This window comes from Mobula hypostoma, chromosome 21, assembly GCF_963921235.1.
Source record: "Mobula hypostoma chromosome 21, sMobHyp1.1, whole genome shotgun sequence".
Lineage (NCBI taxonomy): Eukaryota > Metazoa > Chordata > Chondrichthyes > Myliobatiformes > Myliobatidae > Mobula > Mobula hypostoma.
This window is the reverse complement of record NC_086117.1, coordinates 38,330,417-38,474,595: the sequence shown is the minus strand read 5'-3', so window position 1 is coordinate 38,474,595 and position 144,179 is coordinate 38,330,417. Positions and strand designations below refer to the sequence as shown.

Here is a 144,179-nt window from a genome sequence, read left to right as displayed (position 1 = left end):
TTCACTGGATGGAGGGTGGGTTACAAACAAGCAAGTAGATTCGCTCAGTACTAAATGTACCTGTGATAAAAAAAAACAATGGTTTATAGATATTCAATTGTTTTAGGCTGAACTTTGTCATTGTAAGATGATGAACTAACTAGGTTAATTTTCCTATCGAAGTGACAGGTCTGCAGCTGATGCTATCTCATTGACTGTTCACACAACCCTGCAACATCTGGACAGCAAAGGTGGATACATCAAGACGCTGTTTATCAATTACAGCTCAGCATTTAACATCATCATCCCCTCAAAACTAATCAGTAAACTCCAAGACCAGGGCCTCAGCACTCCCTTGGGCAATTGGATCCTGGATTTCCTCACTTGTAGACCTCGGTCAGTTCAGATTGGCAAAAACATCTCATCCACAATCTCCAACAGCTCAGGAGCACCACAGTGAAGTGTACTTAGCTCCCCGTTCTACCCACTTTACACTTATGGCTGTGTGGCTAAATACAGCTCCAACACCATATACAAGTTTGCTGATGACACCAGTGTTGTGGGCTGTGTCAAAGGAGGTGATGAATCAGCATGCAGGAGGGAAGTTGAAAACTTGGCTGAGTGGTGTAATAACAACAAATTCTCACTCAATGTCACTAGATCAAGGAACTGATTGTTGACTTCAGGCGAGGGAAACCAGAGGTCCATGAGCCAGTAATCATCGAAGGATCAGAGGTGGAGAGCATCAGTAACTTTAAATTCCTGGGTGTCACTATCGCAGAGGACCTGTCCTCTTGGCAAACTTCTGTAGAGGTGTGGTGGAAAGTGTATTGACTGGCTGCATTACAGACTGGCATAGGAGCACCAATGTCTTTGAGTGGAAAATCTTATGAAGGGTAGTGGATTTGGCCCAGTACATCACAGGTAAAACCCTCCCAACAGTTGAGCGTATCTACATGAATTGCTGCCACAGAAAAGCAGCAGCCATCATCAAAGATCCTCACCAACCAGGCCATGATCTTTTCTCAGCCTCAGGACTCGCACCACCAGGTTCAAGAACAGTCACTACCCCTCAACCATCAGGCTCATGAATAAATGGATATAGCTACACTTATTTAAGAACTCTGTTATATTGCTATTTCCATGCTGATTATTTTTGCTATTTATTTATATTTGAATTTGCACAGTTGATTTACAGTTTACAATTCCTGAAGTTTACAGTTTACAATTCCGGTTCTATGGATTTGCTAAGTGTGCCGGCAGAAAAAAGAATCTCAGGTTTGTATGTGGTGACATGTATGTACTTGGACAATAAATTTTACTTTGAACTTTAAACAATCACATCCCTCCATGAAGTTGAATGTAAATGTCTTTTACATTTACATCTTCTATCCTCATCATTTTGTATAATCTATGGAGACTCTCTGGCCTGGCTGTCGGCGTTGGACCCAATAATTAGTACATGGGAGAATGGGAAATATTCAAATATAATCAGGGTGAGATTTCAGCTTGTGTTTCTTAATCTCCATATACACAGATAAACCTCTGAAAACTTCTGAATTGTTGGTTTAGCAGCACCATTCTCTAAGAGTGAACACGAGGAATTCTGCAGATGCTGGAAATTCAAGCCACACGCATCAAAGTTGCTTTGTCAGGACGAAGGGTCTCGGCCCGAAACGTCGACTGTACCTCTTCCTAGAGATGCTGCCTGGCCTGCTGCATTCACCAGCAACTTTGATCTGAGAGTGAAATTGTTTTTTTTAACTCTTGCATGCATCATGAAAGGAAAAAATTCTGATAGACTAACATGTTAGACATTAGTCCCTGCCTGGGTGCTCTAGAAACTTCACCTGAAAAATTTTGAGCCAAAGAAGGGATTACTGAAACATTTCTCATAGGAATATAATTTCCAATTAGCTCTCTTGACGCATATCCTCCAATATTCCTGCTAACGAACCAATGGTAACAAGTGCACTCACTGTTGTGAATAGCAAGACCATAGGATATCACAATGCCTTTCACTGCCACTAAGGCGCATGGCCAAGTGGTTAAGGCATTGGTCAAGTGATCTGAAGGTCGCTAGTTCGAGCCTCAGCTGAGGCAGCGTGTTGTGTCCTTAAGCAAGGCACTTAACCACACATTGCTCTGCGACGACACTGGTGTCAAGCTGTATTGGCCCTAGTGCCCTTCCCTTGGACAACATTGGTGACGTGGAGAGGGGAGACTTGCAGCATGGGCAACTGTTAGTCTTCCTTTCAACCTAGCCTAGGCCTGCACCTTGGAAAACTTCCAAGGTGCAAATCCATGGTCTCACAAGACTAATGGATGCCTAAGTACATTTGCTATGTTGTGGTTGTTGCACAGATTAATACCATAATCAATATAGTCACATTAAATAGTGAACAATACAAAGTGAAAGTTATTGTATTTTATGTGATCTTCATTAAGAGAAAAATGAAAGCTAGATTTCAGAAGAATTTCTTACACCTCTTGCAAGGCAAAAAAATCCTTTATATCCTTCTAACCAGGCAATAGATTATTTCTTTTCAATGATTTAACAGCTACTGTAGCATGTTATAGTATGTTACCATGGCACCCCAAATATCATCATGAATTTTTTGGACTTTAGGTATCAAGTTACTTATTCCCAAGCCAGGAAATGGAGACAGTGGGGAAGTTATTAAGTATCAGGACACAAAGGTATTAGGTTGTTTGAAATGATGGTATTTACTACAACAATGTATTAAAAAGGAAGCAGAAATGGCTAGATTCAGTAAACCAAGCATTTTGGAGGATTTAAAATTCAGCAGATGATCACTAAACAAACATTAATTTCTGATTTGGAACAGACACTATTTTGGACCCATGGGATTGCACTTGAAGTTTCGATCTGCATTGAGAAAACAATTGCCTATGTCTCAAACTACGGTTTGTTCACTTAGAAACAAACGAGCTAAGGCAAGACGACATGCTTGACTGTTGATGTAGATTTTCCCAAACCTGCTTTGGTACAAGGAAGAAATGAAACAGTGAGAGTGAATAGTCAGGTTGATGTGACATCAAGTACATTCTTGTAACCAAGGGATTGCTTTGGGGAGAAGTACTTTGGTGTAGTCAGATATTTTTCTTCAAAGGCAACCTTTGTTGAACGGCAATTCATGGCTGTGTACTGAGATATTTCAATACACAAAGAAGAAAGGCAAACAGGGAAGACAGAAACAAACAAGGTCATGTAATTTTAATAGGATACCATGGGGAAATTAAGAAATGCAGAAGTGGGAAATTGAATGACATTCTGCTTTTCATAAATGACATTACAGAGCTTGCTAATTATCACTTCCACTGTAGATGCCATCCTATCTTTGATTTGTAACACACATTTTTATTTGGGTGGCTTTTATCTATGAGTTACTTCCCCCAAACCTCGGAGTATCACTTCCTCAGGAGGTTGACATTACCATGCTCCTTGGCACCACCCCAACCTCTAGTTCACTTCCTTCCATTTACATTTCATTATACATTCTCCTGAAATAGTGGAAACTTGGAAATGACTGGATAATAGGAAGGGGAATGCCAGTTCTGATGAAGGGTCTTGGTCCAAAATGCTGACTCTTTATTCTTTTTTGTGGATACTGCTGACTTGCTGATTTCCTCCAGCCATCAGTTTGTGTTAATAGTAAGGGGAGCAATTTTTCTTCAGTCAGCCATTTGTTCTTCATGAATAACTTTGACAAAAATTTGAGTGTTTCAGACTATTAATTTATCTCTCTTTAATAAAGTTAGCTGACTGGAAGATTGGAGGAAACGCTTTTAACAGACGTTCCAACCCTGGGGCCCACGGATCCCTCGGCTAAAGATAAAGCTCCTTCCCTTAAAAAAGGTTCAGAACCCCTGCCATATAAGGTGCAGTGTACCTAATCCATTTAATCAGGAAGCAATCCACCACTCTGACTTCTGGGTTACAGGGTAATAACTTCAGATATGAGGTGATAAATGTAATCATAGATCCCTATAGCAGAGAAAGAAGTGAGCCTATTCACTCTGTCAGTCCTGGCTGTTTGAAAGAGCTCACCAATTAAAGAGATAGCCAGGCAAGGCTTGAGCACAATCAGTTGAGAGAGATATGTATATACTTACTGACCCTGTTGGCACTAACCCTAGAAGATAATTAAGGCAGACCTGAAACTTATAACAACTACAAAATTATTTTGACTTTCCTGTCAAGCTGGATCATATGAATGAAGACTTGAATGATCTGTGGATCTGGGGATGGGTGCCACATTTTCTTTTGCTTGCAGCTCATTCTGAAATGAATAGACGTTCTTTTTGGATATCAGTAAATGCAGAATGAGCTAAATGCTTCTGTTTATTATCAGATAATGTAGACAGTATACAACTTCCTTGACTTCCATGAAAAACAGAACAAAAGAATGAACAACAGAAAAACGTTAGAACCCCAAAGCTCTCCCTCCCCCTCCCCCACGCAAACGGCAGCAAGCATCAGCTACCCCTCCCCCACCTGTTTCAACAAAAAGCACCAGTGCCCTCCACCAACCAAGCAACAGCAAAGCACCCAGAGAGACCATAAGCTGCAGTCAACAAAACTACTCTTTACCCAACAGTTTGACATTCACATAGAAACATAGAATAGAATTCTATTCTATCTTCTTATATATGGAAAAACAAACATTCTTGATTAATAAAGTTCATTTTCAAAAAGCTAAAAATAATGGAGGTTTAGCTTTACCAAATTTTAGGTTTTATTACTGGGCAGTCAATATATGAAATCTCACGTTTTGGGCATATTATATTAACCGTGAGGACTGTCTGGTATGGGTTTCTTTAGAAGCTAACTCTGTTAATAAATTTTCTATCATTTCTCTTCTTGGATTCTTTCTGCGATCTCAATTATATACATTTCCTAAAAGTCCCGATAAGAACTTTCTAGATGTACTTTCTAATTTGAAACCTTTTCATAATGGTTCAATATCGAATATTTATGGCATGTTGCTGGGAATGAGAATTGCTCCTTTAGACAAAATTAAGAATCTCTGGGAACAAAATTTACAGACATCAATTTCTGAGGAAATTTGGAATGAAATTTTTAAATTAGTTAATACTTCCTCGTTATGTGCCCGCCTCTCCCTCCTACAATTTAAAGTGGTGGTCCATAGGGCCCGCATGACTAAGGATAAACTATCTCGTTTTTATTTGGATATATCTCCCTATTGTGATAGATGTAACAATGGAGAAGCTTCACTAATTCGTATGTTTTGGACATGTCCGAGTCTTGAAAAATACTGGAAGGAAGTATTCCAAACTTTCTCTGTACTTTTCAAAGTAAGTTTAAGCCTAACCCTTTGACTGCCTTATTCAGTATTGTTGGAGGAAAAGACATTATTTTGGGAGACATCTGATTTGTACATTTTGGCTTTTATTTCTCTTATGGCTAGGAGGGTGCTCTTGCTTAAATGGAAGTATATCGTTCCGCCTACTAATGCTCAATGGTTACATGATGTTATGTCATGCTTAAATTTAGAGAAGATTCATTCATTGTTCAATTTCTGAATCTAGCCAAGACTTTCAAACATTGTGGGGACCATTTTTGAACTATTTTCAAAACCTTTGATTTGATGTTAAAGTACAGATGTTGGCTAATAAAATGTTTCACCATATGATACGTTTTTTTTCCTTTTTTCTTTCTTTATCAAACAGCTTTGATCTTGGTAGTGATCTTAGATTCTTTTCTTTGTATAATAAATTATCATATTTCAATATTACAATTTAATTTAATTTACATGAATATAGGGTAATGAGATTGCAAGTGTGATTCAAATATAATGTATTTGGTATTATTTTATCTTTTTTTGTCTTATGATTGTTACATACCTCGTGGGTATCTTGTGACTGTCTCAGGACCATGATGTAATTGAGTATCTTGTGAGCATGATGTAATGGTCTTGTGATGGTGGGGTGATGTAATTTTCCTGCCAGTGTGAGGCCATGTGATGACATATTCTCAACAGGTATATAACGGGAAACCCCTGTTGTTACGCAGTTGATTCATTGCTTAATTCGTCAGTTACTCCATTATGCTGCGTATTCGTCTCATGACGCAGTTTCGTTTTAAAGTGGAGTTTTACTTTCTATTGTAAGTCTAGTAATGGAGAGTGAAGACCTTAGTAAAGTACGGGAACCCAAAGGGTTGAGTAAAGTTGGTGTTGTTCGGCGGTTTCATAAAGGATCAACCTTATTGAATCTTCATTCAGAAATAGTGGGCCTGCATCTGAGATAACTCCTGTAAGATCAGGAAGGTTTGTGTAGTGTTCATTCACCAGGAAAAGGTCAGTTCCTTTAAGCCATTTTATTTCCTTCGTCGTGAATCCTTTGGACAGAATCAGCAGTAACGTCATGTCTTTGAAGAAATCCGTTTTCAGAGAAGTCTCTCCTTACTGACTGTATAAATCACTTGGAGTTTCGAATTTACCACTTTAAGAACTGTTCCAGAGTTGCTGTATAGCAGTTAACTTCCTGTTAAGTTAGTCCTTTGTATACTTTTCGCTATTGTTGAGCAGAGTTTAGTAAATGTTTATGTTTGTTTATAAAACTTGGCTCAATTCTATATTCATTGTTGCTGATGTTATAACATAATATATATCTTCTTGTACTCTGTATTCTTCTGTGTAGAAATTAATAAAAAATATTGAGAAAGAAAAAGACATAGAAACATAGAAAACCTTCAGCACAATACAGGCCCTTCAGCCCAAAAAGCTGTGCCAAACATGTCCTTACCTTAGAATTTCCCTAGGGTTACCCATAGCCCTCTAACATACCACAGTCTCTCTCTCTCTCTCTCTCTCACTAACAAGGGACAGAAAGATGTTCATTTTCCTCTTCTCACCCTGTCTCTTGCAAAAACGCCATCCCCTTCTCGCAATTCCTCCGGCTCCACCGCATCTGCTCTCAGGATGAGGCTTTTCATTCTAGGACGAGGGAGATGTCTTCCCTTTTTTAAAGAAAGGGGCTTCCCTTCCTCCACTATCAACTCTGCTCTTAAACGCATCTCCCCCATTTCACGTACATCTGCTCTCACTCCATCCTCCCACCACCCCACTAGGAATACGGTTCCCCTGGTCCTCGCCTACCACCCCACCAGCCTCCGGGTCCAACATATTATTCTCCGTAACTTCCGCCACCTCCAATGGGATCCCACCACTAAGCACATCTTTCCCTCCCCCTCTCTCTCTGCATTCCGCAGGGATTGCTCCCTACACAACTCCCTTGTCCATTCGTCCCCCCCATCCCTCCCCACTGATCTCCCTCCTGGCACTTATCCGTGTAAGCGGAACAAGTGCTACACATGCCCTTACACTTCCTCCCTTACCACCATTCAGGGCCCCAAACAGTCCTTCCCGGTGAGGCATCACTTCACCTGTGAGTCGACTGGGGTGATATACTGTGTCCGGTGCTCCCAATGTGGCCTTTTATATATTGGCGAGACCCGACGTAGACTGGGAGACCGCTTTGCTGAACATCTACGCTCTGTCCGCCAGAGAAAGCAGGATCTCCCAGTGGCCACACATTTTAATTCCACATCCCATTCCCATTCTGACATGTCTATCCACCGCCTCCTCTACTGTAAAGATGAAACCACACTCAGGTTGGAGGAACAACACCTTATATTCCGTCTGGGTAGCCTCCAACCTGATGGCATGAACATCGACTTCCTAACTTCCGCTAAGGCCCCACCTCCCCCTCGTACCCCATCTGTTACTCATTTTTATGCACACATTCTTTCTCTCACTCTCCTTTTTCTCCCTCTGTCCCTCTGAATATACCTCTTGCCCATCCTCTGGGTCACCCCCCCCCCTGTCTTTCTTCCCAGACCTCCTGTCCCATGATCCTCTCGTATCCCCTTTTGCCTATCACCTGTCCAGCTCTCGGCTCTAACCCTCCCCCTCCTGTCTTCTCCTATCATTTTGGATCTCCCCCTCCCCCTCCAACTTTCAAATCCCTTACTCACTCTTCCTTCAGTTAGTCCTGATGAAGGGTCTCGGCCTGAAACGTCGACTGCACCTCTTCCTACAGATGCTGCTTGGCCTGCTGCGTTCACCAGCAACTTTGATGTATGTTGACAGAAAGACGTTACCCATTTCACAGCAAAAGGGGAGACTGACAGTCACTGTTACAATATCAGTCTGCAACTTTTTATCCCGAGATTCTCCAACTCGAGAATTGGCAGCAAACACTCCCCACCGTCGAGAGATAGAGAGGGGGAGAGATATCACATGACCACAGAGACCTTCATCCGTACATCCGCCACAGCGGAATACTGATTTTCCTTCTCCTGCTTTGCCTCAGTCGGCAACACCAGCCTGGATACGTATGTCCACAGTGCCACATCCCGGCGGTGCCATCTTCCAAACTGCGCCTGGAGAATGTTGGAAAATGGTCATCCAGCATTAAAAAAATGCAATTTGAGTGCCGTTGCAGATCAGGACCTCAATAGAACACCAGCTGCCTTGAAAAGGGAAAAAAAGAGACATTAAAGAGAGGAACTTAAGCTCCTCCCGCAGATAAGTTCAAAGAGACAGCCACTTGGTGCCATCTTAACTCTGTCCAGTGGCACTGATCTGAAATTGATCTGGGGTTAGTGGGGTTGTATAATATTAGTTAGTGAAGGTTTGCATATACAAGCAGCTTAATCAAAAAGCTCATAGCTGTTTGTGGGAGTTTGCTGCATATAAAAATGTTTCCCTATTTCCTGGGTCACAATGGTGAATATACTAACTGCATTAAGAAAGGTGGAGGAGCAGTGCCTTATATTCTGTCTACGTAGCCTCCAACCTGATGGCATGAACATTGATTTCCCCTTCTGGTCTTTTTATTTTCCTCCTATTTTATTCCTTTTCTGTTCCCCACCCCACCACCCCAGCCTCTTAACTCTTCTGTTCACCTGTCTATCACCTCCCCAGCACCCTTCCTTCTACCCTTTCTCCCATGGTCCACTCCACTCAGATTCCTTCAACTCTAGTCCCTTACCTTTCCCACCCACTTAGTTTCACCTATCACATTCTAGCCATCCTCCTCCCCCCCCCTCACCATTTTATTCTGGCATCGTCCCCCTTCGTTTCCAGTCCCAAAGAAGGTTCTCAGCCCAAAATGTCAACTGTTTATTTACTTACATGGATGCTGCCTGACCTGCTGCGTTCCTACAGCATTTTGTGTGGGTTAATCTGGATATCCAGAATCAGAAGAAGGTCTTGTGTTTAAAAGTACTATACTTCTTTGGCTACTAGGTGTGAAGACATCTTGATAAAACACAAGTGGTACTAAACAAACAAGAAACTTTTTTTACATTGATATTAACAAACACACTTTTCTCTTAATCAGCACATGGCCATTGCAGTTAACAGTCCATTGTTAGAAACTTTGGTTGAAGCAGTTCCCAACTATTTCAGAAGTTCTTCAACACATTATTCTCATCATGTGATAGGGCCATGGAAAACCCATGAGAACATACTTCGATGTTGTTGAACAACTCCTATTTGTACCTTATCTGGTTTTTGGGCTTCTTAAGCATATGCCAGGTGTGTTATTGTTCCTGAACAAGTTTGATAGCTATTAATTGTCACAGAGAATGTCACTACTGTACCAGAACATTAACTTTCTGTGACACACCAAGGGCTCCTTTTCCATCACTTTTCAATCTCTCACCATCTAAAAAAGACTAATTCTTTCTATTTTTTCTACCTTTTTGCAATATATTCCATCTGTCATATCCGTGTCTGGTCACTGATGTTGTTCTTCCTCTGAATTCCAAGTACACTGCCTCACAACCCAGCGTGTGTAACATCACCAGACTTGCAATTATAACTCGTGATCCCTTTATCCAATACATTAATAAAGATAGTGAACAGCTGGAGTCCCAGTAATTAAAATTGTGACGCTCCACTAATCACTGGGGTGTCACGGCAGCGTAGTGTTTCGCACAATGCTTTATAGTACGGGTGAACTGGGTTCAATTCCAGCCCCTGCCTGTAAGAAGTTTGTATGTTTTCTCCATGACTGCATGGGTTTCCTCCAGGGGCTCTGGTTTCCTTCCACAGTCCAAAGATTGACCAGTTAGCAGGTTAATTGGTCACTGTAAATTGTCCCATTATTAGGCTAGTATTAAATTGGGGGATTGCTGGGCGGCGTGAGTCAGAGGGCTGGAAAGGTCTATTCCATGCTGTATCTCAAATAAAAGTAATTTATATGTCTTTTTTATCACTAAAGCAAATCTGTTTTCTGATCCACATCTTCTTGCAGATGTGAGAACAAGTACCATTACCTTAGGGAGGTTATGATAGTTACCAAACCGCTGTCAACAATGCATCAGTCCCCAGGGTAATAAATTGAAATGCATGTTTTTGATCCAGACAGTGAAGAATCCAGCATCTAAAAAGAGAACCCTTTTAATTATTTGGTGTCTGCTTTAGCACTAACACATCCCAGACGACCTGATGATTGTTCTCTATGCTCCTCTCAATGTTCTCTTATTTTCCTTTCCTCTTTTCTTTCTTTTATACATCAATCATCAGTATAATTTCAGTCTGTGAGTGCACAGCTTTGTGGTTATTAGTGCAGTCAATGCCAGATTATGGGCAATTTAAATTGACTTTAGCTGATTTTATTTCAGTTGAACTCCTCACAACCAGTGAGATATGGTATTTGTGGCGCTATCTTCTTTGTAACATAAGAAAAGGTTTAAACAACTTAAAAGCCTTACAAACAATGTAACATAACTACTACTATGTATATTAATATGCTTTTATCTAATCTGGCTGTTGTCCTGTCTACTATATTGAGATCACAATGGTTATGCTTGTGTAGTTGTCTTGTCTACTGTACTGAGATCACAATGGTGATGCTTGTGTAGTTGTCCTGTCTAATATACTGAGATCAGAAAGGTCATGCTGCTGTAGTTGTGCTGTCTAATATACTGAGGTTGTAATGGATACACTTACTTAGTTATCTTGTCCTCTATACTAAAACCATTATGGCCAACTTTGTGTATTTGCCCTATTATATTGAGATCGCAATGGCCAACATTTGTATAATTCTGACCTTTGTTTCAAGACTAGTGCAAGTGCATGGCTGTGAGTTCTTGTATTTTGTTTCCTGATGGAGATTGTTTTAATCAAGTGTGGGAATAAAAGATCTGCAATGACATATTTTAAATTCTAGGTGTTGGCCATGCCTATGTTGAAGAGCGCAATTAATATAGAAAGATCAGACTGCCTTTCATCTACTACATTTCTCTAACTATAGAATTCTGTTTCAATACTTGAAGAGATTTCCAGTGAAATTATATTTTCACAATGTTTTGCGATTTCTTACCTCTATGATGAATGACTTACAACAAACTAAGAGGAAAGTACACAGCATACATTGTGAAATATTTGTTGCCCAATGTAAACTTCTGGTCTTTACGTCAAAAATACACCAGTTCTTCAAGAGGAAGGATTTTTAATAGCTTTCAATGTTGTCATTATTTATGGACATGAAACCTATGAAGACTGTAATGATGAGCACAAGTCACACTGCAGCTTTAAACTGAACAGAGAACTTATTCACAATTTCTCGATGTGAGTTCATACATATTGATATTTGTATCTCACTGTGGACTGACTGTGAGAACATGAAGTAAGGTAAATTCGTCTGCACAGAGGAGCCATAGAATAATGCTCCTATTTTGTCCAGGACATCCAAAATACTTAAAAATAGCAGTAAAAACAATTCCCTTTGCTGCTAAACTGAATTTGTTTAATTGCAATTTGTTCTTAAAGGGATAATTGCACTTTATTGCAAGTTTCATATTAAAATTCAAAATTGATTTTATTGTCAAATACGTGTCTGCAAGAGGTGCAATGAAAAACTTATTTGCAGCAGCATCACAGGTATATAGGATAATAAATTGACACTCACAAGGAAAAAACACAAATGAAATATAAATTATGCAAATTATACAAGAACGAGCACAATTAGAACAAAAAAAGTCCATTGCAGTACAAAGTGGTCATAATGTTGTTGTACTGAAGTAATGACTAGGGTTGAGCAGGTTAATTCAAGAACTGAATGTTCAAAGGAAAGTAGCTGTTCTTGAAACTGGTAGTGTATGATTTCAGGCTTCTGTAGCTGCTGCCCAATAGTAACTGTGAGACGATAACGTGGCCTGGATAGTGGGGAGTTTTGATAAACAGATGTTCTGTAGGTACTTGTGATGGTGGGAAGGGATGTACACATGATGTATTGAGGTGAGTCCCCTAATCTATGCAGCTTCATCCATTCTTATGTATTTAAATTGCCGTACCAGACCATGATGCAACCAGTCAGGATACATTCAATATTACATCTGTAGGATTGTGTAAGAGCATCAGGTAACATGTCAATCCTCTTCTTCATTCTGGGAAAGTAAAGACATCTTCCTTATATTTGACATTTCAGTACTTGATAGGTACAATTTCATGATTAGTCCTTTTGGGCTTTCCATAGAAACCACAGCACAGAAACAGGCCTTTTGGCCTTTCTTGGCTGTGCCGAACCATTTTCTGCCTAGTCCCACTGACCTGCTCACGGACCATATCCCTCCATATACCTCCCATCCATGTATCTGTCCAATTTATTCATAAATGTTAAAAAAGAACCCGCATTTACCACCTCATCTGGCAGCTCATTCCATACTCCCACCACTCTCTGTGTGAAGAAGCCCCACTAATGTTCCCTTTAAACTTTTCCCCCCTCACCATTAACCCATGTCCTCTGGTTTTTTTCTCCCCTTGCCTCAGTGGAATATTTCACCATGTGGATTATTGAGAAGGCCTTAGGACTTGGTCCATCAGGTTCAGGAACAGTTACTACCCCTCAACCATCAGGTTTTGAACAAAGGGGAAATCTTCACTCAACTTCACTTGCACTATCATTGAAATGATAGTGCCAATGGACTCGCTTTCAAAGACACTTCGTCTCATGTTCTCGATATTTATTGATTATTTATTTATATTAATGTTTCTTCCTTAAATTTGCACAGTTTGTTTTCTTCTGCACTCTGGTTGAAAGCTCGAGTTTGGCGGTCATTCAGTGATTTCGATATAGTTACTATTCTATAGATTTGTTGAGTATGCCTACAAGAAAATGAATCTGAGTTGTATGGTGACATATATGTACTTTAGTAATAAGAAATTGCTTTGAACCTTGAACTTTATACTTGGGGATGTCAGAAAAGCAGATACAGCAAAGCAGGTAGGGATTAGTAGAGGTATCAATTAATTAGTTTGGTCTATGTCAACCTTACAGCTTCATGGCTGTATTTTTTCTGTTGCAAGACCACAAATTGACAGACTCATTGAGTTCAATTTCACATTTCACCGTGGTGCCATTCGAAACATGAGCAGGCCTGTGTAGTGCCTGTTACATAGGAAGGAAACAGGAACAACTAAATCGCACAGGAGGACCAATGATGAAAGGGCTGTACTTTTGATGAGAGTTTAAAGGATGAGATGGTGACAGAGATGCATAGATGGAGCTACCAAACTTTGGGATAATGTAACAGAAGGCATGACTGTCAGAACACAGGAGCAGGAATAAGCCACTCAACTCCTCTTTCCTACCCATTCACTTCACCCCCCCACCCCCCTTCCCCCCACCTTTCAATATGGTCATTGCTGGATTCAATCCTCTTCTGTGCCAGATCTCCACAGCACTCACAGAAAATGTGGGAAGGCGCAGAAGAATCAGAATCGGAAGAAATATGAAATTCAATATATATTCCAACAAAAGGTCTTTGAGGTTGCTGTTTCAACCTGAAACTGCAGCTCTGCTTTTCTTTCACCAGATGCTACCTGACCTCCTGAATGTCTTTGGCATTTTCTCTTTATATTTCATACTTCAGGCATCCACAGTTTGTTGATTTTCAGAAATATACAGTAAATCATATCCGTGAAGAATGCATCTTCAATTACCCTTGATATATTCCCTGCTTGGATGGAACTGGAGAGTATACTTATCAACTAATTAAAGATTGAGATAACAGCTGGCTGTATGGCCTCTCAGTGGGCTCATTTTCAACCTTCACCACACATCTGCCCTTGCTCTATATGTTGTCACTATCCAAGATATGGCCTGTCATTCTACTTCTGCTTCTGTCACAAGGCCTTGTGTTACAGACTGAACAGATGAGAGGACCATGTATCTGATAAAACAATGAGCAAACACTGAGAGCGAAGCCAAGGACAAGAGGAGGAATCTTAACTCACACAGCTACCAGAATGTGAACTAATATCAATATGATCACAAAATCCAAAGGGAGATTGGATAAATAATTGACAAGGAAAGTCTATTGGAGAAGTCGGGTAGGAGTGGCAACTCTCATTGAAATGCGTTAGCCCAAGTGGTTTGATTGGTGATTATAAATTAAAAGATGCAATTCAAAAATCAGAATAGCATTTTTTTTTTAACATTAGTACACGTTTTGTGTGTTACACTTTCATTATATTCGGCTAGAATTGCATCTTACTCAAGATGTTGGAGTCTTTGTGAAAACAGGTGAAGAAAGTTTTGGTTAAGGTAAACATGCAGGTAACAAAATCGTGAGTTTCAAAGCAATGAATGAACTAAATCTGATGCTGTGTAAGTAGTAGACATTGGATGACTTTTTGAGTGCAAAATCAACTTTGCAGAGGCAGCTCAGAGCTATGAAAGACCAGTAGTGGGCAAACAAGGCCAAGGAGTTACAAGCCTTCGCTGACTGTAATGACTCAAGAAGCTTCTATGAAGCAATCAAGGTTGTGTATGATCCATCAAAACAAGGCATCTCACAACTGCTGAGCAAGGATAGTATAGCCAGCTTCACTGAGAAGTCAGAGCACATGAAACGATGGCAAGAACACTTCCACGAGCTGCTGAACAGACAAGGAACTATCACTGATGAAGCACTGGGCAGAGTACACCCTCAACTCATACTGTTCGAGCTAGATGCTCCCACTACTCTTCACGAGGTCATCAAAGCCATCAAACAGTTAAAACCCAACAAAGCACTCGGGCCTGACGGTATCGTAGATCCACCAGTATGGTGATCACACACTGACATCATGCCTGCACCAGTTATTCACAAAGTTGTGGGGAGCTGTAGAACTACCACAAGACTTCAAAGATGCATCAATCGTGACCACCTACAAGAACAAGGGAGATAAGAGGGACTGCAAAAATTACCGTGGCATCTCTCTTCTGTCAGTTGAGGGAAAATGCCTTGCGAAGATCATCCTTAGACGCTTGGTGTCCAACATCAGTGACACCATCCTTTAGAAAGCTAGTGTGGTTTTTTTAACAGGAGGTGGTACAGTGGACATGAGTTTTTCTCTGAGGCAGCTCCAAGAGAAACGTGTTGAGCAGCAGAGAAGTCTCTATGTCACATTTTTTGATCTAATCAAAGCATCTGATTGGAGATTCTACCAAAATTCAGTTGCCCCCACGCCTAACCAACATCATCCATCGGTTCCATGAAGGCATGGAAGGCCGCATCAACATGTGTGGTGAGTTGTCAGACCCATTTCCCATCAGCAATAGCGTAAAACAGGGTTGAGTTCTGGCTCCTACTCTGTTTGGACTATTCTTTGCTTCTGTTCTTCGGGGTGCCACATCAGACCTGAAGTTAGGGGTCTTCCTACAAGCGAGGGCTGATGGCGGGCTCAACCTCGCAAGATTGAGATCAAAAACAAAAGTCAGGGACATTGTGGCGCCTCAGCTACAGTTTACTGATGACTGTGCACTGGTTGCCCACTCTCTCGAAGACTTACAGGAGAGCACCAGTCACCTTGCCAGTGCAGCCAAAAGCTTTGGACTGACAATCAGCCTGAAAAAGACGGAGATTTTGTACTAACCGGCTCCTGGCTCAAGCTACGAAGGACCAACTGTCCTCATTGATGACACTCGTCTCAATGCTGTCAACAAGTTTTGCTACCTGGGCAGCATAATAACATCCTCTGGATGTGGAGATTGAAGTCAAGAACCAGAAAAGCCTGCTTTGCCTTTGGTCAACTGAAAGATCGAATTTGGTCACAGAACATCAGGTTGGCCACCAAGTTCAAGGTATACAGGGCCATTGTCATATCAACCTTGTTATACGGATGTGAGACATGGTGCCATATCAGAGACACTTACGCCAGCTTGACCAACTGCAGCAGCGTCACCTACGTTCTCTGATGAAGATCACCTGGCGAGACAAGGTCTCCAATACCGAGATCCTCTCTCGAGCCGGAATGCCAGCAGTTTCAACCTTGGTGATGTCAGCCCAACTGCGCTGGGCAGGACATGTTGTCAGAATGCCTGACGGAAGACTGCCCAAGGACATCTGGCTCAAGATCACTCACAGTGGAGGGATGCCATCAGAAAAGGTGTGGACGCTGCTGAGAACAAGCTCAACGTGGCAACAGAGGAAAGGCACAGGAAGCAGGCTTCTGCCCCTGCTGCCCCTCCAGACCTCACCTGCCAAGTATGTGGCAAGCAGTGCCTGTCAAGGATTGGCCTATACAGCTGCTCCAGGACGCACATATCAAATCGCACTAACTGACTAAAAGGAGCCATCATCATCCTATCGGATGGGGGGAGGGAGGGGGAGAGGGGGAATGCCAAGGACCTAGGTCACCTGTAGAGCAAGAAAATTCACGTTCTGATCCTGTTTTGCTTCTCCTTGAAGTACAGTGCATCTGAGCATTTCCTACCCATCCAGGCCAGCTCATTTATTGTATTGCTGAGTTATTTTCGCTCACTGCTTGTGGTAATGCACAGGATTCCATCCAAAGATTCAAAGTGCATTTATTATTTTAAAAAGTATAAATGATACAACCTCGAGGTTTGTTTGCTTACAGGTAGCCATAAAGCAAGAAACCCGAAAGAACCCAATTCAAGAAATAAAAATAAAAGTAGAAGACCAAAACATGAAGCAAGAGAGAAAGGTAAAAAAAACACAGATCATGCAAACAATTGAAGTAAACAACAACATTCTGAACCAAGTTGAGTCCTCAGATCTGAACCCTGGAGTAGGCACAAAGCCTCACTTATCAGTTCATCATATTACCAGGTGCAGAGCACAGTAGCCAGTTCTGTTTACATAGCCTCAGCGCCATGGAGAGAGCAGTGAACATTGTGGAGAGCGAGCAAAATTGGCTGTCACCTCGGATCCCAACACCCTGTCTTTTCAGTCTATCTGTGTCAGTTTAAATTGACCAAACAGTGGAACGGCGAAAGGCTCCGGCAACCTGGAGAGAGGAGTGAACATTGCGGAAAGCGATCAAAATCAGCTCTTGCCTTCGATCTGGGCCGGCGTTTAAATTGTCTAACCAACTAGATGTATCAAATATAAACAGCCTCCTCTTCATGGACTCTGTCTGCATTTATAGCTGCCTCAGAAAAGAAGCCAGCAGAATCAAAGACCTCACCCACCCCTCCCATCGGACAGACATTACAAAAGCCTGAACACACGTACTATCAGGCTCAAGGACAGCTTCCATCCAGCTATTTTAAGACTACAAATTGGATCTCCTGTACATTAAGCTGGATTCTTGACCTCACAGTCTACCTTGTATGTCCTTACACCTTATTGTATGCCTGCACTACACTTTCTCTGAAAGTGTTATGCTTCCTTCTGCATTATGTTTTTGTTATTTTCTTGTACTATCTCCATTTACTAAGGTAGTGAAATGATCTGCATGGGTAATGTTCAAACCAAAGCGTTTCTTTGTATCTTAGAACATGGGACAAAAATAATACAGTGACCAATCACCTTGATCTTTCTCCATTTTCTCTTTGACCACTAATTTAAAAGGTCTGATCCTAGACTCCCCGACTATTGGAAACACTCTATCTAGGCTTTCAATATTCAATAGGTTTCAATGAACTCTCAACTCACTACTATCAATCCCAACACCTTATCCATGCCTTCATTGCTTCCAAAGTCAATGCCCTCACATAGACTTCTCAGCAGGCTTTGATTTTCCATAACCTTGAAAATAAATTGGTCACATGTCACTGTTCCATCACTCTCACTGACTCAGTATCCAAGAGTGTCTCACCAAAAACTGTCATATGTATTATGACATTTCTGGATAACTCAAGCTGGGGGATGAATATAACATGGCATGTGGCAGAACAGGTTGGCAATGCTTATTCTCTGCACCTTTGCCCAGCTAGTCACTCCTCCTTGTTCTGTCCTTGGTCTAGTTTCCCCAGTAGTTCACACACTTTGTCCTCCCATTCTGCAGTTCTTGTGAGTTCACCATTTACGCACCCCAACAGCAATACAAGTGCTAGCTTGGCTAATCAAAACAATTCCTTCAGTTAACATGCTCTACTGGTTCATAACTCATAAAAATAAGGATTCTAGACACAGAAATTCCAAACAGTTTCATTTATTATCACTCACATTGGTACATCAGTTTGTAGACAACGAATGGCCGTAAAAAACCCAAGGGACAGTTTGGGATGTCCTAAAATAATGCCTGGGTTAGTGGGAGCAGATGCACTACACTCTACACAGGCAGATTTAAACCCTCAGTGTGGGTTTGCTGAGGGGTGTGGAGATTGGGTTTGATGGTTGGTGAATAGTTATAGTGGAAAATTAACAACGAAGTGTGTCATGGAGAAAGCCTCTGTATATTTGTAAATATTTGTACATGTTTGTTTTCATTTGTCTATTTATAATTACTTATTTCTTCATAACTCTTGGGCAGCTTTTGCTTTTTCCCGCCTGGAACTAAATAAAACCCCTTTGCACTAATGTGCTGTTGCAGCTGACCATCTGTTGTTTTTTCTCAACTGGTGACCCTTGTCGGCTTGCTACGTCAAGGCGTGACAAGAGTTATTAGAAAATAAATCACAGAAACTGTCACAATCATTCTAACACAAACCAAACCCAGCTATGCTATCTCTCCTCACAACCATTACTAACTCCCATTGTCTTTAATTTTAATTTTATCTCTATGCACACTACTATCCCCAGCATTTATTGCCTCTGAGCTGCTCTTGCCTTTTGTTCTTTTCCTTCAGACATGAGAGGAACTAAATTACTGATTTGTATCAACCAACAGTAGTGTTGAAAATATTTTTGATCACCATGTGATATCATGCTTTTTCTGTTTCCCTTATAAATGGTTGGACAATGTCTGATTACTTAAAATATCAGCCTTATTCTTTCTACAAATTGTTGCAAATAATGCTGAAAATATTTTCAAATACTTTTATTGGGAGGGAGAGGGATAAGAAAGAAATTGTATCAATGATTGTACAACAATTGTGTTCCAAAAAGGGTAAGATTCCACCAGGAAACCTGTATCCTGAGAATATAATGACTTCCTCTGGGACTGCCTGCAACTACTACTTACAAATGGAGGACTCTTAAGACAGGCTCAATTCAGATTCTTTGATTTATTATCTGGATTGATTGTAGATGGTGCTGACAGAAGAAACAGTCATAATAGATTGCCCCCAAGGTATACTTAGGATAAGATTTTACCCAGCAGTATACAAGTGAAATTGGGCATCATCCAAGAAAAAAGTAGAAATGGTTCATTTCATTTCTGTTAACAATCTGGAACACATAAACCATGTGTCATTCTGACACCTGTGCCTAACACAGTTGGGACCAACCTGTCTCTCTGCCTTGCAAAAGAAAGACTTTGCAAAGAAAACTCTGATGTTTTAAATGTTAACTATGGCAAGGCAACCTACAGAATGATGAGGAGTTCAGAGTCCAAAATTGTACGTCTGAATGTGTGGGCAATGCAAATCTCTACTTGTTCAAATGTTTGGAGTTGGAAACTGGCTGATTGCTAAGAACAATGGCAAAGATTGTAATGTCACTAGGGCTCTTTTATGCTGTTCACTAAGGCATACAAGGAGGTTCACAAAAATGATTCCGGGATTGAAAGGCTTATCATATGAAGAGTGTTTGATGGCATAGGGCATGTGTTCACCGGAATTCAGAAGAACGAGGAGGGATCTCATTGGAATGCCTCAACAGAGTGGATGCGGAGAGGATATTTCCTACGGTGGGAAGAGCATTGACACAGCCTCAAATAGAGGGACATCCATTTAAAATGGAGATTAGCCAGAGAGTGGTGAATCTATGGAATTTCTGCCAGAGACAAATGTGGAAGACAAGTCATTTGGTATATTTAAGGCAGAGGTTGATAGATGCTTGATTAGTCAGGGCATGATGGGATACAGGGAGAAGGCAAGAGATTGGGGCTGAGAGGGAAATGGAACAGCCATGATGAAGTGGCGGAGAGACTCAATGGGCCAGATGGTCTAATTTTGTCTTCTGGTCTTATGGTCTATAACAAAGGGCACACTGTCAACAAAACAACCTTAAATGACTGTATTGAGCCTTCAGAGAACCGCAGTAGCTGGATCAACAATGTGTCAATGTTCACATTACATGATACACTCAGATCTAAAAAGGAATCCTCACACCTATAATACCACAGCCAGCACTTGCTTTACTTTCCTCCATGAATGAAGAACATATGTGCCAAACCAGACAGGAAGCAGGAAGATGTAAAAGTTCCAGTAAGGTTTTGTCAAATGTAATACTGGCTGTCAATAACTGTTGCCGTTTTAAGGCTGCAACAATTTAAAAATTTAGAAAAGTCAATTCAAAGTGAAACAGAGAATGTTGGAAATAGGTCAGGAAGCATCTGGGCAGAGAAAAACTGAGATAACAATTCATAGGAACAAAGCAAAGTTTGAAATCAAGAATTTGCTGAGTTGTGCATTGCATAAGTGTAGGATAAGTATAACTCGGGGTGGGTGGAGATGGTTTGATGGTCAGTACAGATTTGGTGGATTGAAAAGCCTGTTTCTATATAGCTTCTCTCTCTCTATAATTCAATAATGATGTAAAAACAAATGAACTAATATCACTTGCTATTTACCCAATTAGAACATAGAACATAGAAAACCTACAGCACAATACAGGCGCTTCGGCCCACAAACCTGTGCCGAACATGTCCTTACCATAGAAATTACTCAGGGGTTACCCAAAGCCCTCTATTTTTCTGAGCTCCATGTACCTGTCCAGGAGTCTCTTAAAAGACTCTATCGTATCCAACTCCACCATTGTCACTGGCAGCCTATTCCACACACTCACCACTCTGTGTGAAAAACTTACCCCAGACATCTCCTCTGTACTTACTTTCAAGCACCTTAAAACTGTGCCCTCTTGTGCTAGCCATTTCAGCCCTAGGAAAAGCCTCTGACAATCCACACGATCAATGCCTCTCATCATCTTATACACCTCTGTCAGGTCACCTCTCATCCTCCGTCGCTCCAAGGAAAAAAGGCCGAGTTAACTCAACCTATTCTCAGAAGGCATGCTCCCCAATCCAGGCAACATCCTTGTAAATCTGCTCTGCACCCTTTTTATGGTTTCCACAGACTTCCTACAGGGAGGTGACCAGAACTGAGCACTGTACTCCAAGTGGGGTCTGACCAGGGTCCTATATAGCTGCAACATTACCTCTCAGCTCCTAAACTCAATCCCATGGTTGATGAAGGCCAATGCACCATATGCTTTCTTAACCACGGAGACAACCTGCGCAGCAGCTTTGAGTGTCCTATGGACTCGGACCCCAAGATCCCTCTGATCCTCCACACTGCCAAGAGTCTTACCATTAATACTATATTCTGCCATCATATTTGACCTACCAAAATGAACCACCTCACACTTATCTGGGTTGAGCTCCATCTGCCACTTCTCAGCCCAGCTTTGCATCCTATCAATGTCCCGCTGTAACCTCTGACAGCCCTCTACACTATCCACAACACCCCTTACCTTTGTGTCATCAGCAGATTTACTAACCCATCCCTTCACTTCCTCATCCAGGTCATTAAAAAAAAATCACTAATTGGTAGGGGTCCCAGAACAGATCCATGAGGCACACCACTGGTCACCGACCTCCATGTAGAATATGACCCATCTACAACTACTCTTTGCCTTCTGTGGGCAAGCCTGTTCTGGATCCACAAAGTAATGCCCCCTTGGATCCCATGCCTCCTTACTTTTTCAATAAGCCTTGCATGGGGTACCTTGTCAAATTCCTTGCTGAAATCCATATACACTACATCTACTGCTCTACCTTCATCAATGTGTTTAGTCACGTCCTCAAAAAATTCAATCAGGCTAGTAAGGCACGACCTGCCTTTGACAAAAGCATGCTGACTATTCCTAATCATGTTATGCCTCTTCAAATATTCATAAGTCCTGCCTTTCAGGATCTTCTCCATCAACTTACCAACCAATGAAATAAGACTCACGGGTCTATAATTTCCTGGGCTATCTCTACTCCCTTTCTTGAATAAGGGAACAACATCCACAACCTTCCAATCCTCTGGAACCTCTCCCGTCCCCATTGATGATGCAAAGATTATCTCCAGAGGCTCAGCAATCTCCTCGCTCGCCTCCCAGGGTAGCCTGGGGTACATCTCGTCTGGTCCTGGTGACTTATCCAACTTGATGCTTTCCAAAAGCTCCTGCACATTCTCTTTCTTAATATTTACATGCTCAAGCTTTTCAGTCCACTGTAAGTCATCCTGACAATCGGCAAGAACTTTTTCCATAGTAAATACTGAAGCAAAGTACTCAGTAATTACCTCTGCTATCTCCTCCGGTGCCATACACACTTTTCCACTGTCACTCTTGACTGGTACTATTTGTTCATGTTTTATCTTCTTGCTCTTCATATACTTGTAGAATGCCTTGGAGTTTTCCTTAATCCTGTCTGCCAAGGCCTTCTTATCGCCCCTTCTGGCTCTGCTAATTTCTTTCTTAAGCTCTGCGAGCTTTATAATCTTCTAGATCTCTATCATTACCTAGGTTTTTGAACCTTTCATAAGTTCTTTTCTTCCTGACTAGATTTACAACAGCTTTTGTACACCATGGTTCCTGTACCCTACCATCCTTTCCCTGTCTCATTGGAACATACCTATGCAGAACTTCACGCAAGTATCCCTGAACATTTGCCACATTTCTTCCATACATTTCCCTGAGAACATCTGTTCCCAATTTATGCTTCCAAGTTCCTGCCTGATGGCTTCGCATTTCCCTTTGCTCCAATTAAGTGCTTTCCTTACTTGTCTGTTCCTAACCCTCTCCAATGTTATAGTAAAGGAGATATTGATATTTGGGAAATTAAAATCTTCCACCTCGATAGCCCTGTTGTTATTACACTTTTCCAGAATTTCTCTCACTACCTGCTCTTCGATGTCCCTGTTATGATTGGGAGGTCTATGAAAAACACTCAGTTGACCCCTTCCTGTTCCTAACTTCCACCTACAGAGACTCCATTGACAATCCTTCCACGTTTTCCTCCTTTTCTACAGCCGTGACACTATCTCTGATCAACAGTGCCACGCTCCCATCTCTTTGGCCTCCCTCCCTGTCCTTTCAGAAGTATCTAAAGTCTGGCACTCAAAGTAACTATTCCTGCCCCTGTGCCATCCAAGTCTCTGTAATGGCCACAACATCATAGTTCCAAGTGCTGATCCACGCTCCGCGTTGTTCATAATACTAATTGAATTAAAATGGACTCATCTCAAACCCTCGGTCTGAGCGCGTCCCTTCTCTATCACTTGCCTATCCTCCCTCTCACATTGTCTCCAAGCTTTCTGTATTTGTGAGCCAACTGCTTCTTCCTCTGTCTCTTCAATTTGGTTCCAACACCCCAGCAATCCTAGTTTAAACTCTCCCCAATAGCCTTAGAAAACCTCCCCGCCAGGATATTGGTCCCCCTGGGATTCAAGTGCAACCGGTTTTTTTGTACAGGTCACTCCTGCCTCAAAAGAGGTCCAGTGATCCATAAATCTGAATCCTTGCCCCCTGCTCCAATCCCTCAGCCACGCATTTATCCTCCACCTCATTCTATTCTATACTCATTGTCACGTGGCACAGGCAGTAATCCCGAGATGACTACCTTTGAGGTGCTGCTTCTCAACTTTCTTCTTAACTCTTTGTAGTCTACTTTCAGGTCCTCTTCCTTTTTCCTGTGTACCAATATGTATCACAACCTATGGTAGTTCTCCTTCCCACTTCAGGATATCGTGCTCGCGATCAGAAGCATCCCGGACCCTGGCACCTCATAGGCAAACTACCATCTGTGCTTCATTCCTGTGTCCACAGTATCGCCTGTCTGACCCCCTAAATATAGAGTCCCCTGTCACTATTGCCATCCTCTTCCTTTCCCTACCTTTGTGAGCCAAAGGGCCAGACTCTGTGCCAGAGGCACAGCCACTGTTGCTTCCCCCAGGTAGGCTGTCCCCTCCAACAGTACTCAAGCAGGAGTACTTACTGTCAAGGGGTACAGCCACAGGGGTGCCCTCTAGCCTCTGACTCCTGACTGTTACCCACTTATCTGTTTCACCAGGCCCCAGTGTGACTACCTGCCAATAGCTCCTCTCTATCACCTCCTCACTTTCCCTAACCAGATGAAGGTCATTGAGCTGCATTTCTAGTTCCCTAACATGATCCCTAAGGAGCTGCAGCTCGACACATCTGACACCCATCACAGATCACTGGCCTTACACACTTTCTTCCTGTCTGTATTCTACACAAGCAACCTACCTGGCCTTAACTCATTAACGCTAAAGCCCCGTTGAGCCAAAGCCTTCCTATTCTGTCTCCCTCTACTCCATTGCCCGCTCTATAAAGTTGTCTCATTTTAAACTCTTCTCGCTGTTCTGACTGGCTGACGTCCACACGCTTGTGTAGTCGTGCCCCGATCAAACCACTGAAAATTATCTTTGATTTTCTTCTTGCTCAGGCACGGAGCTGCTTCAGGTAAGTCACTACCCCCGTGTTCCTTTCCCAATCATACCAGGCTATGTAGGTTCTATCATTTTTTTCACCTTTCCCATTATCAAAATCAGGTTTATTATCACCGGCATGTGATGTGAAATTTGTTAACTTAGCAGCAGCAATTCTATGCAATACATAACATATAAGAGAGAAAAAAATAATAAATGAATAAGTAAAGCAATTACAGTACACGTACGATGAATAGATTAAAAACATGCAAAGAAACAGAAATACTCTATATTAAAAAAGTGAGGTAGTGTCCAAGGGTTCAATGTCCATTGAGGAATTGGATGGCAGAGGGGAAGAAGCTGTTCCTGAATCGCTGAGTGGGTGCCTTCAGGCTTCTGTAACTCCTACCTGATGATAACAGTGAGAAAAGGGCATACCCTGGGTGCTGGAGGTCCTTAATAATGGACGCTGCCTTTCTGAGACACCGCTCCCTGAAGATGTCCTGAGTACTTTATAGGCTAGTACCCAAGATGGAGCTGACTAGATTTGCAACCTTCTGCAGCTTCTTTCAGTCCTGTGCAGTAGCCCCTCCATACCAGACAGTGATGCAGTCTGCAGAATGCTCTATAGAAGTTTTTGAGTGTATTTGTTGACATGCCAAATCTCTCCAAACTCCTAATGAAGTATAGCCACTCTTTTGCCTTCTTTATAGCTATATTGATATGTTGGGACCAGGTTAGATCCTCAGAGATCTCGACACCCAGGATCTTGAAACTGCTCGCTCTCTCCACTTCTGATCTCTTTATGAGGATTGGTTCCTTCATCTTACCCTTCCTGAAATCCACAATCAGCTCTTTCGTCTTACTGACATTGAGTGCCAGGTTGTTGCTGCGGCACCACTCCACTAGTTGGCATATCTCACTCCTGTACGCCGTCTCGTCACTACCTGAAATTTTACCAACAATGGTTGTATCTTCAGCAAATTTATAGATGGTATTTGAGCTATGCCTATTCACACAGTCATGTGTATATAGGGAGTAGATCAGTGGGCTAAGCACGTACCCCTGAGGTGCGCCAGTGTTGATCGTCAGCAAGGAGGAGATATTATCCCCATCTGCACAGATTGTGGTCTTTCATTTAGGAAGCTGTGGATCCAATTGCAGAGGGTGGTGCAGAGGTCCAGGTTCTGCAACTTCTCAATCAGGATTGTGGGAATGATGGTATTAAATGCTGAGCTACAGTCAATGAACAGCATACGGATATAGGTGTTTCTGTTGACTAGGTGGTTTAAAGCCGTGTGGACAGCCATTGAGATTTTGTCTGCCGTTGACCTCTTGTGGTGATAGGCAAATTGCAATGGGTCCATGTCCTTGCTGAACCAAGAGTTCAGACTATTCATGAACAACCTCTCAAAGCATTTCATCACTTTTGATGTGAGTGCTACTGGATGATAGTCATTAAGGCAGTTCACATTATTCTTCTTAGGCACTGGTATAATTGTTGCCTTTTTGAAGCAAGTGGGAACTTCCACCCGTAGCAGTGAGAGGTTGAAAAGGTCCTTGAATACTCCCACCAGTTGGTTGGTACAGATTTTCAGAGCCTTACCAGGTACTCTATCTGGACCTTCTGCCTTGCGAGGGTTCACTCTCTTTAAAGACAACCTAACATTGGCCTCTGAGTCAGAGATCACAGGATCATCAGGTGCAGCAGGGATCTTTGCAGCTGTAGCTGTATTCTCCCTTTCAAAGCAGGCATAGAAGGTGTTGAGTTCATCTGGTAGAGAAGCATCACTGCCATTCATGCTATGGGGTTTTGCTTTGCAGGATGTAATGTCTTGCAAACCCTGCCAGAGTTGCCGTGTTTCCGATGTCACCTCCAACCTCACTTGAAATTGTGTCTTTGCCCTTGAAATAGCCCTCCACAAATCACACTTGGTTTACTGGCACAGGCCTGGGTCGCCAGACTTGAATGCCACAAATCTAGCCTTCAGCAGACGATTGACCTCCTAGTTCATCCACGGCTTTTGGTTTGGGAATGTACAGTAAGCTTTTGTAGGCACACACTCATCCACACAGGTTTTAATGAAGTCGGTAAAAACTCAGCATGCTCATCCAGGTTCAAAGATGAATCCTTGAATACAGTCCAGTCCACGGATTCAAAGCAGTCCTGTAGGTGCTCCTGTGCTTCGCTTGTTGGTCCTCACTACTGGTGCTGCAGTCTTCAGTCCCTGCCTATACTCAGGGAGTAGAAGTACAGCCAGGTGATCAGACTTCCCGAAGTGAAGGTGTGGAATAGCACGATAGGCATTCTTGATGGTGGTGTAGCAATGGTCCAGTATGTTGTTTCCTCTTGTATTGCAAGTGATTTGTCGATGGTAATTGCTTAGTGATTTTTTTCAGAATGGCGTGGTTATAATCTCCCAAAATGATGGTGGAGGCTTTAGGGTGCGTTGTTTCATGCATGTTGATCCCATTGCTCAGATCATCTGAAGCCTGATTGACATTGGGCTGAGGTGGAATGTATACTGCTACTAAAATGACCTTGGAGAACTCCTGTGGTAGGTAAAAAAGATAGTACTTAACTGCTAGATATTCCAGCAGTTGAGCAGAATTGGGACAGCACTGATATATTTGTGCACCAAGAAGAGTTGATCATGAGGCATACTCCTCCACCTTTGCTTTTGAGAGACTATAGATCTATCCTGACGGTGTATAGTAAACCCACCGATTTGAATCGCTGCATCCAGTACAGAAGGGGTTAACCAGGATTCCTTGATTCAAAGGACACACACGGTCCTAATGTCCCTCTGATTCAGCACCCTAGCTCTGGGATCATCGATTTTATTCACCAGAGACTGCATGTTTGCCAGCAAGATAGTCAATATAGGGAGTTTAAAACCCAGTTTCCTTAAATGCATGTATCCCCACTCTGCACCCACACTTCTTCCGTGGTATCCTATGTGGGTGCTTCCGACCACAATTGGTGTTTTTTTCTGTCAGTTTTAAGCAGCAATAGTTCGTTTAAATGCATTAAGACATCTTTGTTGACTGTACTGACTTTGGAAGCAGTTGTGCTTTTCAGCTGTATCAGGCTGAAATGGGAGTATTTAATCATATCCATCTGCTCATCAGCCACACAACTATCCACCTGGGTGTCCTTTCTTCTGCTCTGTTCTCTACCCCCTTCCTTATCTATTTCCATTTTCCCATCATCCTTCATTATTTGTTCCACCTGTTACCCACCAGTCCGTCCCTAAACTCCCCCCACCCCTTCCCCACCTGGTTTCATCTGCCCTTCATCTCCCAACTCACTTCGGTCCACTTATCGCCTTCCAGTCCTCTCTGACTCCATTACTTATAATGAATAATAATTATTATTCCTCTACTACTATCCCAATGCAAGGTCATGACCCAGAATGTCTATCATCCCTTCCTTCCAGTTTCCAGCATGTTTTTGTTTATCCTTTGCTCTATCTCTGGTATTCATTCGATTCCCTCTATCATCTCCCACCTTTTATTCAACAACCTATTTAATCTAATCTTAAACCAGCATTGTCTCTGCACAAAGTACAAACTCTGCATTTTATTTGTCTAGGGCTGTAGCTAAGTTATTCAGTCATTGGAACATGACTTAATTTAGCTGGACAGACTGATTGAAAAAAGAATTTCTGTCATACAATTCCATAATCTATTCTTCACCAAAGAAAGCAACTGTTGTTTTTCAAATACAACTTGTAATGCCCACAATCTGATTTTAGTAATGTTTCAGGTTGAGTTTGAATTATTGAAATAATGAAACTCTCAACTGCTTTGCAGTTTAGGATATATGTTGAATAAATGCTAACTTTGTCTCAACCTTAGTGCCAGATAAATGATTCCTAAGACTAAAGACTGATCTTTCACTCCATCGTGGGTCACCTCATTTGTATTAAGTCTGGCAGTTGTACTAACTTTCGTTTATATGATATTCTACAATACATAGACACCTTTAAAGATTTTACAGTTAACAAGTGATTTTTAAAAATAAACTTACATTGCAATTTTGCACTTTTCATACAATAAGCTCTTCTGACAATGACAACCAGATTATTCGCTTTGTTTTTAGTTTGTCAAGTGTGCTGGCTTTGACCTGCATAGAAACATAATGAACATCGAGCAGAGAACAGTGCAGTACAGAACAAACCTTTTGACCCACGATGTTGTGCCGAGCTAAATAAATCTACTCCACATCAAGCAACACACATAAAAGTTACTGGTGAATGCAGTAGGCCAGGCAGCATCTCTAGGAAGAGGTACAGTCAACGTTTCGGGCCGAGGCCCTTCGTCAGGACTAACTGAAAGAAGAGATAGTAAGAGATTTGAAAGTGGGAGGGGGAGGGGGAGATCCAAAATGATAGGAGAAGACAGGAGGGGGAGGGATGGAGCCAAGAGGTGGATAATTGATTGGCAAAAGGGATATGAGAGGATCATGGGACAGGAGGCCGAGGGCGAAAGAAAGGGGGGGGGAAGCACAGAGTATGGGCAAGGGGTATAGTGAGAGGGACAAAGGGAGAAAAAGGAGAGAGAGAAAAAGAATGCGTGTGTATATAAATAAATAAATAACGGATGGGGTACGAGGGGGAGGTGGGGCATGAGCGGAAGTTTGAGAAGTCAATGTTCATGCCATCAGGTTGGAGGCTACCCAGATGGAATATAAGGTGTTGCTCCTCCAACCTGAGTGTGGCTTCATCTTTACAGTAGAGGAGGCAGTGGGTAGACATATCAGAATGGGAATCGGACGTGGAATTAAAACGTGTGGCCACTAGGCAATCCTGCTTTCTCTGGTGGACAGAAGATAGGTGTTCAGTGAAACGGTCTCCCAGTCTGCGTTGGGTCTCGCCAATATATAGAAGGCCGCATCGGGAGCACCGGACGCAGTATATCACCCCAGCCGACTCACAGGCGAAGTGTCACCTACCTGGAAGGACTGTCTGGGGCCCTGAATAATGGTGAGGGAGGAAGTGTAAGGGCATGTGTAGCACTTGTTTCGCTTACAAGGATAAGTGCCAGGAGGGGGATCAGTGGGGAGGGATGGGGGGGATGAATGGACAAGGGAGTTGCATAGGGAGCGATCCCTGCGGAAAGCAGAGGGGAGGAGGGAAAGATGTGCTAAGTGGTTGAATCCGCTAACGCCCCACCTCCCCCTCGAACCCTATCCGTTATTTATTTATTTATATACACACATTCTTTTTCTCCCTCTGTACCTCTCACTATACCCCTTGCCCATCCTCTGAGCTTCCGCTCTCCGTCTTTCTTTCTCCCTCGGCCTCCTGTCCCATAATCCTCTCATATCCCTTTTGCCAATCAACTGTTCAGCTCTTGGCTCCATCTCTCCTCCTCCTGTCTTCTCCTAACATTTCGGATCTCCCCCTCCCTCCCCCACTTTCAAATCTCTTACTAGCTCTTCTTTCAGTTAGTCCTGACGAGGGGTCTCGGCCCAAAACTTCGACTGTACCTCTTCCTAGAGATGCTGCCTGGCCTGCTGCATTCACCAGCAACTTTTATGTGTGTTGCTTGAAATTCCAGCATCTGCAGATTTCCTCGTGTTTGCATTACTCCACATCAATCTAACCTTCCCTCTGACACTGCCCATGACTATCATGTTACAATTAATTAATTATTTGAGAAAATAAATTTACGTTGCAATATTTCAATTTTCACGCAATAAGCACTCACCACAATAATAAACAGAGTCATAAAAAAGTGCAGCACAGAAACAGGCCCTTCAGCCCATCTAGTCCATGCTGAAACCATTTAAATTGCCTACTCGTATTGACCTGCACCGAGAGTATAGCCCTCCGTACTCATACCATTCATGTACCTTTGCTGTTCTTGGACTGCAGTTCAGCATTCAACACCATAATTCCATCCAGGCTCAACAGGAAGAGCAGAAACCTCAGCCTTGATCCTGCCTTGTGCAGCTGAATCCTGGACTTCCTGTCAGATCGCCGGCAGGTGGTAAGGGTGGGCTACCTCACCTCCACCCCTCTGACTCTCCACACCCCTCAGGGCTGGGTACTAAATCCCCTCCTTTACTCCCTGTATACCCATGAGTGTGTGGCCACCCACAGTTCGAATCTGCTAATTAAATTTGCCGACGACACTACATTGATTGGTTTAATCTCAAACAATAACAAGGTGGCCTACAGGGAAGTGTCAAGAAAACAACCTCTCCCTCAATGTTACAAAAACAAAGGAGCTGGTTGTTGATTACAGCAGGAATGGATATGAGCTAACCCCTATTTACATCAATGGATCTGGGGTTGAGAGGGTATACAGCTTTAAGTTCCTCGGCATCCACATCACCGAGGACCTCACGTGGTCTGTATGCTCCAGCTGTGTGGTGAAAAAGGCACAACAGTGCCTCTTTCACCTTAGACAGTTGAGGAAGTTTGGTATGGGCCCCCAAATCCTTAGAACTTGGGCTGCCAAATCCAAAGTCACAAGAACCACCAGACTCTTTGCTAATGATTGTTTGATATACTGTCCAATTAAGTCAGCTGATGATGAAGATGCTCTTCAAAAAGATCTTGATAGTATGGTTGAGTGATCACAACAATGGGACATGCAGTTCAATCTTTCCAAATATGTAACCATGTGTGTCACCAGGAAGAGAAAACCAAGTAAAACATCATATAAAATCCTGGGTGTCACCCTTGAAAAAACCAAACAGATCAAGTATCTTGGTATCAAAATCCAGAATGATCTATGGTGGAATAGTCAGACGCATCATGCAACAGTGAATGTAACAGGAGTCCTAAATTTTTTGAGATACAATTTTCATCATTGTTCAACTTCAGTCAAGGAGAAGTTGTACCTTGCCCTTGTCAGGCCACATTTGGAATATGCAGTTGCTGCATGGGACCCATACACAAATAAAAACACTACTTCCATCGAGCGAGTCGAAAGACAGTCAGCCCGATTTGTCACAAATACCTATGAGAGAGAAGCAAGTGTTACTCAACTTTTAAATTCATTAAAGTGGAACTCTGTCCAAGATAGACGTGAATCACACCACCTGACCTGTTTTTACAAAATGTTAAATGGTCAACTCGACATAGACTACCAATCCCACATCAAACCCAAACCTATTAGGAGCAGACGAGGGCACCCAATTCAATTTGAAATACTAACTACCAAGTCAGATATGTACAGCAATTCATTTTCCCCTGCACAATTAAAGCATGGAATAATTTACATCCTACCATAGTCACACAACCAAATCCAATTAAATTTAAGGCAGCTTTTCTTCTTCAAAAATCTCCTTCTTAAGCCTACCCTCTGCCACCTCCAGTTTAAATTCCATGTGGAATATTTTGGAGGATCAAGAACCAAGAACTTTCTACAGGGGCATAATTGAGAGCATCCTGACTGGCTGCATCACTGCTTGGTGTGGGAATTGTATCTCCCTTAATAGCAGGACTCTGCAGAGAGTTGTGTGGATAGCCCAGTGCATCTGTAGTTGTAAACTTCCCATGATTCAAGACATTTACAAAGACAGGAGTACAAAAAGGGTCCGAAGGATCATTGGGGACCTGAGTCACCCCAACCACAATCTATTCCAGTTGCTAGCATCCAGGAAACAGTACTGAAGTATAAAAGCCAGGACCAACAGGCTCCAGGACAGCTACTTCCACCAGGCCATCAGACTGAATAACTCACGCTGATCTGACTGTATTTCTATGTTATATTGACTGTTCTAATTATTATAAATTACTATAATTTGCACATTGCACATTGCACATTTAGACAGAGACATAATGTAAAGATTTTTACTCCTCATGTGTGTGAAGGATGTAAGAAATAAAGTCAATTCAATTCAATACCTATTCAAGCTTTGCTTAATGTTTAAAATTGAATGTGCCACTTGTGCTGGCAGCTTGTTCCACACTCTGATGACTCTCTGAGAGAAGAAGATTCCTCTCATATTCCCCTTAAACTTTTCATTTTTCATCCTTAACCTGTGACCTCTGGTTGTAGTACCACCCAATCTCAGTGGAAAAGCTTGCTTTCATTTACTCCAGCTATACCCCTCATAATGTTGTATGCCTCTGTCAAATCTCCTCTCAATCTTCTACATTCTGATAATGACCAGATTATTTTCTTCATTCATGCCCATTGGCTCTTACCTATTGACAGATGACTTGGAGAGAACACCCCTGCCTTTCTTATCAAGAAAGTATCTTGAAACAGGAATGCGGGCATTTAAAGTTCTATAAGTACTGCTTTTGGAGGCTTAACTTCACAAGCTTACATCACCAGGCACAAGTGAGAGAATACATTCTTTCCTGCTACTGGAATTGCTTTCAAAAACAAGACTGTAAACACAATAGGACCAGACACCAACAGTGGGGGAGAAGGTAAGGTTTTGTACTGCATCATTCAGATGAGGAATTGTCTTCATTACAGAAAATTTAATGTACTGCAGGGTAGATACAGCTTATCTTTCAATATGTAACCATTCTAATTGTTGCTTTGATTAAAATAGTATTTAACTGTGAAAAATTGTAGGGTAGCTGATTGTGGCATCGTCTATGAGACACCAATGGTCACAGGGAATTAATGAAATTTCAGTGGCTCTGTCAAGCAAACTGCTATTACATTTAGCACTCACTTCATTAAAAACAGCAGGCAACACAGAGCAAGTCAATCTTTCTGAACTGTTTAAGGGGAGTTCTGCTAGCATGTAACCTTGTAACATCCTGCATGTATTTTTCCCAAAATAGAAGCAGATTTGAGAAGAAATAAGAAGTATATTTCTAGGTGCTTACCCCTGAATCTTACTAATCTTGTCTTTTTTTCCAGTCCTGATCAAGGGTCTTGGCCTGAAAGGTCAACTGTACCCTTTTCCATAGATGCTGCCTGGCCTACTGAGTTCCTTCAGCATTTTGTGTGTGTTGCTTGGATTTACAGCATCTGCAGATTTTCTCTTGTTTGTAATAGTTGCATGATTTCAGTAGGTAAGCACACTCAAGTCTAGTAATTAGTAGGCTGGAGAATGGCTTAGGTTTATCAGGTGTGGAAGCTTTGACCTACATAGGAGTATAGACAACATAGAGCAAATATGGAATCTTTGGCCAATGACGTTATGCTTACTTATATAAACCTACCCCACCATCAATCTAACCCTTCTCTCCTACACTGCCCATAACCAACCATTTTTCTTACAACCACAGTCTATCTAAGAGTCTCTATGTCCCTATTGTATCAGCTTCTATCACCACCCCAGGCAGTGTGTTTCAAACACCCGTCACTACTCTTTGTATAAAATATCTTCCTCTGACATCGCTCCTAAACTTTCCTCCCTCCTTATACAGATGTTCTCTGGTTTTGATCGCTGTCACCCAGGGAACAAAGTATTATCAAGCCTCTCTGCCCAAGAATTAGCAGCAATGAAAAGCATGTGGCTCAGTCCAAGTTACCTTTTAACCGACTTTACTCTTGACATCTGAATTTTTTGCATAATAATTCTGTCAAATTCTCTGATGTATTTTTTTCAAAGCATCCAACAGCATGCTCCAAATCTCACTGTGAAACCAAATATTCCGAATTTCACTGATGAGAAATTTCCATTCCCTAGAGAAGGAGCAGATCTCCCAACTTTTTTTATGCCATGGACCTCAGTTTGGGAAACCTTGCTCTAGTGCAATCCTCCTGGGTGTTTGTGAGTTCCCTGCTGACAGTGAGCTCAATGCATTAGTTGGGCAAGTAGACTGATACAGTGTTCCGCCCGTCTCCAGAGCCATGATATCTCAGCCCTTCGAAGGCGAGCTGCGCTCTTAAGCCGCGCCCTTGGCATGCCGAACAACGGCCAGCCGTGAAACCCCGAGAGTGGGTTCCATTCCCAAAAAGAACCGTAGTCAACATGTAACTCCAGGTCAGGGTCTTCAAAAGAACCCTGAACGGGAAAAACAGGGATATTAAAGCTGGAAATAGAGCTGTTTCTGAAGATGCAAACAAAGGAGTAGCTGTTAGGTGCCATTAGTCCTCCAAAACTCCTCCTCCTACTTATCCAAACTTCTCTTAAATGTTGAAAGCAAAGTTAGATCCACCATTTCCTCTGGCAGTTTATCCTTTTTTTTCGTAATATATTTTTTATTGAATTTCATCATCAAACAAACATTTCCACAAGATGTATTTCAGACACTGTACATATGTATCATATAATCCTCTGAGTGAATAAGTTCTGCATCAGCTTCCCATTAAATAGTTTATCTTCCATCCTTAACCTATGGCCTCACATTCTAGCTCACCAGATATTCCTTGTTCCACCTTTAGTTTATCAGAATGATCTTAGCTGCTAAAAGTAAGGTGCTTACTTTTAGCATTTTGGAACCATGGCAATGGACCCTTTGGTTCATTGACCAGTAAGCACTAACTCACATTTCATTTTCCCCTCAGCCACACTTTAGGAACAACTTAGAGTGGCCAACTACACTGCAAACTGGCACGTTTCTGGTATATGGGAGGAATTCTGAGCACCCTGGGGAAATTTATATGGTCACAGTGCAAGCATGAAAACTTTGATGAGATTGATTCCATTGTTAGGACTGAACTTAAACCACTGGAGCTGTGAGACATCAGATCTGTTAGATATATCACTGTATTGTCACTCTTAACCACAGGTTTTTCAAAGTAGTTATACACCCCTTAACATTTAACAGGCAAAAACAAAACCTGAGCTAACCTACTGCGCAGGATGTTCAAATATTGTCTAACTCATTTAAGAAAGTAGTCTTTTTCTTCTATTTCACATTTCACTTACATCAATTTTGCTGCACGCCAGAGTCTTTTAATTTTGAAAATTGCAACTAACAGGTATCCATCAGCTGCCATTGAAAAACCTTCCCAAATGTTCACTATTTATAAAGGTATTTTCTGATCTCACTCCTATGAAGTCCAAATAATATGAAGACAGTGCCCCTTGTTCTGAATTTCCAAACTAAGGGAACTATTCACCATCTCAGTTTCCTTTAAATACCTGTGACTACAACAAGCCGAAAGCCAATGAAACTCAAGCCTAGTCAGGCAAACTATTCTCACAACATACAGTAATCCTCAACTAAATGAACTTTGGAACCAGGAACTTCCTAATATTCTTTCTGGATGAAGATTTTAGCAAATGTAAATACTTAACAGCTGTTAAATCAGTAAGGAGACCCTTCAGCACTCCAGTGGTTTCAACAAACATTTACAAGAGATCTGATAATAATGTGCCAAACAAACCACACCAATAACCTTGTCTAGACTGAAACCTTTAGCTGTTAAGGTGAATGTGATGAGCTATAATCGATCTAATTGACCTCCAGGCAATAAAAGATGCCAAATTTCATTGCTGCCCTTAACTCTACAGCTCAGTGATTGCCAAGTAGCGCATGATTTGCAAAATATTGTATGTACCAGATCATTTCTGTGTCCCTCACTTCCCTACGCTTCATTACTGACATAAAATGCAACTGATTTAAAGCAAAAGATGCCAATCAGACTTGCTTGCATGCAGGAATACTACAAAGAGAGACTAATTAATAAATCATCAAAATTTTGCAGTGAAATTGCTTTAATGAAGAAAGATACAAGATGATCATACAGATGTGGATATGGGGAGCTACTGCAGAAAAAACGTGACAAGTTTTTATAGCATTCCAAATTTTGATTAATATCTGTACCTGAGCCTGTACCTCTCTGTCTCCATTTCCTTCCGCAGGATGAACTTTAAACTTATCTCTTTATCAAACACTTGGTCATCTGGCCTGATATCTCTTTATTCTTATGGTTATGATCTCACGATATCAAAATGGCTCTTGTGATGTGTCTAGTGCGGTAGTGTGATGGGTAGTGCTTGTCGCTCTCACTTTCAACTCCCACCACTGGCTAGCGGTCTCACAAACAGGAGAGCAGAATCTGTAAGTGTCTCCCTGCCAGTACGTAGCCTCTCCAACAGCAAGCCTTATATAGTGCTTTCTCACTGGCAACATATGGAAACTTACAGAGGATGAGGATGAGGTCTGGCCCCTGCACATGTAGCACACAGGCTCATGAACCAGATCCACAGCTATGGGCAACTTGTTCCACTGCCTTGTGGGCAGCCTCGGGAGAGGCGAAGGCTATGGGAGTAAATCCAGGCAGCAAATCCGGAGTGGAGCCCCTATGGTGGCTTGTTGTTATTCAACGTCCTTCTGAAAGCTCCTGCAGCCAAGCTGGTGCCAAACATATTGCTTCATAAGATTTCCTTATGAAGCTGAGAGAGTGATCTTGATGACTGGACATCTCAGGATCTCAATATCTTTTGCCCAAGCTTGTGATGATGATCATCATCTCCTATTGTCCATTGAGACAGATGGATGCCAACCAACCATGATCTCATGAACTTGTCAAATTGATATTCCAGCATGTTAAAACTCCAATAGGTTGTTACTAAAGCAAGATTAAATAAATGTTCTTTTTTAAATTAGGACCTGCCAAAATATATGAATAAAGTTTGATTAATTGTGTGTTATTCGGCTTTTGGGGCAAAATGGTAGTCTCTGTTGAGGTCATGGCTCATACTCAGTTGCTTTTTAGATTTATTGGGAAGGTTTGGGGGTATCGCAGGGAATTAGGGAACAAGTTATGATCTAGGACAGGGATGAAGTGAGTTAGAGATTAGGGGAGCTAAATGAAGTGATCCCAACACCAACTCCTGCGGAACACCACTAGTCACTGGCAGCCAACCAGAAAAGGATCCTTTTACTCCCACTCGCTGCCTCCTACCAATCAGCCAATGCTCTAACCGTGTTAGTAACTTTCCTGAAATACAATGGGCGCTTAACTTGGTAAGCAGCCTTATGTGTGGCACCTTGTCAAAGGCCTTCTGAAAATCCAAATATTCAACATCCACTGCATCTCCTTTATCTATCGTACTTGTAATCACCTCAAAGAATTCCAACAGCTTTGTCAGGCAGGATTTTCCCTGAAGGAAACCATAATGACTTTGTTCTGTCTTCTCCTGTGTCACCAAGTACTCTATCATCTCATTCTTAACAATTGACTCTAACATCCTCCCAACCACTGAGGTCAGGCTAGCTGGTCTATCATTTCCTTTCTGCTGCTTTCCTCCTTTCTTAAGGAGTGGAGTAACATTTGCAGTTTTCCAGTTCTCTGGCACCATGCCAGAGTCCAATAATTTTTGAAGGATTATTTCTAATGCCAACATAATCTCTAAAGCTGCCTCTTTCAGAACCCTAGAGTGCAGATCCTCTGGTCTGGGTGACTTATGTACCTTTAGGTCTTCCAGCTTTTTGAGCACCCTCTCTCTTGTACCAGTAATTGCACCCATTTCTCTTGCTTCATACACTACAACATCAGGCATACTGCCAGTGTCTTCCACAGCCACAGTGAAGAATGACGCCAAATGCTCACTTTGTTCATCAGCCATCTGCTTGTCCCCTGTTTTAATTTCTCCTGTCTCATTTTATAGCAGTCCTATATCCGCTCTCATTTCTCTTTTATTTTTCACATACTTGAAAAAACTTTTACTATCCACTTTGGTAGAAGTGGTATTCATGGTAGAAGGCCAGTGATTCTTGTGGACAGATATCAGGTGGAGGTCCAATGTCAGCATATTTGGAAGTCGGAGGCCCAATGTCTATGAGTCCGGGCCCAGGGCTGATCCCCAGATCAGTGAGTCCCAGGATTGGAAGCTCATGCGATTACGGATTGTGAGGCCAAACCGAGATCAGTGAATCTGGGGTCAATACCAAATGTCAAAGTTCAAAGGTCAAAGACAGAAGTCAGTGAATCCAAAAGTTGAGGCACAGTAGTCGAGATCCCTCGGTTGGGGTGGTCTGGTAGTCGGAGGATTGATGTGTGTGAGTCTGCAAACCCCCGCTAGGGATGAGGGGTTGGCCTGTCTTGGGATTAGAAATCTGTCTGTGTGCGTAAGTGGGTGGGAGGGAGAAAAGGTGCTTGTTGTGTCTTTGTTGTTTTGTTTCATTGCTGTTGTTATGCTGTTGTCGCTTGTGTTGTTCTGCTGAACATTGTGGACAGTCTATATTGGCACTGCAGTGTGGAGCAAGGTCCTTATCTCCGTAGTTGATGCATTTCACTGTTTTCAATGTACATGTGATAAATAAATGAACCTGAATCTGAATCTGAATAGGAAATTATTAGAATGGCACAGAGCATCAGTAAAAGAGTCACTGATTCACAGCCACAGCAAGCTCAATTCAATGCTGGTTGTGGCTGCTGGATGTGGGAGTTTTCATGATCTCTTCATTACTGCAAGTGTTTCCCTAACCAACCTGATTTCCTCCAGTAACCCAAAGATGTCCTGGTAAGTTAACTGGGAACTATGAATTGCCCCCAGTGTCTGTGTGAGTAGCACTAGAATTGGGGGATGGTGATGAGAAAGGGAGACAGAATAGTTTACAGGGAAATAAGTAGGGGAAGGGATTGGTCTGATAGCAAAGGTTCAATGACCTCCATGTATACTGTCAGTAAATATAAGAACACATATAAGAAGTTATAAACATGAGAAATTCCGCAGCTGCTGTAAATCCAAAGCAACAAACACAAAATGCTGGAGGAACTCAGCAGGTCAGGCAGCATCTATGGAAATGAATAAGCAGTCAATGTTTTGGGTCAAAGCCCTTCTTGAGGACTGCAAAGGAAGGAAGATGCTAGAATAAAAAGGTGAGGGGAAGGAAGGAGGACAGCTGGAAGGTGATAGGTGAAGCCAGGTGGGTAGGAAAGGTAAAGGGCTGGAGTGGAGAGGAGAGTGGACCGTGGGAGAAAGGGAAGGAGGAGGGGACACAAGGGGAGGTAATAGGCATGTGAGAAAAGGTTACAGTGGGGAGGAGAAGAAAAGGGGAGGAGAGGGATTTTTTTTACTGAAAGGAGAAAACAATATTCAGGTTGGAGGCTATATAAGTTATAATCACAAACAAGAAAAAATATGCAGATGCTGGAAATCCAAGTAACACACACAAAATTCTGGAGGAACTCATCAAGCCAAGCGGCATCTATGGAAAAATGTAGAATCGAAGATTCGGGCCGAGACACTTCAGCAGGACTGGAGAAAATAAGTTCTGTCCTGCTGAAGGGCCTTAGCCCAAAACGACGACTGTATTCTTTCCCATTGATGCTGCCTGGCCTGCTGAATTCCTGCGGCATTTTGTGTGTGTTAATAAGTTATAATCACTTCGCATTCATGAGAGAATCTGATGACACTGCTGTGTTCAAAGATGTGACTCTTAAGAACTGAATTTCTTAAACTTCTGGGTCTTAACAATTCTAAACCAAGCACCTTGTCAAGATGTCCATTTGAATAGGTGACATAAGGAAATCGTCTGTGTCTGCATCGCAGAAGGTGAATCTTTGCAAGTGAGGAAAGATTGGAGCTGAAAGGAAAATTGAGGTAGCACTAAATATGTTAAACTTTAGGATTTTGATTATTTTATTCTTCTTCATGGATTTTGAGATTGAATTTTCTCTAAGAACTGTACTTCTAAAGTGGTGCGTTCACAACCGTTTAGACGGAACTGGAGGGGTCTACATCACTATGGAAGCTGATAGAGAAGAATATCTGTGGTTGGCTTGGCGGTGCATATTCAGTCAGGCAACTGTAGTTCTCTATCAGTGTTAGATGCTCAACAATACTCCCATTTCCAATTAGATTGTGAATTGGCTGTTGATTTTCCAAAGCCATACACAGAGTCTAGAAGAGAGCAATAGCTTAGGTTCAAGAAATGGTACTAATGTATCTTTAATTGGTGGTGTATTTAAAAATAATGCTGTTATTGCAACTGGGTTTTGGTCAGTCATTCAGCAAGCAGAACAGACTTATACACATATTTTGTATAATAAAGATTTAAAAATAATAGAGTCAAAAAGTCATAGAGCTACACACATCAAAGTTGCTGGTGAACGCAGCAGGCCAGGCAGCATCTATAGGAAGAGGCGCAGTCGACGTTTCAGGCCGAGACCCGTCGTCAGGACTAACTGAAGGAAGAGTGAGTAAGGGATTTGAAAGCTGGAGGGGGAGGGGGAGATGCAAAATGATAGGAGAAGACAGGAGGGGGAGGGATAGAGCCGAGAGCTGGACAGGTGATAGGCAGAATCACCTATCACCTGTCCAGCTCTCGGCTCTATTCCTCCCCCTCCTGTCTTCTCCTATCATTTTGCATCTCCCCCTCCCCCTCCAGCTTTCAAATCCCTTACTCACTCTTCCTTCAGTTAGTCCTGACGAAGGGTCTCGGCCTGAAACGTCGACTGCGCCTCTTCCTATAGATGCTGCCTGGCCTGCTGCGTTCACCAGCAACTTTGATGTGTGTTGCTTGAATTTCCAGCATCTGCAGAATTCCTGTTGTTTGCGTTTAAAAGTCATAGAGCTATTTACTGCATGGAAACAAGTCCCTTGACCCAACTTGTCTATGCCGAGCAAGCTGACCATCCAGTCAAAGAGACATAGAGTCACAGAAAAGTACAGCAAATAAGCAGACCTTTTAGCCAATCTAGTCCATGCTGAACCATTTGAACTTGCTACTCTGATTGACCTGCACCTGGACCATCAACCTCCATAACCCTACCATTCATGTATCTACCAAAACTTCTCTTATACTTTGAAAAGGAACATGTATGTACCACTTGCACTGGCAGATCATTCTACACCCTCACAACCTTCTGACTGAAGAAATTTCCTCTCATATTCCCCTTAAATGTTTCACCTTTCACCCTTAACCCATGATCTCTAGTTGTAGTCCCCGCCCCCCAACCAAAACTCAGGGAAATAAGCCTGAATACATTTACCCTATCTATACCCATCATAATATTGTATACCTCTATCAATTCTTCTCTCAATATTCTATATTCCAAAGAATAAAATCCTAATCTATTCAGTCTTCCCCTTTAACTCAGGCTATCCAGTTCCAGCAACACTCTTGTAAATTTTCTCTATACTTTTTCAACCTTAGTTGCATCTTTCCTGTAGGTAGGTGACCAAAGCTGCCCACAGTCCTCCAAATTAGGCCTCAAAAATGTCGTACACAAATTCAACATAACATTCCATCTCCTGTACTCAATAGTGTGATTTATGTAGGCCAATGCACCAAAAGCTTTCTTTACAACCCCATCCATCTGCGACTGCACTTTCAACAAATTATGGACATGTATTCCCAGATCTGCTTGTTCTACCACACTCCCTAAGACTTACCCTGGTTGGTTCCCCCTAAGTGCAACACCTCACACTTGTCTGCATTCAATTCCATCCCCATTTTTCAGCCCATTTTTCCAGCTGGGTCCAGATCCCACTGCAAGCCACGATAGCCATCCTTGCTGTCCACCACACCCCCATTCTGTTTCTATAGAATAATTCCACTTGCCTACATTTAGTCCATATCCTTTGAAACATTTATTATCCATGTTCCTGTCCAAGTATCTTTTAAAAGTTGTTATTGTAGCTGCTGCAATCACTTCGTCTAGCAGCTCGTTTAGAAGGGTTGCTCTTCAAGTTGCTATTAAATCTTTCCCCTCTCACCTTGAACCGATGCTCTTCAGTTCTTGATTCCACCCCTCTGGAAAAAAAAAGACTGAATGCATTAATGCTATCTATGCACCTCACAATTTTATGTACCTCTATCTGTGACCTTTACTCCAAGGAAAGAAGTCCCAGCTTGCCCAAACACATGTCCCTATAACTTAGCCCCTGGGGGCTCCTCTAGAGGCATGCGCATACAATGCATTGATTAAGTAGTAAATTGCTTATTCTATATACATACATTACATGTTACAGAGAAAGAAAGAGTTGCTTATGCTGTAGTTTGGTGCAGTTCAGATCACATCGAATTACAGATCCTATGGGCTACTTTGCTAAGCCAGACACTTGGCTGTCTGCCACATCCAAAGCAAGCTTCCCATAAGAATTTACTTATTTCGCTACTGTTAGCCAATTAGTTTGGTTATAATTGGTTGGCAATGAGCCTGGAATCCAGAACTCCCAAGTTATTAATCTTATATTGTTGTTTTCTATTGGCAATTGGGATGCTTATATTAATGAAGTAAGTATTCCCTAGGAGATGTTGGATGAGGTGACTAAGTGTGTGCTCAGACTAAATTTTCCATCAGTGTTGATGGGTTTAGGCCCTTGGATATTTACCAGAGTGTCATCTTGTGATTGAATTGAAGGTCTGAACTCAGATTAATCCAGCTGTTCCCAAGATCCCTGAGTTATTTTGTTTGTTCCTTAAATTCTGATTTATTTTCCAATCTGCTCAAAGCTTATGCTTGAGATGACCTCCAGTTCCTCAAAGCATTATGCAAAAATGTTAGTTGCAAAAAAATGGCCGTTTAAAGTTTTTAAAAAGGCTCTTATAGCACCAATAAGCACTTATTTTTCTTGCAGATTTTTCTCTTCTATCTCTTGACAGTTTTGCTTTCCACATTGAACATGGATCAAAATAAGGTTTAAAAATTCCTAGTAAATTGGCAAACTAAAATTGGTTTATTGTTGCCATATGTATCGAAGTACACCGGAAAACTTTGTTTGCTCTGCCAAACCATACAATTCATAGTCATAGTCATAGTCATACTTTATTGATCCCGAGGGAAATTGGTTTTCGTTACAGATGCACCAACCAAGAATAGAGTATAAATATAGCAATATAAAACCATAAATAATTAAATAGTAATATGTAAATTATGCCAGGAAATAAGTCCATGTTATGCCAGGAAATAAAATTCATTTTATTACAACAGTGCATTAAGGCAGTACAAGGAAAAAAAATAAAAGAATGCAGAATAAAGTGTTACAGTTACAGAGAAAGTGCTGTGCAGGTAGATAATAAGGTGTAAGGCCATAGCAAGTTAGACTGTAAGGTCAAGAGTTCATCTCATTGCATTTGTTGCTGTTAAGTGCCATTGAGTCATCATCGACTCATGGCGTCCCTATGGATAGTTGCTCTAAATGAGTTACAATCCTCACAAAGGCTGCTCATTGCTGTCCTTATTGTGTCCATCCATCTGATTGGTGACCTTCTTCCCTTCCAATGTCCTTCCATCTTGCTGAACATGATATTCTCTTCCAGGGAGCTGTTTCTTCTCATGATGTGCCCAAAGTACAATAGGGAGAGTCTTGTCATTTGAGCCTCCAGAGAGGGACCTGGTTTGATCGTGTTGAGGTCCGATTTGTTTGTTCTGTGAGAGGTCCATGAGACGCATAGCATTTTTCTCGAGCACAAGAGTTCAAAGGCTCTGATACGCTTCTATCCTTCTTCTTTACCTTCCAAATTTCACATCCGTATAATATGGTTGAGAACACCATTGCCTGCACAAGCCAAATCTTTGTATGTCGAGATAGATTCCTGTTCCTGAGGATCTTCTCTAAATCCTTCATGGCTGCTCTTCCAAGGGCAATTCTTCATTGGAATTCTTGACTGCTTATCGTTTCAGTGTTAATCTTTGATCCAAGTATGTTGAAAATGTCAATCATTTTAATTTCCTCTCCATTGAGACTGAAGATTGTTGTACTGCCAGTAGTCATAATCTTAATCTTCTTCAGCTTAAGATGTAGACACATCTTGAAGCTACGTTCCTTGTTGGTAGTTAGCAGTTGTTTCAGGTCTTCTTCATTTTCAGCCAGTATTGTTATGTCTTCAGCGTAATGAAGATTATTGATGATTCTGCCACCAATTCTCAGCCCTTGATTCTCCTTGTATATTCCTGTTTCTGTGAAGATTTGTTCTGTGTACAAATTAAACAGGCAGGGGGAGAAAATGCAGCCTTGACGTTCCCTTTTACCGATGCTGAACCATTCTGTTTCTCCTTGTTCCGTTCGAACTGCTGCTTCCTGATTGTTGTAAAGATTGTGCACAGGAATGATCAAATGTTCTGGTACAGCCATGCATCTTAATGTGATTCATAGATTGTCACGATCAACAGAGTCGAAGGTCTTTCTGTAGTCAATAAAGCGCATATAGGTGGATTGCTGTAGTGTTCAAATGCCAGGTGATTTGTTCTTTGGTAGGGCTTTTAATGATGCTTCAGCTTCTTCCTTCATCACCGTTGGCTCCTGATTGTAAGATATGGGATGATACTGCTGATCCAATTGAACTTGGGGACTGCTTAATAGTCTTATAACAATAGGAAAGAACTGCCCTTGGGCTTGGTGGTATTTCCTTTCTGACTTTTGTATCTTCTGCCCAATGAGTAAGGAAAGAAGAGAGAATGTTAGGGGTGGAAAGAGTCCCTGAGAACATTCCTGCCTTACGAAGGCAGCAAGAAGCATGATAGGTGAGGCAGCAGCTACAGAAAATGAAACATTTAACATTTGACGTTGTGACAATCCAGAGGCTGGAAGCTGGTAGTTCTGATTGGAACTGTTGACTACAGTGTCATATCATTCATAACATTTAGAGCCATAGTTAACCTGAGATAAAATTGATTGCTACTTTGAAACAGATGAGCTAATGAAAGATAACTAGTACTAATTTGCTGAAGGACTATAGAGGTTGACTAATCTGGATGAACTATTCATAGTAGAGTGGAGTATTAAGGAAGATAGCATGAGGGGTGATTGATAAGTTTGTGGCCTAAGGTAGAAGGAGTCAATTTTAGAAAACCTAGCACAATTATTTTTCCTACATTTACACTCTTAGTCCAGCAGTCATGGAGCATACGGATCCCTTCTTTGTAGAAGTTGGCATCTTGGACTTCCAGAAGTGGTCCACGGTAGGGGTAATTGATAAGTTTGTGGCCTAAGGTAGAAGGAGATGAGTTATTAACTTCAAACTTTCTGCATTTTCACTCAAAGAGTTGAGCTGCACGTGCATGTAACGAGAGCCGTATAACTCATCTCCTTCTACTGCAGGCCACAGACTTATCAATCACCCTTGCTGTGGACCACTTCTACAAAGAAGGGATCCGTATGCTCCACGACCGCTGGACTAAGTGTGTACATGTAGGAGGGGACTATGTTGAAAAATAAATGTGCTAGGTTTTCTAAAATTGATCCCTTCTACCTTAGGCCACTGACCTAACAATCAGCCCTCGTATAGTTGATGTGCTGAAATATATTTACTACTGCATCATATGTGACAAAACTGAATTCTATGAGATTAAAATAGCTAATAATAATCTGGATGCTAAATTAGCTACAGAAAAAAAGAGAGCAGAGTCAAGCAGTTTTTTTTTTGCAGTAGTTACCTATGCAATTGTGACATGGGGCTCACTATTAAGTTTACCGCTCTTTTTAAGGAATAAATTGTGCATTGTAATAGTGTATATGGTGTATGTATTAACACTGTGAATCCAAGATCCGGGTATAATTTTAAAGTTTCAAGGTGAATTAAAACTCAGTAACATGAATAGTATGGATCTACTGCATAACTGATCAGAGGAGAGTAACAAGGAAATTGGCTGTTGCAATTTAATGTGATTTCCTTAGAGCAGATATTAAGATGAAACTTCATGGAAGTTTTTAAAATCCTGAATAATTTTAAAGTAGCAAATCACTGGAAAATGGTTTTGAGCAACAGAAGGTGATAACCAGAAAGCAAGGTTTAAGGTGAATCACAAGAAAACCCAAGGCAACAAGGATAGAATACTTAAGTGACCTGGATTGCATATGAAAAGGTTGTGGAAGCTGATTAATTTACAAATTTGAAAATGGAACTAGAGAAATATGTGACAGTCAATTGGCAAATAGAAAGGTTTCCAAAGCTGTACAAAATGACCAAGGTATTGAATTAATTATATGATTCCCTCCAAGAGTTTGTAAAGTGGAATGGGTCAATTAGACTCATTTCCTGATGTGGCACTCTGTGTTTTATATGTTGGTAACCTGAAAGGACATAAGTTTGAGTAAGCGAGTGATGAGGGTTTATAACCATTCATAATGTGAAGAATTGTTTTGATTGGCAATCTTAATTAAAATTTTTAATGAAGGCAAAAGGTTAAAAATATAAAATCTAAAAGTAAATTTATTGTCAAAGTACTGTACATATATCTCACCATATACTACCCCGAGATTCATTTTCTTGCAGGCATTCACAGTAGAACAAAGAAGTACAATAGAATCAGTGCAAAATTACACCAAAGGTTGACAGGCAACTAATATGCAAAAGTATACAAAGTGTGCAAATACAAAAATACAAACAAATAAATCGATAAAAACTGAGAACGTGAGTTGTAGACTCCTTGAAAGTGAGTCCATAGGTTGTGTTCAGTGATCAGTTCATTGTTGATGTGAGTGAAGCTATCTATGCTTGTTCAGGTTGAAGGGTAATAATTGTTCCTGGACCTAGTGGTGCGGGACCTAAGGCTCCTGTACCTCCTTCCCAATGGCAGTAGTGAGAAGACTACATGACCTGGATGGTGGAAGCCCTTGAAGATGGATATTAATTTCTTGTGGAACCTTGTAGATGTGCTCAGTAAACACGAGGAATTGTGCAGGTGCTGGAAATTCAAGCAACACACATCAAAGTTGCTGGTGACGCAGCAGGCCAGGCAGCATCTTTAGGAAGAGGTACAGTCGACGTTTCAGGCCGAGACCCTTCGTCTCGGGCTGAAATGTCGACTGTACCTCTTCCTAGAGATGCTGCCTGGCCTGCTGCATTCACCAGCAACTTTGGGATGTGCTCAGCGATGGGGAGGGTTTTGCCTGTGATAGACTAGGCTGTATCCAATACTTTTTGTAGTCTTCTCTGTTCTTGGGGATTGGTGTTTCCATACCAGGCTGTGATGCAATCAGTCAAGATACCCTACACTGTGCATCTACAGAAGTGCTTAGTGAAATCCAAGAACTCGGTGAAGTGCAAACTTCACACTTCAAAGTTGCTGGTGAACGCAGCAGGCCAGGCAGCATCTCTAGGAAGAGGTACAGTCGACGTTTCAGGTCTCGGCCTGGCCTGCTGCGTTCACCAGCAACTTTGATGTGTGTTGCTTGAATTTCCAGCATCTGCAGAATTCCTCGTGTTTGCGAAATTGCAAACTTTGTAGCTTTCCTTCTTTTTTTGCTGAGAAGGAGGATTTGCAGAAGATCCACTAAAAGAAATAACAGAAATAATTACTTGCAGTTAAAGAAAAGCTGGGGGTAGTATTTCTGAAGAGGCAGAATTGTTTGAACGAAATAAATATAATAAATACAATTACATTTGATGTTCAGTACTCTGCTGTATTCCAGATAGATGGTAATATGATATTTTTAGAAAATTATGTCAAATTTCTTGTAACTTCCTAATTAAGTAAAAGATGCAGGGTACGAACCCCTTAGGGAAGTACACTGCATTGTAAAGCACCTAACTATGGAAAAAATGGATTTTTAAAAGTTCTTCCAAAATTGATTAGCGACGAGGGACAAAATAATGCTGAGCACTCATACTGTTGGACCATATTTATTTATACACCAGCTATTGTTAGCACAACTAACCTGGTCCTTTCTTTTGAATGGGGTGATCATCATTTATTTAAGGGGTAACTTAGATTGGCCTTTTTAACTTCAATGAATATTTATGTACTTGATGTACAAATGAATATTGGGAACCAAAGAATGGCCACACAAGTAGATAGAGAGCTAAAGAGGATATATGGCATGCTTGATTTCATTATTCAGGACACTGAATTCAAGAGTCAGGAATTCCTATTGTAACTGTATAAAACCCTGGTTTTGCCACACTTGAAGCATTGTGTGCACTTCTGGTCACCACATTACAAGGAAGGGTGTGGAGGCACTGGAGGTGCAGAAGAGATTTATCAGGATGCTGATTACAGGGCAAGAGAAATAAGGAGAGGTTGGACAAACTTGGGTTGTTTTCTCTGGAGCATCGGAGAATGAGTTGATACCTTGCAGAAGTTTATAAGATTAAGGGAGACAGTGATAGAGTAGACAACCAGCATCTTTCCCCCCCCCCCCCCCAGGATTGTAAACCCATGTACTAGAGGGCATGCATTTCAGATGAGAGGGGAAAGTTCAAAAGAGATGTACAAAGTAAATATTTTTTACAGAGTGAGTGATAGGAATCTGGAACAGGCTGTCTGGAAGTGGTGGATGCATATGTGATTGTTCTCAGCATTACTTTCTTATAATTGCACTGTTTGTCTTCTTTTTGAACATTGGTCGTTTGTCAGTCTTCGCTTGTTTATGCATAGTCCTTTTAATAAATTCTATTATATTTCATTTTTCCTGTAAATAACAGCAAAAAAATCAATCTCAGCATTGTATATGGTAGTATATATGTACTCTGTTAATAAATTTTCTTTGAACTTTGAACTTCAGTGAGCTGCCCTTGCATTTCTTCATGTGGCTGGCATTGTATTGATCATCAGCATGCCAATGTCCTTGATACCTTAACGCCACAATATGCTGTCACATGCACAGAATCTTCAAGAATGTGATGGTTCCCTGAATGAGGGAAGACTAATAAAGGAAGAATCTGACAGCATTAACTTATTCATATCTCAAATTAGTAACCATGCTGTGCACTTAGAAAAGGAACAAATTCTTTAATATTCCAATGAGGAAACAACATTCCCCTTCATCACCTTTCCCCTAACTACCCGCTTATATTTTCGAATAGTGTGGCAGTGTTGTGTTGCTTTGCTTAATGATAGTTGAGCAGTATTCACCGATAGCATCGGGGATGGAACTCAAACTCACAAAAGGCAAAGGCTGTCAAAACGTCACCTTGGAACAAACATTCTGAATGCACTTGATTCTGGCAGCAACCAGTGGATCTGAGGTTTGATTATCAAAAAACTCACTACTAGGTGAACAAAAGACAAAGCTGTGTGGGAAGCTGGTACACACAGGGTGCTCAAATATGAGTTATAATTTAATCTAGTGTTTTTAGATGTTTAATGACTTGTGTTGCATTCTTCAAGATTTATGCAATAATTTTTCGACTGGTTGTTCATTACCTTTTCTCTGCCATTCAATGAAGGATCTATTTTATTGACTTGTTTGAGGGCTGATTCTTTAAATCTTATATGGAGCAGCATTATACAAAATGTGAAAGATCCTCGAGTTGCTTGTTCCTTTCAATGCTCTTTAAGCAACCTTCCGTTCAGGAATTTTGAGCATGAGCAGTGATAGATTACTGGATTAAGTAAACAGACGTTTATGCTAACAAGAAAAAATCTGCAGATGCTGGAAATCTGAGCAACACACACCCAAAACGTCGACCATAGATACTGTTTGGCTTGCTGAGTTCCTCCAGAAGTTTGTGTGTGTTGCTAGAAGTTTACACTGGCCGTTGGCAAGTTCATATAATTTCTGTCATGAACACTAACAATGCAGTTATGGATTTAATGTTTTTTATGATGCATTTTGCTTTTTTAACCTATAAATTTAATTTGCTGTTCATTAAAGTTGAATATAAGAATATATGTCCATTGTTGAAAAGGAGCATTGGCTTGGTTTGGCAACTGTTATGGTTAATTCTTTGAAGACCAGTTAGTCAAAATGCTGGAGTTAGTATGTGATGCTCAAGATTTCCAGCATCTACAGAATCTCTCGTTCTGAAGTCAATTTGCATTTTTTTTCCACTAAGGGTATAGAATATACCTGAGAGTATAGAATATGGAAAATACTTCATTGAATATCATACTTGCTTGTTGTTTTTTAATGCATGAAATGGGTTTTACTTGTCATTTCTTTTTAGCAAAATGAAGAAATATCAATCTGTGAGAAACTTCGTTTACCATTCCAGTCACTATAAAGCAAATACAATGTTCTTTATCTGTAATTGGAATAGATAAATTGTATTGTTATAGTTACATGTACAGAGGTGAAAAGCTTGTCTTGCATACTGTTCATACCATTCTCTCCAATACATTAGTGCATTGAAATATAATGCTGCAAAACAATAACAGAATAAGAGTTAAAAATACACGTGGACTAAGATGTTAACTGTCCTGTGCTATCACCAGTAGGATCATCAGTTGATCTGCCACTTGTCTTCAGGAGTTTCGTCCCGCTTACAGAGCAGTGCAGGTCAACCATAAGGTACAAAGTCATAATAAGGAAGGTTGTGAGATCAAGAGTCGATCTTATCATACTAGGGAGACATTCAGTAGTCCTATAACAGCAGAGGAGAAGCTGATCTTGAGCCTGGTGGTATGTACTTTCAGGCTTTGGTATCTTCTGCCCAAGGGGAGGGGTAGAAAAGATAATGTCCGATGTGGATGTGATCTTGGAATATTCTGGCTGCTTTACTGAGGCAGCAACAGGTATAGGCAGAGACTACGCGGGAGAGTTAGCAACTAATCAGGTGTAACCTGACTTTGTCTCCCCCAACTTCAAGATTCACCATTATTTCATTTGAATGACATCTTCCAGAAATGCTTGGCTACTGATTTCATTTAGGGGGATCACCTGTCTACAAATCAGAAATCAGAAATAAACATTTCAACTCCTTATCAATGGATGTGCCTACTTCTGCTAGACGTTGGTTCAGAGATTTCAAGGGTTGGGTGTGATGTTAATGAAGCTCTAGGCAGGTTGAAGAAAGTACTGCTACACTTTTAAGAGGATCATATAATCTGACCCAGATGGAGAAAATTAAGAAAACCGCAGATACAGGAAGTCTAAAACAAAAGCAAAAATCACTGCATTCTATCAAAACATTTTCAATCTGAAACATTTACTCTGTGCCTCTCCCCATAGATGTGCTCTGACCTACTGAGTATTTCCAGCAATGATTGACCTGTCATGATATCATGCCAAGATTTGTTTTAATCAAGGTGAAAAGAAACAGGCTGTGTAGCAACTTTGCCCATTTTTATGCATAGGATGTAGTTGTGTATGAACCTCCTGCTTTATTTTCAAAACTGTTTCATTACTTTCAAATGAGTCTCTTTGGGTGTAAGATGCTTTTACTTATTCCATGTGTTTAAGTGAAGTTTCTTTTTTTATGGGTATGGATGTTGCCTGGATTGGGGTGCATGCCTTATGAGAATAGGGTGAGTGAACTCGGCCTTTTCTTCTTAGGCGACAGAGGATGAGAGGTGACCTGAGACAGGTGTACAGGATAATGAGATGCATCGATTGTGTGAATAGTCAGAGGCTTTTTCCCAGGGCTGAAGTGGCTAGCACAAGAGGACTTAGTTTTAAGGTGCTTGGAAATAGGTACAGAGGAGATGTCAGGGGTAAGTTTTTTTACGCAGAGAGTGGTGAGTGCGTGGAATAGACTGCTGGCGGCGGTGGTGGGGGCGGAAACGATAGGATCTTTTAAGAGACTCCTGGATAGATACATGGAGCTTAGAAAAATAGAGGGCTATAGATAAGCCTAGGTAGTCCTAAGGTAAGGACATGTTCGGCACAGTTTTGCGGGCCAAATGGCCTGCATTGTGCTGTAGGTTTTCTATGTTTCTATGTCTTTATAAGGTTCACTATCTGAATTACTATGAAAGTCATGTTTAGTTGCTTGGAAATCTACTTAATGTCATAAGGGCATGGCTGGGAACGGACCCAAGTGCAAGACACAAACACTGAAGTACGAGGGACAGGACTAGGATACAGGGCGAAGGCAAGGACATGGAAAGGAAAACCAGGAACCTGGAACAGGACTGGACAAAAGAGCTGGGAGCCCGGGCTTGGACTCCAAGCCAGAGACTAGACAAGGACCCAGTACCTGGGTATTGCCTCTGGCTCGGACCCCAGAACTAGGCAAGGATGAGGCTTGGCAGGCAGGCAGGATGAGGCTGGAGTCTTCAGGCTAGAAGCTAGAGGCTAGAGACTTGGCTTGGCTTGGCTTGGCAAGAGGCTAGAGGCTAGAGGCTAGAGGCTAGAGGCTAGAGGCTAGAGGCTAGAGGCTAGAGGCTAGAGGCTACAGGCTAGAGGCTACAGGCTACAGGATAGGCAAGAGACGAGGCGAGGCTTGGCAGGAGGCTGAAGACGAGAGTAGAGGTGAGGCTGGAGGCTGGAGACGAGGCAAGGTGAGGCTGGAGGCTGGAGACGAGGTGAGGCGAGGCTGGAGGCTGGAGACTGGAGACTTAAGGCGAGGCTGGAGGCTGGAGACTGGAGACTTAAGGCGAGGCTGGAGACTGGAGACTTAAGGCGAGGCTGGAGGCTGGAGACTGGAGACTTAAGGCGAGGCTGGAGGCTGGAGACTGGAGACTTAAGGCGAGGCTAGAGGCTGGAGACTGGAGACTTAAGGCGAGGCTGGAGGCTGGAGACTGGAGACTTAAGGCGAGGCTGGAGGCTGGAGACTGGAGGCGAGGTGAGGCTGGAGACTTGAGGCGAGGCGAGGCGAGTCTTGGCAGGCTCCTCCTGGGCAGGGTATGGATCACTTGGGCAGGGCGCGGATCACCTGGGCAGGGTGCGGATCACCACCCGACAGAGGCAAGGGACAGGAAGGGACAGAACCAACCCCAGGTAACGGCAAGACGGCCTGGCTTACCTGGGCAGAGGCAAGGGACAGGAAGGGACAGAACCAACCCCAGGTAACGGCAAGACGGCCTGGCTTACCTGGGCGGAGGCAAGGGACAGGAAAGGAGCTAGGTACAAGGTGGCTCCAGGACCAGACAGCAAGACAAGGCAAGGCTACTGGCAAAGCAAGGCAAGACGAGAACTTCAGGTGAGGCGAGAGTTACCGGCAGGACAAGGCAGGGCTTCAGGCAAAGCAAGGCGAGACAGAACTTCAGGCGAGGCGAGAGTTACCGGCAAGACAAGGCAGGGCTTCAGGCGAGGAAACAGATGGCAGGGGAAGGGATACAAGAAGTAAGGACAAGAACAGTCCAGCAGCCATGCCCTGGTCTCTGGAGGTATTTATGCAGCCAGCCCCAACTAGCATCAGCTGCCTCAATTAGCTCAACAAGGACAGAAACAGGGTAGATAGGAAAACCTGGAGCAAGGGTTGATGGACCGGACCGTGAACCGGAATATGGACTTCACGGACCAGACTACGACACTTAATGGAAAACATATAAAGTAATTATAATCAGAATGAGAGTTATTATCTTATTTATTAATGAATTCACATCAGGTCTGACCAATATATGAGACATTGTAACTTAGGTCAAATGCCCACATGTTATGGCTATCTGAGAAAGAGAGATTTGCCTTTACAGAATTCACAAGTCACTGCCCAAAAATTTGAATGCAGAATAAAATTCACTTGTCCAGAATTTATATGAAAAAGGTAAATGAATCAACACAAGATTTATTTTCTTTCAATTTACATTTCTTGATCCATGTACAGATAACACAATTTTGTGTTATAGAAAATTGTAATATAACCTGTTTTCTAGAAACTAAAACTCACCCTTAATGTAGGGGTTTCCTGCATTAATCTTTGATCTTCTTTGTCTTTAACTGACTTATTTCTTCAACTCCACCTATTATTCAAGAAGTTTCAGTATCAATTGAGTTGAAGGACATCATAATAAAATCTATTCAAGCAGTAAATGTGGGAAACAGCAGATCATGTAGCACTGGGGAAAAGAGACAGTTATTATTTCTGCAATGAATTTATTTTTGACCTTTTTATTCTGATATCAAATATTCTAATTTTTTTTATAAAAATGCTCGAAATACAGAAAGCATGTAATTTTTGTATCTATCTTCAACTTAATTGTTTTATAACATGATAGATTGAAATAGAGAAGCGTGACTTCCTGTTTAACCATTTTCCATTCAAGCCAATGAATGGATCGTTATTTTGCCTGGGAGAAGAAAAAGCATCCTTCTTGTTATGTTGGTAGTGTAAATTCATCTGGTTTTCGTTTGTGAATTTTATTAATTTTGTTAATGTTTCTGTTCATGTGAAATATCCATGAGTTGTATTATAAACATCAAAGAATTTCTAATCTGTTTTCTTGCTTTGTTTAATTACAATTGTTGTGTCTTTTCATTTGGATATGATCTTGGAAGATTCCAAAGCATGGGGTGACATATGTTTGTCTGTCCAGTTCGTCCGAGAGAAAAAGCAAAGTTCTTAATGCCTAATTTCGGTTTTGTGTCTGTAATGTGAAAGGTTAGTTTATTTGTCAGTCAAAAATCACATCTGCAGTGCTGGTCATTGATTGGCTAGTTTGAAGGGTACAGCAGATCTTTCCCATTCGTTGCTGTGTGCCATGGCACCAGTGTCCAGTTTCAGGCCTCTCAGGAGCTTTCCTTTGTCTCCAGGCACTCACCTTCACACTGAGGTTGTGACTAATGCTGAAGAACCATTGGGAAAGTCTGCTGCAGATATGGGAGGGCCCACACGTACACTTAGCTAAGTATCTGTTTGTTGAATGTTTAGTTTTATAGTTGTATAACTTGGGAAGACTTAATAAGGTACCTTTTGAGTTTGAAGCGTTACTGAATGTTTAGTATCATAGTTTTTGTAACTTAGGGTGGCTTAGGTGTTTGGTCAAATATCTGTAAATAAATAATTAATGTGCTTATTGGTAATCAGTGCCTTCGGGCTCCCTTACCAGACATAAACCTGCTTTCTTGTAACAGTGTCTCTTTAAAAATGGTTTATTTGTGTTAGAAACATTTTTTAAAAACCTAAAACACTTATCCAAATGTATTATTCCTTTCAATTTGTTTAATTCATTTAATCTATTGCTTCCTCTACCTTACACAAAAGCTGCCTTGGGAATTTGCAGTTCACTGGTATCAGGTTCTCTGCTGCTGATAATTCAAATGACAAAGGAAACAACACATATTGTACAAGAGAAAATAAAATGAATACTCTATTTTAATATTTCTTCCTTTTTGGATCTTGAAGGGAATTAATTCCACGAGAGCATTCTTCCAGTCGCAACCTGTCTTGCAGCAGCAGCCAGTGAAAAACTGATCACATTTCCAGGTGCAAATGTGAAAGAACAAATGTCACTAGGGTGAGTTTATAAGCTAAGAGCTCTGGTTTGTTCCACTAGTGTAGTTATAGACTATTTGCAAGGCATGGACGTTGGTCCTTCACTCTTTTCTTTTGGATGATGTGGTGATGATTTCATTCTGCACTAATTATTCCCCAGATCCCACACTCCTACCAGCATCGCTGAGGCATTAAATGAGATGGAGGTGTCATTAAAATGCTTCACTGCTTAACAAGTTGCTGTAACTTTGTGCTAACAAATACCTCAAGGCTGCAATTTCACTGTGAGATTGCACCGTAAGCAGGTTGGTAACTGACACAAACAATGAGTTGTCCTGTAGGAATGAGTGCAACCAGAATAGCTTAACAACTCAACAATTTCCTTGCTGTAATAAAGGGGGAAAATACTGCAGATGTCAGAATCGCAAATTAGAAACAGAATGTGCAGGAAATACTCAACAGGTCAGGCAGCATCTGTAGAAGGTGTGATGGTATCAGGTTTGCTGACTGCAAAGTTCTAAACTCAGATGAAGATCTAAAGCCCAATTGGTTATAAATAATCACGAGTACACTCAATAAAAGGAGATTATACTCTATCTTCAAAGAGAAATTCACTTTCTGTTTATTCTCCATAGTGAGATTAGCTGTTAATATCCACTATTAGAGCAATGAGTCTCCTCTTCCTACCAAGGAAAAGATACTTCCAGCTAGCAAAGTAGTTTAAAATGTAGTTCATGTATTTTCAGTGATAAATGTTTAAATCCACACATTCTTAAAACACATTTAAAACTTGCAAAGAATTTCTATCTTAAACAATTCTAAATTACAAACCATTTCTAAAACATGAACTGTTTCCTAGAAATAAAGCATTTCTTAAACATAAATAATTTCAAAAACACTGGTACAATTCTATAAATTGAAAAAGACGTACCAAATTGTTGCAGACAAACAAGAAAGCGAAGCTGAAAGAATAAATTCTCGTTTACTTTATGTTCCTTACCCAATTCCTAATAAGCCTGGACTTCTGTTTATATTTAGATCATTTTCTCCCAGCTACTTTATAAACACATTGGTTATTTCATATGCTAAATAATATTATCTGTTCTGCAAGCTTCCTTGAACTAAGCAACTGAAGAGTTAGCTTGTCCACTTGAAATAACCAAATTAAACAATGAAAAAGGTGCAGTGAGTTGCATTTGCTTCTACAAAATACAGATCAAAATACAGAGCTTACTTGCAAAGCTGATTTTTAGCGAGTGCTTTTTAATGTCAAGCTGATTAGTGTTCTCCATTTACATTTTAAGAACTGAAGTCTAACTCCCATTTACAACTGAAGATAAAAATCTGTTAGTTGTAAGTTTAGTTAATGAAGAACATGTGGGCAATACTGAGCTTAAACTGAGCTGAACCAAAATGGCTCAATCTGATACAATTGGAAATGGTTCCTCAGGCTGCACCTGATTGGGTATTGGTTACCCAACTACAGGAAAGATGCCATTAGGCTGAAATAAGTGCGGACAAGATTTATGAGGACGTTGCCAGGACTCAGCAGACTGGGTTATAGGAAGAAGTGTGACAAATTAAGCCAAGTGGATGTATGGTGTATGGAGACAGCAACAGATGGGTGATAGAGATAGATCAGATGAGCAAAAGAACTATGTAATGGTAGGGGGAGGGATGTACTGGGGATTATGAGTGAACATAGCCAGGTCAGAATGAGAAAGAAAGGAATACGGGGTGCAGGGAGTCTGAAATTGGAACAGCCAATGATCATTTCATTGGATTGTGGAATATGAGGTGTTGTTTTCAAGGTTTTAATGTATTAAAATGATAAATCTTGTTTAATTAAGATCACTCTATTTTAGAGTTAATAGAAGATTAAATCTTATCATCTTATAGGGATAAGCTTTTAGCTAACAGCTACAAAATTCTATACATGCAGACTTAATGTTTCTCTGAATGTTTCCTGGAGACATAACTAACCATTTACAAAAACAGATTCTTGTGTTTCCTTATACTTTAATGAAATTCAGACTTTGCAAAACTTTTTTCCCACTTTCTCTGGGTTACGAACACTATAGAGTTATTATTTATCAACCATCCCTAGTCTTCAGTACTTTCAAATACATGAAAATTTCAAATGTCATGCTACTCTTCGAGAAGGGGAGGATAAAAATGGCAGGAAATTATACCCCAGTTAGCCTGATTTCAGTAGTTGACACAATGTGAGAGACCATTATTAAGCTTGAGGTTTTCAGATACTTGGGAGCACATGATAACATAGACCAAAGTCAATATGACTTCTTTAAGGGGAAATCTAGCCTGACAAATCAGTTCGAATTCTTTGAGGAAATAACAGGCAGGATATACAAAGAAGAGTCAGTGGATGTTGTTTACTTGGATTTTCAGAAGGCCTTTGACAAGATGCTGTACATGAGCCTGCCAAAATGAGAAAAGGACCCATGGTATTACAGGAAAGATAATAACATGGGCAGAAGATTAGCTGACTGGTAGAAGGCAAAGAGGAGGAATAAAGGGGGTCTTTTCTGGTTTCCTGCCAGTGGCCAATAATGTTCCACAAGGGCCAGTGTTGGTTCAACTACTTTTCACACTGTATATTAATGATCTAGATGATAGAATTGGTGGTTTTGTAGAAGTTTGTGGTTGATACAAAGATAGGTGAAGGGGCAGGTAGTGTTGAGGAAGGAGGGAGTCTACAGAAGGAGTTAAAAAGATTGGTAGAATGGGCAAAAACTTGGCAGATAGAAACAGTACAAGGAAGTATATAGTCATGCACTTCAGTAGAAGGAATAAAGGCATCGACTATTTTCTAAGTAGTGTGTGAATTCACAAATTAAAGGTGCAAAGGGACTGGGGAGGTCTAATGCAAGATCCCCTAAAGGTTAACTTGCAAGTTGAGACAGTAGCAAAGAAGCCAAATGCAATATTAGCCTTCATTTTGAAAAGACTAGAATATAAAAGCAAGGATGTAATGCTAAAAATTTATGAGACATTGGTCAGACATATTTGCAGTACTGAGAGCAGTTTGGGGCCCATTTCTGCAAAAGGATATGCTGGCATTGGAGAGGTCTATGAGAATGATCCTGGGAATGAAAGGTCAATATAAGAGAAACATTTGATTGCTCTGGGTCTGTAGTCACTGGATAATGAAATTGGTTCTCATTGAAACCTACCAAATACATGGATGTCTTGATTGAGTGGATCTGGTGAAGATGTTTCTAATAGTTGGAGAGTCTAGAGCTTGAGAGAAGAGCCATAGAGTAGAGGGTTATTCTTTTAGGACAGAGATGAGGAAGAATTTCTTTAACCAGAGGTTGGTGAATCTGTGGAATACATTTCCACAGACAGCTGTTGAGGCCAAGTCATTGGGTATATTTAAAGCAGATGTCGATAGATATTTTGATTGATAAGCATATGAAAAGTTACAGGGAGAAGGCAGGTGAGTGAAGTAGAAAGGGTAAGTAAGTTAGCAATGATTGAATGGCAGAACAGACTCAATAGACCAAATAGCCTAATTCTGCTCCTATGCCTTATAGTCCTCTGGTCTAGCATCATCTAAAAACAATTTCTTGATGCATTATAAATACACGTGTTTTCTTCAGTACTGGTGAAGGAATTCTGTTATTTCCACAGGTCTCCAAGTAAAACATATATACCCCAACCGAGTCCAATTGTATTCCTCTGGAGTTAAGTTCCATATTTAATAGGATGCTTAAGATGGCTATCACATCTAGATGAGATTCATTGCTGGCTGGAAATGTCATAAGGTGGAATTGGAACTGAAATATTCAACAATATACATGCAATTCGTAACACAAACTGCACCACTATTTCTCTTCCTCTGTCAATTTCAAGCATCACACCAGAATGCTTTTATCTTACTGAAATAGAAATTCCAATCAAGATATTTTCGAGTTAAGCAATCACTGAATGAAGGACAATTTACTGGGGATTGAGTTTATAATTTCAATGTATGATGTGGGTGGAGGCGGAGTTAGGATGGTGCTAAATTGTGACTCCTTCACTCTCATCTGTGAAAACAGCTGAATTTCCATCTTTGATGTCTCCTTTTCCTTTTCTGGGTGGATAGCATTCTGTTGAAGACCCTGACCTGGACCTACACTCTGACGAGTTCTTTGCAGGGGTAGGACCTGCTCTCAGGGACTCATAACTGGCCACTTTTCGATATCCCAAGGACACTGCCTGGACGATGATGGTGCTTTCGGGATTCTGATGTTTCGCGGCCCTGTAGATGGGCTGATTCTAAGCTGGTGCCGCCAACTGAAGCATTGTAGGAGAGAACAGAACATCGGGAACAGCGAACTAGATGTTGGAGGCTGTGTACTTGATGAATCACCCTTTCTCGTCGGTGGGGAAAAATTGTTGCCGATCCCTGAATCACAGAACTCGGAATAAAAAGTAGCACGTCAGACAATTAATGCCATAAATCAGCGAGATGTTTTGTTGTGTTTCCTCTCTCACGGTGAAACGGGGACATCTTTTCGTCCTTTATTAGGGAGAGAGAGAGAAAGAGATCATATGGCATGTTGAATTGTCCGCTGAACAATTAGTTTTTGTTGTACTGCAGATCAGGCTCCTTATTAGGAGCCTTGCTATCGCATGCTTGGTGAGTGGAGGGTGCTGATACTGTTTTGTGGAAGTGTGTGGGGGTGGGGGAGAGCCGTTGCTTTACTGCTGCTTGTGCGTGGGAGGGGCAAATACGGGCAATTTGGGATTCTAACATTTAACTGTCATTCATTGGGGCACTCTTATGTTTTGATGGATGTCTGCGAGGAAGAAGTACTTCAGGTTGTATCTTGTATACATTTCTCTGATACTGAACGGAACTATTGAAATATTGAAGTGTTGATATGTCTTTAAGTAATTTTAGGTCCATTTTCCTTGAGCATTGACAGCATGGTCAGCACAGCTGAGTTAGGCTGAAGACCCTGTTTCTTCTGTATAACTCTATGTATGGCACTATGGCATCTGAAATTCTATGCATTGAATCTCTCTCAGTTTTTCCACAGTTTCTGAAGCTATTGTATTATTGTCATAATATGGCCACTGGAATCAACATTTAAAGCATTAGGACATTGCATGGAATGACTGAAGGTACAAGAGGTATTTGCCACAACTTCCTGGCGGCAGCTTTCAAAATGGAGAATGGGACCAAAAGGCATTAAACAACAAAGGTTGTACAAAACAGTAAAGAATGGGAGCTGCTACTGGGTACATCCTTTAGAATTTTTCGGTTCTGTTCACATAACACTGGCAGAGCATGGGGGAAATCTCTGGAGATTGCTGATTAAGAGATACATTGCCTGCTTCTTGGCATGTACTGCTAATGGTCTACATCTTGTACAGAACAGAACGATTTGTGGCACTGTAATCAAAAATTGAATACAGCCTATCATCCTTTAGGTGACTCCTGAATTCCATGTTATTGGACCATGGCCCAACAACTTAATTGCTATTTTTTTTTGTAGCAATTCTCTTTATTTCTATTTTGTTCACTCTTGGTTCAGTTGTTATTCATGTTATAACCTTATTTAATTATAATGTTAACCAACACAGTTATCACCATTATTATTACCTTATAACCAGTTCTAAATCAACCTTCCTACCCATGCCTCACAACTCCTTCTCTCAATGCCATAAATGCAAGATTATTTACAGCCCTGGTTTATCACAGTGTCAGTAGTTATATCCATTAGCTTAAGTATTGGGGCTAAGTGTAAGAAGGATTACTGGAAATAATCTTTATCAAGTGCCAGAGCTTCTTCCATTTCCTAATCTTTCCAGCCCAGGCTGTATGTCAAGAACATGGCAGTAACTGAAGCCACTGAGACCATTTATCACGGTTAACATTGCTCAGTGAAGAGTTGCTATAATCCACAGAGATGCAACTATTGAGTAAAGCTCAAAGAACAAGTGTTCTCTAGATAGTAGTGTCCCAATTATTAGTCTGTGCAAGCAATTCTCTGAAAAAGTTCTTATATTTTTCCCCTCATGTATAATTTACTGCAACAGTCTTGCACTTCTACTGTCCAGGACGGTCTTTTAAGTTTGAATTTAATTGCTTAAAAATCATATTTCCAAGACGTCATAAATAATGAATCTTTTCTACCATTTCTTTTGCATTTAATATTTTGCAGTTGGGATTCACTTTGTTTATAGATGCAGTTATTTCACTCTAGCAGCCATCAAATAAAACTTGAAGTTAATTAATCTAAAGGACAGAAGAACTGAAGCTGTATATATTTGAATTTACAGTATATGGCATGAAAGGATGTTATTTGATTCATTATGCCCATTCTGGTTTACAGAACAATCCCATTTCCCTGTAATCTAGTCTTTCTCTGATGTCCATTAAATCCTACCCCATGTTTGAGTCTCCTACCAGTAACAGCAAGCACTTCATTGGATTGTAGAAGGATACCTGATTACCTGTGCAAATTTCACATCGCCACATGGAGAACATACAAATTCCACCCAGAAAACATGCTACATGAAGACTGAACCCAGAACACTGTAGCTGTGAGCCAACCACTATAATTGTCTACACACCAGCTGAAATCTGTTCACCTCTCTCGCCTCACAGACTGAGAAGTTATAGAATGTTTACACTGACATTTTTAAACAAGAGCAATGGTCAGGAACATGAATAAGTCTGTAGATGTTGCAAATCCAAAGCAACACATACAAACTCAGCAGGTCAGGTGGCAACTTTGGAAATGGATAAACAGTCGACATTTTGGGCCGAGATCCTTCTTCATGACTGACCAACTCACATCATTGAGAAAAGCAGAAACTAATATTGACTTTCATGTGTAAGTCAGTTTGATGTGGACCACTCAGCTCTAAAGACTCATGTGAATGTCATTAACAAACTGTCGTTTGCAGTTTAAGCACAATGATCAAGGATCTTGGCCTGAAACGTCGACTGTGCTTCTTCCTATGGATGCTGTCTGGCCTACTGCGTTCCACTAGAATTTTGTGTGTGTTGATCAAACTTCATGTTTTACCTAATTTACCTTCACAACTTGCAGATTCTGATGAAATCTGGCACTGGCACTTCTGACAGAGAGGGAAAATAAATATGAGGTGAATACAGATGGCAGTGTCACAAGAAGGGAGGTAGACTTTCAGAATGCTTTTGGAGAACAGCAAATAGCACACACAGTCATATCATCATAATCATTTAACAAAGAATAAAGACCCTTTCGCCTTCCTTATCCACGTTAACAATGGCTTCATGTAGATGAGCAAATGTGCATTAATTCCACATTTTCCTTTTCGTAACACCTTCATTACTACCATCTTTTCCTACTACCCCAACCATTCTTTGCACCCACTTCTATTATTCGTAACCTACAGCAGCCCATTAAATGCCCAACTAAAACATCTCTGGATTTAGGAGGAAATCAGAGCATCACATGGAAGCCAACACAGCTACAGGGTGACCATGGAAACTTTGCACAGAACTCTGCAACCTTTGATGAGGCTGAAGGAGCAGGGGATAGAAGCATGGCAACTGATTCAAATTGGAAATTGCACTTTAACCCCAAACATAGAAACCTACAGCACAATACTGGCCCTTCAGCTCACAAAGCTGTGCCGAATATGTCCTCAACTTAGAAATTACCGAGGGTTACCCATAGCCCTCTATTTTTCTAAGCTCCATATACCTCTCCAGGATTATCTTAAAAGACTCTATCATATCCGCTTCCACCATCATTGCCGGCAGCCCTTTCCACGCACTCACTATTTTCTGCGTTAAAAACTTCCCCTGACATCTCCTCTGTACCTACTTCCAAGCACCTTGAAACTGCGCCCTCTTGTGCTAGTCATTTCAGCCCTGGGAAAAAAGCCTCTGACTATCCACACGATCAATGCCTCTCATCATCTTATACACCTCTCTCAGGTCACCTCTCATCCTTCGTCGCTCCAAGGAGAAAAGGCTGAGTTCACTTAAGCTATTCTCATAAGGCATGCCCCCCCAATCCAGGCAACATCCTTGTAAATCTCCTCTGCACCCCTTCTATGATTTCCACATTCTTCCTGTAGTGAGGCGACCAGAACTGAGCACAGTACTCCACGTGGGGTCTGACCAGGGTCCTATGTACCTGTAACATTACCTCGCAGCTCCAAAACTCAATCCCATAATTGATGAAGACCAATGCACCGTATGCCTTCTTAACTACAGAGTTAACCTGTGCAGCAGCTTTGAGTGTCCTATGGACTTGGACCCCAAGATCCCTCTGATCACCCACAATGCCAAGGGTCTTACCATTAATACTATATTCTGCCATCATGTTTGACCTACCAAAATGAACCACCTCACACTTATCTGGATTGAACTCCATCTGCCACTTCTCAGCCCAGTTTTGCATCCTATCAATGTCCCGTTGTAACCTTTGACAGTCCTCCACACTGTCCACAACACCCCCAGCCTTTGTGTCATCAGCAAATTTACTCACCCATCCCTCCACTTCCTAATCCAGGACATTTATAAAAAGTCACAAAGAGTTGTGTTCCCAGAACTGATCCCTGAGGCACACCACTGGTCACTGACCTCCATGCAGAATATAATCCATCTCTAACCACTCTTAGCCTTCTGTGGGCAAGCCAATACTGGATCCACGAAGCAATGTCCCCTTGGTTCCCATGCCTCCTTACTTTCCTAATAAACCTTGCATGGGCTACTTTATCAAATGCCTTGCTGACTATTCCTAATCATATTATGCCTCTCCAAAATTTCATAAAACCTGCCTCTCAGGATCTTTTCCATCAATTTACCAACCACTGAAGTAAGACTCGCTGGTCTATAATTTCCTGGGCTATCTCTACTCCATTTCTTGAATAATGGAATAACATCTTCATTACTCCAATCCTACTGAATCTCTCCCATTCCCATTAATGATGCAAAGATCATTGCCAGAGGCTCAGCAAATTCCCTCTTCACCTCCCACAGTAGCCTAGGGTACATCTCGTCTGGTTCCGGTGACTTACCCAACTTGATACTTTCCAAAAGCTCCAGCACACCCTCTTTCTTAATATCTATATGCTCAAGCTTTTCAGTCCTCTGTAAGCCATCCCTACAATTGCCAAGATCCTTTTCCATAGTGAATACTGAAGCAAAATACGGTTCCATACACACTTTTCCACTGTCACACTTGATTGGTCCTATTCTCTCACATCTTATCCTCTTGCTCTTCACGTACTTGTAGAATGCCTTGGGGTTTTCCTTAATATTGTCCACCAAGGCCTTCTCATTACCCCTTCTGGCTCTCCTAATTTCATTCTTAAGCTCCTTCCTGCTACCCTTATAATCTTCTAGATCTCTATCATTACCTAGTTTTTTGAACCTTTCGTAAGCTTTTCTTTTCTTCTTGACTAGATTTACAACAGCCTTTGTGCACACGGTTCCTGTACCCTACCATCCTTTCCCTGTCTTGTTGAAATGTACCTATGCAGAACTCCACGCAAATATCCCCTGAACATTGCCACGTTTCTTCCGTATATTTTCCTGAGAACATCTGTTCCCAATCTATGCTTCCAATTTCCTGCCTGATAGTCTCTTATTTCCCCTTACTCCAGTTAAATGCTTTTCTGTTCCTATCCCTCTGCAATGTTATGGTAAAGGAGATAGAATTATGATCACTATCTCCAAAATGCTCTCCCACTGAGAGATCTGACACCTGACCAGGTTCATTTCCCAATACCAGATCAAGTACAGCTTCTCCTCTTGTAGGCTTATATTGTGTCAAGAAACCTTCCTGAACACACCTGACAAACTCCACCCCATCGAAACCCCTTGCTCTATGGAGATGCCGATCAATACTTGAGAAATTAAAATCTCCCACCACAACAACCCTGTTATTATTGCACCTTTCCAGAATCTGTCTCCCTATCTGCTCGTCGATGTCCCTGTTACTATTGGGTCGTCTATAAAAAACACCCAGTCGAGTTACTGACCCCTTCCTGTTCTGAACTTCCACCCACAGAGACTCCGTGGACAATCCCTCCATGACTTCCTCCTTTTCTGAAACCGTGACACAATCTCTGATCAACAGTGCCACGCCTCCACCTCTTTTGCCTCCTTTCCTGTCCTTTCTGAAACATATAAAGCCTGGCACTCGAAGTAACCATTGCTGCCCCTCAACCATCCAAGTCTCTGTAACGGTCACATTATAGGTCCAAGTACTGATCCATGCTTTAAACTTATGCACTTTGTTCATAATACTCCTTGCATTAAAATAGATATATCTCAAACCATCGGTCAGAGCGCATCCCTTCTCTATCACTTGCCTATCCTCCCTCTCACAGTGTCTCCAAGCTTTCTCTATTTGTGAGCCAACTGCTTCTTCCTCCATCTCTTCAGTTCGGTTCCCACCCCTCAGCCATTCTATTTTAACCCTTACATACTGTTTGGGTCAAATTTGACCCGTTTCGACATTTGACAGGAGTAAACACACCCTAAGTACCACTTTTTTAGCCAAAATTTGATGATTTTCTCTAAAATGACCCAGAATGCGCAAAAATGAAAATATTTAAAAATTTTATACTTTTGTACAGGTGCTACAAATTTTTGTACATTGAGGCTGTTCTGGGTCAAATTTGACCAGTACCTATTGAAACAGATTATAGATCTCTGAAACATTAATTAAGGATTAATCACCCATTTATTAATGTCAGATAGGATACTTATACATTCTAAATAGATCTGTCATTCAAAATTGGTATAGGCACTTGTCATGAGGGGACTCTTGGGCCAGGTCAAAGTTGACCCAGACCATATTGTGAAGCTATAGAATATGAACAGGTTTCCTGGGTTAAACTCTCCCTGACAGCCTTAGCAAACCTCCCCACCAGGATACTGGTCCCCCTGGAATTCAAGTGCAACCCCTCCTTTTTGTACAGATCACACCTGCCCCCAAAAAGGTCCCAATGTTTCAGAACTCTGAATCCCTGCCCCTGCTCCAGTCCCTCAGCCACACATTTATCCTCCACATCATTCTATTCATATACTCACTATCGTTTGGCACAGGCAGTAATCCCAAGATTACTACCTGTGAGGTCCTGCTTCTCAACTTCATTCATAACTCCCTGTAGTCTTTCAGGACCTCCTTCCTTTTCCTATCAGTCACCCCACTGCTCTATTGTCCTTGCTTTGTCATATGTATACATGATGTTACGCTCATGGAAGAGTTCTGCATCTATCAAACACTGATTAAGCAGCTTCCCATGATCATTCCTACATTGCTTTTCCTTTGTTATTTGTTGGCTAACAGATAACAATGGTTCCTAGCCATTCCAATTGTCTTCTTTTTAACCCATAGTATGTGATGGAAGAACTTCCTAAGATTATGATGCAACAAGAGACCCTGAGTAGATCATGTTATTCACATACTGAAGTGTTATCTCTGCTATTGTATCATTCTTTGGAAAGTGAGAGCACCAACAAATGTCATGCTATAGCTTTCTTTACAGATGTAGACATGGTAAAACACATTGAAATGAAACGAGACTGTCTGACATAGCGGCAATCCACCATAGGTATGCTTGTTAAAAGGAGTGTTACCTTAGATGGTCCAATTTGGTAAATCAACTGGTGTCAATGAAAGGAAAACTGCTGAGGTTAAATCACAACAATTTGACCAAATGATTATAATAGAGTCATAGGGAAATACAGCATAGAATCAGGTCCTTCAGCCCATTGAGTGCACAATTTATACCAATTCTATATTAATCCTATGTCTTCATTTTCTTCACTTTCAATTTCAAGTTCAAGGCCATTGTCATTCAACCACGCACGTACACAAATAAATGAAACATTGTTTCTCTGGGGTCAAGTTGCGAATCATCATCATTATGCATCGTGTCATTTGACGTGGCAACCATGGTCCACGACCATAATTGTTCTAGGCAAATTCTACAGAAATGGTTTGCCATTGTCTTCTTCTGGGCAGTGTCTCAATGAGAGGCGCGACCCAAACCATTATTAATTCTCTCCTGAGATTGTCTGTGTGGTGTCAGTGGTCACGTAACCAAGACTTGTGATGTTCACCACCTGCTCATGCGGCCATCCACCACCTGCTCCCATGGCTTCAGGTGACCCTGATCAGGCGGCTAAACAGCTGCTACCCCTTGCCCAAGGGTGACCTGCAGGCTAGTGGAGGGAAGGAGCTCCTTACACCTCTTTTGGTAGAGATGCATCTCCACCCCACCACTCAAGGAGCAGAAACACTGTACATAGAGTCACAAACAGCAAACGTATAGTTATAATCGAGTGCACAGAGCAAATAAAATTAACCCAAGTCCCTCAGTGGCAAGGTTTAAAGATTGACAGGTTGGCATAAAGTGCGAGGTGCATGTTTATGTAAGATAGAATAATGTTTTACTGGCACTATTATAATAAAACTGAAAAGTGACCAGTGCAGGATGAGAGATTGTCTGTGAGTTGGAGAGCGGGGTGGGTGGTTTGGCTGACAGGGCATTCAAACAGGGTGCACCTATCTGAAGATGCTCTGACCCAGCCTGACAGTTTTGCTTCTTATGCTGTGGTACCTTCTGCCTGACAGCAGTATGCCCTGGAGAAGGGTCTCAGTCTGAAACATTAACTACTCACTCTTTTCCATAGATGCTGCCTGACCTGCTGAGTTCCTCCAGCATTTTATGTGCGTTGCTTTGGGTTTCCAGCATCTGCAGATTTTCTCCTGTTTGGGTCAGAGAGATTATGGGAGGGATGGGAGTTGACATTGACAATGCTGAAGGCATCACGTATGCAAGGCTTCTGATATCTATTCTGAATGGGAGGGGAGAGACCCTGATAATATTTAGACGTTCTCACTCTTCATTGCAGAATCTTGCATTCTGATGCATTGCAATTTCCATTCCACATGATGATGCAGCTGGTCAGGACTCTCTCGATGGTGCTCCGGTAGAATGTGATGAGATTGGAAGGGGGGAGCCTCATATGCCCCAGTCTCCTCAGGAATTGGAAGTGCTGCATGCTTTCTTGGCTAAAGGAGCGGTGTTGTGGAACCAGGTGAGAGTGTCAAAGTAATTGTGCACACCAAGAAATTTGGTGCTCTTGATTATCTCCACAAAGAAACTGTTGATGGGCAGAGGGGAATGGACAGCCTGCACTTTTTTGAAATCCACAACCCTCCTTTTATTCTTGTCCATGCTGAGACCTTGGGGAGCGCTGGTGCTGAGCGTTATAGAGACAGTGAAGTTGTTGTCAATCCAGACCGTCTGCAGTCTTGCAGTCAAAAAGTTCAAGATCCAGTTACAGAGGAGATGTTGAGACCCAACATGGACAGTCTTCCCACCAGCTTCTGGGGTTTGATTGTATTGAAAGGAGAAATGAAGTCAATGAATAGCATTCACGTGGGACCGGACTGTGTAAAAGGTGAAGGCTATGGCATTGTCGGTGGACTGATTTGGACGATATGCGAACTGGTAAGGGGTCTAATGGTGCCGGGAAAGCTGTATTTAATGCAGTTCCTGATCAGTCGCTTGAAGCACTTTATTTTTACTGTGGTCAGTGCCATGGGATGACAGTCAATGAGGTAGAATATAGACAGCATCTTGAGCATTGGGATGATGGTGCTAGCCTTGAAGTCTGCGGAGATGGCGGTCTGATCTTGGGAGATGTTGAAGATATTAATGAGAACATCCTCTGGCTGGGCTGCACAGTCTCAGACAACATGGCCAGATATATTGTGAGGTCCTGCAGCTTTGCGTGGGTTGACCCTGGATAGGATCTTCTTCACAGCTCTGTGGCTAGACAGAGTGCCTGCTTCCAGTAGGAAGGAAGCTTTTTTAACCTGCACATCATTCAGAGCATCAAAATGTGCATAGGAGATATTTAGCCTGTCAGGAAGAGAGGCATCACTGTTATTGAATTGCATGGTTGTCTAAATGCCCTGCCACATGCACCATGTGTCCCTTATTACAGAACTGGCTATAGCTCTTCCTGACCTGAAAGCTACCTTATCACCTGACCTGAAGGCAGCATTTTGTTCTTTTAGCAAGACCCGGAACTCTGCTGCTTTTCCCTAATTAGGGAGAGAGAAAGCCTATGTTTTTTTCAAATGACTGAGTGAACGAGTAATTTTTGGGGTACTGCAAGTCTGTGTCTTTATTGATGATTTGCTGCATGCTTGAGTGCTCGACGGAGGGTGCTGATTTTTTTTGCTAGTGGGGAGGGGGTTGTTGCTTTGCTGCTGCTTGTGCGTGGGAGGGTGAGCTGGGGGGCTTTGGGGTTCTAACGCTTTAACTGTCATTCATCCTTTTGGGCACTCCTCTGTTTTGTGGATGTTTGCGAAGAAAGAGAATTTCAGGATGTATATTGTATACATTTCTCTAATGTTAAATGTACCTATAGCAACCTATTGAAACTCCAGTGTCTGTTGTTGAATTTTGCCAATTTACATTAGTTAATGCTCTTCATAAAAACTCATAAAACAAATTAACATACATCAGGTGACATTACCAATAAGTTTCAAAAGCTGAGCCTCTGAACCTCCCTTTGCAACTGGATTCTTAACTTCCTTACCAGGAGACATCAATCAATGTGGTTGGGTGATAAAGTCTCCTCCACATTGACAGTCAATGCAGATACCCCAAGAATGTGTGCGCTGCACTCATAACTGTACAGATATTCACAGTCCAATTGTCATCTATAGATTTACAGGTGACACCACTGTTATTGGCATAAACTTAGATGGCGATGAGGTGGCATACAGGAGCTGGTTGACTTATATTGCCACAAAAACCTTACAATCAATTAGCAAGGCCAAGGAGTTGTCAATAAACTTTAGGAAGGGGAAGTTAGGAGAAAACTCAACCGTCCTCATTGAGGATAGCAGTGGAAAGGTGAGCACTTTCAAGTTCCTGGGTCTCAATATCTCAGAGAGTGTATCCTGGGCCAAACATATTGATTCAATCATGAAGAAGGCACATCAATGGCTCTACTTTGTTAGGAATTTGAGGAGATTTAGTATGTCATCAAAGAGTCCTGCAAATTCCCACAGAAGTGCAGTGGAAAGCATTCTGACTGGTTCTATCGCCACCTGGTGTGGAAGCTCCAATGCACGGGATAGCAGGATCTGCAGAGTGTTGTAGACTCAGCCACCTCCAGCACAGTCACAACCTTCCCCAGGATCAAGGATTTCTTCAAAAGGCCATGCCTGAGGAAGATGGCATTTATCTTTAAGGATCCTCACCATCTGGGCCATGCTCTCTTCTCAGTACTGCCATTGATGAGGATATAAAGAAGCCTGAAGACAACATTCAATGTTTTAAAAACACCTTCTTCCTCTCCACCATCAGCTTTTGGAATGATCTATGAACCTTTTTGTTTGCCTTTTGAGCAAATTATTTAGTTTTATAACTTACACTCATTGGCCACTTTATTAGGTACACCCGTACGGTACATTTGTTCATTAATGCAAATACCTAATCAGCCACTCATGTGGCAGCAACTCAATGTATACAAGAATCAGAGGTTCTGTTGTTGTTCAAACATCAGAGTGAGGGAGAAATGTGGTCTAAGTGACTTGACGGTGGAATGATTGTTGGTGCCAGACAGAGTGGTTTGCGTATCTCAAAAACTGCTGATCCCCTGGCATATTCACGCACAACAGTCTCTAGAATTTACAGAGAATGGTGCAAAAACAAAACAACATCCAGTGACAGCAGTTCTGTGGGCGATAATGCCTTGATAATGAGAGAGATGAGAGGAGAACCGCCAGACTGGTTCAAGCTGTCAGGAAGGTGAAAGTAACTCAAGTAACCACGTGTTATAACAGTGGTGGGCAGAAGGGCATATCTGAATGCAGAACATATTGAACTTTGAAGTGTATTGGCTACAGCAGCAGAAGACCACACCCGGTACCACTCCTGCACCTAATAAGTAGCCACAGAGTGTATATTCTAAATTACTCCCAATCAACATCAACCACTGGTCCTTTCATTTTCTTCCAGCTTCCTTCTGCTATCCACTTGAAATGCACCACACAATGCAGTGATGAATTCCCTATTTCAATCAAGACCTGCCACAAAAGGCTCTTCCCATATTGAGGGTACCTTTCAATATGCTGGAAATAGGTGCAGATTCTTTTGCATATCATAATGGAATGAGATGTTCTGCTTTACCTGGAGGCCACCTGAAATATTTGACAGAAGGCAGCATTTCATTCTTTCAGCAATACCAGGAACTCTGCTGTAAGCCATGGTTTCTGATTAGCCCGAATGGTGATGGGTTTAATGACGGTGACATGCTTGATGCAATTCGGCACGTAGCGGCTCTTTCTTTTCAAATACCCCGGATTCTGCTACTCACCTACATACTAGGGGAAATTTGAAGTGTCCCCTTAACTTGCCAACTGCTCATCTTTAGGATGTAAACAGAAAGCCACTCAGTCACACGGAGAATTTGCAAACTCCATACCAACAGAATCTAAGGTCAGAATGACAGCCGATCTCTGACGCTGAGGCAATGGCTCTAATATCTGTTCTACCATACTGACATCACTGATATTAAAAGAGCTTCGAAAAGAAAGTCTTAGCTCTAAAATCTAAATTTTTGCTACATGACTAAGTGCAAGAAGGGGACTGGTGAGGGAGGACACCAAAGGACCTATGACAACTTTGGAGGAGTAACAAGCTTCAGTGGCTGAGATGGGAGAGACTGCGCATACAACAACTGTTGCCCAGGTGCTTCACCAGTTGCAGCTTTATGGGAGAGTGGCAAAGAGAAAATCACTGTTGAAAAAAACTCACATGAAATCTTGGCTAGAGTTTCCCAGAAGGTATGTGGGAGGCTCTGAAGTCAGCTGGAAGAAGGTTCTATGGCCTGATGAAATCAAAATTGAGCTTTTTGGCCATCAGACTAAATACCATGTTTGGCGTAAGCCAAAAACTGCACATCATCAAAAACACACCATCCCTACCATGAAGTACGGTGGTGGGCTCATCATGCTGTTAGGATGCTTCACTGCAGCAGGCCTTGGAAAGCTTGTGAAGGTAGAGGGTAAAAAGAATATAACAAAGTACAGGGAAATCCTGGGAGAAAACCTAATGCAGTCTGCAAGATAACTGCGACTTGGGAGAAGATTTGTTTTCCAGCAAGTCAATGACCTCAAGCACAAAGCCTAAGCTACCACAGGAATAGCTTTAAACAACAAAGTTAATGTCCTGGAGAGGCCAAGTCAGAGACCAGACCTCAATCCAACTGAGAATTTGTGTCTGGGATTGTAAAGGGCTGTTCACTCCTGATCTTCATGAAATCTGACAGAGATTGAGCAGTTTTGTAAAGAAGAATGGAGAAAAATTGCAGTGTCTAGATGTACAAAGCTGATATAGAACTATCCAAGGTTGTAATAGCTGCCAAAGTCAGGTAAATACTGACTTGAAGGGGGTGAATACTTATGCGATCAACTATTTTGTGTTTTATAATTGTATTAAATTTGGATTACTTTGCAGAGATTTGTTTTCACTTTGACACGAAATAATCTTTTTCTGTTGATCAGTGTCAAAAAAGCCAAATTAATCCACTGAGATTCAATGTTGTAAAACAAGAAACATGAAAACTTCCAAGGAGGGTGAATAATTTTATATATATATATTATGTAATTCATGTTTTTTTATGTATTGCATTGCACTGCTGCTTCATCGCAACAAACTTTACAACATGTGCCACTGAAATTCAACCTGATTCTGAATCTGATCAGAGAATGCAATGGCTTTTTCCCCTTGCATTAGAGGATGCATTGACTTGGTCCTCTTGCATCAGAGACTGAGATAACTCCCCCAATGTAATACACAACATAGTCTAAGATTTACAGTGATTCAGGAAATCCAATCACATGGGAATGCTCCACACGCAATAAGTGGGCCATACATGACTAAAATAATGTGTCCATTTGGGCATTTAGTTATATTAGTTAAAATCCATTAATTAAACAAGTAATAACGAGAAGTCACTTTGAACCTAGATAGAACAATAAGATCTTTAATACTAATTAATATAAAGAACAAACTTTCACTCACCTTGTAATCTAAAGTCAAGGACCTGATTCCAATGAATGGGCTAATTTCATGCTAATTGTTCCAGCTGAGAGAGGAAAATAAATGAGGGGTCAGATATGAAGTGTGTCCATTTCCTCACCTCAGTACATCATGGATTATCTTTGGGATCAAGATGACACCATGGGCCATAAAAAGTTAAAAGCATCTTCGTTCACCTCCAGTACATTCTGTATTTCTCTGCTGCAGTATGCCATTGCCAAAGTCTAGAATGCATTAGCACACTCCACAATGACGAGACTCACTATAAAATTACTGGCAAATTATTATTGCAAAGTAGTAGATATATTTAGGTTCTGTATAATATAAAAACCTGCAAAATATTTACTTAAGTATTCCATTTATTTTATTTTACTTTCTAACCATTTGTGAATTTCTGGAAATAAGGGAGATTGAAAGGGAAGTTGTAGGTGTAATGTTTCAACTGCATACAACAGAAATGAGTTTGCATTTATTTAGCATTTATCATGACAGCATGTTCTAAAGTGCTCTTCAGCTGATAAATACTTTAGAATGTATTTACTGCTGTAATGTACAAAGTCAAGCATCCGATCTGTGCACAGTCAGCACCTATAAATAACAGTGAAATAACTGACCAGTGAAATTAGTGGAAGGATAGATATTGGCCTGGCCAGTAAGAAGAAATATTTCTCTCTCCTAAATGTTATGGCAGGGGTAGTTTTACATTTGATGTCAGATGGAATCTCAGTTTAATGCACTGTTTAACGACCATAAAAGAATGATCAAAAGACTACAGAAAATGAAAACAATCATGAAGCCAAGGTTGTGACTAGATGCAGTTTGTCCATTGTATTAACATCAGAATGAGTGGTCACAATCCTATACAGAGGCAGAATTGTGTCAATATATGAAAGATTCCTTGAGGAACACATAAAGTGCAGGAAGAACTCATTGAGCTAGGCAGCATCTTAAAATTTCATCCACTCTGTTGTCTGTTGCTCCACATTCCAGCATCCACAGTCTCTTGTGATTCTATGAAAGAGATTTGGTTGGCTCTTGGAATGGATAGAACTTCCTCTGTTGAAGGTTCTAGAGGAAAGGTAGAATGATAGGCTGCAATAGTCATAGGGAACTTCAAAATACAAGTAGCTTGGGAAATCAGGTTGGTGCGAGATCCCGAGAGAGAATTTGTAGAATAACTACAAGATGGCTTTTTAGAGCAGCTTGTGTTTGAGTCCACTAGAGAAAGGTTAATTCAGGATTGGATGTTGTATAATGAAGCAGACTTGATTACGGAGCTTAAGGTAAAGGAACCCTTAGGAGAAAATGCTCATAATATGACAGGAGAAATGGAAATGTGAATATGCAGTAAGCGCAGAACACCCCTGTGGCCATTCCCCTCAATAATAAGTATACCCTTCTTGGTGTTGTGGGGGATGACCATCCAGGGGAATGCCATAGAGACCAGGTTACTGGCACTGCACAGGTCCGTGGTACAGAAGAGAAAGAGGGAGAAGTGCGGAGCCATAGTGATAGGAGACTGAATAGTCACAGGAACTTACAGGAGATTCTGTGGACATGAATAGGATATCCAAATAATATGTTGCCTCTCAGATGCCAGGGTCAGGGACCTCTTGGACTGCATCCACAACATTTTGGAGAGGGAGGGAGAGCAGCCAGATGTCTTGGTACGCGTTGGGACCAATGACATAGGAAGGAAAAGCAGAGAGGTCCTGAAAAGAGAATTTAGAGAGCTAGGTAGAAAGCTGAGAAGTAAGACCTCCAGGGTAGTAATTTCTGGATTGCTGCCTGTGCCACGCACCAGTGAGGGTAGAAACAGGATGATTTGGCAGACTAATGTGTGGCTGGGAGGCTGGTGCAGGGGGCAGGGCTTCAGGTTCTTGGATCATTGGGATTTCTTCTGGGGGAGGTATGACCTGTTCAAAAGTGATGGGTTGCAGATGAATCTGAGTTGAAGCAATATTTTTGTGGGCAGCTTTGTTGGAGCTGTTGGGGAGGCTTTAAACTAATTTGGCAAGGGGGTGGGAACCAGAGTGAAGGGACTCAGGATAGGATGGAAGGTAAAAAAAGCAAAGATAGCATGCAGTCATACTGATAGGAAGGGCAGGTAGTTGTTAGGACATTTTTGCAGCCAGCAGGGTGAGTATCAGTGCATTAAGGATGCAGAATCAAAAAAGGTAGCAAATGCAGCACTCAATGTTATATCTCAATGCACGGAGTATAAGAAATAAGGTGGACAATCTTGTTGCACTATTACAGATGATCAGGTATGATGTTGTGGCAATCACTGAATCATGGCTGAAGGTTGGTTGTAGTTGGAAGCTGAATGTCCAAGGTTGCACATTGTATCAGAGGGATAGGAAGGTAGGCAGAGCAGGTGGTGTGGCTCTGCTGGTAAACAATGGCATTAAATCAGTAGGAAGATGTGACATAGAAAGATCGGAAGATGTTGAATCCTTGTGAGTTGAGTTAACAGACTGCAAGGGTAAAGGGACCCTGATGGCAGTTATATACAGGCATCCCAACAGCAGCTGGGATGTGGACCACAGCTTACAGCGGGAAAAAGGAAAGGCAAGTCAAAAGGGCAATGTTATGATAGTCATTGGAAATTTCAACATGAAGTCGATTGGGAAAATTGGGTTAGAAATGGATCGCAAGAGAGTGAGTTAATTGAACGCCTGTGAGATGGCTTTTTCGAGCAGTTTGTCATTGAGCATACCAGGGGATCAGCTCTGCTGGATTGGGTTTTATGTAATGAACCAGAGGTGATTAAGGTGCTTAAGGTCAAAGAAACCTTAGCAGGCAGTGATCACAATATGATTGGGTTCAACTCGGAATTTGATAGGGAGAAAGTAAAGTTTGACAAGGATCTCACGTGGTCTGTGTGGTGAAAAAGGCACAGCAGCGCCTTTTTCACTTCAGATGGTTGAACAAGTTTGGTATGGGCCCCCAAATTCTCAGAACTTTCTATAGGGGCACAACGGAGAGCATCCTGATTGGCTGTATCACTGCCTGGGATGGAAACTGTACTTCCCTCAATCACAGGACTCTGCAGAGAGTGGTGTGGACAGCCCAGTGCATCTGTAGATGTGCACTTTCCACTATTCAGGACATTTACAAAGACGGGTGTGTAAAAAGGGCCCAAAAGATCATTGGAGACCCGAGTCACCCCAAACACAAACTGTTCCAGCTGCTACCATCTGAGAAACGGTACCACAGCATAAAAGCCAGAACCATCAGACTCCAGGACAGCTTCTGAAGAGAAAAATGAGGAACATACAGGATAGATGTATTCCAAAACTGAAGAAATACTCAAATGGCAAAATAGTAGATTCGTGGCTGACAAGGGAACTCAAAGTTAATGTAAAAGCAAAAGAGAGGGCATACAACGTAACAAAATTAGTGGCAAGACGATGGATTGGGAAGCTTTTAAAACCCTACAGAAGGCAACTAAAAGAATGATTAGAAGGGAGAAGATGAAGTATAAAAGCAAGCTTGCAAACAATATCAAAGTAGATAGTAAAAGCTTTTTCAAGTATGTAAAAAAATAAAAGAGAGATAAGAGTGGATATAGGACTGTTAGAAACTTAGGCCAGAGAAATAATAATAGGGGCCAATGAGATGGAAAATGAACTAAATGAGTATTTTGCATCAGTCTCACTGTGGAAGGGTGCCAGATGTTGGAGGATGTGAGGAAAGAGAACTGAATGAATTACTATTACAAGGGAGAAGGGGCTCAAAGAGCTAAAGGACCTAAGGGTACATAAGTCACCTGGACCAGATGAACTGCACCTTAGTGTTCTGAAAGGGGAAGTGGGAAAGATTGTTGAGGCATTAGCAATGATCTTTCAAAAGTTATTGGACTCTGGGATGGTGTCAGAGGACCAGAAAATTGCAAATGTCACTCCACTCTTTAAGAAAGGAGGAAGGCAGCAGAAAGGAAATTCTGCCTGACCTCAATGGTTGGGAAAATGTTGGGGCAATTGTAAAGAGTGACTTTATGGAGTACTTGGTGAAACAGGATGAGATAGGACAAAGTCAGTATAGTTTCCTTAAGGGAAAATCTTGCCTGTTGAACCTGTTGGAGTTCTTTGAGGAGATTACATGTAGAATAGATAAAGGGGATGCAGTGGGTGTTGTATATTTGGAGTTTCAGAAGGTCTTTGACAAGTTGCCACACATCTGGCTGCTTACCTAGTTAAGAGCCTATAGCATTACAATAAAATTACTAGCATGGTTAGCGCATTGGCTGATTAGTAGGAGGCAGCAAGTTTCTGGTTGGCTGCCAGTGACTAGTGGTATTCCACAGAAGTTGGTGTTGCGACTGCTTCTTTTTATGCTGTATCTCAATCATTTAGATGATGGAATAGATGGCTTTGTTGTCAAGTTTGCAGATGATCTGAGGATTGGTTGAGGGGCAGGTAGTGTTGAGGAAACTGGTAGGTTGCAGATTGATTTAGACAGATTAGGAGAATGGGCAAAAAAGTGGCAAATGAGATATAATGTTGGAAAATGCATGGTCATGCACTTTGGTAGCTATTTTCTAAATGGGGAGAAAATTCAAAAATCTGAGGTGCAAAGGGACTTGGGAGTCCTTGTGCAGAACTCCCTAAAGGTCAACTTACAGGTAGAGTCAGTGGTGAGGAAGGCAAATGCAAAGTTAGCATTCATTTCCAGAAGTTTTGAATACAAGATTAGGGATGTGAAGCTGAAGCTTCATAAGGCACTGGTGAGGACTCACCTTGAGTAGTGTGAACAGTTTTGGCCTCCTCATCTAAGAAAGAATGACTGGCATTGGAGAGGGTTTAGACAAGATTCACAAGGATGATTCCAGGAATGAAACGGTTATCATACAAGGAACTTTTGATGGCTCTGGGTCTGTACTCAATAGAATTCAGAAGGATGAGGAGGGATCTCATTGAAACCTTTCAAATGTTGAAAGGCCTAGACAGAGTGGATGTGGAAAGGATGTTTCCCTTGGTAGGGGAGTCTAAGAGAAGAAAGGATAGTCTCAGGATGGAGGGACATCTATTTAACAGATTTGCGGAGAAATTTCTTTAGCCAGAGGGTGGTAAGTTTGTGGAATTTATTACCACAGGCAGCTATGGAGGCCATGTTGATGAGTGTATTTAAGACAGAGGCTGATAGATTGTTGATTGGATCTGGCATCAATGGTTACTGGGAGAAGGCGAGGGAGTGGGGCTGAGGAGGGGAAAAAAGGATCAGCCATGATTGAATGGCAGAGCAGACTCTATGGGTCAGATATTCTAATTCTGTTCAATGTCTTACAGTCTTATAATATGATAGAATACGCTCCGCAGTTTCAGTGGGAGAAGCTAAAATACAATGTGTCAGTATTACAGTGAAGGGAATTTCACAGGCATGAGAGAGAAGCTAGCCAAAGTTGATTGTAAGGGGGCACCAGAGAGATGATGGTAGAACAGACGCTGGAGTTTTTTGGAAGGCACAGGAGAGATACATCCCAAAGAAGTATTTCGAAAGAAGAATGAGATAACAGTGGCTAACAAGGGAAGTCAAAGACAGCATAAAAGCAAAAGAGAGGGCATATCATATCACAAAAAATAATGGGAAGTTAGATGATTGTGATACTTTAGAGAACTGGGGCAACATACAGAAAATGCTAGAGGAACTCAGCAGGTCAGGCAGCATCTATGGAACCGATTAAACAGTCAACACTTTGGTCTCAGTGTGAAGTGTCGACTCTTTGCACCTTTCCATAGATGCCGTCTGACCTGCTGAGTTCCTCCAGCATTTTGTGTGTGTTGCATTAGATTTCCAGCATCTGCAGATTTTCTCATGTTTGCCCTTTTAAAAACCTGAACAACTAAACAACAAGACAACTAATAAAGCATTGAGAGAAAAGATGAAATATGAAGGTAAGCACACCAATAATATAAAAGAGGATACCAGAAGATTAATTGGATGTATAATGTGTAAAAGAGAGATGAGTGTGGATATCAGACTGCAGGAAAAATGATGCTGGAGTGGTAGTAATGGAGGACAAAGAAAGAGCAGACTAACTAATTAACTATTTTAGATCAGTCTTCACTGCAGAAGGCACCAACAGTATACCAGAAATTCAAGTCTATCAGGGGCAGAAGTGAGTGGTGCTTCCATATTTAAAGGAAAAGCTATGTCAAATTACCGAATGAATGAGTAGTCTTTGGAGTACTTGCAAGTCCATGTCTTTATTATGCTTTGCTGCACGTTTGAGTGCTTGGTGGCGGGGGGTGGGGGGGGCACGGGTGCCATTGCTCTTTTGCTGGTGGGAAAAGGGATGTCATTGCTTTGCTGCTGCTTATGCTTGGGAGGGAGGAGTTGGGGGGGGCTTTGGCATTCTAACATTTAACTGTCATTCATTCTTTGGGGCACTCCTCTGTTTTTGTGGATGTTTGCAAAAGGAAGAATTCCAGGATGTATATTGTCTACATTTTTCTGACATTAAATGTACCTATTGAAAAGGTGCTTAGGAAGCTGAAAGATCACCTGTACAAGATGGACTAAACCCCAGGTTTCTGAAAGATGTACCTGGAGAGGCATTAGTCATGATCATTAAGGATCATGAGTTTCTGAAAAGGTTCCAGAAGACTGCAAAGTGGCAAATATCACTCCACTCATTAAGAAGGGAGGGAGGAAAAAGACTGGAAGTTATAGGCCAGTTAGCCTGACAAGGTGACAAGGCGCCACACAAGGCTGCAAAACAAGATACGAGCCTAAAGTATTACAGGAAAAATCCTAGCATAGTTACAAGATTGACTGACTGGCGGAAGGCAAATTGTGAAAATAAAGGGAAACTTTTCTGGTTGGCTGCTGGTGACTAGTGGTGTTCTGCAGGGGTCAATGTTGGTACTAATTCTTTTCACATTATATGTCAGTGACTTGGATGATGGAATTGATGGCTCTGTGGCCAGGCTTGAATACAATACAAAGATAGGTGGAGGGGCAGGTAGTGTTGAGGAAGCAGGGAGTCTGCAAAAGAGTTTAGGCAGATTAAGAGAATGAGCAAAGTGGCAGTTGGAATGTAGTGCAGGGAAGTTTAAAGTTCAAAGTAAATCTTATTATCAAAGTACATATAGATCACAATATACTACCCTGAAGTTAATTTTTTTTAGGAATTCACAGTAAATACAAAGAAACACAATAGAATTAATGAAAAATTGCACACAAGCAAATATAAACAACCAATGTGCAAAAGACAACAAATTGTTGAAAAATAAATAAAAATCAAAATAATAATAAATAAGTATATAAATAATAAATATTGAGAACTTGAGTTGTAGAGTATTGAAAGTGAGCCCATAGGTTATGGAAGCATCTCAGTGTTGGGGGGAATGAGGTTTTCCAGTCTGGTTCACGAGTCTGATGACTGAGGGTTAATACAGTAAACCGTTCCTGAAAGTGGTTGTGTGGGACATACGGCTCCTGCACTTCCTTAGCAGCAGAGAGAAGACAGAATAGCCTGAATGGTGAGGGTTCTTGATGATGGATGCTACTTTTTTGCAACAGCGCCCCCTATAGATATGCTCAATGGTGGTAAGGGCTTTACCTGTGATGGACTAGGTTGTGTCCATGATTTTTTGGAGGCTTTTTCTTTCAAGGGCATTGGTGTTTCCATACCAGACCGAGTTACGGCCTGGTCAGTATTGTCTCCATTGTGCATCTATAGAAGTCTGTCAAAGTTTTAGATGACATGCTGAATCTTCCCAAACTTCCAAGAAAGTAAAAGTGCTGCTGTGCCAGCTGGACCCAGGTCAGATCCTCTGAAATGACAATGCTGTGGATTTTAAAGTTACTGACCTTCTCCACATCTGATCCCTCGATGAGGACTGGCTTATGGACCTCTGACTTCCTCCTCCAGTGTGGTTATGTACTTTGGGGAAAGGATTAACGGCAAAGACGATTTTCTAAACAGACAGAACATTCAGAAATCGGATGTGCGAAGGGACTTGTTAGTATGCTTACAGGATTCTCTGCAAATTCTCTTGCAAGTTGAGTTAGTGGTTGGGAATGTTAGTATTCATTTCAAGAGGTCCACAATTTAAGAGCTAGGATGTAATAGTGAAGTTTTATAAGGTATTAGACTGCACTTGGAGTATTGTGAACAGTTTTGGGCTCTGTATCTAAGAAAAGATGAGCAGGCATTGGAGAAATTCCAGTGAATGTTCATGAGAATGAATCATATGAGGAGTGTTTGAAGGCTTTGGGCCTGCACCCACTGGAGTTTTCGGGGAAAAGGGGGGAAATCTCATTGAAACCAATCAAATAGTGAAAGCTCTATATAAAGGGGCTGTGGAGCGGATGTTTCTCACAATGGAAGAGTCTAGGACCAGAGGGCATGGCCTCAGAATAGAGGAAAGTTCCTTTAGAAGAATTTCTTTAGCTGGATTATGGTGAGTCCATGGAATTTATTAACTCAGAAGGCTGTGGAGACCAAGTCGTTGGGTATATTTAAAGTGGAGATATGGTACAGTGAGGTGGAAGAAGATGATGAGTGATGACAGACTTTTGAGAGGTAGAGCCCAGAATTGCATTGCCACTGCTGAAATAGTGTTATGACACTGTGGTGCCAAATATGCATCTGTTCAAATTTACCTGAGGATCAATTAGTATGGAGATAAGGTTTGATCACAACGCAGTCAAAAGAAGAAGCAAAGAAACGTTGGGACAAGGTAAAACGAAGTAAGTTAAAACTGTAGACAGCAGCAACAACTAATTTGGTAATCCAGTTTTTATGGAGCATTCAGAGGAGAAGGACTGAATCTATACATCTACAGCATGGAAGAGCTAGTAAAGCTGTTGCCTCACATTATCAGAGAAGTTGGTTCAATCCTGAGCTTGCTTGCTGTCTGTAGAGTAAGAAATAAAAATGGCATTAATGTAGAATTAGTGTAAATGCATGATGGATGGTTGGCGTGGGCTCAGTGGGTTGAATGGCTTGTTTTAATTCTGTATCTCTCAGTGACTCTATGATATGCCCAAGATTGAAAATTATAGCCATTTAGTGTGAAAGAAAATGACAAATAAGAGCTGTTTCATTTACCATATGTATAAGCATACACAGATTGAATTTAATATGTAATGTATGGTTATATCTCCTTTATATGTGTGGATGAATTAGCATTGAAGATGGGAACATGAGGTAAATCTGTGAACCTCCTATCTTTGCTCTTTGCATGAATTGAAGTAATAAGGTCCAAACCTGATCTTTGCCCTCTGTTCATCAGAGTTTTAAGATTTTTGTTTCGATTGTTTAAATATTAATGTTATTTCTAGTACACAAGTGTAAAGGAGAATGAAATTACAGTCACTCTGGATCCGATGCAGCATGAAAAAACACATTAAGCATAAAGAACACATTAAAAAACATTAAAAAAATAAAGACATAAGATAGATTATATACATAGACTGATAGACTGACTGGAGAATGTTCAGGGAGGCTGCCTATGGCAATCACGTTAATGTCAAGAAATATGTGGATTCTGTGCCAAGTTACATAGAGAAGTTTACTGAGGCTGTTACTATCATGAAACACATCTGGATGAGACAAAGCAGAAGCCATGACTTACTGCAGAGGTCCATGCCAGGCTGAGGGATCATGATGCTGCCTTTAGATCGGGGATGAAGAACTTCTGTCAGGGAAGCAAGAACTGTGCTTTCCTGCTCCATCACTAAGGCACAACAGGAGCATTCTCAGAGAATATCCAACCACTTCTATGTACCAGAGACACAAGGCGCGTATGGCAAGAACTTCAGTTCCCAGTGTGCAATGCGGGTGGTTCACTAGGAAATGGAAGTGACTTTGGTGAATGGGACACACACAGACACGTGCTCTTGGCAGGCTGAATGTCTCAAGTAAAATGTGGCTGAGCTGAAACCATTCTGTAAGTCTGTCAATAAAATAGTTCTCTCGTTTTTAGTCGCACAAGTTTGTCTTTGTTAAAGAACAAACTTAACATGGTGTCAGAGGTCAGCATGAGGTCTAATATAAAGTGTAACTGAATATCAATCGAAAGGGACATGAGAGGATCATGGGACAGGAAGCCCAGGGAGAAGGAAAAGGGGGGGGGGAACCCAGAGGATGGGCAAGGGGTATAGTCAGAGGGACAGAGGGAGAAAAAGGAGAGAGAGAGAAAGAATGTGTGTATATAAGTAAATAACGGATGTGGTTCGAGGGGAAGGTGGGGCATCAGCGGAAGTTAGAGAAGTCAATGTTCATGCCATCAGGTTGGAGGATACCCTTTGCCCACCCTCTGGGTATTTCCCCCCCTCCTCCTTTTCCTTCTCCCTGGGCCTCCTGTCCCATGACCCTCTCATATTCCTTTTGCCAATCGCCTGTCCAGCTCTTGGCTCCATCCCTTCCCCTCCTGTCTTCTCCTATCATTTTGGATCTCCCCCTCCCCCTCCCACTTTCAAGTCTCTTACTAGCTCTTCCTTCAGTTAGTCCTGACGAAGGGTCCCGGCCTGAAACGTTGACTGTAACTAGAGATGCTGCCTGGCCTGCTGTGTTCACCAGCAACTTTGATGTGTGTAGCTTAGCAAAGGGGTAGACTGAAATAGCAAATGCAACAAATGTGTTAAGTAGGCACATCCCAAAGATGTGTTCTGCTTATGGGAAATCCTGCAATAATTGTAGGAAGAAGAATTTTACAAGTGGTTGCAAAGATGGTGCTACCAAGAGAAAGGTGCACACTGCTGCTGAGAAAGTGAAGTAAGCCTTTGTAGATTCTCTACAGACTGCTAGTGCTGGTAAAGTGGAGTGGATTGTTCCAGCGACTGTGAATGAGACAATAATTCCATTCAAGCTTGACACCAGAGCCCAGGTAAATCTATTATCCGTGGATGATTACAAGACTCTCACAGTAAAGAGCAATTTGTACACAGTGAAGTTGAAAGTGACAGGTTATACTGGAGATAATGTTCCAGTGAAAGGGGGCTGTATAGTGACCTTCAAGCACAAAGGACAGCACTTAAAGGCAAACTACAGATTGCTGAAAAGTGAGGACAGCCAATATTTGGGCTGACTGCATGCAAAATGCTCCAACTGGTGGAACAATTTTTCATAGTGGCTTCACAGACCAAAGGTGACCAGGCAACACTCAATAAAGAGTACGCAGATATCTTTAAGGGGCTCAGATGCTTACCTAATGTAACTCAAGAAACTCATAGTAGCATCCATGAGAGATCCAGAGAGGTTATGCAAGAAAAGCACAAGAAATCCACCTTCTATAGACATCCATACCAGCTACACCAGCATGACAGTCAGCATGTCAGTGCTGAACAGAGCGATCATGATGAAAAAGCTGCCTGTCTTGCTTCCACATCACACAGATGGGGTTCAAATTTGTCTCTCATCATCTTCCCCTTAAAGACTGGAAATCAAAAGTATCTCCAAGACTATCTCTGAAGTTGAAGAGGAAAAATAAAATGGAAGATGTGGAGACCACACAGATCCAAATGTCAGAACAACAGTACCAGTTCAGCACAAACCAACAGGAGGAGTTGCTATCTATGATACAGAGGGAGCTCCATGAATTGAGACAAACTCAATTGGAACTTGTGCAAAGACTCACTGATCACATGGATGTAGTCCTGAGGCAGGTGTTGCAAATTATGGTCACATAGCAAGAACAAGAACAGAAACGAACAGGTAAGATCTTGGCATAAGGACGTGAAAGAAATGAACATGTTGATCAGTTCTCAAAAAGACACTGGTAATAATGTAGTAAGTGAAAGTAGGACATCTGCGGAAACAAATGGTGCTCCAAAATGGATTATGAAGGCATCACAGAGATGGATTGAGAATGGATGAGTGAACAAGGGACTCACCCCATCCTCCCGCACCACAAAAGGGACAGAGTTCCCTTTGTCCTCACCTACCACCCAACCAGCCTCCGGATCCAGCACATTATCCTTCGCAACTTCCGCCACCTTCAACAGGACCCCAATACTAAGCACATCTTTCCCTCTCCACCCCTCTCTGCTTTCCATAGGGATCGTTCCCTCCATGACTTCCTGGTCCACACGTCCCTCCCCATGGATCTCCCACCTGGCACTTATCCCTGTAAGCATAAGTGCTACACCTGTCCCTACACCTCCTTTCTTGCCACCATTCAGGAACCCAAACAGTCCTTCCAGGTGAGGCAGCGCTTCACTTGTGAGTCTGTTGGGGTCATCTATTGCATCCGGTGCTCCCGGGGCGGCCTCCTCTACATCGGTGAAACCCGACGCAGATTGGGGGACCGCTTTGTCGTCCACCGCCGCTCCGTCCGCCACAATAGACAGGATCTCCCGGTTACCACCCACTTCAACTCTGCTTCACATTCCCATTCAGATATGTTCATACATGGCCTCCTCTACTGCCAAGATGAGGCTAAACTCAGGTTGGAGGAGCAACACCTCATATACCGTCTAGGTAGTCTCCAGCCCCTTCGTATGAACATTGAATTCTCCAACTTCCGGTAATTCCCTCCCCCTCCCTTCCCCATCCCAATTTCACTCTGCCCCCTCCCCCAGCTGCCTACTACCTCTGTCATGGTTCCGCCTCCTTCTACTATCCATTGTGCTTTCTCCATTTCTTCTTCACCTTTCCTGACTATCACCTCCCTGCTTCCCCTCCCCCACCCCTTTATCTTTCCCCTTACTGGTTTTTCACTTGGAACCTTCCAGCCTTCTCCTTCCCACCCTCCCCCCACCTTCTTTATAGGGCCTCTGCCCCTTCCCTCTTCAGTCCTGACGAAGGGTTCCTGGCCAAAACGCTGACTGATCATTTCCACGGATGCTGCCCAACCTGCTGAGTTCCTCTAGCGTGTAGTGAGTGTTGAACAAGGGACCATATTTGCTTATTGCAATTGAAGTTAATGTAAGGTCTGAATGTGGTGTCAGGGAGGGTTAGCACCTCTGGTGGAGGAACATGTCGCATTCTTTTCAAGGTGGTTAGCCCACCTTTGGTCCCCACCTGGCACTCAGCTCTCACCTGTGGCTCCTCGTAGCTGTTTGCATGCGACAGCGGCCACACCCCAGGCAACGGCTTCAACAAGCCGGCTAAACCAGGTGAGGGTAGCCGATGGGTCTCAAACCCTCGGTGAGATAGGGAGTTGTCTATCCCAGCATGTGAAGACAGACTCCGGTAGATTGAGCGGACGAGACCAATGGAAGGTCCAACGGTCAAGAAGGCAGTCTCTGCAAGCGTCGTGGAATGTGTAGAGTAGGACAAGACACAGAAGACGTCCTGGTCATCCACTGCACCTGGTCCCATCTCCAGTCATCTCGACTCTTGTCTTGCCACTGGATCCAGATGGGAATTGGGAAGAGAGAGTGAGGCTGACGCTGCGCAACTCTCCCTCGCTTAAATCCAAATCACGCGCTAGTCTCGACACCATCATCATCATTAATGTTGTTGAGGTCTTCATCGACGATGACGATGGACGAACAACAAATATATTGGTTGTAAAGCCTTATTGTGTCTTGTAGGTTTATGAAGACATACTGTCATCTTTGTTTTCTTTAAAGGGTGAAGATGTGTTATTATGTCTATACATAATAACAGCTTCAGTTGCCAGTGTGCAATGTAGACGGTTCATCCAGTATGTGAAGTGACGCTGGTGAACGGGACACACACAGACACGAACTCTTGGTAGGCTGAAGGACCCGAGTAAAACATGGTCTGCTGTTCAATGTTTAACACCATCACACCCCAGAAACTGGTGGAGAAACTGTCCTTGCTGGGTCTCAACACCTCCCTCTGTAACTGGATCCTGGACTATTTAACAGAAGTGCCACTGTCTGCCCATGTGGGCAACAATGTCTCTAGTCACATTACACTGAGCACTGAGGCTCCCCAGGCTTGTGTGAACACTGCTGATGCATGACTGTGTTGTGGGATTCAGCATAAATTGCATCATCAAGTTTGTGGAAGGCATAATAGTGGTTGGCCTAATCACGAATGATGATGAAGAAGTGGAGCAGTTGGTGGACTGGTGTAAGAAGAACAACATAAAGTATAAAGTAAAATATAAAGTATTATTCTGAACGTGGAAAAGGCCAAGGAAATCTTGTGAACTTCAGGAAGGTGCAGATGAACTAAGCCCCTATGCAAATCTTTTGTTCCTCCAGAAAGACAGTTAAGTGAACCAAATTCCTGGTTCACATCACCAATAACCTCAACTGGTCCCTCAATATCAGATCCCTGAACAAGAAGGCACGCCAGTTCCTCCACTTCCTGAGGAGATTCAGGCAAGTGAGGATCCCCCTAACACCACCTTACCTGAATGTTACAGAAGCACCATTGAGAGCACCCTGACAATCTGCAACTCCATATGTTATGGAAGCAACTAAGCATTGGACTGGAAGTACCAACAAAGGACTGTGACAACAGCTGAGAGGATATAGGAGTCTCTCTACCATCCATGAGGGACATTTATCAGGAGCACTGTATACACAGTGCCCTTGGTATCATCAAGTACCCCACCTATCCATCCAGCATTCTCTTTGACTCTTTACCATCAGGCAGGAGACTCCGATCATAAAAAAAGAGTGGTAAGGATGAGAAATGTTTTTTCCCCTCAGGCCATTAGGCTTCTGAACTTCCTGCCACATAACATCCAAAGTGTTGCTAGTTAAACTGTTCGGTACCTTACAATATTAAATTTATGCACTTTGTTTATTTATGTTTAATTCATATGTATATTTTATTCTTTCTTTTCTAAGTTATTGTTTGTTATTTGTGTATTACGTGTATCAGAGAAATGTTGTCTCATTTGATGGTATGCATGTGTACAGTTAAATGACAATTAATTTGACTTGACTTGAGTTGATTATAGTCCATAAAGTGACTCTAGCAACAGGAGTGTCTGTACATATGGTGGCTGACAGGAAATAGTTGTGGTGGGGAGTATGGAGGGGTGGGTTAAGGATGCATAGAGTTGGGCGTGCTGTATTAGCATGAATAGAGGATTAGTTAACCAACAGAAAGCAGTGAGTTGGGATATATAGGTGTTTCTCTGGTTGGTAATCAGTGAGGAGCAGTGTGTGACTGAGGTCAGTGCTGGGCCAGCAACTGTTCATGAGTTGGAACAGTAACAATTAACGATCTAGAAGAAGGGACCGAGTGTAGTGTTATCTACCATACAACCATTGTTGGTAGAATCTCAGGTAGTGACGAGACGGCATATAGAAGTGAGATATGCCAACTAGTGGAGTGGCGCCGCAGCAACAACCTGGCACTCAGCATCAGTAAGACAAAAGAACTGATTGTGGACTTCAGGAAGGGTAAGGCATACCAATCCTCATAGAGAGATCAGAAGTGGAGAGAATGAGCAGCTTCAAGTTCCTGGGGTGTCAAGATCTCTGAGGAGCTAACCTGATCCCAACATCTCGATGTAGTTATAAAGAAGGCAAGACAGTGGCTATAGTTTATTAAGAGTTTGAAGAGATTTGGTGTGTCAACAAATACACTTAAAAACTTCTATAGTTGTACCGTGGAGAGCATTCTGACAGGCTGCATCACTGTCTGGTATGGAGGGGCTACTGCACAGTACCGAAAGAAGCCGCAGAAAGTTATAAACCTAGTCAGCTCCATCTTGGGTACTAACCTACAAAGTACCCAGGACATCTTTAGGGAGTGGTGTCTCAGAAAGGCAGTACCATTATTAAGGACCTCTAGCACCCAGGGCATGCCCTTTTCTCACTGTTACCATCAGGAAGGAGGTACAGAAGCCTAGAGGCACACACTCAGCGATTCAGGAACAGCTTTTTCCCTTCTGCCATCTGATTCCTTAATAGACATTGAATCTTTGGACACTCCCTCACTTTTTTTTAATATGCAGTATTTCCGTTTTTGCACTTTTTAAAAAATCTATTCAATATACATAATTGATTTAGTTGTTTATTGATTATTATTATTTTTTTGCCTGCTGGATTATGTATTGCATTGAACTGCTGCTGCGAAGTTCACAAATTTCACATCACATGCCAGTGATAATAAACCTGATTCTGATTCTGATTCTGATCGAAGTTTGCTGATGACACTAAATTGAGCAGAACAGCAAATTGTGCAGAGGATATGGAGAGTCTCAGAGAGATATAGATGGGTTAAGTGAGTGGGAAGGGTCTGGTAGATGAAGTACAAGGTTGGTAAATGCAAGGTCATCCACTTTGGAAGGGAAAATGAAAGATCAAATTATTTAAATGGTAAAAGATTACAGCATGCTGCTGTGCAGAAGGACTTGGGAATGCTTGTGCATGAATTGCGAAAGGTTGGTTTTCAGGTGCAGCAGGCTATCAAAAAGGCAAATGGAATGTTGGCCTTCATTGCTAGAGGAATTGAATTTAAGAACACGGAGGTTATGCTGCAACTGTACAGGGTACTGGTAAAGCTGCACCTGGAGTACTGTGTGCAGTTCTGATTTCTTTATTTGAGGAAAGATATACTGGCTTCGGAGGTGTTGCAAAGGAGGTTCAATAGGTTGATTCCAGCGAAAATGGAGATCTTATAGAAACATAAAAAATTATGAGTGGGTTGCATCCTTCATGGTACTACTGGTCCCCTTCCGTTACATCATTGTGAAATTCATGAAAGTAGCTCATACATGGCAGTTTCCCTAAAAAAAAAATCTTTTTTTATATTTTTAAAAATTCAGTGTATTATTACAGCTTAATGCAATGACAAATTAGAAGATAAGGAAGTCTTAGTGACTCTGGAATTCTCTTTTTTTAATGTGTATGTACATGGATGTGGAGATCACTGACCAAGCAAACATTTACTGTCCCTCCAGCAGGACAGACACACCAGAGTTGGCAGTGCATGCCTAAATGTACAGGTTAAGTTCTCCTTATCTAAAATGCTTGGGGTTGGACGTATTTCCGATTTCAGATTTTTTCAGATTTTGGAATATATAATGAGATTGCTTGGGATCATCATCATTTCCCACTCTGAATTTATTTGCTACCAGAAAGTAGTCTCTGTCTTACACTTGTTCATCACACATATGTACGTAACAGTAAAAAAATATTGCATATCATTTTTATAATGAAAATATAATGAGTGCAGGGTAACAAAAACAACACAGCAACATCGAATTCAGCTGTTGAACCACAAGCAACGGCAGACTTATTCTCCACCTATGATGATATTGTTGATTAAATGGTTACAGTTAAATGTATTTGTATTTTACTTTATGTTTTAGGGTTTATGTAAGAAATAAAAACAATTAGCATTGCATATTTGTGCTGATGTTAGATTTTCATCAGCAACGATCTTGGCAAACCCATCAATAGATTTCTCTGCTGCTCTGTGATCAGCAGACGTTGTAAAAATGTAATGCTGAGCCTTTTCTTAACATTTTGCAGCTAGCCTACTAAATATTCACAATTAACTTCAAATTAGTTTGTCATGATAGATTTTTGTTTGTTTCATGATCAGCATACAATTAAGCAGCATATGTTCAGTATGACACTAATGAATCCACTCTTTCAATACACTGAGATTTTCACTTTTCCGCTTTATGCAGTGTTTTTCTATTTTTCATTTATTTTTATCCATTACACATGTGAGGTCACTTTTCAGAACAGTCTATTGTGTGCAGAGACTTGAGCATTGCCTGTGAACCTTCCCATCATCCTGTGGAATTTTACTTCTGTAATGTTATGTCAGCACTCAAAACGTTTTGGATTTCGGAATTTTGGATGAGGTGTACTGTACTTGTATTTGAACTGATACAGAAAAGTAAGATCAGCAGACTTCCTTCTCAGAAAGATACGAGTAAACAGAAGTTTTTATGACAATCTCGAAGTCCCCGGTCACCACTGTTGAGGAAAAGAGTTGGGTGCAATTCGGGTTTCAGCAATTTTCCTGGCTTGAAGCATCTTTTATTTAATCTTTTCAGTTTGAGTTAGCAATACATTACTATATTCTGAGCAAATGTATTCTGCAACAAAGTATTCTGCACACTTTCACTAGACATTCAAGGGCAGAGGGTAGAGAATCAGTTTATTTTCAAACTTCTCCATTACTAAGATGCATTGGATTCAGTTTAGCCTTTGCTCTGAACTCAGGTTACATTCTTCACCAAATACAGATCTGAATGCAATGGTTGCCATGGTTTCAACCCCTTCAGCAATCTATTGTCCACCTACACTCCAAAAGAATTGGCTGGGGATAGAAAGTGATTACTGCTTTTAATTAAAACTCCTAGTTATTAATGTCTCATTTGTGAGACCTGAGCAACTAAAATGAAGTGTTAAGGGTCTTCATTTACATTATTGACCTCTCAGCAACAAACTGCAGGCAACAGCAGTACCATCCAATACATTAGTCACTAGCTACATGTGGCTAATTGGGAATCAAGATCTGGCTAATTGCATTTCTAATCAGTAAATGAGAAGTGAATAATAGACACTATCACTTGCCATGGGTGAGTTCAGTGCTTAAATCTGCAAAGCATAGATAACTTCAACTATGTGTGCCTTGGTACTAGAGTGGGATGCAAAAGCAGAGTCTGCATATTTCTTTGATCATCACAGGTGCTTTTCTGAATATAAGTTAATGTTAGGTAAATATCCTGATGCATTTTGCAATTGCTAGTATTATACGCTTGGCCACTTCTATTAACGTTATTGAGATGAATCTCTCTGACCTTCCTGGGTCTTCTCCCACCACCTATTTCTCTGGGTTCTGGTGAGAAGATCTGATTTCACTGGTAGAGCATATCACATGTCAGGCCCATCTTTGGGTTGCCATGATGCTTCGCTTAGATCCTCTCAAAGCTTGCGAAGTGTATACTGTCTGCACTTCTTGCTGCCTCAGTATAATCGACATAATCAAAGACCATACCTGCCTTGAACATTCTCTCCTCTCCCCCCTCCCATCAGGCAGCAGATACGAAAGCCTGAAAGCATGTGCTACCGGGCTGAAGGACAGCTTCAATCCTGCCAACTCTAACCCTAATCTTGCTGTTATAAAACTATTGAATTACAATAGGATCGACTCTTAACATTATAATCTACCTCATTATGGCTTTGATCCTTATCATCTGCCTGCACTGTACTCTCTCTGTAAATGCAACACATTATTCTGCAATCTGTTAGTTTTTGCCCTTTACTGACCTAATGACATTACTTTTATGGATGGCAATCAAAATTAAGTTCACTTCTGTGAGGGCCTCCGATGGTCAGAGTTGACTATGGATATTGTGTCCTAGCTGTTTGAGTACGCAAGCCTGGACAGTATGATATGGAGAGCAAGCTGTGGCCCACGTAACAAGCTCCCCCTCTCCTCACATCTGATGAACCCAAAGGAACAGCAGAGTCCGGTAAGGTTTGGTACAAGAAGCATCACGGGAGTGGCCAGTCAGCATTCAACTCAATGTAGGACTGCCTTAGGGACTCCAGCTCTGGATTTTCTCTTGGGGTTTACTCCCAAAGCCTTCCTCATACTGTAAGTGGTTATAGCCGCAAGGAAGCAGAGGTTTGAGATCAGAGTCTTCCTTCTCCTTGATGAGCTGCCAACCATGGCTGATGAACCCCATCTTCCTCTGGGCATGTGACTATAACAACCGAATTTAATGATTTATTTGAAAGCATTTGAAGTTTCAAAGGTTCATTTTATTATCAAAGATTGTATGTAAAATACAGCTCTGAAATTTGTCGTTTCCAGATAACCATAAAATACAGAAAAAAAGTAGAAATAGTTGAAAGAACACCCCCCGAAAGAGAAAAAAGAAACAAAAACTTGCAAACCCCAAACTGCCCGACCCCTCCCTCGCACAAAAACTAACAGATGGTTCACAGGGAGAAGCAGCAACAAGTACATCAAACGGCAAACCACAACCCCACTCTCACACACAAAAATCTGATATGTAAGAATCACTAACTAAAAAGGTGATCAACAATTACAAGGATGAAGCCATTTTGTCCTTTAAGCCTAGTCTGACATTCAATAAGATCATTCTGCTTTTGCTATTCCCTCAGATGTAGCCTGACCTACTGAACATTTCCACATTTTCTATTTTATTTCAGATTTTCAGAATCCATAGATTTTTTTTGTTGATTTTCTTTCTATTTCAGCACCATTTTCCTAAACATTTCAAATATCCCTCTATTTCCTTAATATTGAGAAGTCTAAGGACCTCACTGGCTGTGTCTCCACTGCATTCCAGGGAAGGGAAGTTTAAAGATTCATTAAGGTTCCTGAAATGTTAACATCTCCTTTTCCCTCCTTAGGCATTTGGCTGTATCAGATTTAATTTGCTTCTGAGGGACTTCCACCTATAGCATATAGTAGATTACATCAGAATGAGACTGTCTCCTCAACAACACAAGAGGAAAAATTCTCTCCACATCAACCATATCAAAATCTCTTGTACTGTAGACAATTGTGTGATAATGAGAATGACCACAATCAATATATTCACTGATATACTGGTTGGCTTTTGTTAACGATTAATTCGGATTGGCAAGTTCTATCATTGATAATCCTTGGCATCTTTAATTGATTTTTCATGTTGAGACCTTTTGTCTCGACTGAAATATAGAGAGAAGGTAATAGTATGTAAAGTTGGATGGAGGGCTAGAGCAATAGCTGGCATATGATAGGTGGATCCAGATGAAAGGATGATTGGCAGATTGGAGAGGGAGGAATGGTGTCAGAAGCTGAGAGGTGATAGGTGGAAGTTTTCTAAGGCTGAAGATGATAGAATCCAATAGGAGAGAAAGATGGGGCATGGAATAATGGGAGGGAGGTGCGGTGGGCAACCACAGGGAGGTGTATGGAGGTGAGGGGAAGATGGAGTGGAGGGAAACAGGAAAGGGAGGGCCTGGTGGAAGGCAAATAATGGAGGATAGCCCTCCTCACCATTGAGGATATCTTCAACAGGTGGTGCCTGAAGAAGTTTCATTCATCATCAAGGATCCCCACCATCCAGAACATAACCTCTTCTCATTACCATCATCACGGAGGAGGTACAAGAGCATAAAAACCCACATTGAATGATTCATTTTTCCCATCCGTCATCAGATTTCTGAATGATCTATAACTCATGAACAGTACCTCATTGTTCCATTTTTTGCATTATTTATTTTGTAATTTATGATAATTTTATGTCTTTAAAGATTGTATGGGGTGTCCAGAGAGGGGCAGCATCTCTGGTGAAGGCACTTGTTGTGTCCAGTTTAGGGAAACTCACTCACCTTTGGTCCCCACCGGATACTCAGCTCTCACTTGTAGCTTCAAGTAGCTCACTGCAGGCACATGCCAGTATATCACATTGACATGTGGGCTAAACCAGGTGAGGGTAGCCGGCAGGCCCCATACCTGATGAGTTAGGGACATGCCTGTCCTAGCCTGCAAAACCAGCTCCAGTTAACTGGGTGGATGTGATCTACAGTGAGATCTAATGCTAATGAAGGCGATACTGCAATGCTCCGTGGAGAGCGAAGGGCATGCAAGGACACAGAAAATGTCGTTTTCATCCACTGCAACCAAGGAGGACTCCAGATGTGATGACTACCTGTACCCAGACATCTGAGTTCAAGAGCTTGGAACTGCCCCATTGCAATGGCTTCTTCACTTTGAAGACTCACCTGCACAGGTTTCCTGTCACCATTAGATACGACAGACAACCACCATGTCTTTGCACTGTTTTGCCACCACAGAAGAACAAATTTTATGTAATATTAAATGGAGATAATAAAACTGATTCTGATGTGAAATAATTTGTTTAATTACAGTGCCAAGTACAGCGATCCTGAGGTGTAGCTATTAGAGTTGCCACCACAAGGCTCTGGAAACCCAGGTACAATCTGCTCTCAGCTACTGTCTGTGTGGGGTTTGCATGTTCTCTCTGTGACCACCTGAGCTTCCTGGAGCTGCTCCTGTTTCCTCCCATATCCCAAAGACGTGCTAATTGGTGGGTTAGCTGGCCTGTGAAGAGGGTGAGTGGTGAATCTGGCAGGAGCTGAGGGGATCATGGGAAGGATATGTATCAAGAAAACAAAAGAGATGGTTGTTGACTTCAGGAGGACACGGAGCGATTACTCTCCGCTGAACATTGACAACTTCTCCGTAGAGATCGTTAAGAGCACCAAATTTCTTGGTGTTCACCTGGCGGAGAGTTTCACCTGGTCCCTCAACACCAGCTCCATAGTAAAGTAAGCCCAGCAGCGTCTCTACTTTCTGCGAAAGCTGAGAAAAGTCCACCTCCCACCCCCCATCCTCACCACATTCTACAAAGGTTGTATTGAGACACCCTGAGCAGCTGCATCACGGCCTGGATCGGAAATTGTACCATCTCGGATCGCAAGGCCCTGCAGCAGATAGTGAGGTCAGCTGAGAAGATCATCGGGGTCTCTCTTCCCGCCATCACAGACATTTACACCACACGCTGCATCCGCAAAGCAAACAGCATTATGAAGGACCCCACACACCCCTCATACAAACTCTTCTCCCTCCTGCCATCTGGAAAAAGGCACCGAAGCATTCGGGCTCTCAGGACCAGACTATGTAACAATTTCTTCCCCCAAGCCATCAGATTCCTCAATACCCAGAGCCTGGCTTGACACCAACCTACTGCCCTCTACTGTGCCTACTGTCTTGTTTATTATTTATTATTATTTATTGTAGTGCCTGCACTGTTTTGTGCACTTTATGCAGTCCTGGATAGGTCTGTAGTCAAGTGTAGTTTTTGTGTTTTTTCTTATGTAGTTCAGTGTAGTTTTGTATTGTTTTATGTAGCACCATGGTCCTGGAAAAGGTTGTCTCATTTTTACTACGTTCTGTACCAGTAGTTATGGTTGACATGACAATAAAAAGTGATTTGACTTGACTTGACTTGAAAGTTAGTGATGATTGTGAGCCAGCATTGATCTGATGGGCAGGAATGGTCTCCTTTTATACTGTATGGTGAGTTTCTGCTACCCTTAAAAATATTGAAGTAGCAACACTGCTTTACCGGATGGTGAAGAAGGCACTTAGTATGCTGACCTTGATCAGTCTGGGCACTGAGTATAGGTGTTATGACATTATACTGCAGTTGCTTGAGATATTGGTGAGACTGTGCTTTGAGTATTATGTACAGTTTTGGTTGCCCTGTTATAGGAAAGACATAATTAAACTGGAAAAAGTGCAGAGGATGCTTACAAGGATGCTGCCTGGGCTCAGGGGCCTGAGTTATAGGGAGAGGTTGGGTAGGCTGGCATTTTATACTTTGAAAGATAGAAGATTGAGGGGTGATCTTATGGATGTATTTAAGATCAGTTGGAGCATAACCTTTTTTTGCCAGGGAAACTAGACAGCATAGATTTGAGGTGAAAGGGAAAGATTTCGAAGGACATCTTAAGGCCAACTTCTTCATGATGCAGATGGTCTGAATATGGAATGAGCTGTCAGAGGAAGATGCTGAAGCAGGTACAATAACTACATTCAAAAGACGTTCGCTTTAGGGAGATATGGGTCAAACATGGGTAAATGGGACTAGCTAGGAGGGCACCAGAGTTGGCATGGGTAAAGAGATCTGAGGAGCCTGTTCCTATGCTGTATTACCTTATGAATCTGTGACTATAAAATCTGAAAGAGTTTTGCATTTGACAATCTCTACTATAAAGCCTTTTCCCGCGACAAACATTTTGTTATCCCACATCCATCTTGAAAATGCTTCCTCCCATCCTGCCTCCTGTAAAGACTCAATTCCATTCTCTCAGTATCCCTGCCTTTCTGGTATTCTGGTCTCAGCCAACTAGAGATATATCCTTTGATCTGAGTAATTGGTTTCCTCTCTTTTCCAGTTCTGACAAAAGCTTAGTTAAATGCATAGTGACATACAGCTGTAGCAGCGTAGCGAGTCTTTGTGTTATTTGTGTGAGAAAGAGGTTAAGCTGATTGTTCTTATATAATTAACATATATCAAGCAATTCAACAATCATTTAATTGATTACATTTCATGGTCAAACTCAATACAGAGTTTTTTTTGGTGAATAATTGAAGTGGAAAAGGACATTTAGGAGGTGGAAGAGACAAATTGTTCTCTAGGTATTAAGAGGATGAGTTGTAGGTGTTGATCTTTGGAAGTAGGCTGAATCTGATGTCATCTGCCATATGCCATTACATGGAAGTCCTTCAGAAAAGTTATGCAGACTAAAGCCTGAGAGGTAAAAGAAAATTATAACATTTCAGTAGTTTCTCCGAGATAGAAACCTACATTTACAGAACATTGCTACTTTATCACCTCTAGGTAACAATTTCCAACTAGGAACTAAATGTTACTGGATTTGGACGTGGGTGTAAGCAGAGTTAGGTGATGGCAAGGCATGGGTGTGTAGCACACTGTCTGCATGATGCATTAATCAAGAACCACTTGTGAATCAAGTGAATGTTTTCGCAAATAAAATAGTGGAGGCGTTTTAAGTTTCAGAAAAGCCATAGCAACTCATTTATTGAACACCAAAAAACTGAACTCAAAGCACACTGAAAACCCTTTCCATAATTACATCATCATGTCAGACGAGCATCTTAAAGTGAAACCCCAACTCCATTTTGGTGGTTGTGAATTATATACATTTTCACCAATTACATTACCCTACATAGGTAAAACTGTAAGCAACTTTCAAAACAGCCTCACCATCAATGTCTCCGAATAAATTGCATGCAAACTTTGTTCGGAATTCCATCTGTGACCCTCAGGTTTGCCTAGCTCATGTTTGTCTAGAGGAATCAGCCTTCGGCCCCACCAAACTGGATGATCATGTTTGTGTGGATGCTGTGTAATGTACCCCCAGTTACAAACCCACAATGCAAAATATCAGACAGTACACCATGTGCAATTAAATGATTGAACTTTATGAAGCTTAATATGAATATAGGATTAGTAATGAAAATAAAAAAGGGGCCCAAGTCAAGTCAAAGTCACTTTGGAGCTCACGTCGCCGACCTTCAGACCCTCAGATCCCAGTCCACACCGTCTAGTGGTCTACCAGCTTCCTCCACACGCATCTTCCTTCTTCATCTCTCCTCGACAAAAGACTGCGAGAAAACATTTTTCCAGACTCACAAGACACAGCAACAATCTCTTATTGGCTAACATGCATCCCGTTTTCTCCAGCAATAACCCAAACATTGCTGCTACAGAGAAATCATTACCTCAGCAGTGAACATTACAAAGAAGCCATTACATTAGCAGTGAAACCTTACAGCGCGTTGCATCAGCGTTCAAATTTATGCTCTGATCCAGCAAAATAATTCTTTGGAAATAAAAAGCTTTTCATAATACAGTAGTGGTCGTCTGTCATGTCCAACAATGACAGGAAACTTGTGCAGGAAAGTTTGTAAAGTGAAAATATCATTGTACTGGGGCAGTTCCTCTCTCTCTTGCCCTTAGAAGTCCAAGTCCAGTGGTACAAGCAAGCGTCACAAACTGGGTCTTCTTTGGTTGCAGTGGATGACCATGACATCTTCTGTGCCTTGTCATGACTTATGCTCTCCATGGAGCATTGCAGTTTCACCTTTTTGGCCATTGGATCTCACTGTAGGTTTCATCTGCTCAGTCTGCCGGAGCCGATTTCTACAGGCATGTCCCTAACTCATCAGGATAAGAGGCTGTCAGCTACCCTCACCTGGTTTAGCCTGCCTGTCAAAGCGATGTACTGGGGTGTGGCCCCTGTCACAAACAAACAGCTATTGGAGCTACAGGTGAGAACTGAGTGTCTGGTGGGGACCAAAGGTGAGTGAGCTGCCTCAGAATAGATGCACCAAGCCCCTTCACCAGGGGTTCTTCCGATCCCTGGACACCCCATACACCCCAATAATAGAGTAAAACTCCAGTAATCTGTTGTTGAATGATTCAGCCATCCCAATGATTTAGCATCTGGATCACCTGGTGGTATTTGCTTGTTCCTATGTTCCCCATCCACTCATCAGGGTGCTAGTCTCTGAGCACACTTGAAACTTACCAATTTCAGTGAAAAGTTATTGTGGAACATCTTTAAAATAAAAAGGTATGTTGTAGCATTAATAAAATGTCATCTCATTGTCTGAAAAATCTGTTACTAAAATGCTGAGTAGAGATTTAGAAAGGATTAACACATCAACTCCTGATTCTTTTGGAGGTAATTTTTCTGGGGTCGTCTGTTATCAATTTATAGATGCAAATTGCCTTTTGGATGCAGTCAGATGCCGAGATTAGGTCTTTTGAGAAGGGAAAAGCAGTCATGCTCTTTGTTCCTCTGTGGTAGTCCTATCCTAGGGGTTAGATTTGAAAGTAAACTGGACTAAAAATACTGTAATATTCCATGATGTAAACTACAAGCCAGCAATCAGGGGTTAAGCTGCTCGACTAAAATAGAATCTGCTCCATGGTCTAACCTGTTATACCCATTTCTGTTACATATTCCAATACATTTTTTTCGATGTCCCCTCTGTGTTTTGATGCTTCATCTTCACTGACATCCAAGTTTTTTTTGGGTCTCTTTTGCTGCATGATGCTTATCAGTTTCATAGCCGCTCAGTTTCAGAAGGTGTGACAGACCTTTATATTTGAATGTCCAATCTGAAGTGTTAAAACTCTCTATACTGCGAGTACAGTGACATGCAGCCACACTAAAATGTGAATACTTTTTTTATCCTTTGAATAAAACCCCAAACATGGTCCTTTGTCACCTATTTGCATAATGAAGCAGACTCTTTCTCTGATGACCAAAGCAAATTCAGGGATTCTAATTCCAGAAGTGTACAGAGACAGGCTTTGATGAAAGTGCTCACTTTTTGCCTTGTATTGTTCAAATTTACTTCATATGATGGCTGCTTTGACCAAAAGCCATGAGCTATGCTTTCTTCTTGATGACCGAGATAAGACATCACAATGCTGTGAAACTCACTTTGAAATTCTTTTAAAACAATTGGCAGCAAACTTTCTTGAAGTTTGATGCAGGCCACCTCATGAAATGCTGAGGATTATAGTTTTAGCTCATATAGAGGGGGAGAAAAACATTTCATGTCATTGAAATCAATTTTTAAAAATAAATTGGGTATTTGCTAAACCTAATTCATCAGCAAATAATTTCATAAAGTCTACAACTGAGTGATAAAGGCATCACTGAAAGTGCGTGGGAGCCAGCTGTCATTGGTAAATAATTCTCTGGGTAAGGTTTGACATCTAACATGAAGGTATGAATGGAGCTGCTGCATGTATTTTTAAAATATTGAATCAGCCACCCAGAAAAAAATACATTAGTATTCATGAGGTACTTATCCACCATCTGTCACCACCCACGAGAGAGAGAGAGAGAGTGAGCATTATTATTTAACAAAAAGGAAGAGTTCAGATCAGTCAATAGGTGCATCTGAATTCTGGCATGTGCAATGTTCAAATTCATGTCAGCAAGCAGAGAACAGTTGAAACTGTAACAAATGAAAATGTGAAGCAGAAAAAAATGCAGGTGCTATAAATCTCAAATAGAAACAGAAAATACTGGAAACATACGGCAGGTTAAGCAGCATCTGTGGAAAGAGAAACAGAGTTAACATTTCAGATTGGAATTCAAATTAAACGAGGTTGCATGTGACATAATGCAAACAGAAAAACCTGTCTGAATTTCTTAGAGTGTGTGTGTTTCTTTATTTGTTAACACAGCAAGTGAAGGGATGAGTTGCACTTGATTATGTTTGGTCCTGATTAATAATGATTAGAGAGAAGATGAGATGAGTCAGAGTGAATGGCTGGGTAGCTTTCAAGCTGATGTTATTTTAATAAGTAACATTCTCTAAAGACTGAATGTGCATTTTGTGACTCAGGATGCCCACAACTCACCTACACTGCCAAGACCTTGATCTGTTTCCTTGGGCAGTAGCTGATTATGCTGACAGGATGAACTCTTAGTTGAATACTTAACATTGAGTGGAGCTCAGTAGTGGAAACTTGGAACATTTGAGTGGTACCACAACTGAAAAATCAACAGGTAAGTAAAGATCTCTCATTTGATTTGAATTATTCATTTTTAGGGATCTGGGAATTACTGGCAAGTCCAGTGTGAAACAGTGAGGTCAGGGGATAGAAGGAACATCTACTGCTGAGTCTATTCCCCTTCCAAATAGAGCAAGAAACAGAGAACAGTACAGCACAAAAGACCTTCAGCCCATGAAGTTGTGCCAACCTATATAAACATACTCCACAAACAATTTAACACTTCCCTTTGACAGAACCAAATCTCCCTATTGTATCAGCCTTTCCATCACTCCCAGCAGTGTGTTCCAGACACCCATCGCTCTCTGTAAAATACCTACCTTTGACATTTCCCTTAAACTTTCTCTGCTCACCTTAAACGAATGCCCTTCTACCACCCTGGATAAAAAGCAATGGCTGTCCACTCTTGCCAAGCCTCCCATAATCATATATCCCTCTGTCAAATCACCTCTCATCAACTGGGTCCAGAGATGGTCTTTTGGTGCTAATCCAGAGTCAGTTTTCCCACTAACAATGGTGACCCAGCTAGATGGCAGATAATGGAGTAACCAACCAGTCTGCACCCCCCCCCCCACCCCTTGCGGGGCTGTAGAAATTACTAACTCATCCCACTATTCACAGTTTGGTGCAGTTCGCATTATCTCTTCAAGAGCAGTAGACATCAGAACTCACTTTCTACTTTCTTCTGTCATCCTCATATGTCTAACATTCTCTGATGACAGAAGGAGATCATTTAGCCCGTCAAGTCTAAGCCAGTTCCCAACACAAGTAAGAGGGTGATTCGCGAGTGAGAGGTTTTCAAAACTGAAATAAGGAGAACTCAGGCTCACCATGATCCTGTTGGAGAGGATGGCTGGCAGGATTAGGGCACCCTGGCTGACAAGGGATGTTGAGGCTTTGGTCAGGGAGAAGGAGGCATATGACAGGTTTGAGTATGACAGGTAGAAAATTTCCACCAATGTAAAGCATATTGGAGAGCATTCTGACTAATTTCATCACTGCCTGGTATAAAGGCTCCATTGTGCAGGATCAAATGAAGTTGCAAAGGTTCAGCCAGCTCCATCATGGCACAGCCCTTCCAACTACCGACATCATCAAAAGGTTGTTCCTCATTAAGGACCCATTATGGAACATGCTCTTTTCTCATTGCTAGCATCAGGGAGAAAGTACCTACACTCAACATTTTAGGAACAACCTTCTCCTCCACCAATAGACTTCTGAATGGTCTATGGACACGACCTGGCTATTCCTCTTTTGTTCTCTTTATTTATTGTAATCTATTGTACTTCGTATGTCTTGCACTGTACTGCTGGTGCAAAACAACAAATTCCCCCACATATGTCAGTGATAATAAACTTTATTCTAATTCTTACACTGATACAAGCAAAGATTAAGCAATGTACATGAGGAGCTTAATAGATGTAGGAGCAGACTTCAGAAAAAAAAAATCAGGAGGGTAAAAACGGACATGAGATGTCCTTGGTAGACAAGTTGAAGTATGTTCTACAAGTTTGTTAAAAACAAAAGGGTAACTCTGGAAAGAATAAGTCCCTTTAAGGACTAGTGTTGTCATCTATGGATGGAACCAGGGAAAAACAACAAGTATTCTTAAATGAATACTTCTCATCTATATTTACCTTGATGAAACTTATCAAAGTTGATGAATTCAAGGAAAAAGAATGTGATATCCTGAGACATATCAGTCTTACAAAAGATGAGGTGTTCGCAGCCTTAAGGCACATAAAAATGTGAAATTCCTTGGGTCTGACCAAGTGTACTTTGGGATGCTAAGCAAGGACAGACTTGCACAGTAAATGAGATGGTCCTAGTTAATGAGGTAGAACAGAGAGACCTAGGGGGAGGAGTACACAATTCACCGCAAGAAGTGACTCGTGTAGACAAAGTGGTGAGGATGGCCTGGAACATACTTGTTTTCATCAGGCGGGGCTTTGATTACAAGATGTGGATGTCATGTTACACCTGGTTAGGATGTTGTCGTGGCTGCAACTGGAAAGTTGTGTGCCGTTCTGATCGACATGTTATAAGGAGGATGTAATTAAGCTAGGGAGGGTGCAGAAATATTCACAAGGATGTTGACATGACTGGAGGGCTTGAGTTATGAGGCGAGACTGGATAGGCATGAAACCAAGGAGGTTGAGGACTTACCTTATTAAGTTTGCAAAATCACGAGGAGCATAGGTAAGGTGAATAGTTACAGTCTTTCCTCCAGGGTAGGAGAGTCTAAAAATAGAGAACATAGATTTATGGTGAGTGGTGGGGGTGGAAATTTAAAGAGGGCCTAATGAAAAAGATTTTCACACAGATGGTGGTGCGTATATGGTATGAGTTGCCTGAGGAAGTGGTGATACAATTAACTAGTTTATGAGTCGTTGAGACAGGTTCATGGATAGGAAAAGTTCAGAGGGATATGGACAGAAATAGGACATGCTCTGGAAGGCACTTTGGTCAGCACGGTTGAGTTTGGTGGAAGGGCCTGTTTTTATGCTGTATAACTCTCTGACTATTTGACTTAAAAGTAAGTTTGATCTACTGTAAAGCTCCAATAATTGGGTATGCAAATTGCTTTGGTGGTGAGGAAATAGAGGATTTCCTGGACTATTTGATATTACTATATGACATATTTTTAAATTACTCCTTTTAGATGTTATGCCATATTACCAGTGAACCCAGTAATTTTGAAGGGAGTACAGAGCTAAGATGGGCGGCCTGGAGAGTAGAGCAAATGTCACAGAACAGTGAGCAGAAATGGCTCAATTCTTGCCCCTGGTCCCAACAGCCTGCTTTTTCAGTCTATCTGAGCTGGTGTTTAAATTGTCCAAATACTGGGTTGTCCCCTGCACTCGGACCTGGGCCCCGCCACAGTGATATGCTCTGGGATTGGACACCACTGCCACATTCTGGCCTGTATCCAATTTTTCAAAGCAGTATGGCCTATCTGTTCACTGTTCGATGATGTCACACAATGTGAAGATCTGGTCAATATAGCCTTTGTTCTTCTTGAAACCAGCTTGCTCCTTCCTCAAGCACACATTGATAGTGTCTATAATCCATTGGTCAATGAGTTTGGCAAGAATCCTGCACGGCACTGGCAAAAAGTGTGATGCCACACCAGTTGTTGCAATCATTATTACTCCTTTCTTGGGGATCCAAATAATAACCCCTTTTGTCCTGTTCTTGGGACTTATTCCTGTTCCCAGATTATAATAAACATTGGTTGCAAGGTGGCTGCTGTACTTTTGGTTCAGCTTTGAACAGTTTGGTGTTTAAATTGTCATTTCCTGGAGCTTTGCTTTTTTTTGAATTGCAACAACAATCTCTTCTTTCTTTGGTGAATCTGTGTTGAAGTCAACTTCCACTTCTGCCTCTTGTATGTCAGGTTCTTCATCTGGTGGTGGTCTATTCAGTAATTCTTTGAAATACTCTGTCAATTGTGCTTCTTGCTCTTTTTCAGTTGTCAGAAGCAGACTATTCTTATCTCTTACAGGACCATTGGATCTGGCCTGAAACTTCCCATATACTAATTTAAAAATCTTGTATATATTTCCCTGATCACTTCAGATTGGCTGCTTCTTCAGCCTGCACAGAAAGGTCTTCAATGTCGACTTTTATCCTTACTTTCTAGTCTCTTCACTTTCTTGTTAACTTCAAAGTAGGCTAAGTTTCACCTTTGGTTATGTTGACTTTGCATCTAGCACTTTCTTCTTAATGTTCCATCTTTCTTCAAAGGATGTATGTGTCTCCTGCTGTATCCATTCTTTGTTCTTCTTTCCAGCTCTGTATCGCAGAAAAGCCTCATTGCTCTCCTTGAAGACTGAGGCAATCCATTTCCACGTTGTGTCGATTCTGTCTACTAACACATCCTCGTCAAGTTTTCGCAAGTCCTGAGATCTATTCTTGAGCTGAGTGATGAAGGCAGATCTCATGCTGGTATCCTTGAGCTTCTCAATGTCAAATTGCCTTTGTACGTGTGTTCTGGTCCTGGTGCTTCTCAGCTTGAGTTTCATCACTGGTGCAGCAAGGCGGTGATCAGTTCCTTTATCTGCTCCTCTCTTCACCTTTACATCCTGCAAGGATCGTCACCACATATCATTGATCATTATATGGTCTATCTGGTTCTTGTCATTTCCATTGGATGAGCACCATTTCAGTTTGTGGAATTCACAGTGTCGAAAGAGGGTCCCTTCTATGATCAGATTGTTCATGGCACAGAATTCCACCAGTCTTTCACCAATATTATTCACTATTACACATCCATGTGTAACCCACAATGCTAGTGAAGTGTGATTGATATTTCTCACTTTGGCATTTAGATCTCCCATGACGATGATTATGCCATGACGTGGTATTAACTCTACCTCAGATCGCAACTGTTCGTAGAAGATGTCCTTTTCTTCAAATGTCACCATCGTTAGTTGGAGCATAGCACTGGATCATAGTCATGTTCACCTGCTTCCTTTCAGTCTGATCCTCATCAGCCTACTGTTAATTGGCTTCCACTCCAACAAGCACTTCTCAATGCCTTTCTTCAAAATGACAGCACACCATCATGATGCTGCCCATCTTCTCTTCCTGAGTATATAATTGTTTCACCAGTTGTTGTTTTTAGTCTGCTTGACCGTGTCCATCTGCTTTCACTGATGCCCAGTATATGGAGGTTGTATTGGCGCATTTCTGTCATTACTTGTGCTAGCTTGCCATTGTTGTACATGGTTTACACATTCCAAAAACAGTTTTGGTCTTGTTTTCACCACTGTCTGCCATACAACTTCCGGGTGAAGACTCAGGAATACAATCACCCACAGATCTAGAAGAATTCTTCATTACTGTTTTCTGTAACAGTTTTGTTTGACCAGTCAGGGTTGTTAGCCCGGAGCAGAACCCCCGAACCTGGAGGATCAGTGCACCACTCCTAGTCTGGACTCTACCCTTTGACCTGTTTGGCATGGGTGACCCTAGCAAAAGGCAAATGCTCAAGGCCTGACCCCAGCCAAAATAGCTCTCTGGGTCATTGAGGCACACAAGCCTTTAAAACACAACAGATTGTGGTCCTCTTGGAGGAAGTGCATTGATATAGAAGAGAAAAGATTAGAATGCAGGTTATAGTGCTACAATTACAGAGATAGTACAGTGCAGACAGAAAATAAGGCCCAAGGGCCTTGATGAGATAGACTGGGAGATTAAGTTAATCTTTTAAAGATATTCAAGAAAAAATGGCATGGTTTGAGTAAATACATGAAGAGAGAAATCTTTGGGCTTTGGGAAAGAAGAAAGGACTGGGACTATTTAGTATCTATTTCACAGAGCTGGAACACACACAATGAACAGACAGTCTCCCTCTATGCTTAATCACTCTGACCCCATGGTTTAGAAATGCAGTTTGGAGAAGGTTTGCTGTATTGATACTTGTAATGGACAGATGAGGAGAGGCTGGAAATCTGCACCATCGTTTCTGGAGTCACTGAGCAAATTTGGGAACTCAGTTCCAGACTGTGTTTCATCCTTTTGCATTGCAAGTTAACCTCCTTAAACTGCAGCAGCAGATTTTAATGGTCTGCCGAGGCATTGTTATCCCACCTCAGAGATGCAAGGATCTGTTCCATTTTTCTAGTATGCAGTATATAGCTACACTAAAATCAAAAGAGTGAATGAACAGCAGGGAGGCAGTCATCGTTCTTTACATAGCCAATCGAAGGAAATATTAATGACCATTCTCTCCTTACAATCTGTACATAGTGGAGTTAATGACCAACTCCAAATGGTGAACTCCAAAGGCCAAGGCATCCTTTTGATCTGACCGGTCTGAAATCATTTGTGTATTATTTGCATACTGAATTTCTCCCATCAAAGTATTTCTTTTAAGTTTTGCTTACACATTCACGGCACATTGCACAGTGGCATGTAGCTGCTTCAAGCCCATGGCAACGCTCTGTAGTATTTATTCCATTTACTTACTTTTGGCATAAAAGATAGGTGTGAATGCTGGAAACTTTAGTTCATCCCTTATCACCATTGAGAAGGCGTTGGTTAGCCACTTTTTAAGTTCAAAGTTCAAACTAAATTTACCATTGAAGTAGGTGTATATGTTACTGTTTTCTTGCAGGCATTTACAAGAATAATAAAGAAATATGATAGAACCTATGAAAAACCATGTATCAGTAAAGACCGACAACCAATGTGCAAAAGAAGACAAATAAATTAAATAAAAAAACATAGTGAGAACATAACTTGAAAGACTCTTAACTCTGTATGTCATATAATCAGCTCAGAGTTGTAGTGGCTGAAGTTATCCAAGCCAGTTCGGAAGCTTGATGGCTGTAGGATGAAAACTGTTCCTGAACCTGGTGGTGTTGGAGTTAAGGCTTCTGTACCTCCGGCCCAATCATAGTAGCAGTAAGAGGGCATGCCCTGGATGGTGAGTTTCCTTGATGATGGATACTGTTTTCTTATGGCAGAGCCTTGTGTAAATGTACTCAGTAGTAGGGAAGTCCTTGCCAGTGATGGACTGGGCTGCATCGACTGCTTTCTGTAGCCTTTTCCAATACTGGGCATTGGTGTTTCCTAACCAGGCCATTATATAACCAGTTAGGAAGTTTGTCAAGTCTTTGGTGACATGCCGAATCTACAGAAACCTCTAAGAAAGTCATGCCTTCATTGTGATGGCATTTACATGCTGGTCTCAGGATAGATCATGTGATTTGTTAACATCAAGGAATTTAAAGCTATTGATGCTCTCCATCTTCAAAACCCTATGAAGACTGACTCATGGGTCTTCAGCTTCTTCCTTCTGTAGCCAGTAATCAGCTCTCTGTTTTTAGTGGCATTCATTGAGAGGTGGTTCTTGTGGCACCACTCAACCAGGTTTTCAATCTACCTCTTGTAGGTCAATCCATCACCACCTTTGATTCGGCCAACAGTGGTGTTGTCAGCAAACCTGAGTATGGAATTGTAGCTGTACTTAGCCACGCAATCATAGTTATAAAGAGGGCAGAGCAGGAAGATAAGTACACAGTATTGTTGTGCACATGTGCTAATGGTGAGTATGAAGGAGATGTTGTTGTCAATCCATACTAAATGGAGTCCGCAAGTGAGGAAATCAAGGATCTAGTTGCATGGGGAGGTATTGAAGTCCATATCTTGGAGCTCAGTGTTGAGTTTCGAGGAGATGATGGTGTTTAATTCTCAGCTGTAGTTAATGAAGAGCTTCCAGGTATATGGACCTTCATTGTCCTGATGTTCCAATGCTGAGTGAAGAGGTAATGAAATGGCATCTGCTGTTGACCTGTTGTGATGGTAGGCAAATTGGAGTGGATCCAAGTCCACTCCTCAGTCAGGAGTTGACATGATCAACCTCTCAGAGTATTCATTACAGTGGATGTACAGTAAGTTGTTTGGTTATCATGTTCTTCTTGAGCACCATTATGATTGAAGCCTGCTTCAAGGTAGATGGGTACCTCAGACTGCCATAGCAAGAGGATGAAGACATCCATAAATACTTCAGGTGAATTCATTGTGTTTCTTCTCTCTGACTTACCCTTCCTATCCTATCCTCCCCATCCAGTTCTATCTGCCAATCATTCCTCCCTTATCTAGTTGTACATTTCCCCTTCCAGCCTCTATCTCTACCCTCTCCTTCCCTTCCTGGCTCCATCTGCCCATTGTTTTATTTGCTTTTATCTTGTATGTTTTCACCTCTCACCCAACATTCTCTTATCTCTTAACTTTGTCCATCAACCCCCGATATCACCTTGTTCCATCTATCACCTAGCAGCTGCTGTGTCAGCCTTCCCTCTCAGCATTTTATACTGACTGCCTTCCCTCCACACTCTCCATTCTGAGGCAAGGTCATGGCCTGAAATGTTGACTTTCCGTTTCCCACCACAAATGCTGATTTTTCTCCAGCAGTTTATTTTTTGCTTCAGAACCCAGCGTCTGTAGTATTTTCTATTCTATAATGCTATTGGATATGGAATTCATAATTTAAGTCTGATGATAATGAAACTCCTCCAAGAGGACCACAACCTTGTCATGGTTTGGAGGCTTGTGTGCCCCAATGGTCCAGAGAGCTATGTTGGCTGGTGTCAGTGTCTTATGCTTTGGCTCGTGGTAGGGTCAACTGTGCCAAACAGGTCAAAGGGTAGAGGGCAGACTAAGAGTGGTTCACCAATCCTCTGGGTTTAGGAGTCCAGCTCAATGCTAACAACCCTGACAAGTCAAACATAACTGTTACAGAAACAACAATGAAGAATCCTTCCACGTCCGAGTGCGACAGTATTCCTGAGTCTCCACACAGGGCTTGCATGACTGACAGCAGCGAAAATGAAGAGGAAGCTACTGACATGATGAAGGGAGCGCTGAACACCACCAGAGATGAAGGATTTTCATTGCTGTCCTAAATGTCAGTGGAATAACAGGCAGTAAGTAACAGGCATTCATCATTAAGGACCCCCATCACCTAGGATACACCCTCTTCTCATTGCTACCATCAGGGAGAAGGTACAGGAGCCTAAAGATACACACATTCTGGGAACAGCTTCTTCCCCTTCACCTTCAATTGACAATAAACCCAGGTACACTACTTATTTTTTATTCTCTCTTTTTGAACTACTTATTTAATTTAATGTATTGCAATGTACTGCCACTGCAAAACAACACATTTCACAACATATGCCAGTGATATTAAACCTGATTCTGATTTTGATTCTGATCCTATATTTCCAGGTCCGGTTCCTCTTAAGGAATTCTTGTGGTGATATTGTGAGGCTAGAATGATTCTCCTTCAGAAACATAAACATCTTGCAATGAGTGGCCAAACACTCACTGACCTTTGTACTACCAGGACACCTTAGCGGCCACACTCGGGCAAACTCCACCTTAGTGTAAAAGGTAGTCATATTTACTCCAGCTCTAGAATTCATCTTGGACCAAAACTATAATGAAATCTGGTACCAAGTGGTCCCAACATAACCTAAACTGGCAAATGGTCAGCAAGTTACTGGGAAGTAAACTTCACCTGATATCATTCATTGAGATACCTTCTATGTCAGGGATTCCCAACTGTTTTATGCCATGGACCCCTGCAGGTTGGAAGTCTCTGCTCTATGTCATAGAGTCTATGATTTAACTGATGATTGGGAATAGACACCAAGCGACAATGAGTTGGATTGAACTGGTTCTATTTTGTTTTGTGAATAGTTCTCACCTGAGCAATCTTCTAAGTAATCAGTCAGCTGCCAGTATTAGAACACTTAATGGCAGAAATGGCTCATCCTCACACCAATCCTGATGTTATTATCACACCTATTGACAAGAGTAGTGCTGTTGTGCTTTGACACATTGACCTCAAACTCACAGTGGTGAAACATTAGGTCTCTCGCATACCTCCTACTAGACCAGGACCCCTCTACTCAACAGGACCGAGCACAATAATTAATCCTCACTATATACCATTCTTAGTCCAGAGAATTAACAATTACCACTGCGCTTTCTGCCTTAAAGCCAATTTACCACATTTAATTCCATGATCATCAGTTTTGCTGAACATTGTTCTGTATAGGACTTTATCAAATGCCTTCTGAAAACCCATGTAGATGACGTTGACTTTATTTCCTCCTTCTTTACTGTTACCTCATCGAATCATTCAGTCAGATTAATTCTCAGCAACTCGCTCAGAATCGAGTATGATTACCTATAGAACAAAGGTAACTTTCCATTCGGTCCCAAGCATTACCGTAATCATGCCCTCATAAAAGTATTCCTTTACACTCTCAGCACACCATGCCATTTTTGACAATTTGCTTATTGCTAATTATCTCTGAAATTGGTGTAACTTTTCAGTTTAGTGTTGCACCCACTAGAGTCAATACTAAGATTATTTTCTATTTGGCCTTGTGCCAGTAATGTTTATCACCTATCTAGCCTAGGCTGTATCAGATTAATGAATGGTTCAGAAGCAAATCAAACCAGATTATCAGCATTGACCACTCTTTTTGTATTAGTGATGATGTCTGTCATGATTGCCTTTATTATTTGAGCAAAAAATATTCCACAATGAGTCTGATAAATGGATAAAGTCAGCTATAGTTTAGGGACATAGATAGGGGAATATCTATTCCTGAGCTAAATGAAAAGTTCAGGCAAAAAAAAACATGTTAAAATTGTAAATCATAATAATTAAACTGGGGAAACTGCCTGGAGAAGCCCCAAAGCAATCTGCCTGATACATCTACAACTGTAATACTGAATGCCAAGAATAGTACTCAAGTAATGCAAAAGAACAAATACACATTCAAGTGTGAAGGAAATCAAATCCTGATTTTACTTCAACAAGATATTTTCCAGCAGCTGATGAGTATATTGAAGGATGTTTTCAGAATACAATTAGGAGGAAAGTGAAAATAAAATGAGATCCCAGTGAACAATCCATCTGTAACACAAGCTGCTCACTGATGCAAAGATGGGCAGCTAATATAACTCCAAACATCAGTAACTTTTACTGCAATTTTTTGTGCGTGAATTATAACCTCTGCTTCCCATGGAAAGGGATACTTTGAAAAATAGAATGGCTTGGTTTTATTTCAAAACTTTCCTTATATAGTCTTTGTAAATTGCTTTACTGGCTATTATGTACTTCTTGAAATAGACTCACTGTTTGTAATTTGACATCCAGTTTATGCAGATCATATACAGCAAGGAAAATGGCTATTGTGCCTTCACTGGCTCTTCTGAAGAACAATATGTGTTAAGGTGAAATTGTGTTGGGTGCCTTCCATCTATTATCTGAACAGGCAACTGTCAATCACCTAATGTGGACATACAAACAAACTATGCGTTATAAGCTATCTTATATATTTATATTTATTGTTTTTAATTATTATTGGTTTTTTTATTGTTCATGTTTTTTTGTGCTTCATTGGACCTGGAGTAACAATTATTTTATTCTCCTTTGCATTTCTCTACAGGAAATGACATTAAACAATCTTGAACAAAGGTCTCATTTGGTACTTCATCCAAGAATCAATTCCCAAAGAAATGCAAAATGAAAGCTTGCAATTTTTGAGATGAGGAAATATATTGGCAGAATGTGATACGGCAAGCAGCTGATAGGATGATGGAGTTAGTGACTAATTAGGAGATGATAGATGTAGAGATTGTGAGAACATTACAATATTTCCAGAAATTATATATAAATTGAACTGAATGGCAATGTGTTTAAAAAGGTGAAAAAGAACTAGGAAATAAGTGATACGAAGAAATTAGTTTCCTTCATAGGTTGGACAGCTAAATTTGGATCGAGATGAATAAACTGCTGATGCTGGAATTTAGAGAAACACACAAGTTGTTGGAATAACTCTGTGGGTCAGGCAGGATTTTTGGAGGGACGTAGACAGTCAGCACTTCAGGTCAAGAGACTGGAATGTGGGGTGGGGTTGGGCTACTGCATAGGGTCGAAAGAAGCTGCAGAAAGTTGTGAACTCAGTCAGCTCCAGCATGGGCACTAGCCTTGGTAGCATACAGGACATCTTCAAGGAGTGATGCCCCAAAAAGGCAGCATCCATTATTAAGGACCCCGATCATCCAGGACATGCCCTCTTCTCATTGCTGCCATCAGGGAGGAGGCACACACTCAAGGTTTCAGGAACAGCTTCTTCCCCTCTGCCATCAGGTAACTGAACGTACATTGAAGCCATGAACTTTACCTGATCACTTTTTTGCACTACTTATTTAATTTAACTATTATAAATATATTTACAATAATTCACAGTTTTTCTCTATTGTTATGTATTGCATGGTGCTTCTGCCACAAAGGCAATATGCCGGTGATGTTAAAGCTGATTCCGATTCTGAGACTTTCAGATTCTGCCTGACCTGCTGAATTCTCCCAGCATCTTGTGTGTTACAGCCCGAAGTTTTGATTTTTGTTTGCTGCAGTGTATATGAATAAATATATCAGCCAGGCAGGCAAAAATTTAATTTGAGTCTGATTTCTGATTCTTTCCAGTTAATAAGGCATCAAGTTAGTTATTCAAAGGTGGGCTACTTTTGTGCCAAATCTTGCGAACCTCAAGATTCCTGAGCTGGTTTCAACAAGAACTTTCTGACATAGACCAGCCATGAGCCTGTAATTTTCAAATGGTAATAAAATTGTATTTTCTGTGAATATGATGCACCAACCTTCATCACCTCTTGTCTATTTGTGATAGTTTATTGTTGAGGACATTCGTATTTTAATTCACCTGCTCATCCTGTAAAATACTTGAAAAGCTTACCTTTTTTCTCTTTCAGCTAGCTGGTGGTAACCTGAGTTTATCTTGCAATAACGCAGACAAAATACTGGAGGAACTCAGCAGGTCATGCAGCATCTATGAAAAAGAGTAAACAGTTGATGTTTTGGGCGAAGACCCTTCATCAAGACTGGAAAGGAATGGGGATCGAGTCAAAATTGAAGGTGGAGGGGGTGTGAGGAAGAAATACAAGGTGGCAGGTGATAGGTGAAACCAGGAGGAGGGAGGGTTGAAGTAAAGAGCTGGGAAGTTGATTGGTGAAAGAGATAAAAGGCTGGAGAAGGGGAATCCAGTTTTTTCTGGTGGACGAAGTGGAAGTGTTTGACAAAATGGTCTCTCAATCTACATCGGGTCTCACCGATATACAGGAGGCCACATCAGGTGCACCAGGTACAGTAAATGACCCCAAGAGACCTGTAGCTGAAGTGTCACCTCACCTGGAAAGATAGTTAAAGGCTCTAAATTGTAGTGAGGGATACAGTAGATGGCCCCAATTGAATTGTAGGTGAAGTGTGCTCTGGTGTGGCCTCCTGAATATCGATGAGACCCAACATAGATTGAGATCCTGCTTTGTCGAGAACTTTCGCTCTGTCCTCCACAAAAAAAGGGGATTTCCCAATGGCCACCCATTCTACTTCCCATACACATTCCGATATGTCAGTCCATGGCCTCCTCTACTGCCAGGATGAGGCCACATTCAGGTTGGAGGAAAAACACCATATATTCCATCTGGTAGCCTCCAACATGAAGGTATGAACATTATTTACTTGAACTTCTGGTAAGTGTTCCCCTCCTTTCCTTCACCATTCCCTTTCTTGTTTCCCTCTCACACCTTCTCTTCATAACTTCCTATCACCTCCCTCTGGTGCTCCTCCCCCTTTCCCTTCTTCCATGTGCTTCTGTCCTCTCCTATCCTATTCCCACTTCTCCGGCCGGTTATCTCTTTCACTAATCAGCTTCCCAGCTCTTTACTTCACCCCTCCCCCTCTCCCGGTTTCACCTATCACCTGCCACCTTGTACTTCTTCCTCCCCCTCTCCCCCCACCTTCTTATTCTGACTCCTTTCCCCCTCCTTTCCAGTCCTGGTGAAGGGTCTCAGCCTGAAACATCGACTGTTTACTCATTTCTATAGATGCTGTCTGGCCTGCTGAGTTCCTCCAGCATTTTGTGTGTGTTGCTTTGGATTTGCAGTGTCCTCTGATTTTTTTCTGTTTGTTATCTTGCAATAGCTTCGGTTTCTGATGCTGTTTATTACCCCACCATTTCTCAGAAAAAAAATGTTTCTTTCCAGGACTCACAGCCCCACACCCCCTCATGTTTCAGTCGTCCTCATCGCCCACCTGTCAGGGTGAATTCCCACCTGCCTGATGGGCAGGGGATGTGAGTCACATGCCTGACATCAGAAACTGGCATTCCACTCTGAGGAGAGGTGAACAGAGGAAACACTTCAAAAAGGCATTCACAAGGACTTCTTTAAAATCCGTAACCCATCCCAGCATCCCTTCCCCAACACCCACACCTCACCGCACAGTCCACTCGTGATCTGTGGAGATCCCTGACCCATGCTTGCTTACAGCTGAAATCCAGAACAAATCTCATGGACTACAAGATGACATTACCAACTATGCCATTTTATTACAGTGCTGATGTAACTCAAATTTATCTCACTGCCAAATCTCTCCGCCACTCTCTGCCTCTGCTTTCCCAAATATTGATGTTAAACACTGGTCAAATGAGATACCTTATCTCCAATGTCCTATCTGACCTGGATTTAAGATTATGATGCCATATAATTATCATCACAAATGTTGCCTTCCTCCATTTTCACAGTACTGTCTATCTTAAGATGAAACTCTCATTCATACATAGGTCACCTGCGAACTCTAATTCTGTCTGACTGACCTTCCAGCTTTATTCTTAATCAATTGAAGCACATTTTGAAAGTCCTGCTCATAGCTATTCTAAACCTTTAATATCCTCCAAAACTTAGAGGTTTATAAAATCCATGATTTTATTGTTTTGGCACAATCGCTATTTCCCACAGCTAGGGAGTTTGAAGCTAGAGGACACGGATTTAAGGCGAGAGGCAAAAGATTTAAAGAGGACCTGAGGCATAACTTCTTCCACACACAGGTGATGGTGGATATATGAAATGGTCTGTCAGAGAATGTGTTAGGAATGGGTGCAGTTACAATGTCTAAAGTTCATTTGGACAGGTTCGTGAACAGGAAAGATTTAGAGGGAAATGGGCCAAATGCAGGCCAATGGGACTAGCATCGATTCACAACTTGTTTGGCATGGTCACAATGTGACTAAAGGTCTGCTTCTACACTGCATGACCTTATGACCCTAAGAAATCTTACTACACAATTTCTGGGGTAATTAATGCTGTAATTCAACTAACTTCCATCTTTCAACCAAACCTTCCTTCCACCAAAGTTGTGGAAACCTTCCTTTGATACATGTTGATTATATACCAGCATTTTTTCCCCACTTTATCTTTATGAATCTCTCCTAGACACAGTATCATTCCAGACTGTGGTTTGGATAAATTCCAGCATTGCCAAATGAAAGCAGGAAATATGGTCGAAAAGTATATTTGAATAGAAAGAAATAAAAGCCCCTGTTCAGTTCTACAATGAGTAAAATCAAATTAATGTTCTGAACATGGACATATCATTAGAAATAAAAAAATATACATCAAGGGAACATTGTCTTGCAATCATACTTCTGCTTCTTTGTCTTACTTGCGTCCCTTGATTCACTTTTAATTCTCTTTCATTAACACCAGCCTTGGAGACATTTGGCTCAGCTTGCTATTCAAGTTCAGGTTTAATTGTCATTCAACCATACATGTATACAGCCACAACTCTGTGGCCAAGGCGCAAAACACAATAACAGTCATACACAGCATTAGGCACATACAGCAAGTATAAGATAGCAACCACATATAAGGTATCAGTAAAACACAGTCACACAAAGAAATACATAATCCAAGACCCTGTCCACGAATGTTGCTGCAGTCTGCGATCGAACACACTACTGCTTGTCTTCAGCCTAGCGAACACTAGGGGCAGCACCAATTACAGATTGAATGCCGTGCATCACCACCCCCCAGGATTCTGGTGGAGCACACTGACTCCAATGCTTCTCTCCTTCACAGCTGTAAACAAGCATCCACGTGGCTTTGAGGCCTAGTATTCGCGACCACCAAGGAATCACAACTCCCCAGCCATCCACTAATAAATTAGTGAATCGGACTTGCAGCATTCCACGTTGACAGTGTACAATGGCATCATGCGTTCATAAAAAATGCAACTAAGACAATCACCTGCAGTTAGATGGCATGTCACCTTTGCACATCAGCACTTTCAATCCTTCTCTGATGCATGTAGCAGCACGATCCACGCCAAGTCCAGCTCCTTCAGTTTTTCCACCAAAGAACAACTTGATGATGGGGTAAGCCTGCAGCACTTGAAGTTCTTAATGTCCAGCAGGGCTTTGCAATCATAAAAAGTACATTTACATAAGACAATAATACTTTTGATTGGCCCCATAGAAGATGCTGCAACCAAGTGTGCCGCCATCTTACCAGAAGTCTATCATAGCGCTCACTTGCTCCTTTATCAACAATTTAATTTACCTGATAGTGAGAAGAGGCTATTCCCACTAATTTTGAGGCAATGTTTGTTGTATATAATAGGCTTTGGGTAATCTGATTTGTACAAACATGTGTAATTTATAAACATAAGAAACTCTACAGTTGCTGGAAATCCAAAGCAACACAAACAAAATGCAGGAGGAACCCAGCAGGTCAGGCAGCATCTATGGAACTGAATAGATAGTTGACATTTCAGGCTGAGACACTTCAGGACTGACATTTTTTTTCTAATTTAATTCAATCTAATTATTCTTTTTTGTATTCCCAGGCTCCGCTGCTACCTTGAAATTTGTTATATCTTTACAAAAAAATTACCATTCCAACTAGTAGTTAGTTCTACTTACATCACTGTGATTGCTTCTGTGAGTAACGTGAAAAAATAGACCAATGAGCCACTCAATTTAATTGCCCATGCAGCTATTGGAGGAATTGGATGGATGAATAAGAGAGGATGGGGGAAGGGATCATTGGCAGTTTAATAATGTGCAGTTGTCTCTATTAGCCCTGGAGCTCACTGCTTAATGGAATAATTTGCAGTTTTGGTAATTGTAGTGAGGGAAGTATGCTTGACAATGCACAGTCAGACTGAGCAAACTAATATATTTTAATGTACTTTCATTATGGAGGCTAGGTCACTGCATGCCTCTCTCTTTCGATGATGGAGGATGTTACTAACGTTCTTCAGTTATGGATTTGGACTTTGGACTGTGGATGATGGACCTTTTCAGTCATATGGTTTTTATGTTTTGTATTTTTACCTGTTCTTTTTTAATGTTTTTGTTTGGGGAGAGAGGTATTTGGGGGCCAATTGCATTTTGTGCAGAAGGGGGAGAGGGATTTGGAGGTTAATGTTGTTATTGCATTTTGTGAAGGGGAGAGGGGCTTGGGGTTGATGATTGTGTTGCCGTTCATTTTTTTTATGTGGGGGAATTGGGCTTGCTTGCTTACAGGAGAGATGTAGAGGCTTTGGAAAGGGTAGAGAATAAATTTACCAGGATGCTGTCTCAAATAGAGGGCAGGAAGTTAGAAAGGGAGATTGGGCAAACTTGGGTTGTTCTTTTCTGCTGTGGTAGAGTCTGAGAGGAGTTCTGATAGAAGTTTATAAAATTATAAAAGGCATAGATATGGTAGATCTGTAGATTTTCTCCTGTTTTATATATGCTAGAAGAAATGTATATATGTAGAGAGCAGTTCAGGCTTATTAGGAATGGTGAAAGAACATCAAGAAGAATAATAAAAAGATGGGGTGACTAGAATCTATTCCTCTGTCTTTGATTTCTGGACAGATATTTCACTCATCTTCATCATTGGTATGTCTTTTTAACTTATAGGAATTGTATCTGTGTTTTGGAAGACTTTTGTGTTTCAGAAATTGTTTGTAACTTTGAAATGTTTTTAAAAATAGAAAATCCACTGTTAAATGTGTTTTGAGAGTATTGTGTGGATTAAAATATGTATCACTGAAAATAGATGAACTGTGTTTAAATTATTTTGTTAGTCAGAAGTACTTCCTCCCTTTTCGATAGCGTGGCAAGAACCACCACTCAAATAATGGACATTGGCTGCTAATGTTGACATGGGGGATTAACAGGGAAGTGAACTAGTTTTTGAAGAGTAGGTAGTTACCGTATAACCTCATTTTAGTGAGGGTACCCGTAGCTATCTATATACAATAGAGCTTATGGTCATTGAGTTTAAAACTTCATGATCAGTAAAGCCAATATCATCAGTTAACGTATCAGAGGACCTGACCTGGGACCAGCACATATGTGCCATCACAAAAAAAGGCATGGTAGTGCCTTTCCTTCCTTAGACATTTGCATATATTCAGCATCTCATCAAAAAACTTTAACAAACTCCTTTAGATGCACAGTCAAGGTTATTTTATTTTATAGTCTGCTATGAATAGACAATGCCCAGGAATGAAAAAGACTACAGGAAGTGATGGATACAGCACAGTCCTCCACAGGCAAAGTTTCAAATCTTCAAAGGCTTAAAACACTTTCAATAAACTTGAAAGTGATATTTCAAATTAAACAAATTTGAAGGAAATTTGTAGGTATGAAGAGCAAAGCTGCCCTTCCAACTTCAAACTGATTATTGCTTGCTGTTTATATTAAAAATTGAAGACTGGCTCCCATTTATGACAAGAAAGTTATGGCTAGGTAGCCAACGTTTACAAAAAAGAAGAGGCCCCCTGGCCCAGGAAGTGAATACCCCTCACATAACACTGAGGAAGTTAAAGCTATTAAAGCTTTGATTAATAAACACACTTGTTAACATGTTAGAAGTTGTGTAAAATTCAGATAAAGGTAGAAGATGTAATTTAACTATCTTCAGATTAAAATAAAATTTTAAAATAATGTAAATGAATTAGTGAATATGTTACAAAGTTCAAAGTAAATTTATTATCAAAGCACATTTCAGTGACAGATAGTCTACATAGATTTGAATTTCAGTGGCAGAGAAGTTATTCAGCTGTAATTATGATTTCCCATTATTAAAAAAAAACAAAATTTAGTTGGTATTTTGCAGCAAATATCTTAATTTGCAGATCTTGTTGGTGCACTGATATTGCAGTAAGAGACACAGTAGGCAGTGACACCAAATCTCGCAAAGAAGCAGGATTCAAAAACAGCAGCCTCTGGATTTTTTTTCATGTATTTGTACATGAAGTTGGTAACAGATTTTGTCAATTATTACACAAAGTGCTGAAAACTCCCCCTTGTCATCATTAGCTTTGCTTTGACCTGGAAAAGAAAAAAATCAATGCAGAAAATTTCTGCATTAGTATTAACCAAAACAACCTGAAGAAACCCCACATTTTACCATTATTGTATTACATATGTCTTTAGTGGTAGTTAAGAGAATACATTAAGTATGATCCTATATCTAGCCTGGATTCAACATAATCCCCACCACCTTATTGCAGCCACCTCTTCACAAAGCTGTCTGATTGAATAAAAATGTTCCTATTCTTATGAAAGTTCTTTATCCATGGTAACTATGCTCCTTTGTGAAATGAGTTCTGAGTAAGAATACAATCGGGCACAAAGGTTGCAATCAGCATATATAAAGAAAAAAAACTTCAATTCTCCAGAAAGTTAGGGAAGTTGAAGAGATTTCAAATGAAGTTCCAACAGAGCTGTAGTATTCAACAGTGCCATTTTCGAAATTCTGCTCGAATCCTTAAGGAATTCATATAAAACAATCTTTGAGAAATTTCACTACCTCAGGGATGTACTTGAACTACAAAGGATTTGTGGTCCTGAAAGTCTAGGTTTGATGTTCTGAATGATTGTGCTTCAGATGTTTTCACAACAAAGACTTTGAGGGAAAGAAATATTACACCAATATTGTTGAAGATTTTTGCATTAAATATGCAGTCCAATATGAGAATTTAAATAGCTCCCCACGTCCCTTTCTTCTTCACCTTGAAATAAAGCTTTCTCTTCGGAAACAATCAATGTTCATTCTTCTGAAAGTTTTAAATTTATAAGATAAGCAGGCAAGGATTACAAACTTACAAAGCTTCTGTTGAAACATTTTTTTTGTGAAATTCACTAACTTACTTTTACTGAACATTCAATCCATAGCCTGCAAAGCACTTAACCTCTGATAATGTTATTCCGTTAATGATGATTCCCTAAGGATACAAGACCATAAAGAATAGGATTAGGAGTAGGCCATTTGGCTCTTTGAACTGCTCCATCATGCAACACGACTGTGGTTGATCTCCCATATCATTGTACCTTTTAATTTGTCTAATATCCAAACTATTTTTAATCCCTCCTTTGAAAACAATAACTAAGCATTTTGTAGGGCAGCAGATTCCACATAATTTTTACCCTCTAATTGTAACCTTTCCTTACTACAGTCTTGAATAGCTTACTTCATATTTCTAGATTGCTTAGCCTTATAAATTATCCTTCCTATGTTTACCTTGATGAGCCATCTAAAACTACTATAAGCTTACTGACTCCATTTCCGACACCTCCCTCCCCTTTCTAGATCTCTCTGTCTTTATCTCTGGAGACAGCTTATCTACTGATGTCTAATATAAGCCTACTGACTCTCACAGCTATCTGGACTATTCCTCTTCTCACCCTGTCTCTTGCAAAAATGCCATCCCCTTCTCGCAATTCCTCCATCTCCGCCTCATCTGCTCTCAGGATGAGGCTTTTCATTCCAGGACGAGGGAGATGTCCTCCTTTTTTAAAGAAAGGGGCTCCCTTCCTCCACCAGCAACTCTGCTCTCAAACGCATCTCCCTCATTTCATGCACATCTGCTCTCACTCCATCCTCCCGCCACCCCACTAGGAATAGGGTTCCCCTGGTTCTCACCTACCACCCCACTAGCCTCCGGGTCCAACATATTATTCTCCCTAACTTCCGCCACCTCCAACGGGATCCCACCACTAAGCACATCTTTCCATCCCCCCCCGCTTTCCGTAGGGATCGGTCCCTACGCGACTCCCTCGTCCATTCATCCCACCCCCCATCCCTCCCCACTGATCTCCCTCCTGGCACTTATCCTTGTAAGCAGAACAAGTGCTACACATGCCCTTACACTTCCTCCCTTACCACCATTCAGGGCCCCAGACAGTCCTTCCAGGAGAGGCGACACTTCACCTGTGAGTCGGCTGGGGTGATATACTGCGTCCGGTGCTCCGGATGTGGCTTTGTATATATTGGCAAGACTCGACGCAGACTGGGAGATCATTTTGCTGAACACCTAAGCTCTGTCCGCCAGAGTAAGCAGGATCTCCCAGTGGCCGCACATTTTAATTCCACATCCCATTCCCATTCTAATATGTCTATCCACGGCCTCCTCTACTGTAAAGATGAAGCCACACTCAGGTTGGAGGAACAACACCTTATATTCTGTCTGGGTAGCCTCCGGCCTGATGGCATGAACATTGACTTCTCTAACTTCCACTAATGCCCCACCTTCCCCTCATACCCCATCCATTATTTATTTATATACACAAATTCTTTCTCTCTCTCTCTCTCCTTTTTCTCCCTCTGTCCCTCTGACTATATCCCTTGCCCATCTTCTGGGTTTCCCCCCCTCCCCCTTTTCCTTCTGCACTTCCCTGTTTTCCTATTCCTGCTTACTTAAATTGTGTTGCCATATTTTCTCCCTTCAGTCTGCAGGAACCATTTTGAAATCCATAGGAATTAGGAAGATGGTAACCAAAGCACTCATTATCACTGTAGCAACGACTTGCAAAACATTGGAGTGTAGATCATTGGGACCTAGGGATTCATTGGTTTCCAGGCTCATTAATTTCTTGAGCTGCATTTCTTTATTAATACTTACTTTTATTTCCTCATTTGTGCTGAATCCTTGGCTTTATATTATTTCTCTAAGGAATTTTGTGCCTTCTTGCGTGAAAACAGAGGCAAAATTCCCTTGTCATTTTCTTATCCCTTTTATAATTTCTCCCATTCTCATGTGTGAGACAGCCAAATCAACTCAACTACATCTGTCTTCGCAGATTTTTGCCTTTTATAGTATGCATTTATAGAAACCCTGACAATCTATATTTTTACATTTTATGTTCTTATTATATTTTTTCTTCAGTTGTACTTGTTTTCATAGCTCTCCTTTGCTGAATTTTGAAATGTTTACAGCCCTCAGGCTTGCTGCATTTGTGATACCTTTATAAGGTTTAGCCTTAGATCTAATACAATATTTAATTTCTCCTGGAATCCTGTTTGGACAATTTTTTCACTTTTGTTTTTGTGCCATAAATGAATATATATTTGCTACAAGTCATGAACTACCTTTGTGAATGGTGGCCATAGTCTGTCAACTGTCACGCTTGATATATTTCCCCAATCTGCCATTAACACTCCGTCCCTCATACTAACATAGTTTTGCTTGTTTAATTTGAAATTTCTCACTTTCAAGATTATTGTAAACTTCGATCATGTTATTACTCATTTCTACAATTTCCTTCACGGGATTATTAGTAAACCCTGACTTGATCCACCATACTGGATCTACAAGGTATGGTGTCAGAATACGAAGAGCTAGATCTGCATCCATTATGTGTTCCAGGGATTTATCCTCTTCCTTCTTAATGCTAATTTGATTTTCTCAATTTATCTGTGGATTAAGGTCCCCACGATTACTTTATCATCTGTTACATGCCTATAAACAACTCCCACTGATATTTCCTGCTGCCTCCTGCTTCTCAACACTAACCATTCTTGTTCAACTTTTGTATTTCGAACTGTGAAGCCAAGACAATTTCTAATTTTCCTTTTTGAGTACCCTTCCTTGAATATCCAATATCTGTGAATATTTACTCCCCAATTTTTGGTCATCTGGGAGCTGCATTTCTGTAATGGCAATTAGATTCATAATTGAGATTAGATCATACCCATTTACAATTCATCCTATTAAGTTAATCATCCTGTTGAAGAAGCAATATGCATTTAGACATAGTGCCTTTGAATTTCTCCTTTTCATACTCTTTTTGCTTCCTATGTATTTTGTATCTATTTAATTTGCTTACTACATTTTAGCTTCCAGCTTCATTTCCAATTTCTCCTCCCAAGATCCTATTCTCCCACCAAGTCAGTCTAACAACCCCCCAAAAATGCTAGCAAGACCAGCATATAGAGATGGAAGCAAGCTTCTTCAGTAGAACAAGAGCAGGACAGGGAGCAAGAAAGGTCTGAAAGGCTAAACTGCATTTAATTTAATGCAAGAAATTGACAAGCAAGGTGGATGATCTCAGGGCATGGAAAGATACCAGTGACTGAGATATTAAGTTTATTACAGAAATGTGGTCGTGGGATGGGATAGACTAGCAGCACAAAGCTCCAGAATGCAGATGCTACAGGACTGATAGAGGTGATGGAAGGCAGATGTTGGGGTGGGAAAAGGAGTTGTGTTTCTGATTAGGGAGAACATCACTGCAGGATATTCCTGGAGTATCACCCAATGAGGCTATATGGGTAGAACTCAGGGGGAAAAAAGGGATTTATAATTTTGATGCAATTGTTGTGTAGACCCTCAAAAGCCAGCAGGAATTAAAGGAGCACATATATGGAGAGATCCCTGTAAGACTAATAGGATTAAAATAGTAGGTGATTTTAACCTCCCGAATATCGACTGCAACATGCTGTAGTGCTAAGTGTTTCGATGGGGCAGAATTTGTTATGTGTATCTAGGAAAGTTTCCTTAACCAATGTGTATTAAAGGTGTCCATACAAGAGGTCCGACAACACTGGATTTTCTATTGCTTTCTTTTAGCAAATGGAGGGGGAGGGATGTGACTGAAGTGTTGGTAGGGGAGTGTTAGTAGACCAGTGACCACAATTCTATTTAATATAGAAATAGTTAACGAAAACCTCACGTGAACTACCTGCCTTGTGTAGGACCCAGCTGCCCCAGACTTAGTCCCAAAGTCTCAGGAATTTATGGAACTCCTTCCTGTGACTCCTTCCTCCTCCTCTTTAGTATATTCTTCTATTTCTGTACCTGTCCAAGGCACGGAGAGAAATCCTATAAGTTGCAGAGTCTTCCCCTCTTTCTTAGACCCCAATATCTATTTTGGAGGATTTTCTCCCTTTTGCCGATGTTTTTGTCAGCAAAAGCAGGAATCAGAACCAGGTTTAATATCGCCGGCATAACGTCGTGAAACTTGTCATAGGCATAGGTTTAAGGTGAAAGAAGTTTTGAAAGGAATCTCAAAGGAGTAATTTGTTTTATTAAACAGGGAGAAGATTTTATCTAGATTGCAGTGCCAAATGAGGCAGTGAAATCAAATACAATTACAACCTTGAAGAGACATTTAAATACAGTTAAATTGGCATGGGTATGGTCTTAATGCTGGCATTAAGATCGTATAATCTCCCCCCACTTCTTTACATTTGCTCAGTAGAACAATAGTGATGCCAGGTAGGACAGTGAAATACTCCTCTTGCAGGATATGGAAGGCAGGAAGACCTCTGGTGTCCCTGACGACTACAACTGCAAGGTGCATCCAGCTGCAGCTTCTAACAATCCGCATTAAGGAGTTGGAGGTGGAAATGGTTGAATTCTGGATCATCTGGGAAGCTGATAGATAGGTCATACAGAGAGGTAGTGTGACGAGAATACACATAAAATTAAGATGTTTGCTGGCCTGGGTTAGCATCAGTGACATCAGCAAGTGGTCTGCCACCTGCCCTCAGGGGAAGGAGAGATAAGGAACAATGGAGCAGCGTCTGGAGATGTGTAATGAAGGGACGGGAGAGAGAGCTGTCTGGAGCGGCTCCCCCTTTGAACCCTGAACTGTTTGAAGTGGTGGACAGGCGATGCCCCAGCAGGGGGATAAAAAGGGACAGGTTCGCTAAGGCAGGACACACACGCCACCTGAGGTAACGAGACCCTGGAAGCGGTACGCCTCCCACGAGTCGGTGGGAAGTATCAGACAATGGCCAGGGTGGAAAGGTACGATCAGCGGGAACCCAGTGTGTGTCCGCCCTTGCCTGTGTGCCGGGTTCACTGCAGAGGATCGACCGCATCTGGAGGAGGGGTCACAGTCGGTGACCTCAGGTGACATCACCAAGGACCTGCCCAAAAGCTGCTTGTGAGCAATATCGCCGGTCTGTGAGTGAAGCCGTGTCTGAATGATCAGTTGTTCCTGTTCCCTCTCTCTCTCCCCCCACGTTGTCCATCGCCATGGAAACGATTACTGCGAACTGAACTACTAAACTGGACTGAACTTTGAGTCACTTTGAAATTTGGTCATTTACCCCTAGACAACGATAGAGCTTGATTGATGCTGTTATCTTAATTCTGTGCACATGTGTGTTTATAATCGCTGAACTGTTGCATTTATTATCCTTTCGATTACTGTGTTGCTTGTTTCTTTAATAAAACTTTCTTAGTTCTAGTACTCCAGACTCCAACTGAGTGATCCATTTCTGCTGGTTTGCAACCCAGTTACGGGGTACGTAATAGTAGTTACACCCAAGGTGCAGGACACAGGAAAAGGGGTGACAGTCAGTAAAGTGAAAGGGGTTAAGTACAGAGTACCACCATGGCCAACCCCCTCAACAACAGATATACCACTTTGGATACTGTTGTGAGAGGGATGACCTAACAGAGGAAAGTCAGAGCAGTCAGGTCTCTGACACTGAGTCTACCTCTGTGACTCGGAAGAGATGGGGGAGAAGGGGTGCACTGTGGTGATAGGGGAAAACAGCGAGGAGGTTCTGTGGTTAGAACGATATTCTCCAGGTTTGCGATCTCAGGATTGTTACCCATACTACGTGCTAGAGAGGCCAGGACTAGGAAGATTATACAGTTCAACACATGGCTAAGGAGTTGGTGTAGGAGGAAGAGCATAAGATTTTTGGATCTATGGGCTCTCTTCTGGCGATGGTGGGATCTACACAGAAGTGATGGTTTGTACCTGAACTAGGAGAGGACTAATATTCTAGAGGGAAGTTTGAAAAGTGCTGCACGGTGGGAATTAAACTAGGGTTAAAGGAGATGGCAGTCAGAGTGCCAGAACAATTAGCAGAGAGGTTGTGGAGATAGATGAATTGAATTGATTTTATTTTTTCTATCCTTCACCTACATGAGTAAAAATCTTCACATTATGTCTCTGTCTGAATGTGCAAAGTGCAAATTATAGTAATTTGTAATAAATAGTATGCACAGTAAGTGTCAATATAGCTTAGAAATATAATTATTGTGTCAGAATGAATTCATCAGTCTGATGGCCTAGTGAAAGAAACTGCCCCGGAGTCTGTTGGTCCTAGCTTTAAAACTGCGGTACTGTTTCCCGGATGGTAGCAGCTGGAGCAGTTTGTGAGTGGGGAGACTCGGGTCCCTAATGATCCTTTGGGCCCTCTTTATGCACTTGTTGCTGTAAATGTTCTGAATCGTGGGAAGTTCACAACTACAGAAGTGCTAGGCTGTCCGCACCACTCTCTGCAAAGCCCTGTGACTGAGGGAAGTGCAGCTCCCATTCCAGGCCATGATGCAGCCAGTCAGGATGCTCTCAATTGTGCCCCTGTAGAAAGTCCTTAGGATTTGGGGACTCATGCCAAATTTCTTCATCCGTCTGAGGTGAAAGAGGCACTGCTATGCTTTCTTCACCACACAGTCGGTATGTACAGATCATGTGAGATCCTTGCTGATGTGTATACCAAAGAACTTGAAGCTGTTCATCCTCTCAACCCCAGATCCATTGATGTCAATAGGGGCAAGCCTGTCTCTGTTCCTCCTTTAGTCCACAACCAGCTTCTTTGTTTTTTGCGACATTGAGGGAGAGTTTGTTTTCTTGACACCATTTTATCAGGGCAGCCTCATTATTATTTGAGATAAGGCCAATCAAAGAAATATCATTGTTGTTAAGTTTGAGAGTGGAGCGACCAGTGTCCTGAGTTACATAAATTTCAATGTAAGAAGTACTATAAGAAAGGAGGATGAGCTCAGGAATGAACCAATACCTGGAATTAAGAGTATAAGATATAGGAGGAGAATTAGGCCATTTGGCCTTTCGAGTCGGCTCTGCCATTTCTTCAGGGTTGATCCAATTTTCCACCCAGTCCCAGTCTCCTGCCTTGTCCCTATATCCCTTCATGCCCTGACCAATCCAGAATCTACCAACCTCTGACTTAAATTTAAATAAAGACTTGGCTGCCACAGCTGCCTGTGGCAAAGAATTCCACAGATTTACAACCCCTTGGTGAAAGGAATTCTTTCTCATCTCCATTCTAAAAGGACACCCCTCTATTCCAAGGCTGTGTCCTCTGGTCTTAGGCTCTCCCACCATAGGAAAAGTGCTCTCCACATCCAATCTATCAGTGCCTTTCACCATTCAATATGTGTCAATGAGGTCACTCCTCATTCTTCTGAATTCTAGTGAATACAGTCTCAGAGCCATCAGATGTCCTTTATATGACAAGGCATTCAATTCTGGAATCATTTTCGCGAACTCCTTTGAACTCTCTCCAGTTTCAGCACAACCTTTCTAAGATAAAAGGCCCAAACCTGCTCATAATACTCCAGGTAAAGCATCAACAGTGCTTTATAAAGTTTTAACATTACATCTTTCCTGCTATATTCCGGTTCTCTTGAAATGAATGCTAGCATTGCATTTGCCTTCTTCACCATAGGCTCAACCTTCAAATTAACCTTTAGGGAATCCTGCACAAGGACTTTCAAGTCCATTTGTGTCTCAGTTTTTGTAGTTTCTCTCCATTTACAGAATGGTCAACTCTTCCATTTTTTCTACCAAACTGCATGACTATACACTTCCCGATACTGAATTCCATCTGCCACTTTGCCCGTTCTCTGAATCTGTCTGTCCTTCTGTAGCTCCTCTACTTCCTCAAAACTACCTGTCCCTCCACCCATCTTCATATCATCTGCAAACTTTGCAACAAAGCCTTCAATTCCATCATTCAAATCATTGACATATAACGTAAAAAGTATTGGTCCCAACACAGGCCCCTGTGAAACACCACTAGTCACTGGCAGCCTTCAGAAAAGACTCCCTTTATTCCCACTCTTTGCCTCCTGCCAATCAGCCACTGCTTTATCAATTCTAAAACATTTCCTGTAGAACCATGGGCTCATAATTTGTTAAGCAGTCTCATGTGTGGCACCTTCTCAAAGACCTTCTAAAAAATCCAAATACACATCAAATGATTCTCCGTTGTCTATTCTGCTTTCTACTTCTTCAAGGAATTCTAACAGATTTTTCAGGCAAGATTTTCCTTTGAGGAAACCATGCTGACTACAATCTATTTTATCATGTACCTTCAAGTAACCCGAGACCTCATCATTAGACTCCAACATCTTGCCAACCACTGATTTCAGACTAACTGGCCTATAGTTTCCTTTCTTCTGTCTCTCTCCCTGACATTTTGAAATTTTCCAGTCTTCTGGAACCATTCCAGAATCTAGTGATTCTTGAAAGATCATTACTGATGCCTCCATGATCTCCCCATTACCTCTTTCAGAACTCCATCTGATCCAGGTGACTTAATTAACTTCAGACCTTTCAGTTTCCCAAGAATCTTCTCTCTAGTTATGATAACTTCACACACTTCATAACCCTTGACACCTGGAACTTCCATCAGACTGTTAGTGTCTTCCACAGTGAAGACTGATATAAAATGCTTACTCAGTTCATCTGCCATTTCATTGCCCTCCATTACCACCTCTCCAGCATTGTTTTCCAGTGGTCCAATATCCACTCTCGTCTCTCTTTTACACTTTATGTATCTGAAGAAACTTTTGGTATCGTCTTTAATATTACTGTCTAGCTTAATTTTGTATTCCATCTTTATCTTCTTAATGACTTTTGTTAGTTGCCTTCTGTTGGTTTTTAAAAGCTTCCCAATCCTCTAAATTCCTATTAATCTATGCTCTATCATATACCCTCTCTTTGCCTTTTGTGTTGGCTTGACTTCTCGTTTCCATGGTTTTGTCATCTTTCTTTTAGAATGTTTGTTACTCTTTGGGATGTATATATCCTGTGCCTTCTGAATTGCTTCCAGAAATTCCAACCATTGCTGCTCTGCTGTCATCCCTTCCGGGGTTCTTTTCCAATCAATTCTGGCCAACTCTTCTCTTATGCCTCTGTAAATCCCTTTACTCCATTGTAATACTGATACATCTGATTTTAACTTCCCCTTCTTAAATTTCAGGGTGATTTTGATCATATTATGATCTCGTGCTCCCAAGGGTTCTTTTACCTTAATCTCTCTAATCCTGGTTCATTGAACAGTTCAATCCCCAGTGAGCTCAACCATGAACTGCTCTAAAAAGCCATCTCTGTGGGCACTCTAGAAACTCCCCCTCCTGTAATCCAGCATCAACCTGATTTTCCCAATTTATCTGCATATTGAAGACCCATGACTGTTGAAACATTTCCTTTTTGCATGCATTTTCTATCTCCTGTTGAAATTTGTAGGCCACATCATTACTACTGCTTGGGAGTCTGTGCACAACTCCCATCTTTTTACCCTTGCAGTTCCTTAACTTTATCTACAAGGATTCAACACCTTCTGACCCTATGTCAGCTCTTCCTAATGATTTGATTTCATTTTTTACCAACACAGTAACACCGCCCCCTCTGCCTTCCGGCCTGTCCTTCCGATGCAATATGTATCCTTGGACATTAAGCTCCCAACTATAATCTTTCAGCCATGATTCAGTTATGCTTGCAACATCATACTTGCCAATCTGCAACTGTGCTGCAAGTTCACCTATCTTATTCCATATACTGCGTGCGTTCAGATACAGCGCCTTCAAGTTCTGTATTCACCCTTTTCGAATTATGAAATTGTAGCTATTAGTGAGACTTGGTTACAGGTGGGGCAGGACTGGCAGCTCAATATTCTAGGGTTCATAGAAGCACAGAAAACCTACAGCACAATACAGGCCCTTCAGCCCACAATGCTGTGCCGAACATGTACTTACTTTAAACCTAGGGTTACTTATAGCCCTCTATTTTTCTAAACTCCATTAAGGCTTAGTTATTTTAGATGCAACAGAGGGAGGATTTAAAGGGGGAGGGGTAGCATTACTAGTCAGGGAAAGACTGGAGAACTCACCTGGTGAGGTATTATGGGCGTAACTAAGAAATAGGAAAGGTATGACCATGTTAATAGGGCTATGTTACCAAACACTCAACAGTCCTAGTGAATTAGTGGAAGAAATTTCTAGAGAGATTGCAGAATGTTGCACGAAACATAAGTTGCTATAGTAGGTGATTTTAACTTTCCAATACAGTACTGACTTGGACTCCCACACTGTAAAAGGACTAGATGGGATAGAGTCAAATGTGTTCTGAAATGTTTCCTTCTTCTGTACATAGAAGTCCCAACAAGAGACTATGTGAAACTTCATCTGCTGTTAAGGAATGAGACAGGGCAGGTGACAGAAATTTGTGTAGGGGAACACTTTACATTTAGTGATCACAATGCCATTAGTTTCAAAGCAAATATGTAAAAAGATAGCACTTCTCCATAGCTTGAGATTCTAAGTTGGAGCAAGGCCAATGATCTGGCAAGTGCGGATTGGGACAGACAGTTTTCTGACAAAGGTGCACTTAGTAAATGGGAGGCCTTCAAAAGTGACATTTTGAGAGTTCAACGTTTGTACCTGCATATCAGAATAAAAGATAAATATAACACTTGCAGGGCACCTTGGTTTGCAAGAGATATTGAGGCCATTGTTCAGAAACAAAATGAAGTATGTAGCAAGTATTAGCAGGTAGGAACAAATTAGGTACTCATGGAGTATAAAACTGCAAAAGAACACGTAAGAAAGAAATCAAGAGGGCTAAAAGAAGGCATGAAGTTACTCGAGTAAACAAGATAATGGAGAATCCTTAGCAATTATATGGACGTATTCAGAACAGAAGGATTACAAGGGACAAAATTGGTCCTCTGGAAAATCAGAATGTGTGGAGCCAAAAGAGATGGAGGAGATCTTAAATATTTTTTTTTTGTACTTGTATTTACTCAGGAGATGGACACAGAAGCTATAGAAGTGAGGCAAAGCGGCATCAACTTCAAGGACCCTATACAGATAATGGATGAGGAGGTATTTGCTGTCCTGAGGCAAATCAGGGTAGATACATCCAGGGTCTGACAAGGTATGGGAAGCAACTGCAGAAATTGCTGGGTGCAATCAGATATTTAAATCATCCTTAATGACAGGAGAGGTAGCAGAGGATTGAAGGATAGCCAGTGTTGTTCCACTGTTTATGAAAGGCTGTAAACAAAAACCAGGAAATTATAGGCCTGTGAGCTTGACATTAATTGTGTGAAAACTTATTGGAAGGTATTCTAAGGAACCGGATAATTATGTATTTGGATAGACATGGACTGATTAAGGATAGTCAGCCTGGCTTTGTGCATGGTAGGTCATGTCTAACCAAATTATAGAGTTTTTTGAGGAGGTTAACAAGAAAGTGGATGAAGGCTACATGTTTGATCTTGTCCACATGAACCTTAGCAAGGGATTTCACAAGGTCAAGAAGGTACAGTCACTTGGCATATAGAATGAGGTAGTAAATTGACTAGGGATTGGCTTTGTGGGAAAAGCCAAAAAATGATTAGGGTTGCCTCTCAGACTGAAGGCCTGTGACTAGTGTTGTGCCACAGGGATTGGTGCTGGGTCCTTTGTTGTTTGTCATCTATGTTAACCATCTGGATGATAATCTGGTTAACTGGATCAACAAGTTTGTGATGACACCAAGATTGGGAGTGTAGTGGACAGCAAGGAAAGCTAGCATGGCTTGTAGCAGAATCTGCATTAGTTGAATTATGGGCTGAGAAAAAGCAGATGGAACTTAATGCAGACAAGTGTAAGGTGTTGCACTTTGATAGGATCAACCAGTGTAGGTCCTATACAGTGAACGATAGGACACTGAGGAGTGTGGTAGAACAAATGGATCTGAGAATACATGTCCCTGATTTGTTGAAAGTAGTATAACAGGTAGATACAGTTGTAAAGAAAGCTTTTGTATATTGGCCTTCAAAAATCAAAATGTTGAGTCCAGGAGATGGGATATTATGTTGAAGTTGTACAAGACATTGGTGAGGCCTACTTTGTAGTATTGTGTGCAGTTTTGATCACCTACCTATAGGAAAATGTAAATCAGGTTGAAAGTGTACAGTACAGATTTACAAAGTTGTTACTGGGTCTAGAGGGCCTGAGTTACAATGAAATATTGAATAGGTTAGAATTTTATTCCATAGAACATAAAGGTTTGAGGAGAGATTTGATAGAGGTATGTAAAATTCTGATTATAGATAGGGTAAAAGCAAGCAGGCTTTTTCCAGAGGTTGGGTTGCACTACAACCAGAGTTCATGGGTTAAAGGTGAAAGATGAAAATGTTAAGGGGTACATTGGGATGAAACTCATTGTCCAAGATGGGTGAACCTGGAGGGTGAGTCTGTGCAGGGGTTCTCATTAGTTTCTATTTTAGGAGCTTCTCTCCCCTTTGCATTAACCAAACTGAATAAATAAATAATTAATCCAATATTAAACATACAATACGAATATGGTTTCAATTTCGCAAATTTTTTGGATTGAACAAATTTATTTTATCTAGTCCTTTTATGTATAATTTTTTCTTTCAACCTTCTAGAATTGATCCAGCTTTTTCCTTATGGAAAATAAAGGGAATGGCATGCTTTTATGATTTATCCATGGATAATTGTATCATGTCGTTTGAACAATTAGCTAATAAATATAAGTTGCCTAGTTCACATATTTTTAGATATCCGCAGATTAGAAGTTCTTTTTGAATGGTATTTTACCTAACTTTCCAATATTTCATCCAACTAACATTACAGAAAAAAAAATAGGTTTAAATCCCTATCCGAAGCGCTTAATAGCAGTTTTGTATGGTTTAATTACAAAAATACATCTAGGTACATCTGATAAAATTAAAAATGAATGGGAAAGAGAACTCAGGTACCTTTACCGATAGAGAAATGGGAGAAAATTCTTCCTCAATGCCTGCTAGACATACACTGATACAATTTAAAATAGTCCTTAGGGCTCATATGGCAAAGGATAAATTAGCTCACTTTTACCGACATATAAATCCTATGTGTGACAGATGTAATTCTGAGGTGGCCTCTCTGACACATATGTTTTGGTCTTGTCCTCTCTTCAATATTGGAAAGATATTTTTGATAGTATTTCAACAGTTTTGTGTATTAATTTAAATCCTCACCCTATTACTGCAATTTTTGGATTACCAGTGACAGATGTTGGTCATTTATCCTTTTCAGCTTGCTGTTTGATTGCATTTGTTACACCAATAGCTGAAAGATCCATCTTACTTGAATGGAAAGATTTTGATCCTCCTACTACTTTTCAATGGTTTTCTCAAACTATATTATGTTTAAACCTGGGAAAAATTAGGTGTGGTGTGGTTGATTCTTCAGTTAAATTTGAAGAAACCTGGAGACCATTTATTCAACATTTTCATATGATGTAACCTGTCCCTTACAGAACCCTTTTTTAAAAAAAAATCTTTTGTTTATCTATGGAGGACCGGAGTTAATGACAAATAATGTTCTTATCCGAAGGAATAGGACACCCCAGTTTTGTTTTGTTTTTTGTTGTTTTTTTTTTAGGTTAGGGGGTTCTTTATTGAATTCTTTTTTCATGGTCAATTACTTAGAGATTGGGAGGCTTGAATTATATATTTTACTCAAATTATGTTTGCATATGTTAACCATTATCAATGTTATACTGATCTCTTTGTATCATTAATAGTGTTATGTATATTCATCTGAAACTTAATAAAAAGATTGAAAATGAAAGGGGAACATGATGGGAAACTTCTTCACTCAAAGGGTTGTGAGAGTATGGAATGAGCTGCCAGCACAAGTAGTGCATGTGAGCTCAATTACAATGCTTAAGCAAAGTTTGAATAGGTGCATGGACGGTAAAGGAATGCAGGACAATGGTCCTGGTGCAGGCCGTTGGGATTAGGCAGTTTAATAGTTTCAGCATGGACTAGATGGGCTGAAGGGCCTGTTTCTGTGCTGTACTTTTCTATGAGTCTATGACTCTAAATAGGATGAGTGCAGAAGGGAAAAATGCATCAGGAAGGATGTATTGAGCCAGGTGACTCAGTTCTATGCTGTACAATTCTGTGAATGTGGACCGTAATGTTTGGGTCTTCACATTCCCCAATCAGGATGCTGTGCAGCAGTTCAGTACCTAAATTGAACCTCTCATCAGAGAGGCAACATATTATTAAAAATACAGACAGATAATGCTGGAGATGCTCAGCAGATCAGTCAGCGTCTGTGAAGAGAGGAAAAGGGCTGAGTGTTTTATGTCTATTACATAAATTTACCATCAGCATGAAGTATTGAATCTTGTTTCCTCTTGCTGGTTGCGACTGGATTTGCTGAGCATCTCCACTGTTCTCTGGTTTTATTTTAGACCGGTAACATCTGCATTTTTTTTTGCTGTTTTGATTCCTTTTTATTTGAGACTGTCATTCACCGTGGCAGTTCTATAAAGTATCAGGCATCAGAGCACCACTGGAAGGCCACAATGTTTACAGAAAGCTTCCTTTGTGACGTTCCAATCAAGTAGACAATACTTCTCCTTTAAGATACACAGTTGGCTGCAGCTGTTGTGATCTGGAGCAAAAACAAAAGTACAGGAGGATCCCAATAGGTCAGGCAGCATCTCTGAATGCAAAGGAATATCGACATTTCGGGGGGCATTGACTTTCCCCTTGCTTTGATGGATGCTACCTGACCCTCTTAGTTCTTCCAGCTGCTTGTATTTAATATTGGCCATGACAGTTTGGGACTGGTTTCAGTGCTCTTGTTATGGCTCTAGACGTCTTAGAAGCCACTGAAGGAGACAACAAAGGAGTGGATTGACAATGATGGTTCAACAACTTTACAAAAGATGAGTTCAAATACACTGACATTCCTGCCTCCGTCAGTTGTTTTGAAATGAAAACCTTCAGCATTGTTTTGTTCTGTGCCTCTAGTTAAGGTGGATCTGTATATTGTGACACAATTCTGTCTGGGTTTTGTTTTAAATGGATATGGAGCTGAAGTAGAAAGGGTTTGGATTTAGTGAGTCATTATCTGTTCACTGGTGAACTCCATGAAATATAGAAGGATGACCAAATTGAAACCCTGGTTCTGAATTGACAATTGTAACCCTGCAACTAACACTCTTCAATCAATTCTTTACACACTGAATTGAGATAAAACAATAACAGTGCAGAATAGAGTGCAACAACTACAGAGAATATGCTGTGCAGGTAAACAACAGAGTGCAAGATCATAACAAAGTATTTTAAACAATATACTTTACTCTAGGCACCCTAGATATACAGTTGTGCCTGAAACTTTTGCGCAGTACTGTATATGGTGAGGTCAAGAGTAAGTGTTATCACACTAGGGAAAAACTCAATGATCTTATAACAATGGGGTAGAACCTGGTGGTATGCATTTTCAGGCTTTTATCTTCTAACCAATGGAAGAGTGTAGAAGAGGCAATGTCTGGGGTGGGTGGGGCCTTTGATTATGCTGGCTGCTTTACTGAAGCAACAAGTATAGACAGAATCCACCATTTCTTTTGGCACTTGCAAAAATAAATCAAAGCTCTCTCGTCTTATCTGAGATGATCTTAAATTGGTTTTACACTTGCCTTTGGTATAATTTCAGTGCTTTGCATATCAACAAATAAATCACACTTCAGGTGAGAAAATAATACAGGCGTAGCTACCGACTGCATGAGAAGATTTGGTTATCTCTTCATCTGTCTATTTTGCTTGAACTGTCTTCATTCTGCTTGCTGCATCTCCGAGCTATTGGTCCATTGTCACAAAGAAAATGTAGTTACTTTTGGAAAAGAATATAATTTGTCATTTTTGATGGGAATAGTTCTGCATCTGTCCACATTTTGAAGAACAGATTGGTAGGATCCATCCCATCAATGATCGGGCATCAGCTTTTCTAAAGAATTTTTTTAGATTATGAGAAAACTCAGTCCTCTTATATTGTAATTTAGAAATGCATACATGCATTAAGAAATGATATGATGTTTCTCTGGAGTGATACCATAGAAAACAGGATAACCAAGGACTAACACTGACAGAACCACATAATTATAACATATAGTTACAGCAGTGCAAAGCAATACCATAATTTGATGAAGAACAAACCATGGGCACGATAAAAAAAAGTCTCAAAGTCCCAAGTCGATCAACTCCCGAGTCCCCGATAGCAGGTGGCAAAAGGGAGAAACTCCCTGCCATAAACCTCCAGGCACTGTCAACTTGCCGATGCCTTGGAAGCAGCCAACCACAGCCGACACGGAGTCCATCCGTCCGAAAACGTCGAGCCTCTGACCAGCCCCTCTGATACAGCCTCCCGAGTGCCTTTGACCTAGCCCCGGCTGCTGAAACAAGCAAAGCCGAGGATTTGGGGCCTTCTGCTCCGGAGATTCCGGTTACCACACAGTAGCAGCGGCAGCGAAGCGGGCATTTCAGAAGTTTTCCAGATGTTTCTCCGTACTCTCACGTCCGTCTCCATCAAATCAGAATTGTGCATGGTCCCCTACTTGACAGATTACAGATATCAATCACCGGAGAGGCCGCACGCGCTGCTGTCGCGCCGCCATCTTCTCCTCCTCCTATCCACCAGAATCAGATGGGCTCAGAGCAGGTTTTTTTTAAAAGACAGGTTAAATTTGAGCTAAACAACCCTCTAGTGCATGGTGAGACAGTATAAAAAGGGATTAAATGAGCCATCAATAAAAATATCAGTTTGAGAAGCAATGAGGAACAAAGATATCAAGTTAATAAAAGTTAGTAAATTATTCTACATACATATTAGTTAAGAAAATGTTGGAATAGGAATAGTATTAATAAGGGATAGATGGTACAATATCACGGGCAGTGATAAGGCAATTTCAGATTCTTTACCCTTTGCATTTGCTAGCAAGATTGAAGAGTTGGATAAGCATTGGATGATGAGACGAGTGAAGAGATGGAAATTGAAGGGGGAATATATTAATCAGCCTAAGCAAACTCGAAGGCTATAATATCACTGATCCAGATGAATTGCATCTTTACATTTTAAAATGACAAAAGGAATTGGTAGCTGAGCTGTTACTACAAATATTTAGTGTTGTGTTTGTAAAATTGGGGTGCCAGAGGCCTGGTCAGTATAAGGTAATATCTGGATTTAAGGGAAGAGCCAAAGAAATAGAAATAAACTTAACACTGGAATGAGGAAAATCAGAGAGATAGGAATATCACGTGAAAAACTAAATGCACCTGGATTTTTAAAGGGAAAATCTTGTTTGTCCAATCATTGAATTTTTGAAGATGTAGCAGAAATATTGGACTGTCGTAATGTTGTTATGAAATTTATTTAGAATTTTCAATGGACCTTTGCTACAATGCCTCTCAGCAAGTTAAAGTATCGAGCTAAAAATTGGAGAATGCGGGGCAAAAACCAAATATATAGAGAATAAACAGAAATGAAACACGTGAGATTTTAATAGATGGAATCTGGAGCCACAAAAACAAGATGCTGAGTTAAGATACACAACAGATTGAACACCATATGTCAGGGTGGGAGTGGGGAGAGGAGAGGGGAACAGGAAAGACCCTGTCAGAGGATTGAGAGTAGGGATGCAAGATAGCCAATATTAAGAAGGGGGAGTGGTGTTAGGACAGGGGCCACTAGGCATTAGGTGAACAGAGATGTGAGGAGTTATAGGCTGAAAGAGCTACATGAGGGAGGGGAAGGGTGGAGCTGGGAGACAAGGCAGCTAAATGACAGTTGGAAGCAGAGAAGGAAATGTGAAGAAAGGGGTGATGGATCAGGGAGAGGGAGAGGGAGAGGGAGAGGTTCATCTCACCTTTTCACCCTGATATCTTTGGGTTTAGCACATCATCCTTCACCATCCTCACCAGCCAAAACTGGATCCCACCACTAGTCACACCTCCCCCTCCCTACTCTGCAAGGACAACATTTTCCAAGACTTTGAACTTTGCTTCCCTCATCGCTTCCTCTTTCCCCAACCCCAGGCACATACTGCTGTAACCATTCTACCCCTTGTTCATACAACTCCTCCATTACCACCAATCAGGGACTATACAGCCCTTCCAGCTCAGGAGAAGTTTCATGAGTTCTTTCGCCAAGCTTAGCTACTGCATTTGACACTCTGATGTGGCCTCCAAGCATTGATCAGTGGACTGCTTGGCAGAACACCTACACTTGGTCCGCAGTGGATATCCCATTGTCCTAACTGATTACCATTTCAACTCCCCTCATCCCCACACCCACGTGTTCATCCTTGGCCATCTCCACTGCCAAGGTGAATCCAAACACAAAGTAAAGGAACAATACTTCATAATCTGTCTGGTAGTCTACTACCAATTGTAAGTATGTTGAATTTTCCAATTTCATATAACATACCAATTTCAAATTGGAGACCCATTTCATTGTTGAATATGGGCTTTAAGATCCTGTTTAAGGTCATCACTAACAGGCTCGCCTGTTCTGGGACATGTGATCCACCTGGACCTGGCAGGAAGATGTTTGACAGCCTTGAGCTGCTCAGGGACACGATTGCCTTCATGCAGGATAGGGGGTTGGGTGGGTGGATGCCTGCCTGGTCATCTTGGATGAGGAGAAAGCCTTTGACTGGATATGACATACAAACTTAATGGACGCACTCTCCAAAATGGGCTTTGGGGAGGGAATCAGGAACTGGATCCAACTGCCCTACACAGACATCTGTAGTGCAGTCCAATTCAGTGAGTGGGCAGTGGGTATTGGTAGATAGATTTTGTAGCAGAGATTAAACAGAGAAGTAGGCTAGTCTTTGTGAAGAAGATTGATGCAGTACAACCTCCCTAGAATGAGGGTACCTGCAGATCTCTACATCAGAATAGGGCGTAAAGTCTCCTTTTGACTTTAGGGCTTTATGGATAGTTAACCCAACACCATTACAAACCCTTTCAGTTAATAGAGTGTTTAATGTCAAGTACAATACATGCATCGTTTGTTTTGTGCCATGTCATATGACATGGGTGATCATGGTCTTTCCATGACCCTGATTGTTCTTGGCAAATTTTTCTACAGAAGTGGTTTGCCATTGCCTTCTTCTGGGCCGTGTCTTTACAAGGTGGGTGACCACCCCCCCCCCGCCCCCCACAAGCCGTTATCAATATTCTTCTGAGATTGTCTACCTGACACCAGTGGTGGCATAACCAGGAGTTGAGGTATACACATACAATCATCCACCACCTGCTCCCATGGCTTCACATGACCTTGACTGGGGGTGGGTGGCAGCTAAGTAAGTGCTACACCTCACCCAAGGGTGACCTTCAGGCTAGTGGTGGGAAGGAGCGCTTTACATCTTCTTTGGTAGAGATGTATCTTCACCCCTCCACCACCACCCATAATACATGCATAAATCCCATGGGAAACAACATAGCACATGACTCATAATGCATTTATTCATTAAACTATGTGTTCAAATTACATTGATGGCAAAATAAAAGATGCTAGGTTTCATATCAAATTCACACATTTCTGAAAACTCACTTTTTCTTTGTGTTAGGCTGGCCTTTCTGCTGTGGGTTATCCAAACGCAACTATTAACTCCAGTTTTTCTCACTTTTAGCACAGCCTGGCCTATTGCATATTTCTGCATATTTTACAGCTTTTGCATTTTCTTTATTTGTGTCTCTGCTTTCCTTTATTAACTTATTAAAGAGACCTATCATCACAGCAAACCTGATAACACTTTCAGAGGTATTCATTCCATTTTGAATATCCCTGTCCGGTACTCTCTACAACTTTAAGCTAATATGTTTCATCTAACTTTCTCAGTTCTGAGAAAGGGTCATGAATCTGAAATGTAACAGAGTTTCGTTCCATTGATGTTGCGCAACCTGCTGACTGCTTCTGAATATTTTTCCTCTAGAAGAAGAAAATAACAAAATGATCCAGTCGCCAAAAGTGGAACTTCCTGGTGGCCAAACATTTTAATTCTGATTCCCATTTCCGTTCCAGCACGTCCATCCATGGCAGCCTCTTGTGCCAAGTTCGGCCACCCTCAGGGTGGATGAGTAACACTTGGATCTCCAGCATCTCCAGTCTTTCATGTAACCTCCAACCTGATGGTATAAATATTGATTTCTCCTTCAAATATTTATCCCTCCCCCTCTCCCTTCCCTCTTCTTCTATTCCCCACTCTGGCCTTTTAACTCTCCTCATTGGCCTATCACATTCCCCTGATATCCCTCCTCCTTCCCCTTCTATTGTCCCCACTTCTCCCCTTTCAGATTCCTTCCGCTCCAGCCCTTTACCTTTCCCAACTTCTTGTCTTCTATCACCTTCTAGCCATCTTCCTTCCCCTCTCTCGAACCCATTTATTTGAGTGTCTTCACCCTTCTATTTATGTCTTAAATAAGGGCCTGAGCCTGAAGTGTTGACTGTTTATTCATTTCCATAGATGCTATGTGACCTGCTGAGTTCCTCCAGCATTGTGTGTGTGTTGTTTTGGAGTTCCAGCATCTCCTGTCTTTCACATGTTTATAATGTAAATTGAAGGCCATTATCAAATATTGGATGAGGAAGATATAGAGTCCACGGTGAAATATGGCACAAAACACATGAGAAAGATTTCTTTATCCAGAAGATATAGTGTCGAACTCACTGAAACATTTGGATCAGATGAAATACCTCTAGTTAAAGGGGGAGTTAAATCGGGTCAAGAGGACCAAAGAAGGTGGTAACACGTGTATACTGTAATTGATTTATTATTTTATTTTTTCTTCTATATTATGTATTTCATTGAATTGCTGCTGCTAAGTTAACAAATTTTACGACACATGCACCTAATAATAAACCTGATTCAGACACAAGGCTGGAAAAAATGGGCTGAATGGCCTGGTGTACACCAAAACCTTATATGCAGTTGAAAACTTAAGTGAAAGTATGAATAAATCTCATTGGTCTCCTGTCAGAGTTTTGAAACAGGAATGCAAGTTGGAAAAATCTATGCTACAGAGAGAGAATAAGCAAAGGTTTAGAGATAAATACAAAGGGAAACCGTCTGTCAAGCATTAATAGAATACATACTATTTATATGTGTTATTTTATACTAATCAGACATGCAACTTTTTGATTCACTTGGCAATCCTCTTGCTATTATAATCACCTTTCACCTTAGACATATAGACTGGACAATAGCACATTCAAATCAATTTGAAAACAAAAATAAGAATACCAGCTTCTTCTGCTGCGTAATCAGCATATACATCTTAAATGAGTGAACAGTTTCTATCCTGGAGCATTTCTGCCAGCAATTCCAATAATTGGCCTTAAACAAGCATTCTTTTTTAATTAAGAAACTTTTTATACATCTTGGCAGGGAGGCAATGTTCTGGATCCCACTGACTGCACAAGGCAATATACTTTAAAAAAAACTTTCCCATGACGTCATTATCCTAATAAATCTGTCTATATGTTTGCTAAATTTTGACCAAAGAGAGAAATAAAGACATTTACCAAAATTCCCAGCTCTTTGCTTCAACACTGCCCCCCCACCAAGGTTTCACATATAACCTTGTGCATCTTCCTCCACTCCCCCACCCCCACCTTCTATCTCTGATTCCACATCCTTTTTTTTCCTCCAGTCCTGATGAAGAGTCTCGGCTTGAAATGTTGACTATACTCCTTTCTATAGATGCTGTCTGGCCTGCTGAGTTCCTCTGGCATTGTGTGTGTGTGTTGCTTGGATTTCAAGCATTTGCAGATTTTCTCTTGTTTGAAATTTACCCAAGTTTGGTTACATTTTACATACAATTATCTTTTTTTTAAAAATCCTTTTTTATTCTAGATCTGTTGCAGATGCAGATCTCATTGTCAGGCTGACTCACATTTGAATTAATGTTTCTTCTCAGCTCTAAATTACATCTCAGAATGAAGGAAGGGGGTGATAGGCAGTTTAGATGAAATCATTCCCTACATAATTATCTAGACATTGGAAGATCACAAGCAAATGCAGAAGGCTCAAATTTAGTGTGCAGTCAACACAGGTGGTTTGCTTACTGTGCACTGGGTTTGGACTCCAGCAAGTGAGTATCAACATTTTATTGTAATATTTCAAATAATTTGAATGATGAGGAATGGCTGCAAAGGAAAGATATAAATTTGAAATAATATGCATTATTAAAAATTAAAGCTTTTTAATTTGATTTTTTCAATTTTCTTCTCGATTGCAACCTATTTTTATATTGTGTAGTATTATAGTTTTTTTGAATAGATTATGATTTGACTTGCTGCATAAAAACCTCTGTAGGATTTACAATCAGTTCTTTGAGAACTCTTGCTTAGGTCCTTGCTGAAAGTTCGGTAAAAGGTGAGCAGTCTGCACAGGTAGATTGGCAATCATAGTATATCAATGAATATGAAACGCAATATTCATTTCCATTTCCAGCAGGGATTCACTTGTTTAAGATATTTTAATTTTTTTGGAATGATATACCTTAATTTGTTCTCTGAAATAAATGTATCACTTTGTCCAAATTATGTTAGTCATCCTTTTGCATTTGTTCTGTGCCTAATGATCAAATGTTCTAGTTTAATGAGCACATGTTCTAAATACGAGCAACTTGATTTGTCAAAGTTAAAGTTAAGTTTAGTGTCTTTGTCTTCTAGCACCTTCTACTAAATCATGTTTGTCATTTAACTAGCATTTATGTTGAAGAATAAACAAGTTCACTGAAGAACGAAGTATTTTTCACTCTACATCTCAGTTTTAAATACAGTTCAGAGTCTTTTGCAGTTGTGTCAAAGGCACAGTGCAATAATAGTTTGAGACAAGTTCTTTTTCTATCTGTTCATGTGTTTCTGGTATTCTCTGAATTCTTTTTCTGATTTTCAGTGCTTGCAAACTTCGGTATTTTCATAGCAATTTTAGTGTAGAAAACATACTGAAGCACTTCGTAAAGGTGT

At 41.3% G+C, this 144,179-nt stretch overlaps 1 long non-coding RNA gene across 1 annotated transcript; it reads left to right on the top strand.

Moving 5' to 3' along the window:
• Positions 1-68,520: 68,520 nt before the first annotated feature.
• Positions 68,521-110,274, top strand: LOC134359659 (uncharacterized). The gene is made up of 3 exons (XR_010021165.1): positions 68,521-68,703; positions 101,530-101,693; positions 109,949-110,274. It is a non-coding gene; the product is annotated as an uncharacterized LOC134359659 (long non-coding RNA).
• Positions 110,275-144,179: the final 33,905 nt, after the last annotated feature.